The sequence below is a fragment of the Amborella trichopoda genome, chromosome 2 (assembly GCF_054954075.1).
Source record: "Amborella trichopoda isolate Santa Cruz 75 chromosome 2, AtrichopodaSantaCruz75HAP2 v2.0, whole genome shotgun sequence".
NCBI lineage: Eukaryota > Viridiplantae > Streptophyta > Magnoliopsida > Amborellales > Amborellaceae > Amborella > Amborella trichopoda.
In genome coordinates, this window is record NC_142337.1 from 50,879,974 (window position 1) to 50,990,908 (window position 110,935).

General features: G+C 35.0%; 3 protein-coding genes and 1 long non-coding RNA gene across 17 annotated transcripts in view; 2 read left to right on the forward strand and 2 right to left on the reverse strand.

The window, feature by feature from the left end:
- LOC18431584 (beta-glucuronosyltransferase GlcAT14A) overlaps positions 1-4,944 on the reverse strand; it is a 9,668-nt gene extending 4,724 nt beyond the window's left edge. The window contains exon 1 of one of the 4 annotated variants that reach the window (XM_088858477.1): positions 4,867-4,944. Coding sequence is in view for 2 of the 4 variants with exons in the window: in XM_006841706.4 (XP_006841769.2) it covers positions 3,506-4,202 (697 nt within the window). In the remaining 2 variants the exon portion in view is untranslated. Of the gene's footprint in view, positions 1-2,187 lie in introns of all 4 variants that reach the window. The other 3 variants (XM_006841706.4, XM_088858478.1, XM_088858476.1) reach the window with 3 other exon arrangements.
- A 22,183-nt stretch (positions 4,945-27,127) lies between these two features.
- On the reverse strand, positions 27,128-60,489 carry LOC18425743 (uncharacterized). Of its 11 annotated transcripts, none has more exons than XR_016049505.1 (12): positions 60,095-60,489; positions 59,838-59,951; positions 45,030-45,140; positions 44,890-44,952; positions 44,631-44,744; positions 44,407-44,556; positions 42,973-43,050; positions 42,665-42,867; positions 42,304-42,371; positions 28,711-28,830; positions 27,950-28,042; positions 27,128-27,529 (listed from the first exon to the last, which is right to left on the reverse strand). XR_016049505.1 is itself a non-coding variant. In XM_088858479.1 (12 exons), the coding sequence occupies exons 1-12, from the start codon at positions 60,224-60,226 to the stop codon at positions 27,470-27,472; spliced, it is 1,344 nt and encodes a 447-aa protein (XP_088714605.1). In that variant the 5' UTR covers positions 60,227-60,489; the 3' UTR covers positions 27,128-27,469. The 11 variants fall into 11 exon arrangements, 1 of the variants encoding a protein (XP_088714605.1); XR_016049503.1 differs by having other exon boundaries at positions 42,304-42,390; XR_016049504.1 differs by having other exon boundaries at positions 28,697-28,830; positions 42,304-42,390.
- Positions 60,263-87,121, forward strand: ULT2 (Developmental regulator, ULTRAPETALA). Its single transcript, XM_011624027.3, is given in 5 exon segments — positions 60,263-60,285; positions 68,776-68,842; positions 68,844-69,030; positions 72,978-73,299; positions 86,757-87,121. Coding segments are annotated over 5 exon segments (774 nt in total). The 3' UTR covers positions 86,932-87,121.
- Positions 87,122-92,997: 5,876 nt separating this feature from the next.
- Positions 92,998-93,883, forward strand: LOC148783325 (uncharacterized). The gene is made up of 2 exons (XR_016049510.1): positions 92,998-93,396; positions 93,482-93,883. It is a non-coding gene; the product is annotated as an uncharacterized LOC148783325 (long non-coding RNA).
- The last annotated feature ends 17,052 nt before the right edge of the window (positions 93,884-110,935 follow it).

Consider the following 110,935-nt stretch of genomic DNA (forward strand, 5'->3'; position numbering starts at 1 on the left):
AGGCATGGAGGTGGTTAGAAAAGGGGCATAGCAAGAAATCATCAACATTCTGTTGGACCATACATATGGCGATTGGATGGCACATTAGGAAGGAATAACATCTTCAAATATGCTTTTCAGAAACCACATGCCATTTGAAGTTATAATATGAATCTGTAACATCCAACTAAATGCAGTGCGCGTCATAGAATGCTTCACAAGCAGCAATATTAATTTAGATGAAGCTTCCAGAGGATGCCCAGATTTAGTGGGGGGGAGAGTGTGCGTATTGAAGGCAGAAACCCAAAAGGACCTAAAAGGGGAGAATTTTGAAGCTATCTGGTATTGCTGGTATTTAGAAGATTGTGTGGGCTTAAAAGCCCATGTGGCCCTTGTAGGTGTCAGGATCTTGGTCGGAGATGGCAATAACTTAGATGTATCAATGGCTTAACTTGGATGTTATTCAGTGATTAGAAAGGAAGCCCCCATGTCATGGAACAAAGGGAATCTTTAGAGAAATTTCATTCCTATCATCTAATTTTTCTTTTCTGATTGTCAACCATGTATCTAAGGAGGTAAATATCGTGACAAATAGGTTGGCTGATTTGGCTGTATCTAACAACAAGGTTTGGAAACAGGATTAGCTATATTTTCCTTTTCAGAACCTTTCAAGATTTGACCATAAAGCATGTATCCATTAAAAAATGATTTAAACTTTGAAAATTGCCCAAAAAAATAAAATTTTCCAAAAAAATAAAATTTGAAGAAAAGAAAACTCAACCATGAAATCCACTGCATGAATATGTAACCCACCATAGAACTTTGAAAAATAGAAAATGTAGCCCCTCATAGGATGGATCACTGGACAACAGTTTCATCAAAATCCCTCTAGCAGAAATGTTTTGGAGCTCAGAATAAATTTAAGAAAATTGCGTGCAACAGAAGACTTTTTGAAATTTATTTCTTTTTTGACAATTGAAATTTATTTCTTATTAAAAATTTATCATTTCTTCTTTCTAAAATTTAGAACCAAAAGTTTAGCATATATCTTCCACCTAAGTAAGTGAAGGAAAAAACCTTGTCTTGACATTCAAAAAAGGAAAAAAAAGAAAGAAAAGGCCTGTCCCGACAAATTCCTTTCAACATCACACTTTCCAACTTAAAGTCATCCCTGTATTCATCCAAAGCCTTCCATTTAGGGGTTTCGCTCTTGGAAATGGGATCAGGGCATAAGGGCTGTATCATCAACATCCAATGTCTGGACAAAAGCTTTCTTACCAAAAAACAAAAATCCCCATAGACTTCCAAATTCGCATCTTAAAACAAGGAGACTTGAAATGAGATTTGTCCAATAAATAAAGTGCATGACGGCAAATTCTTGCAGCGCTCCCAACACTATCAGATGCCCCAACCAACAATGTCCACAATGCTCTCAATAGCTTCATTCTTCTTGCACAACCAGCAGAAACATAAAGCGAGACAAGGAACTTAAAGCATCGCACAACAATTTGAGTCTCAAGTTTGACTGGATAACCACCAAGTCGGATTAAAAAAAGACTAAAGTTATGCGAGCACTAAGGGCATGACTCAGTAATTATAAAAACTATTTATGAAAATGAAGATTAACAAGGTACAAAAACTTCAGGATAAAATTTGGATAATTTTCAGAAATAAATTATTAAAAAAAATTAAAAACATAAAAAATATAGAACTGACATATTGAGAAAGGGGTTAGAACCAGGGGGAGAGTACAAATGGCTCTCTGTCAAGATAGGAGGAATATAATTTAAGAAATGGCTAATGCAACTGCGGAAGAGACAATGTGCAATCACTATTTTGTTGGGAGACACATATAACTAACAAGTTTCAAGAGAATCATCCTATTTATGATGAGAGGAGCACCATAAAGAGTGCAACACAGAAAAGGGAGTCAAAAATTCCAAATGTTATCTAATGGATCAGCTAAGTGAGCTACTCATTTTGCATATTCAAACTTTCGATTTTCATTTATATGGCCAGATGAAAACCAGTAGTATTCTACTATGGTCCAGACTTCAGAGACCCAAGAACAAAAGTGCATATAGAATGATATAAATGTTGCCCAAAACTATAAATGAACTACTGGATCATGAAATTAAACTGTGCATTATGAATGTTAAACATAATACTATTGTCAGATAGAAAACAGCAGGGCTAAGGTTCAGAGACCTAAAAATGAAAGTGGACATAGAATGCCATAGCATGTCGCAAAAAAAGCCACCAACCATGTAGCATGAATATTGCACCATGAAGTAAAACTACCCACTTTGCATGTTGTTTAGATTGTTTCTTCATGACTATGCCAGACAGAAACCAATATCATTCTGGAAAAATCTGTAGCATTCCAATGGGAACGAGATGCGGATCACCACAATTATCAGAACAAAGAGAAGATCCTGCAAGAAGATGAGAGAAACACTGGAACAGAAATAGTCTTTAAGTTGGAATTTTATCGCATATTAATGATGAGAGAAAGAGCACAACAAAGAAGAAGGTTATAAATGAGACCACAGGGGCCTAGAGCAAGGAATATGCCGTTCAGGTTAAACTTTTCGAGTAACGATTTTCTTTCAACTCTCTCTGTTGAAAATATATAAAGACTCGTCCAAGTTGGTGCCAAAACTGACATGGAAATTTGAGTAAGTATTGTTTTTTATTATTTGCTTTTTATCCTCTTCATGGGGGATCTGTGAGTATCCTACATTAGAGTAGACTCTAACGAGTTCCAATTGGACTCGACAAGTCAGTGAAGTACAACCTAGTAAACTAATTTCACTCCCACCCATATAAATGTATTTTCCTAGAACAAGGGTACCATGAACTGGAGTTAAATTAATCCCTCAATAATTTGATTTTTCTCAATCTCACTTTTTGGGTCGTTATGCAACAGGAATCAAACTTGGGACGCTTTTCTAATGTCACCATCAAATCTGAATGAATCCACGACAGGGAAATTTCCACAACACACTTCCTCTATAATGCTAGCTCAAATAATTTATCAACTCTGCAATCAGGCTATTGTCCATTCACCAATAGCTCATGAGATAAAACAATTTTTCCTCAATGTGATATACTAAAACTTTAGCTGGAAACACCTTGCAGGTTCATTTTTGGTTAAGGAATTTCTCAGGGTCATATGGCAACCAAAAAACTTACACGATAGCAAACTCCAATGCGATGATTTCAACGCAGACTTAGAAGCCCACTCTTCTTGCAGTGTAAACTAACAGCAATGCATTCAAGAATGTATCCATTCATTTTAGTGAATTTCTCAGCTCTCAGAAACTCAAATACAGAGCAATGAAATGCTAAACACCACATAGTAAGGAAACCACACTTTATATACATAAAGTAAGAGCACAACAGCTAGAGTAATTATGAAAAAAATTTATTATAACAGATACAAAATAAGCCATCAATATGCCTAAATTGCTCCTCTTATGATCCAATAAAGAAAAAGTAAACGGGGAAAAGAATGAAAACTAACCATCTTGTGTTACAAGAGGGTAATCCGAAGCACTGAGGTTCACAAACCAGTCCCAATTCCCACCTTCTTTAAGCAAGATGGCAATGGCCTGAAGGGTACAAGCAATCATAGTGGGTCCTTTATAGGTCACCAAATTTGCTTGTGCCATTACAATCACGTTCTTCACCTCTCGGAAAACAGGATCTTCCTTGACATATATGGCAAGGTCAATTCTCTCTCTAGGTGGAACCTCAAGATCCATGTGCAATATATACCGATTTCTTGGGTGATAAAGAGCCTGTAAAACCCTTCTAATTCTTGGGCCATCACCCTTTGTACCAGCAATAAGGTAAGCTATTCTTGGAGGTTCTGAAACCCTAATTGGGGGCTTTTGGTTCTTCAAATCAGATTCTACAAAGTAACCAACTGGGTCATCTGTCCTCGAAAAAGAAACGAATTTTAGAGAGAGACTATTGTTGCTGTAAGGGGGGGAGAGAAGACCAAATGCAGCAGCAAGGAGGAGAGTGAGGGACACAAGCGAAGTAGCCATGAAAGGAAGAAGCCATCTTCTATCACTGAATGGCCTCCCAGAATGATTATTACTGGTTTTCCTCATTTTCTCACAAGTAATGAAGAACCCAACAAGCCAGAAATTTCTGTTTCTATAGAGAAAAGGGCATAAAAAGGCCCCCAATATGGTTGAACAAATATATCTCATTCATGTTTCTGAATCAGAGTATCCAAAGTGAGAAATTGGGGTTGAAAGGAAAGACAATACAAGGAAAGAAAATGAGCTAAAACAGAGCAATAAGCACATGGAAAATCAAAATTTCCTTTTCTAAAGTTGGGTTCATTAGAAAAGAGCAAAACGGGAAAGAAAAAGGGCTAGAACAGGGCAAGAAATACATGAAAATATAGTTTTTTTTTTTTGCCCTTTACCAACGAGCAAACAATGTTATAGAGTATCCATCAAGCAACTGCAAGATTGGGTCGAATGTAAATACAGAGCTAAAGCCTGTGGAGCTCCAGATTTGAATCAAATTAACTTTTCATGAAACCACAGTATCATGAATGACCCTTGAATTAGTTTGAAGGTACGAGCAGCTATTTGCATCTATCAGTATATGAGATAGTATTTTCTTCTCTTCCATGATCAGACGACAAAAGTAATCCCTAAAAATAAACCATGAAAAACGCGACTAGCAAAACCTGAAGACCAAATCCCAAAAAACCATACTACAGGGAACTACAGAAAGAGGGAAGAGAGAGAGAGCGAGAGAGAGAGGGGGAAGATACATGCGGTAGGTACCATCAGTTTTAGTTCTAAATCTCGTCCCCAAAAGAGAGAGAGAGAGAGGGGGGGGGGTGGAGAGAGCGATTACTTGTCGGTGCACTGGAACTGTCGGTTTCCTTTTTCCCAAAATTTTGTCTTGCAAGAGCTACCTAACCGTGCTATTCATATTCGCTTCGAAGGGTGAGGAACAGAAGGATTACAGTGCTTCGGCCGGTTTGGTTCGGTGAGGTGAAGGATTTGGGTGTTTCGGTACATTCGAAAGAAGTTTTAATTTTTTTTTAATTTAATATTAATAAATTTGATATTTATGTATAATGTATATATAAATAATAAAAAGAATTAAAAATTTAAAAAGTACAAAATTAAAAATATTAAAAATACTTGTATAAAGCTATTTTTTTTACTGGCCAAAGCAAATATGAAGCTTCCGAATAATCCTGAAGCACTCCAAATCTTGCTGAAGTGAGTGATTTTCTCTTCGTTTCGCTTTGGTTTTGTGTAAAAAACCGAAAGCTTCGGCCGGTATGGCCGTAGTGAAGCAAACTTGATAACATTGAATCAAACAGATGTACAAGCACTTCAAAATATTGAAGTTTGTATGATGTGTTGGAAGAATTACTTTTTTAGAATTTGAAATTCTTTTTTTATCATAGTCATTAATTTCGAGGTCGAAATTATCAATTAAAAGGTTTTTAAGCATCGAAACAACCTTCTCTAATGAGTTTTTTTTAAGTACATTTTACTTCTAGTATGATTGGCATCTTATATAAAAATTTTCCTAACTTAAAATAAATTATAGTTGATGAGCACTTTAATAAGAAGGCATTATGATCCTGTAAGACCTGGGCTCCACAATAAAAATTAAAAAGAAAACGCCCATTTCAAAATCCATCACGAAATATGGTGTTGATCAAGGTTTTAAAAAATAGATTGTTGATCCGAATCACTAATATAGATTTTATATCTTTTGGTAGATCAACGATCTGGATCAGCCAACCAATCATTAAAATTTTAAAATTTAAAAAGCTGGGGCCGGTTCTGAGGAGTTGAATCTACCATTTCATGGGGCGAACCAGCCAATTCTCGATATTTAGTAGGAACCGGTTTGGCGACGAGAAGCCAACTTGCTCCCATCAACCTATTTATAACATAAAATGAAGGAACATTGAGTTTTCAAAGAAAAATAGAAGGCCTTTTGTTTGAGTATCTTTAAAAAATAAATACTTATTTAGTGACAAGCAACTTTTTGCAAAAAAAGAGACTGCTAACTTAAGGGTGTTTTTTTATAAGGGTGTGGTTTGTATTTGGCTGAGTCCCTAAACAATCAAAGTAAAGCATACTTTTAAATAGTGTCTAAAGATGTTGTTTGACTACTAGAAATCTTGGTGATGGCCTGATTTTCATTCTCATCTCTAACCATAAAATTTAAAGTTTCACAATCAGTGTAGATCAAGCAGATTTATGAATACTTGAAAATTTTGAAAATCAATGGTTTAAAAAGTACATTACAAGATGCACTATTTTTATGTCCATACATCTTGAGATCAAGATGATCAATTTGAGTATTATTGTACATCGAAACATCTTCTAATGAATTTTTGAGGCGCGCTTTTTTATTGTTTAGCGTCCCACCCTCATATAAACCTTTTCCATATAATATCTTGGAAGTAATAAGATAGAACTGTGGTTGTTTTAGGATTTCATCCTCTATTTCTTCTTGTAAATAAGCTTGAGCTTTCTATTGGTTACTTGGTAGTGAATTTTCAAATATTATCAAATACAATGTTGTAGGGTAATACAAAAGTAAAGGTGGGTAAGATTGGTGTGTGGTCGGTTCGCTAAATTTTTCTTTGAAAGAAATTTCCTAAGTTGATGTTTGTTGTGTTCCTAAGCCATGACATTGAATTCCCCTAAGGGAGAGCATGAAATAAGACAATTTATCTTTCGTACAAGATGGTCACATTATTCTTGGCCATTGGATGTGAAATTGGGTGGCTGCAATTATTTCATTGACCAAGCTCAAACTTCAAAAGAAATTTTTTCAAACTTTTTGACACATCCAAGCTATCAAATTTTACATCGGATGGTTGTGTAGTAATTGTAACCACCTTGTATCAAAGGTAAATGGTCTCATTGAATACAATCCCTTCCTCTAACACTATTCGCAATTTCTAAGTTGGGAAAAGTAGAAGCAATTTGAGTTCCTCTTAACACCAAATCGATATTTCTAGCATGGGAAAGTTGCATAATTTTACATTTCATAATCATCATCATGATCATCGTCAAAGCCTTTTCTCAAGTAATTAGGGGTCGGCTATATGAATCATAGTATGTCGTTCTACTCTATTGATAGTCATATTATTAGTGGGGTTATAAGTCTTTATATATTTTCTCACTACTTTCAACCATATCCTTTTGAGCCCATTTCTTGCTCTTTTTTAGCCTTCCACTTGAATTAACTCGCACCTCCTAACAGGTATTATACCGGGTTTGCAACACACATGACCAACCCACCTAAATCTACTATTTCTCTCATCTTATTTCTTATTGGTACTACACCTAAATTTTTCTGAATATATTTATTTCAAATTCTATCCATGCTTATCTTGCCACTATATTTCCAATTAAATAGACGTAGTATCCATTCCCCATAAATATTCATTTTGATATGGATCTTTTTTTAATTGTTTTGCACGAAATGTATCCTTACTGAGAATGTATTTTAAAATTATGGAAAATGTGGATGTCGTGCATGATTCTTAAATAAAGAAAAATGAAAAAAGCTTGCGCTTGGGAATATTTAGAGGGAATGGATACTACGTTTATTTAACCGAAAATATAGCCTCCTAACCTTCACATAGAGAATGCTTATTAAAGAGCCAATATGATATTTGTGTTTATTGTATATCACATGTGTCAACACACTAAACATATGACACATGTTTCTAATGCTTTAGAAACTGAGATATTTTTTTTTTTAGCTTTTATTTTTATATCTTCGTAATAAAAAAATTTAATATCACTTAATTTCTCACTTTCCTTTATTGAAATATTGTAGTTAAAAAAACAATAATAAAAACACATTTTTGAGACACATTACCTTGATACTCATTCGTGTCCCAACAGCATGTAGAGAGATGGCCTAGCATTTGAGACAAATGGGAGTTGGAGCTTTTCCAACTTTCGAATATGGAGGACCGGGCTATCATTTAAAATAATCTTGGGGATTTTGTGTAATTTGCAATTTTCAATTGCGCAAAGTGGCTCAGTTTATATAGGTTTGCAACCTTAAAATATAGAATTATTGATGCACTTAAAAACTCCATCGAAAAAATGTTGTTTGAGAAAAATCTTTAATTGATCATCTTGATATCGAGAAGTATGAATATGAAAAAAAAAAAAAAAGATATTAAGTGCTAAAAATAGTGTATCTGACAATACATTATCTAGACCGTCCATTTTCAAAATTTTCATATATTTATAGATCTATTTGATTTGAACCATTTTTGAAGTTTACAATTTTATAATTAAATATGAAAATAGATTTCGAAATAATCTTAAATATTTTTTTCACCAATTATATGTTATGATAAAATTTGAAAGTGTACCTTAATTAAATTGTTTAAAATTGCAACCTTATAAAAACCACACCCTTTTTGCATTGATGTAGTGGGGTCGAGTTAAATATTTCCCAATCTCCTGACTCGTCTATGGCCCACTATGATTCAACTTCAATCTTTCACCTATCAACGAGGTCCACCCCTTTTGATTTTGTGAGACAGCATCAATGTCAGGAATTAAAAAGCAGCCAAAGGGAAATAAATATGAATGCCAGGAATTACAAAACAGCCAAAGGTGAATAAATGCGGATATATAATGAGATTATCTACTTATACTATTAGATTTGAAATCCACAGGTAAATAAATGCGGATATATAATGAGATTTTCTACTTATACTATTGGATTTGAAATTGAGGGGTTAAGAATTTGTTATTTGTGTAAGCACATAGTTCAAAACAAAACTTCTCAAATGACATGACACACTTTCACCTATTGAATTTCACATCCACATGTGATTGTGACCTCATATAATTATTAAAATCATCTTTGTGAACGGAAAAAGTTTGTAGAAATCCATTTTTTGTTCAAATCTCGAGATTATTTAGATGTAAGATCTTGTAACTCTAGTTATTTGTGAAATGCATTTTAGCAATCCTTTCGGCTTATTTCGCATTAAATAAGATTTTCTATTTACTCTTTTTATTTTTCTACAGAAGTTTAATTCAAGGATGCACCTACATTCCTTGATAACAGAGAAGGTCACAGAAATGCTTGATATTAGAAAATTTAATAAGAAGACGTCACGACCTTCTGTTTGGATAATGAATATAATATAGCAACCAAAACTTGCAAAAGACAAAAATTTAAAAGTAGTCGATCTGGTTTAGACGTCGCCATCTGGATCTGAATCGCCGCTGGGTGTGTTACCAATGATGAAACGCCTAGTTCTTAGTAAGTACCAAGAGATCAAAGTGATTCTCTAATGGTGGGTTTGATAACTTTTTCAGTAGTTTTTTTGGGATTCTTCTATTGCTAATTCTTTTAGATTCTAAGAAGCGGATGAAAATTGGTATCTTGAAAGCTAGGACCTTATTGGATAAATTGCGGTGCTAGTATTTTCACTTGCTTGGAATTGAGAAAGCTAGTATGGAAAAGCTAAGGTTAGCCCACTAGCTAACCACTACAATGTTAACCGAACGGTTTAGATTGCCGATCTGATGGTTACGACCTCATTTAATAAAAATTTTAATATTTTTTTACAAATCCAAATCACATAAAATTTTAGCTATCCATTATTTTCATAAAGGTGTACCTAATAAAATGCTAAAAAATATATATAATATAATATATTATATATTATTATGTTATTATATTTTATATTATATTATATCATAATATATCATTATATTATTATGTTATAATATCATAATATTACTGTTTATACTCGAAAAATATCGGTAGGGAACGCGGTACCCGCTTTGATTTTAGGTGTAAACTTGTCAAAGGAGTTGATAGAGAAAGGGATCCTGTTAAATTCCTTTCTCGACGAGAGTTGGGTCATAAGACCTTTTTCCACTCAAACTGCCGGCAGAGTCAGTTTCCAACACACCTTAGCCTTGGAGTTGGAAAGAAGTTTCGAGTATTTAATGAAAAGACATGGGGGTTTTTATGAAGGGTATTAAAATAGAGGAAAGCTAGTACATGCCATTAGTGAAACGAAAAAAAGAAAGAAAATGATACTTTAGATCGGGCCCCTAGTCTCAGCGCCCAAAGTCAGTGCCGTTTCAGAGATAGTAGTCGCATGACTATTCCCGATCTTTCTGGTTTTATCGGGAAAATAACTATAGCGGGAAAAGGGCCCAAAAATTCAAATTATTCAGATCACCTTTGGTTTAGATTGAATTGGATGAAGTTCATAAGGTTCAAGATTTGGGGTTCGGGTTCGATTTTGGGGTTGGATAGGTTTTCCATTTGGTCTGGCTTACGCGCACTTGGTAAATTTTTCAGACCCTTTGCTCAAGGGGGTGCCCCTTATTTATAGGCAAAATATTTTCGTAATCACCATTGGTCGTTTTAGATGAAATCTAGGCCATTCATGTGGCGTTGCACGTGCCAAATACTACGGCGGGCATCGTATTAGTATTAATTGTGGTAAATGCCAATTAATGCTTAGGATCCCATGATCATGGACTAGGTACACTTTTATGGCCGAAGTGTTAGCGGCCCAACGACACTGGCAAGGTCATTGGCGACATTTAGAACTCCTTGGTGACACAAACTGCCACATGTCGATCTCTGAGCATTCTTTCGTACATTCAACCGACCAATAAGGTTCCAGTGCCATTTCCAAACATACCGCTGTCTATTGACCGTTAGGCGTCTCCATACAGATATCAGTTGATGTGACGTTTTATTCGACTAATATGAAGGTGGCATGGCTGACAAGGCTGTCAATGATATGCCTTGTTGCTTCAAGCTTTGCCAAGCTGGTATGAGTGCATAGATTTGGCTTGAAGGATTCAAGTTTTAGGATGGTTTGTTTGGGAAATTTTGGTCTTTTATGGCTTTTTTCGATCGGGATGTCTATAATTATGTAATGTTATTATATTATATACGAAATAATCCTATAGGATCTTCTCTCACCCATGTATGTAGAACTTCAAATGATTACCATTAAATTTGACACGGATCTATAGAAAAGTTAAGTCCCAAACTCATGTGATAATTTTTTTAGAGATCCGTGCCAATTTTCATGGTGATCCTTTGGGGTCCTACTCACATGGATAGAAGAGGGTCCTATAGGTTCATTACTCTTTTTTTAAATATCTAGCCGGTCACCAAAACAGTCAAAACCAGACCGATAGATCTAACCAGGCGGTTACCAGTTAGATCGCCCGGTTTTTCTTACCTTGCTATGAAGGAGAAGGAGACTTACCTTGCTATGAAGGAGAAGGAGACTGCTTCTTATTGACGGTCATCCAACAAATTACAACGCCATGAACCAGACCGGTCATCAAACAAGGGGGCTGGTGACAGGGAACATCTAGAGTATGGATAAAGTAAATTTGTTGTTGATAACTTGATATTATGGCACAATTAGACTAATCTCACCTTAATGGAAAATCAACATAGAAAGGCATTAATGTCAAGGAGTGGTGTAAATGCACTCTCTACAGTAACAAAAAATGAAGGAAAATAATGCAAGCATTGAACAAGGATGTCTGATTTTGACAATATTGATACACCTAAGCAATAAGAATAGCTAGAAGATAGGAAAATTATAATCAGATGAGCATTAAAGGGATACAGCAATGCTCAAATTAAAGGAATACAACAATAATCAGCAGAACAGAGAGAGGGAGAGATGGGTTTTTGTAGAGAGAGAGAGAGCATGGTTGTTTGAGTTAAACCAGGGGAGCCTCAGCCTCTTCCTTGTGTTGCCCTAAACCTCTTCTTCTTTTCCTTTGCCTTCTCCGCCCTTGCTATCTTCTCTCATCTGCAACTCGTAGAAACCTGAACCCAAGTTCAAAACTAGGTTTGGTTTACAAGAATCTTCCTCCATGACCACCATAGAACCAAAAATGGTTGTGCTTTTAGAGAGAGAAACTGTTGGTTAAAGAACTTCGACTGAAAAAGCTATCTTTAACACAAATTTCCTCAAAGAATCAAGAGATTGGGCTTTAAAACTGAGAAATGACCACTTGGGTTTGATTATTGAGCTACCTTCGATAAGAGAAAAGGTTGGAGAGTGGATGGGGGATACGGGTTTCAGAGAGAGAAACACCGAAGAATTGTTGGAAGGTATGGGGTTTAGAGTGAGAAACGGGTACTTGGGTATTGAAATCTCACCACAAGGACCTAACTTCGACTGTGTCGTGTTTATCTTTCAATTGATTGGGGTCTACTCTCTCTGCAAATAATAACCTTCTATGTTCGGTGTTTATATCGTCGGACAAAGATGGACAGAATAAAATAAAATAAATAAATAACTGAGGAAGACGGGTGCTCGAAATTTCAGGCAATTAAGATATCAAATAGTAATCCATTGCTCTATAGGTTTTTTTGAGATGGGAAAGAGCCTGGTTTTTGCAGAGGGAGAGAACCTGATTTTTACTGCGAGAGTGAGAGAGCACGAATACTGGAAGAGAGAGAATGTTTGGGCGGGATGAGAGAGAAAGAGATAGTTTCAGCGAAAGAAAGGAGAGAGAGAGCTTTTTGAATTGCATTTTAGGTGGCAAGTTGCCAGTGTCGAGGTGCATGTTCAAAAAATCTCTTTTCGAGTGGGTATTAATTGTTCCCCCGAAACTCTGTCTTGGCTGTCCATTCTCAAATTCTTTATCAACGCCGTAGGGCGTATTGCAAAAGGCTACACGAGTGGACATATCCTATCTTTTTTTCATTATAATATATTCATATATATTTTTAATTTGTTACAAATCTATAGAAAAGTTAAGTTCCATATTTACGGGATAATTTTTTTAGAGATTTTTTATATTTTTTTCCATCTTATTTTTAGAAAATTTCAAAAATACTCCTAAGCAAAATTATATAATCATTCTTGAAATGTACTTTTCATATTTTATTAAATTTTATTTTGTATTTTATTTTCAACAAATTTTTTGACCGTCAAGACTTGCTCAATTAAAACGGTTGAATCGGCTGGTTTATCGATTAGGCCAATTGAACCGCTTTCGAGCCCATATCCAGTTAATTGTTTCGGTTTGATTTTGCAAACACTGCTTCGAACAATGAGTAATTTCTCTAGCCTTGTCTTCCAAACATGGGAACCCAACCTGGGAAACAATACCTAGGATGTGAAACCAAACTAGATGAACTGGTTTGGCTGTAGTGTCAGAACAGCATGCCTTTCCTGTGTATTAGGACTTAGAAATAGGTGGATGATTCTTTCTTAATCAGTTTATGTAAATGTTCCTCAAGATGCCGAAGAGACCCTTATCCAGCACCATTTGCATATGCTTCCAGTAAAAATTTTATATTTGAATATAAAACGCACTTATTTTAGCAAACATGTGGTCATCCACCTCAATTTTATGGAAGACTGACCTCAATGACCAGATACTTGCCATCAACTTCCTCATAGCTTTTGTCACCCACCATCTCTTTGTTGGTTGCCATTTATCTGTAATTTTTGCCTCCATTAATAGCGACATCAGCAAGGTGACGAGTGCCACAAGTAACTCTAGAGATGACCTCAGGTTTCAAATTGACACGGTTAAAGAAGAAAATATAATTCCTCACCACAAATATAAATGGAGATTGCTGGGATAATTGTGATTTTGGCAAATGCATTGGGTTACAATTGTGCCCTAGTTTTTATTTGTATTCATGCCTGTTTTTCTCCAATTCAACATCTGTTTAAATGTAACTTATTGGATGACTCTATTAGAGTGTGGTATTGTTGTGGTTATATTAGGCTTTGATAATAGTGTCTGCATGTCCTTGATGTGATATAGATTGTATCATGAGAGCATCAATGACTGCAAGCAATCCGAATATGTGTACTCCTCTTTTTTATTTTAGTACTTCCTATGGGAAGGTCTAAAAAATATGGAATTTATAGATTCCACATATGTTGTAATTTCCTTCCTTCAAAGTCAATTGAACAAGAACCTCAATGCAAATTTATGAGCCCCAATTGGGTGCATGGAGTTTGTTTCCACATTGCATTTTCAATTTAACATGAATCTCTCTCTCTCTCTCTCTCTATATATATATATATATATATATATATATATATATATATAAAACATTACGCAACGTTTATAGGCGAAAATGAACAGTGATTTCGCCTACCGCCATCACTGTCTAAGTTTATTGTGTGGTCACGATTGTCCGATAGTGTTTTATTTTTCATTTTTTTTCTACAAATCGGAATGATATGAAAATTGGAGCATATATTCATCAAAAATAAAGAAATCTTTGAAAATATAAAAAAAATATTTTACATGAAAACAATTGAGAAAAATATTGGTCAATTTTATTTTTTTACAAATAATTTTTTTATATTTTTATTAGATGCACCTCAGTAAGATGTACATACCCTCTAAATTTTAGGTCATTCCGACTTGTAGAAAAAAAATAAAAAATAAAATACTACTGAACATCCGTGATCGTCAAATCGGCCTGGGACGTTAGGCTCATATATTCATAAGAGCTAGTGGGCTAATCTCACATATTTTCCCATATATATATATATATATATATATATATATATATATATATATATATATATATATATATATATATATATATATATATATAAGTCCTTTCAACATCTATAGGCGAAAATAAATAGTGATTTCGCCTACCCTCATTACCGTCCAAATTTCATCATGTGATCACCATTGTTCGGGAGTGTTTTATTCTTTCTTTTTTTTTTACAAATCAGAATGACCTGAAATTTGAAGAGTATGTACATCTTACTGAGCGCATCTAATAAAAATATATAAAAAAAATATCCACAAAAACAATTGACCAAAATACCTCCGAAACTTTTCTAAGTTTTTTGGTCAAATTTTTTCATGTAAAATATTTGTTTTTTTTTTTCAAATATTCCTCTATTTTTTACGAATATACGTTTCAAATTTCAGGTTATTATGATTTATATAAAAAAATAAAAAATAAAAAATAAAACACTACAGGATAATCGTGACCGCGCGATGAACTTTTGATGGTGATTAGAGTAGGCGAAATCACTGTTCATTTTCACCTATAGACATTGCATAGTGTTTTCATATATATATATATATATATATATATATCATGCCAAATGGTTATATAATTAATGGAGAATGAGTAGGAATAACTCAAAATTTATCACTCCTAGTATGTCATCGATGTTTTTATTTTTTTTATTTTTAGGACGTATTTCATTAAGGTAATAAAAAGTTACAAAAAAAGAAAAAAATAAAGAATCAAGGTCCCATACAACTTATGACTTCCTAAGTTCATTAGTGGTTAATTTCAAAGATAATATAGCCATATTTTGGCAGTGAATAGACCGCACAATATTTATGTGAGATAATAGCACCATTACAAGTGGGACTTCTTCTTATTGAAATTTTATGAATAAGGCTTTGATATCATGTTGCAAGTTTTTAGATAATTCAAATTTCAGGTTATTATGATTTATATAAAAAAATAAAAAATAAAAAATAAAACACTACAGGATAATCGTGACCGCGCGATGAACTTTTGATGGTGATTAGAGTAGGCGAAATCACTGTTCATTTTCACCTATAGACATTGCATAGTGTTTTCATATATATATATATATATATATATATATATATATATATATATATATATATATATATATATATATATATATATATATATATATATATATATATATATATATATATATATATATATATATATATATATATATCATGCCAAATGGTTATATAATTAATGGAGAATGAGTAGGAATAACTCAAAATTTATCACTCCTAGTATGTCATCGATGTTTTTATTTTTTTTATTTTTAGGACGTATTTCATTAAGGTAATAAAAAGTTACAAAAAAAGAAAAAAATAAAGAATCAAGGTCCCATACAACTTATGACTTCCTAAGTTCATTAGTGGTTAATTTCAAAGATAATATAGCCATATTTTGGCAGTGAATAGACCGCACAATATTTATGTGAGATAATAGCACCATTACAAGTGGGACTTCTTCTTATTGAAATTTTATGAATAAGGCTTTGATATCATGTTGCAAGTTTTTAGATAATGGTATGATATCACTACTCAGATGCTCATGGAGAGATAAACGTAAAACTCAACTTTATTAAAGTTTTTTCATACACTCACATTTCAACGACAAGCATATTTCAATTCAAGGAACCCAAATATATAGATGATTACAACACAATTGCCCACTACCTAGATAACTATCTATTACCTAGATAAGTACCCATTACATCCACTTCTTTGCATCATCTTTAACAAACTGCCCACCACTAGATAACTACTCATTACCTAGATAATTACCTATTACATTCATTTTTTTTCATCATCTTTAACACTCTCCCTTAATGCAAAATTTCATATTTTTCTTTTAAATTTTCTTCTTGTTTCTTCTTACTTCTACTTACCTTCTTCTTGCTTTTGCATCTTCTTCGTTTTCTTGCTTCTTCGTGTTTCTTTTTTTTTCTTTTTTTTTTAACCACATTTCTTTCTGTTTTTTCATGCCTTCTCATGACATCATTATACCTTTTCATGGTCTCAAATTATTTAAAAACTGTAATTTTTTAACCGGGACATTGGTCCTATTGTACTTTTGAAACTACACATTGGAAATTTTGTATTATCAAAAATACTAATTTCACCTTTACAAATAGTTCTCAAATTTATGAATTTAATTAAACCTACTTTTAAAATAATTATTATTTATGAAAATTTATTTTATTTAAATAACATTATTATTATTATTACTTATGAATGAATATTTATTCCCAATTTTTGTTACAAAAAAATTGGGTATTATATTAAACCAATGCTTTAAAAAACGGATCGGTGTCCCGGATCGGGCACTCCAAAAATCCATCAGGATCGATGAATCGACGATCCGGATTGGGAATCAGCTGAATCGGTCGGATTAAGCTTTAAAAAAATTCAAAAAAATTATTAAATTTCATTATAAATGTTGTTTTTTAACAATCCAGTAAAAAATGGGGGTTCTGCATTATTAAATTTCATTTTTTCATCAATTTACAAATATTGAGATGCCATTTCCCTATATGAACTTATGTTAATCATTAAATTTACATCATACAAAAGAAAAACACAGAATTATCATTAAAAACAGTATATAATCATACATGGATTACAATAAATAGTGAATTAAATCAATGAAAAATTGCCACTAAAATCTCAAATTGGCAGAAAACTCTAATCTGTTGAAAAACCTCAAATTATTACAACCTAATTAACTATGATATTATATATTGAATTGAAATTGTTGGTTTATATTTTATAATTATTTTATAATACAAATAATAGCAAATCCAAAAAAAAAAAAGAATATGTTGTACTACATTTTTTATTTTATTTTTTGACAATATTATATTACCTTTTAATTCTTGTTATATTGCATTTTGTTTTTTTTTACAAGAAAAAAAAAATTGTATTACATTTTTTTTGAAAAAACTTTTATTTTTAAAATTTTCCTTTTACTTTATTTTTTTCTTTTTTTATACATTTTTATTTTTGAAAAACCTTTTATTTTTTCGTTTTACTTTATTTTGTTCCTTGTAGAGAACAAAAAAAGAGATTTTTTAAATAAAAACCTTTTATTTTTTATTTTTTTATTTTTATTTTACTTTATTTTGTTTCTAGAGGTCAAAGTTTTATTTAAAAAAATGAATTTATTTTATTTTACTTTGTTTTATTTTTTTTTATTTTTTTATTTTTTTCTTTTAACTTTGTTTTGATTCTTATAGAGGACAAAAAATGAGTTTTTCTCTTGAGTAATGATCCTATGAGACCCTCACACACCCATGTGTGTAGGATCCCAAAGGTCACCAATAGATCTCTATAAAAGTCAAGTCCCACACCCATGTGATAACTTTCTTGAGATCTGTGTCAAATTTAATGGTGATCCTATTGGGTCCTACACGCATGAGTATGGGAGGGTCTCATAGGATCATTTCTTTTTTTTTTTAATTGAAAAACGTTTCTAGAGGACAAATAAGTATTTGTTTCTAGAGGACAAATAAGGATGGCGCCTAACTTGTTTTCTATTGAAAAACGTTGAACAGCTTTAGGCAATAATAATGTGCTTTTAATGGCCGTATAAACCTTATAACCATTTTTCGTGCATGTGGGAATTATCTCACATCAAAGATTTAACCTATGTTTGTATCCTATAAATCCTTCTGGCAGGGCAATACCATGTGGTTGGTTGCGTAGCAGGCTGCTCAGCTATGACCTGTGTGTGCCTGACGTGTGGCATCAAGTATGCGCTCAAATTTTAATAAAATTTCAAACTTGCCCCTAACAGTTGAAATCGCCGAGTCACTGTAGCGATCCACCGAGTTATCGCTCTGAACCGACTAATTCTCTCTAGACACAAGTCGTTTTTTGTGTTTTGCTGGAACAAACACAAGGGTGCCGATTCCTGTGTCGAACCGGACAAATTTTCAAACACTGTATTAAACCATTGTTAAACACCATCATTTTGTTTGTTCTCTTTTTCTTACCATTGTGCAGTGCACTCCCTTTTTAATATAACACCATATCTTACTACTATTGACTACCAATTGATCGCAAATTATACTTTCTTTGATCTTAATGCAATATCTGATTTTTCTTAGAAGGATTTCAATTCACTGCACTTGCACGTAGCCAGTAAAGCACTAAAAATTTCTCACCTTTTGTTTTGTCAATAAGTAAAAATAAGGTTTAGTAATTTCTCACCACGTAGTGTAACAACAGCTAATCATGCTGAATTTGAGGGATTGTCACAAGGGTTAAGGATTTGGACAGAGAAATGAATGGGGGATCTTTGATTATTGAAGGGAATTCTTTTAATGTAATTAAAAGGTGTTCTGTTATCTCTAAACTTCCTTGGTGATTAAGATCTCTATGCTTGCAGGTTATGGATTTTTTCTCTTATTGGGAGATTACTTTCCAACATGTTTTTAGGGAAAGCAAATGGGGTTGTAGATGGCTTAGCAGAGAAAGGAGAGCATCTTAATTTTCTCGTTATTTTTTCTGATTTGTTGTAATTGATGTATTGTTTTCCTATTTCTTTTAATAAAAATTAAGTACTCTTGTCAAAAAAAAATGGTTTAGTAATTTCTTGTAGAGCCCCAAAGATGAAAAAGTGAGAGAATACAATAGTGTGAATAGTGTGAAACTGGAGCTTTGAATGATGTAATATATGTACTGTATTGAACTTGTAACATGTATGTGATGCACGTGCTATAAAATATTAATCACAGAGATATATTTAATACTAAAATATTTTCAATAAATGTAATCTTAAAGAGAGAATTTATCAATATATCTTTACAATTGTATACTTTATCAAATAATTATAAATTTGACATTAGGTACAATTTTAATAAAGAATTCATTAATGAAAAAAGTTTATATAAGGTTACAACCATAAAATGTAGAACTACGGATGCACCTCAAAAATCCGTCGAAAAAGGTTGTTTTGAAAAACCATGTGATTGATCATCTCGACAATGAGATGTATGACTATGAAAACTAAAAAGATTTTGAGTATCAGAAATAGTACATCTTACAACATATTATCTGCACCGTCCATTTTCAAGATTTTCATATGTTCTAGATCTACTTGAGTTTAACCATTGTTGGAATTTAAAATTTTATAATTAGATATAAAAATATATTTTGAGATAATCCTAATAACATTTTACATCAAGATTATATATTATGATAAAATTTGAAAGTGCACCTTAGTTGGATCGTTGAGAGTTGCAACCTTATGGAAACCACACCCTTCATTAATATATATCCATGTGATATACAATTAAGGCAAGAAGAATGATCTAAATAACTAATTTGAATTTTATAAATAAATGTGATAGACAAATACATTTATAAGGTTATCCAATATATTAGTTCTTTAGAGCACAAGGGCGTACTACTCCAATATCCAATATTTTAGTTCTTCAAGGCATACCGAAAGAGCATTGACTTTGCTATATACAACAGAGTGATAAAAACTCATATAGATATAATTTCCCTATAATAATTTTTTTTAATTAGTTTATTTTGTACGTTCTAAATGCAGTTATAATTGAATTAATTATAATCAGAATAATTCCTCTCTAGGTTACTTAATTTTCCAAATCAAATATTTATATATTATTTTAAAATATTATATAAATAATTACTCATTTCTCTAAACAAAAGGCGAAGGATAGGCCAAAAAACTGCCTTTTTAAAATACAAAAATTGCTTTTTTTAGCCCTTCATATGATTTCTAGCTCCTCTATCTTTTTATGCTATCGCCTTTATGTTTCTTTTTATTTATATTTATATGTTTCAAGACGGTGGGCACTAAACTACAGTATAATAGTGCCTATCACCCTAAAACTGATAGCCAAACCAAGGTCGTCATTCGAAGCCTTGGAGATTTGTTGAGGAGCCTTGCCGAGGACAATCCTCGCCTATGGGATCGAGTTTACGTTAAGCAGCTGGTCCCCAACAAGTAAGGTGCTTGACCTAATTCCTTTGCCCAAGAGGGTGCGAGCTGGCAATGATATCAAAGCTTTAGTCAAACACATTCAAGATCTCCGTTAGAAAGTTCAGAAAATATTACAAAAGTGCTACGACAAGTACAAAGCCGATGCCGACTTGCACCAATGTGAAAAGACTTTTGAAGTAGGAGACTTGGTAATTGTGTGCCTTAGGCTCATAACACCAAGAACGGGAGTGAAGTAATATCCCGTATCAGAATCGGGAGCATGGACCGAGAGATTCATGACGATACATGGCATGGGGGTCGAGATCTATGCAAATATGTATTAACGAATCATGATTCCAATATGGAGTGTGATCCAAATTTGTCCAAGATCGATGATAAAGTATATCGGATTGAGGTCCATCCAACTTAGGATTGAGGCTCCCCATGTAAGGTACCTTAGCTTGGGAAAGTCTATTAAATGATGGGCAATGATTTCAAGCAACGGTTGTATGATAATATGATGCAACCACACTTCTAAAAAAACATGTTTATGATATTTGTATGACCCAAAATTTTGCACACATACTCTCTTCATCTCAATAATCAATCCAAATAAATAAATAAATTCAATTTGAACCCCTAGATATCATCAAAATGAATTCACCTCCAACAACGAATCTAGACCATTCATTTGGTGAATTTCAAGATCTTATCCTTTAGAAACTCAAAATAATTTTTCCTTTACTAACATTGTCCATCTAATGATAATAAACCCATCTAAAAAAGTTGGAAAAGAAAAAATACCACTAAGTGCTAAATCTAACATCTTATCAAATGAACGGCCTATGTTAATTGAGCTAAAAAAATACTTTCTAGGTTAGGTTTTCAAAAAAAAAAAATGTGTGATTGTTCATTAGAATGAAAAGAGTGCATATTTTAAATTTTGGATCAAACAAATGGCCCTAACATTGTTTTTGAAGGTGGTTGCATGATACAACCATTGCATGAAATCATTGCCCTCAAATGATATATAATTAATGTTTTTACGAATTCAAAAACCAAAGTATCATTGAATACAAATTTAGAATATCTTTATAATTTTTGTTATCATTGGAGTACGTTTCACAAGTGATAAGTGAGACTGAAACACCACAATTATGATTCAAATTTCACTCCTTAGGAGTTAAATTGTTTAATAGCATCCTTGTTTTCCCTCGTTTGGGTCCTTTCATTTACAACATACAACTTAAACGCTCTCCTGATTCATAAGAAGGAAAAAAGGGTTCACAAGCAAAGAAAGGTTCAACCTGCAAAGCCATGTGGATATGGTCAAGTGAGAGGGCATTAAAAATAAAGTTCAATTGTATAAAGTTTACAGAGCTTCCGGTGAATGAGATGATAAGAATTTAGGATAGGACAGGGTACAACTTTAGCGGCTCTCCTTCATCCATTTGTTCTATAACATGATATGTCAGTAACTTGTATGTTAAGGTGTTTGTTTTTATAATTCACAAATTCAAATTTGAAATTTCAAACTTCAGGCTCTGGTTGTTATTGTGGGCATTAAGACGGTTTCTCAATTGGTCAATTTCTTTAACAAAAGCCAATTCAGATTTTAAAATTTTAGAGAAATGTACTCTTGAACAGAGAGAGAGAGAGAGGGAGAGTGAGATGGGGTTCACTAACTTAACCTTTTTTTCATCCCCAAGAATTACCCAAAAAAGAGAATGAGATGGGTGGGGGAAGATGGGGGTGGTACGTGCACGTGATCTTTGATACCAATGTAAAAAAACCTCAACTCCACATTAGTCTAGGCCATACCACTTAATTGTGGACCCGTGATTTAAATGAGAAGGATATGGAACCTCTTGACCAAGGATCAAGATCCCCAAAAAAACGTCTAGACTCGAGATCCCTTATCCAACAGCACAATCTTTTCACATTTGTGTAAGTTGGCATTGACTTTGTACTTATCGTAGCACTTGTGTAATCTATCTCAAACTTACTGATGGAGATTTGAATGTGTTTCACTAAAGCTTCGACATCATTGCTAGCGCGCATCCCCTCAGATGAAGGGATTAGGTCAAACCAATGATTTAAAAAACGGATCGGTGACCCGGATCGGGCTTCCAAAAAACCGATCCGGATCGGCGAATCGACGATCCGGATCGAGAATCCGGTGAATCGGTCAGAACAAAGCTTAAAAAAAATTCGAAAAAATTATTAAAATTCATTATAAATATTGTTTTTTAGGAATTCAATAAAAAATGAGGGTACTCCATTAAGAATTTTCATGTTTTTGAATGAATATGCGAATATTGATATGTTCTTTCCCTGCATGAACCGCCATTCAGCATTTAATTTACAGTATTTCGTGCTCATCCCTACACTGTTGCTATTGGGACTCGATATGTGAATAATATGGCTGGGATAGGGTGGCCTCAGAATCATCATCTCTCTCGTTTTCTCTTTGAATAATATGGATTAAAAAAAAAAAAAAAACAAATTTTCAAAAAAATCGATCATGGATTAAAAAAAAAATCACAAATTTTCAAAAAATTCTATCATGGATTACAAAAAAAAATTCGATCATGGATTAAACAAAAAAATCACAAATTTCCAAAAAATTCAATCATGGATTACATAAAATTCGATCATGGATTACATAAAATTTGATCATGGATTACAAAAAAAAACAAACAAAAAAAACAAACAAAAAAAAACAAAAAATTCAATCGTGGATTACAAAAAAAGAAAAAAATAGTTCGATCATGGATTACAAAAAATTCAATCATGAATTACAAAAAACTCTATCATGGGTTACAAAAAAAGCAAAAAACAAAAAATTCAATCATGGATTACAAAAAAAAAAACAAACATTTCGATCATGGATTACAAAAAAAAAACAAACATTTCGATCATGTATTACAAAACATTCGATCATGGATTACAAAAAATTCTATCATGGGTTCAAAAAAAAAAAAAAAAACAAAAAAATCGATCATGGATTACAAAAAAAGAAAACAAACATTTCGATCATGGATTACAAAAAATTCTATTATGGGTTACAAAAAACCAAAAAATTCGATCATGGATTACAAAAAAACAAAAACAATTCGATCATGGATTACAAAAAAATCGATCAAGTATTACAAAAAAATCTATCATGGATTACCAAAAAATAAAAATAAAAATAAAAAATAAAAAAAATAAAAATAAAAATAAAAATAAAAAATAAAAATAAAAAATAAAAAATAGTAATAATAATAATAATAATAATAATAATAATAATTCCGTACGGAATCGCCGATTCACTGTTCGGACACGCCGATTCCGTACAGTGAATCGACGATTCACTGTACAGAATCGTCAGTTCTCTCTAGAACCGGACGATTTCCGAGTTTTTGAGTGATCCGGTCCCTTTTCACTATTTCCGAATCGAACCGGGCAAGTCCGATTCGACTCGGCGTTTTTTAAAACGCTGGGTCAAACACCTTGTTGGTGGCTGAGTATACATGCCTCAAATGGAGCATTCCCAATGGACCGACTGCATAAAGTAAACTCGATCCCATAAGGGAGGCATGTCCTCAACAAGATTGGCTGAGCATACATGCCTCAAATGGAGCCTTCCCAATGGACCGACCGCTTAAAGTAAACTCGATCTCACAGAGGCAACAAAATTCCTCAACAAATCTCCAAGGCTTCGAGTAATAACCTCAAGTTGGCCATCAGCTTCAGGGTGAAAGGCACTGCTATATTCCAATTTAGTGCCTAACGTTTTGAAATATATAAATATTAATGATGAGAAACATTGAGGAGATGGCATAAAAAGAGAGGAGTTAAAAATGATATAAATAGTGAGAAGCCAACTTTGAAATATATAAATATTTAGAAAAAATATATACTAAGACTATTTATTTTTTCTACAAGGAGAGGACACAACCATCTTCGCCATTACATGTAAAATCGAGTGCCAAAAGGCATTGTCATTAACTAAGCTCAAAGTCTAAAAGAAATTATTTTAGACTTTATGATCCATCCCAAGTTATCAAATTTCAAATCCAATGCTTAGGAATGTTTGTGACCTTCTTGCACCATAGATAAATGATCTAATTTTATACAATCTACATAAGACATAAAATTGTAACTAAAACAAAAGAATTATTCAAACTTTACAAATTAAGAAATAATACTACTATGATAAGTAGTATATTTAAGTATTTTAAAAAGTACAATCAAAATAACTGAAACATAGTCATAAATAATTTTAAAATACAAAAATTGTAAGCAAGTAAATAATACTAAAAGAAGAAATAGTTATACACAATTTTTATAAAAATGATTAAGTGGTGATACCATAATATAGATGAAAAATGGTGGGTGAAAGCTAGAGGAGATGGGTGCATAAATAATTAATTATAAATAATTTTGAATAAGTAATAATTCATAATTAAAAAACAATATTGCTTCAGGATCTCAAAAAATTAAAGTAAGCATACTAATTACACATTTTTAGAAATTATGACTCATAATTACAAAACCCTAAAAGCAAGGATCTTAACAAGATAGATCTATGGACGAGATGACGTGAGAAAAAATAGTGCTATAAATCATAAATTAGTGAAAAACAACTTATAAAAGCGTATAAATATTTAGGATAAGAAAATTGTAATTGAAAATACATAAATTATTTAAAAATTACAAAATCTCAAGTTTCATTAAAGCTCCTAGACATAAAATTGATATAAAAGTTTTAAATAAGAACATACAATTACATCTCTTCCAGAATGAATATTAGATTCTTCTTTAGAGAAATGAGTAAATTATTTATGTGATATTTTAAAATACTACATAAAGATTTAATTTGGAAAAGTAAGTAACCCAGAGAGGAATTATTCTAATTATAATTAATTCAATTATAAATATATTTAGAACTTACAAAACAGATTAATTAAAATACATAATTGTTATGAGGAAATCTTATCTAAAATACTTGTACGAGTACTTATCTCTCTTTTTGTATATAACACAGTCAATGCTCTTTAGGTATGCCTTAAAGAACTAAAATACTGGATATTTGAGTAGTAAGATCTTATGCTTTAAAAAAAAAATTCAATTGTATAATTCATATAGAGCATTCAGTAAGTAAGATGAAAACGATTTAAGATAGGAAATGGTGGAACTTTAGCAGCTTTCCTTCATCCATGTTTATGGCAGCAACTTGCATGTTACAGTGTTTATTTTTATGACTTGCAAGTTTAAACTTCAAACTTCAGAGTCGTCATTATGGGCATTAGGACAGTTTCTCGACTGGCTGATCTCTATAATAAAGCCAATTCAGATTTTAGAGTTTTTAGAGGAATATGCTCTTGCACAGAGAGAGGGAGAGATTATATGCGAGGGATTTAAGAGTGAGATGGGTGGCAGTGTTTTTTTGATACCAATGTAAAAAAGAAAAATCAAATCCACATTAGTGGGGCCAATAGCACTGACTTAAGGACCCATGATTTAAATGAGAGGAACATGAAACCTGTTCATCAGGGATCTAGATCCCCAATTATTCAGATTGAAATCCCTAAATTCAAAAAACATCTACTTCGAGATCCCTTATCCCGACACACAGGATCGAGCTTCTGCAGCTGCAGCAAACACTTCTTGGGAGATCTCAGAAACTATGCTTAGGCATGAGCACTTCCCAAGAGGCACTTACCATAAGCTTAAATATAAGAAAAATTGCCCTTGTCAAATAGTTCAAAAGATGGGGCAGAAAGCCTACAAGGTCGATATTCCCAAAGGATTATGTTTTCCTATTTGCAACCTCTTCAACCAATATGAGTCTCATTGGGAGGTTGTTGTGGATGGTGATACTAGGTGGGAACACATTTGCCTGAACAAATGGGGGCTAACATAGAGATGTATTGACTAGCCGCATCATCTCTGCCGGTTGCAGAGATTGCAATCAGTATTTGGTACAGTAGAAGGGCCAATCTAATGTGGAGAGTTGATGGATTTTTTTTTCTCATTTAGTTTTGTTTGTAATATTTTTTTAAAAAAATTTACAAAAAAGTCACATCTAAATTTGACCGTATAAAAATTAGGAGGGAAAGTTTAGCATTTGAATTCAAATTTTACTTGGGAAAAGGAATTGTGCATTTGGGATTGTATCCATCAACACTCCTGGAGACTTTAACTGTGCATGGCTTGGGAAAGGTATTTTGCATGACTTATGAGGTGGTAGGGTCCATTAGTACTCCTAAAGATGAAGACTTTTACCCTATTGGAATCAATGTTTTTGCTGTAAAAATCCAAAAATCAGTAACTTAGTTCCCATTTTGAGGTGTCTTTCAACCTCATACAAACCATTGAAGCTAGGCTTTATTAGCATTAGCCCATTGTCTTTGAAGCACAATTAAAATCCCTTAACTTCGACCCGATTGTGAGTTATTTATCTCTTCTCTCTATTGTCATCAGGATGTTGAAGCTTGAAGCTCCAAGTCACCCCAATCACCTTGTTGCAGTGAGTCCAAGCGAGAGGATTTGTCTTTACCTTCCATCCAGCTATTCTCCGGTTTCCAACAATGATTTGGATGTATTTATGTAATTTTAAGTTGAAAATTAAATGATATATTTATTTTGAGAAAAATGTTAACTACACTTCTACTAGTTCTTACATATTTTTTTATTTTAACTGCTCTTGCCTTTGAATCACATCATTTGTTTGACTGTAACAGTTTTTTGTTGGATATATGCCAGATGCGCGTGTTTCTCGGTGAATGGCCTCCCACCCATGTGTGTGTGTGTGTGAGAGCGAGAGAGAGAGAGTGTGTGTGTATGTGTGAGAGAGAGAGAGAAGGCGGTGGGAATGCGGGGAGGCACCACATGGGATCAGCAGTGCACCATCTAGCAAATGATGAACAGCCAATTGGGGGACCAGAGAGAAAGCCTAAATGGCTTTTAGAACCTCTCCAAGAACTAATGCCCACTGGGTCCAGTGAGTACCTCCCTGAAAAAGAAATAATAATAATATTATACTTCAGGAAAACATATATCTCATACAATAGCACTTAGGACAAAGGATCAAACTTTTGAAAAGTATGGGCAAATGGCAGCAGGAACTCAACCGACCAAATAAAACATAGAAAGAATGGTTGTAAGACAGATTTTTAATAGAACCCGATCTCTCTCTCTCTCTCTAACACGTACACACACAACACATATAGAATGCTAGTAAGAAACATCTGATAGTTTGGATGCGTCACAAAGTTCAAGAAAATTTCTTTTGAAGTTTGAGCTTAGTCAATGGAATAAATGCAGCCACCCAATTTTATATCCAAAGGTCAAGATTAATTGTGCCCACCTTGTACCAAAGGTAAATGATCTCATCCATGAATTTAAGATATGATCCCATGAACAAGAGACGTACCTGACAAAAAACAGAAAATGGCTCCCTCAATGGCCCATCACATGAAAGCTCGCTTGTGCTACCATCAATGAAGGTCCCATGAGCAAAGACTACCTGTTTCAAGTTTCAAAAGAGTATCAGTTCTGCATCGGTCTAATCATACGTACAAGAATCGGGATCAGCAAATGTAAAGAAAAAAAAAATCAACAATGTAAAAAAACTAAGTCATCTAAGAATATAGATAAGCCTTACTTAATGCTCCATGAATGCTGGATCATGATAGTCATCTCGAGATTTTATGCCATAATCCAAAGGAATAATGGACAATGGTACAAGGTACTCCAGATATGCATCCACTGCTAATTGTGATGATGAATATTGGATATAATAACAGTCGGGTGAAGCCACCCAAACATTCATCTTGATAATGAATCTCATGGTGGATGTCCCTATAATGTAACATATGCATATTACTCCATTCACTTATGGTACACATCCTACTAATTGAATTCCAACTCTTATAGCTTTGTTTTTCTTGGATTTGATTACAGACCTCAAAGTATAAAATGGAGGTATACATCAAGTTGTACCCAAACAGCATACAGAAACAGATATACATGCAACAAACAATAGGGGCAGAGAGATATACAACAAAGAAATGGGAAAGAGGGGGGTGAGGGAGGTATCAACAATTCCAATAGCAAGAAATTTTCAGTATTTAGCCACAAAAAAAAAAAAAAGAGGTATCAGAAAATGCCAATTGCTTACTTAAACTGGAATACCTCAGAAGCATATCCAGGAGATGAACCAGCAATGGGCTTGATATAAGAACCAACCGGACAACTTCTTTGAACAGCATCACAGAAAGCCAACAGACGCTCTCTGCTCCCCAGCTGCACTGCCTGAGAAAAACAACATAAGATCTAGCCTTAGAAACGCTCTCTCACTGGAACATAGAAGTCTCAACCAATATTCTCAAAACTAGACTGAAGGTTGAACCGACAAAGTGGATGGTCTCAATTCTTTTCGTTAAACAGATAGGTCGCATTTGTCAAACCATGACACTTTATTGTCTGATACTCCCTCCTGACAAACACATGCACTTAGGAAAGAACATCTAAAAGCAAGTTTTCCCAGTGTTCATAAACATTTACAAGTTTTTTTTCAAGGCCAAAAACCAAAAACAAAGAACCAGATAAAAAAAACTTTGAAAGATTTTAAATACCTAAGAACCAAATAAAAAAGCTTTGAAAAATTTTTAATACCTGGAAAGGGCGTGAAACAATGTGGTTCACTGTGAACCTTCCAGTTCAAAGTTGACAGACTATTTACTCATTGAACTATCTGGTCTAATCAATGTTTTCAATTTGTCAAATTTTAAGTCCAATTCCTGGATTTATCGTAAAACTAGCTGGTTCGGACCAGTTTTCAGAACATCGGGCTAGAATTAATGATCAAAAGGCATATGCTAGAGTTTCCTCAACAACAGAGATGGAGTAATGCATAAAAGAAAATGAATAAAAATTTTAGCTTGTCGTTTCACAAAATATACAGAGCAAAAATTTTACTACGTACAGGACAAACTAATGCATTCACAAATATTAAAGGACTTATCATATCATATCAGTGCAATAACCTTTTCTAATATTAAGTCATGATCAGTCCTAAAATGTTCGATGAATGATGTAAATAGAAGAAGCTCACAAACCACGAATATAAAACTATCCATGACATATAAAAAGGAAAGACATGAAACATGCATCCTAGGGAAAATATTTGGTCCACCCAAGAGCAGATCGGAATAGTATCCAGTCCAACCTCCCTGATTCTGGGGCCTCAGGGGAATTTTTTCCAGCCCAATTTTGGCACACACATTTTCTAGGTCCCAAAGACAAAAATCATGAAAACAAATTTCGGAAAAGAAAAAAAAACACATGGTTCTTTCGATGAGAGAAACTGAAGTGAATATGGGTCATCCATTTTAGGAAAGAAAAAATGGTGTTACACCGAAGCCCAAGAGGGATTTGTGTAGCCCAAAAAATTTTAGAGTGCCTCGTCATCACCAGATGAAAAATTTAAATAAGAAATTGATTCAAGTTCCTAAGCGCTAAAACTAGCAGCCCATGAAATGGATAGCATGTGCTTATCGGGTCCAAAAAAACCATTTTACAAGTTTCCTTTTATTAATTTTTTCATGGCCTCGGCTATGAGGATTTGTGCATAACAAATGCTCCAAGGCCCCCAAAATGGGGGTGAGCAGATGAATTGTTTTCCCTGGATTCTGATATTCAGCACTGCTTGGCCTCAGACAGCCTCTGAGTTACAAATAAGGCACAAAAATAATTAATCCTCTACCGTGTTGTTTTTATCATACCAGAAAAGCCTTTCCTTCAACCGTTTTTTTTGCTTTTTGGATGAATGCTTTCTTTTAACCTTGTTTTGTTTGAATAGATGGAATGATATATTTTAAAAAAACAAAAATCTGCTGTTGCTACATAAGTTCACTAGAGCAGAGAAGCATCTGATGCAAATTGTTTGACCAGATTCAAGTTGCCGCTCAATAGAAGCATTGTGAAGGCCATTCTAAATACCACTTTATGGTTATCTTAATGAAACAATTATGCTAAGAAAGTCGCAGATGTCCCGTGGCAGAGGATGAAAGTGGAAATTTTTGTTCTAACAAGCAAAAGATTAATGAGAATTTAGTCTTCAGCAACACAGCCAATATGAAATTACCAACCCAATGTAACAATTCTTTCAAAATCTTCAATGCGGATTCTGTTCATAGTTGAACTCAACACAGAAAAAATAATCACTTAAGAATGGATGAATTAAATGATTGACTGTATTCTCGAAGGTCAAACCTAGTACAAGGTTGAACAAGTGCAAGAAACTGATACATAATATTCCATAAAGTCTCAATGTGTATTAAATATGAGCGAAGTTTAAAGCTTTCAAATTTCCAAGGTCTCATGACACGGTCATTTTTACTCAACCATACAATCTGTTGGATATATGAGGGTTCTCACCGTAATGAGTTTTCACCATGGCAGCCAGGATCTCACCACAAATGGGTCCAGGCGAGTACACCCTAGGATACAACCAAATCGAAAATATAATTCCTGAGTCTTTGAGTTGCACACTCAAGAGACCCATTCAAAACCACAGCTACAATACTGATATGTCTTTCCAGACAATAAAATAACATTAAACATTTATTCAAAACAAAATATCGATATCAACATAGATCGCTCTTTGTAAAATATCACCCAATCAGTAATTATGACTGAAATACTTTGACTGGAAAAAAGACATGAATAAAATTTACTTGTATCGATCAATGGATGATAAAAGAAAGGATCTAAATAAACTTGAATCGATCTATAGATTATAGAAAAGATCCCAAAAAATTCATGCACCAAAAATGAGTACCATCTCTTCGCCTCTCTTGGTTTTCTCTAATTCCTCATTCTCTCCGCAAAATGCACGAATTCTATACTCAATGGAGATGAAACTCTAGAGAGAAAAATTTCTTGAACCCCAACACCTTATATATAAACCCACTGTCCTATCTCTTGGTAGCTTTCTGTAACTTTTTAATGAGAGAGGTAAGAGAGAGCATATAGAGAGAAAAGAGAGTGGTAAGAGAGCGCACATGAGAGTCCACAGAGAATAAAACCCTTTTCATATATATTATTACCCACCCCTCCACTCCTCTATATATAATAAAAAATAGGGTGTGGTTTGTATAAGGCCGAGGCCCTAAACCATCAAAGTAAGGCACACCTTCAAATAGTATCGAAAAATGTTGTTTCAATAATAACTTGAAATTTTATTTTCATTTCTAATTATAAAATTTAAAGCTTCAAAAATAGTGTAGATCGAGCAGATCTATGAACACTTGAAAATCTTAAAAATTAACACATTCAAAAAACCACTAACGATTTCAAAAAAATGGATAGGGGCACATCATCCCCACTGAATTACCCAAATAAAGAAGAGAAGTTCACTATGGTGAAACAAGGGAAGGTCCATCAGGACCAGCCAAGTGGACGGGCAAAGAAACAAGAAAAAAAATTGTTGTTTTGAGACACAAATAAACCAAAAAAAAAAGAGTTAACAAGATTAGGTTTTGGCTCGCCTGAGAAGCTCTTTGGCAACTTTCTAGTACCAATGCATGTATATGTTTGGTAGAGCATGGGACAATATTATTATCATTAATGTTTACCACAACATGAACATTCAGAGCCCAAGTTGAGGAAAAAAGGGGCCCAACTAAGTCAAAAGAATAAATAAAGAACCATGCAAAAATCTCAAAATGTCAATCCAAGCAGTAGCAAGGTGGATTTTAATTCCATGAATTCACAAACTTAGTCTTTCTCCAGCCATAATATGGCCAAATTGAACCCACTGGGAATAGAAGTAAAACAAGAACAAAAATCATATTGCAGAGCTGAAAATTGACAACATTATCATCTTGCTTATTTGGGGTGGGAGGAGAGACAAGGGATTTTCTCGACTGTGGCTAAACACACCACAGGCAAGATAATCATTAAAGCAAATCATGGACACACTCTCGAAAATGACATTGCCTAGGGTGACCTGACCTGACTCGATCAATCCTAAATTGACTCACACAAACTCGTCTAAGTCCAAGAAAAAAAAAAGGAAAAAATCCAAAAATATGAAATTAAGGAAAATAAAAATAAAAAGTTAAGGAAATTATGGGTAAACTTGACAAAACAGAACTCTGAATATTCACGATTTTGGAAATATGGACAAAGACATTGGATTTCCATATATCTGGATTATATTATTATCCTAATAAGTGTTTTCTTATGTCTATTTGACTGTCTACCAACATTTCAAATTCTTTATAGATTTCTTTTTTGTTTTAGTGCTTGGCTAACAAATTAGAACTCATCAATATTTACTTCTTACGTACATATTTGATTCGTACCTTGCCTGTCACTTTGACAACTATCTCTATGATCAAATAATGCTCCTTCACTACTGAAAAATCCTAACTATCCCTAAATAAAAAATTAAAAATTAAAAATAAAAAGCAAAGTGTCTCTATAGCCACATGTGCCAATTGCACCCATGCTAGCACAAACACCACGAGATGCATAAATGCATGCAGACATTGCCGATATAGACAAATAGACAGAAATATGATGTGCTATCTATCAAAATGCCTTCATACTATGAAATTTCAAAGAAATAGCCATCAAACAACAAAAACCAACTATGTTTCATGGTTCCTTTTTCTTCTAGAGAGTATAAGGATCATACTTCCTTTCAATTACAACCAAGAGGTTTCCACTTTGCGTGATACTTTAAACACCTGTACCCAATGTAGCCTCTTAATGATCAAATTTTTTTAATCCTTATGGGCATATTTGCAGCTCAAGTGAGTTAACCTTTTCCTCCAAAAAAATATATATATTTGCAGCTCAAGTGCAGTTAAGAATTAGGAATATCCAAGATTTGCACTAAGATTTATGGAAATGTACAGTGGAACTCATCCCTCAAGGATTGAGGGCACACTTGATGCATTGTTTATAACAAAACATAAATATAACTTACCAAGAGGTAATCACACCATACTTTTCTTTATCAAAACTAGCTACTGCTATAAGATTTAACAGCCGCTGATAGGATATAGCTATTATAAGAAGCAAATGATATCGGAAATGGAAAATCAGCTTTAACTACATAGGAAATGCAATAACTCTGCCTCCAGTTCTTGATAGAAGACATTATTGGACAATAACAGGCTTACAAGATCAGGCAGCTAGGATGTCAATAAGACAAAAAAAAATCAAAAGAATTTCAGTTGATCAGATCATGAAAAGACATTTCCATAGGAACTTTGACCATCCTTCTAATAGCAAAGCAAGGAAATCCATAAAGTTTGGAGATACAATGAATGGGTAGTGTGAACACTTTTTTAAAACAATTGTTGGGAAAGATCAGAAGCTTCGACCCATTGCCATTGAGAGGTTACTTCTGGAGCTAAATGAGGCAAGCAATGGAGCTTACAATGACAGAGATTGGGAGAGCCAGACAGACCAAAAAGCGCCAAGATTTGGGGATGACAATGCACACAATAGAGCTCCGACTGTGATACAAACAATTGGCGAAGCCAGATGACTTAGAATTTGAACATCTTGTTCAATCTAGAGTGCACTAGAGAAGTAAACAAAGGGAAAAAATTCAATCAACAACCATGTAATGAATGGACATACATAGATTGCAAAGAAACAACTAAAGGGCACTGATCATTGATCAAATGCCATTTGCCCTATTAGAGCCTTCCACTTGAAGCAATCGCCCCTCCTAATTGGTAGTGTTCTAGGTCGACACTACACATGGCTAGATCACCGAAGTCTACTTTCCCCCATCTTATCGTTTATCTAGATACACCCATAAGTTCCATCAAATGCATTCATTCCAAATTATATCATTTCTTCTCTTGCCACTCATCCATCACAACATTATTATCTCAGCTACACTCATTCTATGGATATGTTGTTTCTTAACTGCCTAACATTCTATGCTATAAAGCATGGCTGGTCTTACAGCTGTCCTAATAAAACTTTTCCTTCAGTTTCATTGGAATGTGACGATCACATAAAACTCCAAAAGCACATCTCCATTTCATACACCCAGCTCTAAGTCTATACGCAACATCTTCCTAAATCTTTCTATTGTCATAAATTATCGATGCAAGGTACTCCTTAGCCATCAATCTTAACTAATTCCCCATTTCTATTGCTATTATTACTAAATTTGCACTCCATATCAATGTTGTCAAGACCAAACCAATGAAGGCACTGGCTAAGTTAGACCCGCCGAACCGGACGGATTCACCGGTCGCACCAATCTAAGAAAAACAAAAAATAAAGTTAGGGAAAAATGAGAAAAAAGGAGAAAATATGAAAAAACTACGGAAAGAAAGATAAAGAAAAATATGATAAATAGGCCCAGCCGAAACAACATGAAAGGTATTGGCCTCGAGCTTAATCAATGCCAGCAAAGAGAATATCTTATGAAATATCAAAGGAGACAATACATTTTCTCTCAAAACCTCATTTATTTCCACCATATGGTTCAAAGATAACTGTTCAAGATTTTTCAATAGAAAATCTAAAATCCTCCATGGAAAAAACTAACAATACTCAAATCCGATCACCCACAGAAATAACAAGGAGATGAAAAGACAAACCCAGTAATAATGTGAAAGAAACTAGTGATGGTTTCCAAAACCAAACAAGCAAAATTAAATAAATATTCAGAAAGTTAAACAATTCTAAAATCTAAATATTCATTTTTTTATATTTTCGTGCAATATTTTGATGGTTGTTTACATATTGTAAATCCCTTCAAAACAACCAAAAATGAAAAATAGAGTACAAAATTGTAAACCCTAATTCTTAAATTTCCATTACATTGAATATTTTTGCATTTATTGAACCCTAAAGTAGTAAATGTTAAAATCTTTCAAAACGGTTGTTTTGATGTTAGAAAAATATCTAATTAACCATCTCGACATCGAGATGTATAGATATGGAGAAAAAAAGAGATTTCAAGTCCTAACAATAATACATCTTGCAACACATTATCTAGGTCGTCCATTTTCAAGATTTTCATACATTTATAGATCTGCTTGATTTGAATCATTTTTAGAATTAAAAATTTTATGATTAGAGATAAAAATAGATTCTCATATCATCCTGAGAATTTTCGACACCCAAATTGCGTTTCATGATAAAGTTCGGAGCTGCACCTTTGTTTAAAGTTGCAACCTTATGCAAACCACCCAATAGATAAATAACAGTTCTCACTCTTGCAGGTGGACAAAATATCGCTGGGATCTCACCGAAGGACTACTGTTTTGCTTGAGGGTTGAAGCTTGAACCATGAGAAATTGAGAGCTTGAGCGCGAGAGAAAGAGAGAGAGAGAGAGAGAGAGAGAGAGAGAGAGAGAAGTATCAAACAATATTTTAAAATGTGGGATGCGATTAGGGGGCCAATGCGGAAATGTGGGCGCATCACCCCGATGTGCTCAATAAATATAAAAAATTCTAAAAAATCTCAAAAAATAGGTTAAAAAATCTCAAAAAACAGGTTAATGCATGAAAAAAATATGGAGGTGATTTATGTGATAGCAAATATTTAATTTATTCATTAATTCCAATATTATCAGTTGTTCGAAGACTCTGAATCCCTTGTTAGAAGACATTAGAAAGTAGAAACTAGAAACTTGAAAATAACTTTGTAGACTGAACCAGTAGACTGGCCAGTCTAACTATTGAACTGACCGGTTCACCAGTTCTTTGTTGATTCAAGTACCTATCATTTATTGAATCGGATCAGAATAGGCACTGGTTCACTGGTTGAACCGGCTGTTCAGGTCCGGTTCTAACACCACTGCTCCATATACTTTTTCTTAATCAAGCTAATTTTAAAATGTTTAAATTATAGAGCATCCCTCCAAAGTTCTAACTTTGTGTTGATGTCTCTAGTTTCATCAATCAAAACTGTGATCCACAAACAACAAACACCATGGTACCTCATGTTGTAGATGACTCTAGTGAACTCATCCATAATAAAAACAAAGAGATATGGGCTCAACGTTGAATCCTGATATAGGCCTACTGTCACTAGAAACTCCTTTCTCTCTACGACTTATCTTCACACTAGTTAGCGCTCCCTTGTACATATCTCCGACCATGCCATTATATCATCTAGAGACTCCCTTCTTTTCTAACACCATCAAATTATGTCTCATCCTATCGTATGCTTTCCCTAAATTAATAAAGATCATGTGGAGGTCTTTTCTCTTCTCCCTAAAGTTCTCTCACTCAATTGCCTAAGTATGAAAATAGCCTCAATTATTGATCTCCTTGGCATAAAACCAAACTGATTTTTTGATACACTCATTTCATGTCATAGTCTAGCTCAATCACTATCTCCCACAACTTCGTAGTGCGGCTTATAAGTTTGATCTCTTGATAGTTCATACAATTATGTATATCTCCTTTCTTCTTGTAAAAGATACCACAATACTTTTTCTACATTTGTCTGGCATTTTCTTATTCTCAAAATATTGTTAAATATTTTAGTCAACAAGAATATGCTAATCTCTCTCGTGCACTACCAAACCTCCACTAGAATACCATCTGCCTATGTTCAAAAAATCTACCACCCAGCTGCCTGCGCAGCTAGAAGGAGTCACCATCGCGCACTAGAACTATTCGGCAAGATGCAGGATGGTGGCCCTGGTCGTTCGACTAGTCACCAAGCGCTTGGGCGTCTGCACAAGACCCTTTTGGTGAGGCCCGAAAATGGGCCTCAGCAAAAGGGCAAAAATGTCCTTTTCCCCCATTGAAAGGGGGAAAATTGTATTTACCCCCAAAACCCTAAACAACCCTATTTTACCTTAAAAATAATAATTTTTTGTTCAAAAGTGAAACTTTTTAATCACCGCAACCAAATTTGTAGTTTTCGATTTCGAAAGAAATCGAAAGGCATTCCACTAGAAACTATTTAAGGATTAATGTAGTTGCAAAATGGAGCTTTCGAAAATAAAAAGCAGCCGATTCAAGCCTACTTCTATTGATTTTTTGAAAGGTTAGTAAATTCAATTGTTTATGTTTAGGGTTTCGTTTTATTATGGGTATTGTGTGCTGTTATTTTTTTTATTTTTTCATTTTCATGCATTTATTTTTGAAGTTTGGCTTTACATTTATGAAGAAACTTCATGAGTGGTTTTATTTTTAGTTTACTTTTTTTTTTTATTATAATATATTTATAGCAATGTTTGGTTATATTTATGCCTATGTTTGATTATTTATGGCTATGTTTGAAAATATTACTTTATGTATGGCTATATTTAAAATTTATAATACAAAATTATAAATTTATAATGTATATTTGGCTATGTTAGGCTTTATTTGATTACATTTATGATACACATGTAATGCAAAATCATAAATTCCTAAAACCATTAACCTCTCCCCACTTTTTTCTCTTTTCTGGATCAATGGGCAGCCGCCTCGACTGCCGCAAAGGCAGTTGGGCACCCCAACTGACTGGATGCCCGTTTCCATTTTCTTGAACATTGCTATATGGTCCTCAAGCTCTTCGTCTTTCTCAAAGCTTCTTTCACTTCAAATATCCTAATCCTATGGATGTTACTATGACCTGCGGCCTCATTTATGCCAAAGATTCCTCCTAACATAGTGTTTCCATAGTGGTCCTCATTTAATAATTTTTTAGAATAAATTATCCACCTTGTATTGACCTCGTCATCCTTTGTCAAGACCCTCTAATCCTTGCTCTTAATCCATTTAACATAATCGAGATCCCTACACTTCCTCTTTCTCATTTTTTCTATTTGAAGACATCTTTCACACCTTCTTTTATCCCCAATTTATAGTATAAATTATCATATGCCTTAAGCTGAGCCTCACTACTTTCTTAGTGTGCAATTTGGCATTTTTATATTCTTCTAAATTTTTTGATCATTTCTATTCCAATGTTAAGCTTTGTAACATGATCATTTTTCACTAATAGCCTTTTGAACCTCATCACTTCCCCACCAAGTCTCTTTATCTAAATGTTTTTTTCCCTCTAGATTCTCCTAAAACTTATTTTTCCACTTTCTTTATTCAATCAACCGTCTCATTCCACATATCATTAAATTCCACCACCTAGTTTCTCTCTTTCTAAATTCCACCACCTAGTTCTTAGACATTTATTAATTTTATGCAAACATCTATAACCATGAGCCCACGTCGCATGGTCAAACTCTATCCTAAGATAACCTTACGGTCTTTACTTAATGGTTGATATGACTTCTTAGCAAGAAAGAAGTCCATTTGGCTTTTATATGATCCACATAAGTAAGTTATATAAACTTCTCATCTCGCTTGCAAAGTAGGTGTTCGATATTGCTAGGTCATAAGCCATAGTGAAATCAAGAGTAGCATCATCCATCTCATTTCTTTCCCCAAATCTATATCCTCTGTGTACCGTTTCAAATCCTCTACTATTTTTCCCTACATGGCTATTTGAGTCCCCTCCTAACAAGTCCTCTTTCCATGTGGTAGTCCTTAGAGTAGTCCATGTGTTTTAATTCTATCCTCTAGTCTTACCTGTAGCACATAAGCACTAGTTATATTACTAAGAGGGGCAACTCTTGTTGAGGTTAAAGAGATGCCCATGGACGTTTGGCCAAGAAAGCTTCATGGTCTCCTATATATGGATATAGGCTTGTGAGAGCAAGGGTCAAAATCATCAATAGAACTTCCACATGTTATGTACCTATGGTAGATGCATTTTTTTGGAAGTAACCCTATATGAGGGATATGTGTACATGTGCATATAGAGTCCCCCTTGAACTATAGTGATATGTGCATCAGACTTACTCTTAGGAGGAACCTGTAATCCACATACTGGGACTACGGATCTACTGTTTATTGGATAAATTTTACGGGCCAATCATGAGTCCCTGCACCTGATTATGGGTCATGGGTCCCGTTGGATTGGTTGAGAAGACAGATCTGAATCATGGATCCTGATAAGGGTGGAGTACCTTGACAGTCACTTATTTTTGGCCTATTGGTACCAATCAATTTCTAGAGGTATGTCTGTGTATTTTAAATTTTCTACGAACCTCATCAGTATTGTTTTCAGCTTTAATTATGAATATGTGATTCTTTTAAGAAATTTTTTAAAAAATTATTCTCCTATGAAAATCTTAGAAAGGGCAAAAATGATACTTTACAATTTAGTAGGGGCCTGATATGTAGGCTCCACGTGGGAGGCCCAAAGGCCTAGCCCCACACATGCATAGGCCACAAAGTGTGGGAAGTGGGGCCCACAAGGGCCACACATCCCACACACAAAGTGGGACGCCCCTAATTAAACTTAAAATAATATTTTATTATTTGAGAGGAGTCCTAATAGTATCAGGAGTCCTATTTGGATTAAGATTTCTATTTGGACTAGGACTCCTAATATAATCAGAACTTGTAATAAGATATAATTTGTTTAAAGAGTCCTAATTGTATTAGGAGCCCTTATTGGATTAGGATTCCTACTTGAACTAGCACTCCTAATTTGATTCAAACTCGTAATAAAATATAATTTATTTAAAGAGTCCTAATTGTATGAAGAGTCCTACATAGATTGAGATTCGAATTTGGACTATGGCTCCTACTTTGATCAGAATTCAGATTACAACAGAAGTATATCTCTTCAAGAAGTGGATATGGGTCAAAAGATTGAGGAGACAAAGTTCCTAAAATTCTCCCTAAATCATGATGGTCGATTTTAGGGATGGATGTCTCAAATTTTCTCTCACCTCATAGATTACCTAAATATACTTTAGATAATGTTGAATCCTGATCTGATTAGAACACCCTAGGGCCCTTGAGGCTTATATAAGGAGGGGAACCCCCTCATGCTCTAGACACTTCAGCTCTCTCTCTCTCTCTCTCTCTCTCTCTCTCTCTCTCTCGCTGGCACACTAACCCTATGAGAACATTGGGGTGGCACGCACCACTTAAAGAAACGGAGAGAGAAGGGAGAAAGCCTAGACCTAGACTAGGCTAGGGGTGCCACTCAGTGGCATACCCCAGGAATTGAAAAGGGTCTAAGAAACCCTAATTGTGACCCATGCTCCCAACCCCATGGATTTCAAATAAGGATATTCCCAAGGTGTTTCCCAATTCAAATTGGTGGATTCAACAGGATCTAGGGATCAAGTGCGCCATCTCTTAGGCGATAGGGGTATGCCAAGTCCTAAGGGGGTAACCCTAAGCAATATTTCAGTAAGCCTTTCCAGTTTTATATATTTTTGTTATTCCCGATTACTACATGTTTCCTAAGTTGTAAGTTCCTTTTTAAATGAAGTTTTTTTGTATTTGGCAGTAAGATTTAAAGAACCTTGACTGTAGTACGTTTATTTCTGTATTGTATTATGTCAACTATAAGTAGAAATTCCAACTCTTCATAAAGAAAACAAAGAAAATTTTTAATTTATACTATGAAATTCTACACAGACACACCTTTCATATACACCTCACAATATATAGCAATTTTCCATGATTTGTGGGCACATATCATTTGTTTATGCTTTATTATAAGGGGGGAGAATACCGGATCACAATATATAGCAATTTTCCATGATTTGTGGGCACATATCATTTGTTTATGCTCTATTATAAGGGGGGAGAATACCGGATCGGTACACTTCACATACATATTCCAACCCAATAAGTTGGTCGTGCATAGTGTGCCAAGATTTGTTCAAGCCACAATCCTTACTGATGTATGAATGTTCTTATGGCATTTTCCTCACCATTCCTAGTCAAAAATGTAGTAAGCATTTACATTCTTTCTTTCTGTAGAGAATCCAAAGTAAACCCACAGCCAAAAAGTCATCATTTCTAAGAAAATACCAAAATAAACCTAGGTAACAAGTTGTGACAAGTTTGAAGTAGGAAAGAAATCAAATGAGTAGAGTATTGACATCTATTTACGGCCTTATTTTCCTAATTACTTACATTAGTTTTAGTTTTCTCTAGAGTCACCTCACTTTTCTAGGAACTCAGATTCCTTTTGGGGAAACCATGAAGAGTTTGTACCATCACCTCTATTTCAAATTTTGAAGGGCCAGGAGATGAATTGATAATTTGGGATTGGGAGTGCAAGGGTTGATAATGCTTCTGTGTATTCAGGTATTGAGGTTCTCTTGGGGATTCTTGAGCCATTGTTGTACATAGCTTGCAGTCCCAAGTCTATTGAGATTATTAATGTATTTGTATATTTACCTAAAATTATGCATCTATTCATGTAATCAATTTGCAGTGGTTTTGAATAATTTATTACACAACAGGAGCTGCATTAAGCCTAGGTATTTTACAGGTCAGTATTGTACATCTATTACCTTGTTGCTAATTTATTTTGAGATTTGTGCTTCATTGCATATAATTACATATTCTGAGGTAAGTAGCTGCTTTCACAAACTTTAGCACACGCGCATTGCTGCTTTCGTTTGTTAATTTCCAAAATTTTAGCACCATGAATTCAAGATTTTGGATTTCTAGATTGCCCATGCATCCACCAGATTGAATTATCAGAAATCCACAAGATAATGAACTAGTGGGTTTTTTTCATGTATTCAGTAATACACTTTCATAATTACAAAAACAAAATATTATCTTAGCGAGCAATAATATTAAGATGATGGCTAAGGCAAACAAGGCATGTCCAACTCAGCAAACAAAATGAAGCAATCCAAGCACATATCAAAAAACCATCTCAGCTCACAATAGATGCCAATTGAAGTCAGAAAGGACCTGTACAGTATCAAAGCGAGGAGCTCGAGGAAGCGGTTGCACTTTATATCCCCTGGATGCCATTACTTCTGCAATGAGAAGACTTCCCTATTAAAGAAAGATAAACTTGGTGATTATCTCAATGCGGAAACTTGCAATAGAGGTGAAACCATAAATTGTACCATGAAATTTGAAAATAGGGAAATTTATCAAAATACCCATAGTAGATTAAGTATTCAACATTCTGTCCATTAGCAACTATGCCAACTCAAGACCATGTGCTTTTTCATGGTTAGTTTGAAATTAAATTAAAAGATTTGGGTAAAGGTTAAATTGTTCATCTCTTATGGTTAATTTGATAAATTTTCCTCGAAAATATTACCTTTATGGCTTCTCCCACCATTTGAGGTGAAAGATAAAGCCCATGGAAAAGTGCTCTCATCACATCACCAGGGGTTGATCCACATTCTAACCCTAGGCCAGGTGCAGAAAGGCGAGCAGCTGCAGCTTTAACCCACCTCTTTTTTCCTGCAACGTACCCCCCAGATGGTGATATTGTGCCCCCAGGATTTTTTATCAAGCTCCCTGCGATTAAATCTGCACCCTATCAAATAGGAATGTATTCAGGTCTCACTGTGTACAGAGAAGCACGCAGGCATGTGCATGTTAATCAAGTAGATAAGCACCTACCACTTCAGGTGGCTCCGTAGTTTCCACAAATTCACCATAGCAATTATCCACCATGACCATGCATTCCGAATTTTGGCTCTGTTTAGAAATAACAATTAAGAGTAGTAAGAAGGTTGTTGAATCTATTTTCAAGTAAATATTGAGAGAGGTAGATACAGGCCATACCCACACAATCACAGACATACTTCTGAGATGCTAAAGCGTTTGATGCATGAAAATTGCATGGACTATGAAACCCAATTAAAGAAGAAAATGAAAAAAATGAGCGCATAATAAGTCAACTTTAATAAAACAAAAAATAATAATAAATTAATAATAAATAAGGGTGTGGTTTGCATAAGGGTGCAACCTTAAACAATCCAATTAAGATGCACCTCTAAATTTTATCATAAATGTAATTTTGATATCAAAAATTCTAAGGATGACTTCAGAAACTATTTTCATCTCTAATTATAAAATTTGAAACTCTAAAAGTGGAACAAATCAAGTAGATCTATAAACACATGAAAATCTTGAAAACGGACGGTCAAGATAATGTGTTGCAAGACACTATTTCGCGCACTCGAAATCTTTTTTTCTTTTCAAATTCATACATCTCGATATCAAGAAGATCAATTAGAGGGTTTTCCAACATCCAAACAACCTTTCATGATGGATTTTTGAGGTGCATCTTTAATTCTACATTTTAATGTTGCAACCTTATATAAACTTTTTCCCATAAATAAAGACAGCAAAACTACAATAGAGGAAACCATATAAAAAATAAAATTAAATTAATGAAGAACATGGCATACAAATAAAACAAAGCCCCACAAGAACCGCAAAAACCAATGAAAACAAATAAGAAACAATTCATGAGAAAGAAGAGCAACAAAAGGAAAACAAAAATAAGAAAATAAGAAAAGACAAACAAAGAGGAAGGTAGGAGAAAGAAAAAGCATAAAATCAAAAGAGAAGAAGGTTGAAGGAATACGAACTAAATTTCATACCCAATGGTATTTGCAGAAGATGCATACAGAGGAATGACTAATTCTTTTCAAAAAAAGGGGGAAAACAAAACAATTGGAAAGAAAAGCTGGGAAAAACTCAAGGCATATAATCAATAATCAGTAAATGTTTCTGATATCTAAACTCTGCTAAATAAAATTCATAACTAATGTGCCAAACCCAAAACAAACACTCAAAAAAAAAGAAGGAAATAAGAGAGGGTTAAAAACTTTGAGGGATCAAAAAAATGAGTTTATTGGGTTCAAAAGATAAAATGTGACAAACTTTGTTGATGTAAAAGCATGAAGCTTGTAGGAGTGAAAATGTTTTTTGATAAACATGTGCATTTTTTGGATAAAAAGAAAGTAGAAACTGTATGTGTTTGTGCCTATAATGTGCCATCACAAATAAACCTTATCCTTCTGGAATTTATGTTTGGGGTTTTGCCTTGATCAACTGAATTGCTCTCTGGATTTCTTGTACACTCAAACTCTGACGCCATGAGTAGCCACACGATCTTTGTATTAACGCACATTTCGTCTTCGGCTTAAGTGCGACAGCAAGTGCATCCCAATTGAGACCTCCATCATCTGCTAGCTGAACCACCCAACGAATGAGAACATTGCACCGAAACAATTAAACTTCAAAAATTATGGGCATGAGTCACTTACTGGGATTTCTCGGTAGGTCACTCCAAACTCATCAAGAGAACCAAGCCCGTGAGAGTCTCTTTTTCCAATCACTTCCTCTAAGGTATCATAAGGAGCACCAGCAACAGCTAAAAGCTGATAATCATATTAAATCTAAAAGCAAACCTTTTTTAAAAAATAAATTTTTATTGTAATAATTGAAGGAAATCCAACCCTAAATAGTAGCTACAAAAGAAATTCAGACACAAACTAAAACCCAACAAAATAACTTGAGACTTACTTCATCCCCAGGTCTGAGAGATGCAAACAGAGCACAAGTTATAGCATGTGTACCAGAGAAGAACTGTTGGAATAAAATAGGAAACTTCTCAACACAAGCATTCAAACCACCAAAAACCGAAAATGATGTTAGTCAACGACCTGTGAACGAACTATAGCTGATTCTGCTCCTACAATCTCTGCAAAAACTTTGTCCAATGCTTCCCGACCCCCAGCTTCATCATGACCATAGCCAGTGCAGCCAGCAAAATGCTGGCATAAACATAAATTATTTAATAAGTTAATACAAAACCTTGCACATCTGGTATTATCGAGCATTTGATCAAGCAAAAACACTTCACAGCTAATGCTTTCAATTAATCTAAAACCACAATTTCAATTGAACATAAGCATCCACAAAGAAAACCGACAAGTTAATGATAGCCATATGATGATAGCCGATATTCAAGATGGCAGATTTGGCCACCTAGGCGGCCGTCTAGTTGGACACCAAGATACTTGGGTGGCCTGTTAAAACAGGGGGGGGGCCTCTTGGCCCTTGAAGATGATAACTTTTTTCTTTTTCTTAATCAACCATTTTAATCAACCATTCCCTAGATCAACCATCATGATTAAAGAAAAGGTACTAGAACCACTTTCCCTCAATTTCACTCTAATGTTCCATAATTCAAATAACATATATATAAATACAATTTGATGGGAATTCGATCCATTGAGTCGAGAACTATACAAATATATTGAGGAACTCTATTTATACTAGAAACTATGGATTACTATCATCTCCTCAAACTGACCCAACAGAAACCATGACCCACAGCCCATCACATCGTAGGGGTTCATGATTGGTCCATCAAAGTCAACCAACAAATGAAGAGAACATGATCCTAGTCCATGGTTTCAAGTATGACCCTGCAATCCCTTATCGATTGTGCCATATGCCCATGGCTAAGGGTTCTAGACAGCACCTTAGGTGAGTCACGGCATCAAAAATGCCTCTTTTGCTGCCTCCAAACCGTAATCCTTTGGTCCCACCGGACCCTACCCCCACTAAAGTTATTACATCACTAAAGTTATAGTTTTATATGCTCTCATAAGGCCTTTAAATGGCCTTATAGCCTCAACACAAACCTTCTCCCCCCTTTTTCGAGGAAAATATCAAACTTGCTGCCCTAAGTCTAGTGCCTTTTTTCACCCTTAGCCAAGGGTGTTTCATCTGGCAGCCAAGGTGGCCTAAGCAAGAGCTCGTGTACCAACTCTAACGAGACCCTGCCTACCTATTCGGTTACTGGGCCGCCTAGGCAGCTAGGCTAGGCAACCGACTTTTTGTTCACTGATGATAGCACAGAGAAAATGAAAATGTCAGTTCCAAATATTCCATTAAGGACTCAAAAAGACAATGAGCAAACGGTGGTCATCATTTGCTTAGCATAAAATGATAACATCTTTTGCTCCAAAGGTTTTCTATGGAAGAAAATATCATTTAGTTGTTGTTCACACACCCACACATATATTACAAAAGGGTAAGAAAATACTAAAAAGAATAAAAACGCACCAAAAATTCCTCCAAACATTAAAAGAACTAAATCATAAAATGAAAATTAAGAAAACATGGAAAATCAAAAATTAAGAAAAATTAACAAAACTATATTGCATTCTTTAAATTGAACTATGATACATGCATATGTAATATGTGCACCTAAATAGCACAACATATAGATGTTTATGGGTGTGCTCGAACTCATGTTCCATAGTTGTTGAAAGCGAGAGCCACTGTGGAAGCAGCAGCGAGGGATAGTCACATACTAGAAGCACCTTAGATCAGGAGCGCATTCCATACAATTATTTAATTAATACATAAAGTTTTAAAAATTTATATTACCTTTTTCGAAAGTCCAATAATCCAACACAATACAATTAAAAATGGGCACAAAAAACGGGCAATAAAAAATAATTATTTATTGACTTTTATGTAATTAATAAATGGGATTGTCTACAAAGATACCATTTATCTTTTGTACAAGGATTTACAACTATTCCCACTCATTAGATAGCACATTGGATAGTTTGGGGTGAGTTATGAAGTCCAAGAATTTTTTTGTGGAACTTTGTGTCTATTCAATGACAATCTTACAACCACCCATTTTAAAATTTAAAGGACACGATTGATTGTGACCTCCTCATACAAAAGATACATAGTCTTTTTGCAGACAATCCCTTAATAAATAATATGTTATAATCCTTTGATGTACAATTTATGTAACAATAATCCCATAAAATAGAATAAAAGAATATTATGATGACTGATGAGGCACATCGGGATAACTAACAACAATATTAAGGAGCTACTTTTTCTTAGTAAAATCATATTTATTTACAGTTTCACACTTTGCAATCTCCAGAAGCGTATCAAGCTGATTTATTTATAATTTTACACTTTACAACCTCCCAAAGCATTAAAGGGTATAGTTGTTAGATATGCATGTAATTTTCAATCATTTCAAGAATCATAATGACAGAATTCATGTGCCAGATGATTCCTATAATTGGAATCACCATCCATACCAAGGTTTTAAAAATTGGTGATCCGGATCAGAACCAACCAAATCCAAATTGCCTGACCGATCCCGATACCGCCAAATATCGGGATTCGGCTAGTTCCCTCCTAAACCAGCCGGTTTTTTGACAAAATGAACCTATTATGTCAGGGAACTAGCGGCTCAAACCAGTGGAACCGGATAGTTCCCCCATTTTTTATATTTCTTTTTTATTTATATAAATTTACATTTGAAAAAAAAAAAATTAATCAAAAGGTGTTGCCCACCCTTTTACATAAGGGCAAGCCTCTTATTTGTTATGGAGGCCAACCACAGTTGATGAGCAGCCACATGCCACTCCCACGCTTTTAGCCATTTTTATATCCCCACCCCCTCCTTTTTACTCTTCAAATACCGATGTGAGACTAAAGTAAGGTTTCCCACAGGGGGAACTTTGAAGTAAAATTCAATTTTCCCATCAATGTGCTTGTAAATAAATCCCTCCCGTCCCCCCCCCCCCCTTCTCTCTCTCTCTCATATCAATATTCTCTTTCTTTTTGTATATTATGTGGTAACCAAGCATCTATCTTTTTTTGTTTGTTCGTTGGTTTTTATCACAAAATTTTCTATGCTCTCCTTCAAAAATAAAATGCATATTTTCCATCGTTTACAAAAAAATTAAAATTAAAGTGATCTTTTAAATCTCTCTCTCTCTCTCTCTCTCTCTCTCTCTCTCTCTCTCTCTCTGCCACCAATTCACAGTATTCACATATTTTTGTTAAAATAATGGAAAACAATCAAGCGATACCACTTTTTTTTGGAAACCTAAAAAACTAGATTTTCAAGAAATTTTAATAATTTTTTTATTTTTCATTTTTTAAGGCCGAATCCATCCGATCCAAACAATTCACTGATCCAGACTGCGACCCAGCAATCCAGACGGGTTTTCCAAATGGACCACCAAGTTCACCAATCCCATTGTTTAAATATTGATCCGTACAATGCATATCACATGAAGGGGCATTCCTACCATTTAGGAATCGCGCTCCAATCCAATGGCAATCGAGATTCCTACCTTATTGAAATCACAGTCCGATCAAGTTGGAATCAAGATTCCTAACGTATGGGAATTGTGCACCAAAACACTTGGAACCAAGCCATAAATTATCAAGAAACGAATTCCAAAAGGCAAAAACTTTAAGGTTTTAGATTATATGCAAGCAAGAACTCCTTAATATTGGACTCCATATATTGAGTATGCTTAACCAGGGCTCCCCTATTAGTGGAATCGATGCCTTTGACAGCCCTACCTGACACTGGAGTGGATGTATTGAGTGCCCTTATCACAGTTCTCCACAAGTACTTGAAACAAGGTCGGATACCCTTAACCAAGGGCTTTCTTAGAGTTTTTAGATTGAATAATGAAAATAAAATTGTTTTATGCATTAAAAAAGTATTTTTAAAAATAAAACATTTGTTGCAAATTCTCAAAATTTAGGAATGATATAAACTAAAGTTTGTCGACACCCATAGACTTTTTAGATACCCATCATATATTAATTATTAATAAATTTTAAATGACAAAAATTTTCATATAATGTCTTAAAAAATTTCTTGAGTATTCATAAAATTTCGGCAATTGTTTTGATATTGTGGAAGTAGATTCCTGATGTAAATCAAGAGCAAGAGCAATATAAACAAAAAGAAAATGTGCAAGACCAGTAGTATGGGTACTTAACAACTCCTCAAAATAAAAGAATCCCTCAATTTTCAAATTTATATTACAAAAGTACCTCTAATCCTTACTGAGAAAAGAGGAACAACAGTTGATCAAAGAAGATGTTTGGTACAGTTTATCAAAGGAGACATTTGGTCCTCATGTGTTGATTCGCTACGACAAGGTGATTGGGGCGATCCGGAGCTTTAGGCTTCAACATCCTCACCCCCAACCTCTCAAACCCTACCTAGAAGGGAGCCTTGTTCTCATAGTAATATTTTCAAAACCAAAAAATCCCCCTTTCTTCCTTGAAACTAGTATTTAAAACAACCCAAAGAAATCGTAAGAGCTCCTACGAAATCTTAGCATTCATTTAATCTAGTCTCAACCCTAAATCCCCACTTAAGTTAGCAGTAGCGTTTCAAAAAGTGGACCGCCCAACACCTGGGCGGCCGCCTAGGCGGATCTAAGGGCCTGAGCGCATCGCTCATGCCTAGGCGCCCAAAAAAAGCGGAGGTTCCTGAGCGCCCGCCTAATCGCCCAAGAAACCGCCTAGGCGGCCACCCAGCTCCCAGACTTGGGAGGCCGCCCAAGGACAGCGCCTCGCCCGGTCATTTGGTTTCAATGGGTGCTATTTTTGTCCATTTTTTTATACTAAAGGGCCAAAAATCGGGGTTTTAGGTTCATTAGAGGCCATTTTAAAGAGAGAAAGCCCCAAAAAAATTAGTTTTTGGTGATTTCTTTAGGATCGAAGGTTTCTCAAAGTTATGAGAAATTGATCAAAACATCACCCACTGATATTAGATTTAATTTTTGATGTTTTATAAATCTATTGGGGCGGGGGGTTTAGAAGATTTTGATTCCTTAGAAGCATCTATAAGGTGGAAATTTGGAGATTGAGCAATCAAAGTAAGTGATTTTTTTATTGCTTGTATAAAGTGTATTATTTTGAGATGTCTTCTTCGAGATCTAATAGAAGTGGTGATCCCAGTTGGAAAAGTGGCTGCAACCCAAATCCTAATGATAAAAATTGCATAAGATGCAAGTTTTGTGAGAAGGATACAAAAGGGGGCATAAACCGGTTCAAGAAACATCTTGTCGGTATCAGGGGAGATGTCGCCCCATGTAAAAAGACTCTTAATGCTGTTAAAGAGGAAATAACCAATTTTTTTAGTATGGTAAAAATGAAAAAAGATGAGAGATTTGCCTTCATAGCAGATATTAGTCTGGGATTCGAGTCAATTATGATGATGATGATGATAGTGATGAGGTTGGATTGGGAAGAGATGTCAAGAGGTAGAACAATCTATTATTAGGGGGAAGGCAAAGGGAGTTGTAATTACTTCTGGTTCTGGGAGTAAGAACCCTCGGGTTAGAGGCCCTTTGGATAGGTTTTTGCCTCGGCCGGATCCTGAAGTTGCATGAGAGAAAACAAAGAAGCAAACCACCATTGAAAATAGAATGAAGAAGGAAGAGAGAGATAAAGCTGCTTATTATGTTGCTACATAGTTTTATGAGGCGGGCATTCCTTTAAATATCGCTCGCCTAAGCAGCTTCTATGCCGCGGTAGAGGCAATTGACCAATTTGGGCCTGAGATAAAAACCTCAACCCCATATGAGCTTTCAGAGCCTCTTTTGAAAAAAGCGGTGAGTGTCACGAAGGAATTTGTAGAAGTTAAGAATGATGCATGGGCTCAATATGGGGTTTCTATAATGACTGATACTTGGAGTGATAGGAAGAGAAGAAGTCAGATGAATTTGCTTGTGAATTATCCTTTAGGAACTGTTTTTTTTATGTCTATTGATACCTCTGATCATATCCATGATGCCCATTACATTTTCCAAGTTATAGAGAAGGGAATCAAGGAGGTTGGGGAACATCTTGTTGTACAGGTTGTCACAAACAACGCTGCTCCTAATGTTGTTGCAGCTAATTTGTTGTGCATAGTTTATCCTAAAATTTTTTGCACACCACATGCAGCCATTGTATAGACCCCATGCTTGAGGCTCTTGGCGATTTAACCGAGATATCAGGTGCATTATAGAAGGCAAACTCAGTTACAAATTTCATTTATAGTCACCATCTCACCCTCAGCATGATGCATATATTTACAAAGAAGAAAGAGATTGTGAGGCCTGGGGTCACGAGATCTGCGACCTGGTACTTATGTTTAAATAGCATACATCCGAGGAGAGTGCAGTTGAGGCAGATGTTTACCTCAGATGACTGGAGAGCATGTAAGTGGTCCAAGGATCAGGTTAGGAAGAATGTGAGAGATATTATCCTTTCTAAGGCTTTTTGGCAAAGGATGCAGGGTGCTCTTAAGGTATTTTTTCCTCTTGTCAAAGTCATTCGCATGGTTGATAGTGACAAGGCTTCTATGGGCTACATATATGAGGCTATGGAGAAATGCAAAAAAAGAGAGATAGCCCAAAATTTTGATGATGATGAGAACCCCTACAAGCCTGTTTGGGAGATTATTGATGCGAAGTGGGATAGGCAGCTACATCGGCCATTGCATGCAGCTGGTTATTATTCGAACCTAGCTTTTTTTTATGTTGGCAAGGATATACAGACAAATGACACAATTATGACTGGATTTAATAAGTGTGTAGACGCGCTAGTCCCAAATCTTGATATCCAAGATATTATATGCGTTGATGAACTAATAAATTACAAGTGCTCATTAACGTCTTTTGGGAGTCCAATGGCGATGAGGCAAAGGACCAAAATTGATCCAAGTAGTAATAATATTCCTAAGTTCATCAAGTTCAAGTAACCAAGTTTCATTTTTATAATTTTATTTATGATTTTATTTTATATCTTTGTAGCCAATTGGTGGAACCAACATGGGTGTAGTTATCCAAATTTACAAAAGTTGGCCATTTGGATCTTAAACCTAACCACTTCCTCATCCTGTTGTGAGCGCAATTGGAGTACTTTTGAAGGGGTAAGGCCGAATGGATAATTTGTATAATTGTATTAATAATACATGAACCATAGATTTTAATTAGTTTCATTTGATTTTGTTAGATTCATACAAGGAGAAGGAACATGCTTGAATCAAAGAGGCTCAATGACCTAGTCTATGTCAAGTATAATCGATTCTTCAAAGACAGGTTTGCTAAGAGAGATAAGAGAGACCCCATCAGATCAAAAAATATGGACAATGTTATGGAGTGGTTAGTTGATGATAATGAGGTCGAGGGGTATGAAGGATTGACATGGTCATAGAAGCTTCAGGGACATCAGCTGGCCCTCCTAGGGCCACTAGATCTTTTGTGCAGAGGACGAGGGTCGAGGAAGATGAGGAAGAAGAGATAGATTCAGAAGAGACGGAGGAGAACGACCAATATATTGAGGAGGGTGACGACTCCGATGGCGATGAATATGATGCAAATGCAGCTGACCCTACTTTTTCTGATGATGATGAATGATGAATGTTGAATAATGATTCAACTTTGAACATTGATTGAACTATTGAAGATTCTTTTGAGTCTTCAAGCATTCTTTCATTTTTTTGTTTTTTTCCTCTTGATTGTGTGTTGTGGACTTGTGGATAGTGGATTTGTAGTTCCACTGTTTTGGGTAACTTTGATTTTGATAATTTGGTTGGTAAATTTTAAGTTTTAATTGGATATTGACCGACCTATGGTTATGCTTATGGAGTGTGTGCCAATGTCTAGTATAATTTGAATTCTGATGTGCCCTAAATACATAATTCTTATATTTTATACAATACATAACTGTAGAATCCTTTTTGGATTCAACTGGGCCGCCCAAGTTCTGGGAGCCCGCCTAGGTGCTGGGCAACCTGGACCCTCCAGGCCGCCTAGGACCTGCCTACTGCTTTTGAAACTATGGTTAGAAGACTGCTAAGTAACAAATACAACCCTTCAAGTAAAAGTAAATCCCAAAAAAGTCCCAAATAATATCAAATATAGCCTTTAATAATAAATCCCCAAAAGTCCAAAGCAATTCTAAATCAACACTAAACAACTTAAAAGAAAGTTAAGAATAGAATTGTTGGGCTGCCCTCTCAAGTTTTCAACCCAATCCTTTTCTTTTTTCTTTTCTTTGTCTTTTTCTTTTTCTTCTTTTTCATTAATTCCAAATATCTCTGATTGCTATTCTTGAAAATTGGAAGTGAGGTCTCATATTGGTTGAATAGCAATCTTGTGCACCTAAGAATCGCAAATAAATGGTGAGGTGAAATCCAGATTCCAAAGACATCGGAAAGAGATTCAGAAATGGAATCATGACTCCTAACTTCCGGAATTGGGATCTGCGGCGATTCCTTCATGGAAAAGCAAAAGCTCAATTCCAAACTAGAATCACTCCTTGGGGTGGACAATTACCGTAACTACATTTGAGAGGCTATGATTGCCATTAAGATTCAAATGAAACATCTTATTGGCCAGTTGTTGCCCCTTTGACAGTCTAGGAGTGATCCCTGAAAAGTAGGGATTGAGATCCCAAATTAAAAAATCGCAATCCCATAGAGATTCATATTTTGGAGTACCAGCGAGAGATCCTGGAGAGAGATGGACACCTAGGTTATGAGATCCCAGTGACTATGGTTTGTTCAAACAAACTATGATGGATTGTCCATTTATATCATTAAGTTCCTATCTGACTTTTTAAAAATGAATAATTCTTATGGACTGGAAAACCATTAAAAATATTGCAATAGTAATCATCCTCTTATACAACAATCGAAAAACATTATTAAAATGAAATACAACACACAACAATACAAATACCATCAAAGCAAAACTATATGTCCACACCCTAAAACTACTTGCCAATCAAAGCATGAGATTTGTCTTTCTTGTGAATTCGGCCGATCTCTAGTTTTGATGCACACAACTCTACTAATCCTAAATTCAACCTTTTCTTGAATATCCAGTAGCAGTAATACTTGTGTATGTGAACTAAACCTTTTACCATCTCTTGCCATTGCCACCAAAGACCCTACAAACAAATCTAATCTTTTATTTTATTTTATTTTTGTTTTTTTAATGGTAACCCTAATCTTGGATTCTAAGAGTGTTGCTCATTTTGTGTTTCCCCATAAAGCCAAGCCATTTCCAATGAAGACCCAAACCAAATGTAGACAATCATCCAGGGGACCTATTAAATCTTCTTTTATTGAGTTCTTATGACCCAGTAAGAACCCCAAAGGCACAAAACTGACTTGCCCTTGGATTTTATAAACCATAGAAAATAATGTCACTCTAAAGCAACCAAATTTAGTTTCATGAATCAATTGGCTCGTAGAAGTTATAACAAATGGGATGTTTAGGCATGCAATTACTAAATATATAAAGCCCTCTATAGGAGAAACAAACCCTTATCGAAGTATATAGCCAATGATTCTAATTGATTGCAAATTCCCAAGACATAGGACCTAATAGCACATATTTCTTGAAAACAAATTTTTTTTTTTTTTGGCTGGATCATTGATTTAAAAAACGGACCGCCCAGCGCCTAAGCGGTCCAGAAGGCATGGGCGCTTCTCCCAGGCATAGGCGGTAAAACTGGGCGGTCCGTCCCTGGGCGACAACCTAGCCGGTACAGACCCACTTAGGCGTCGCCTAGCGCCCTGCCTAGAGGAGGAAAAAATGATTATATTTCATTGGATCGATCATCGAATCATCGAAGTGTTTCTCAAAGTTTTGAAATTCAAACAACCAAAGTAAGTGCATTTTTTAGATTTCTTGCTTTATTTTGAGATGTCTTCTTCAGGAGTTAGTCGAAGTGGATATCCAGGTTGGAAATATGGATACAACTCGAATCCAAATGACAAAAATTGCGTTAGATGCAATTTTTGTGAAAAATATACAAAAGAAGGCATAAACCGATTTAAGAAACATCTTGCAGGTATTAAGGGGAATGTTGCCCCTTGTAAAAATGTTCCTGAAGCTGTAAGAGAGGAGATTAAGCAACTTTTAAGTTATGCAAAACAAAAACAAGAACAAAATCCTTGTCATAGATCAATTTCTGCTACTCCTAGAAAAAGTGAATCGGGTTGGAAGTATGGATATAACCCAAAACCAAATGATAAAAATTGTATAAGGTGTAATTTTTGTGAAAAAGATACCAATGGGGGTATTAGCCGATTCAAAAAACACCTTGCTGGTGTTAGAGGTAATGTTGCTTCTTGTACAAAGGTTCTTGAAGCAGCTCGAGATGATATTAGACATCTTTTGAATTTTGAAGAACCAAAAAAGGATGAAAATAAGCCTTGTTCTATGGAAGTATCTTCTCCAGCTTCTAGTCGTCGGAGTGGTGATCCGGGTTGGAAGTATGGTTATATCCCGAATCCCAAGTGATAAAAATCATATTAAATGTAATTATTGTAGAAAAGATACTACTGAGGGCATTTACCTGTTTAAAAAACACCTTATTGGTATTACGGGGGATGTTGCCCCGTGTAAAAATGTTCCTAAGGCCACCAAGGAAGAAATTATACAATATTTGAGTTCAAAGAAGCACAAGAAAAAGGGTACAGCAGCCAAGACTCCTAGGGCCTCATCTGCACATACTAGTAAGAGGAAGGTAGAAGAAGATGAGGAAGAGGCAGATTCAGAAGAAACAGAGGAGGATGAATATTATATTGAAGAGGGAGATGACTCTGATGATGATGGCCTCAACTCTGATGCATATGATGAGGTTTGCACTATTGATAGTCCTTCTGATGATGATGATTGAAGACTCTTGCCTCTTGGTGTTGAGTGTTGAGTGTTGAGTGTTGAGTGTTGAGTGTTGAGTGTTGAGTGTTGAGTGTTGAGTGTTGAGTGTTGAGTGTTGAGTCTATTGACTGTTGTGTTGAGTCTGTTGACTGTTGACTTTTGTTAGACTGTAAAGTCTAGTGTTGAGTGACTTGAATCTATTGACTGTTGTGTTGACTTTTGTTAGACTGTATATTTTCTAAATTTCTGTATATTTTTGTTGAGTTGGGTGTTGTCTTTTATATCACTTGTATGGTTTTACAGTTTACTGTTTTAACAATATGAATTATCAAAATTCTCTTCTCGACTTCTTCTTCTTTTTTTTTTCTTTTTTTTTCAAGTTGGATTGTTGGAATATGGTATATTGGGACAATGGGATTTTTATTTTTTTTCAACTGGGCGCCTGCCTAGACCCCCCAGGCCGCCTAGGACCCTCCTAGCGCTTTTTGATACACTGGGCTGGATGAAAACCAAGGTTTTTTGTGACAAATACACAAGCCAGTTGTGTAGATTGTAAGTGAAAACTCTGTAACACCTTTTTGTTCAATGCAATATCATTACGGACATTTGGAAAGACCATGCTGTCATAATTTAGTTTTTCTACGATGATTCCTGATTCATTTGTACTATTATTCTAGGTTAAACTCAAAGAGGTCAACACTCATGGTGGCATGTGCCATGGCCAGTAACAAAAAGATATGGAAATGGAGGAAGGTCGGATTTTTCACCAATGACAATGCTACCACTGAGACGTAATTGATATACTCAGAGATACTAGCAGTTGGACACTGAAACGACCTATAAAATAGATAAAACGAAAAAAGATTTCATTGTGAAGCCCAGCTTCATGCATAGTTGAGTCAAAGTGGATCAAGTCCTTCAAATCAGGCGTTCAAGTTTCCAAACTAGATTCATACAACATTACATCCCCAATGGATGAATAGGACGAAGGGAGAGAGGGGACAAAGGGAGACAATGCAATCTATGTGGGCCTATATGGCTCAAAAACAAGAGCCCTTAGTTATTCTTATAAAATCATGGGTGACTTGAGAAATTGGGAATGATTTCCATTATGTACGTATAAGTTTTTTATTCTTCACAGGCAAATACATGATGTTGTCTAACTAGTATAAAGAAGCCAACGGTACCACATTCACTTCCCTAGCCCCTACATCAGAGTGAAGCACCCCACGATATTCTAGTTTCTATGACAATGAGAATTGAGAGACATGGTCTAAAACTTAAACAAACAATTATGACAATTTTGTTAGTCAAATAATAACAATCTTGCACATGACCCAATTAATTATTTTCATTTCACAATTAATTTGATTTACAAAAAATAATCATGAGCACCAATCCATCTATTTAGTTTCGAAGAAAAAATATTCAGATGTTCTAAGATATTTAGAGTTCTCCTTCGAGCTTACAAACTTCCCATGCCAAAACCACATCCATCTTACTTTCAGGCCAAGTACTGATGAAGGCATTCTCCAATACATGTGTCTCCACATAACATAGTTAATAATTTTCTTTTTTTGAAGAGGAAAAAAATTCTTGATTGACTCCAAATATCTTCACATGTATTTCCAATTTTCAATAAAATAAAAAATTTAGTGCATCCTGAAAATTATGGGGTTAACGGAAAACAATTTGTATTGTGACTTACAAGTTCTACAAGCTTCCTAGCAGATCTTATAACTAAATTAGTTCTCAGAAGAAAATTGTGAAAATAAGGTTTTGGACAAAACCTTCACTATAATATGGACTAGTGAATGACAGAAGCTTGAAATCACAGAAAAAGGAATAAGAGAAGCTGCATAATGGACGGTTAATATAAAAGCATGTGAAAGTCCTTAAACAAAGGTGTAATTTCTCAACATTTGCAATCCGACACAAAGATATTCATTTTTTCATTTTAAAAAAGAGAATGATTTCATGCAACGTTCTTAAAGTATTAAGAAAGCACACTTTCAAAAACTATGTCAAGGGCATTTCTTTTACCCCAATCAGTGTTAAAAAATTCGGCCACCTAGGCTTTCTAGGCAGGCCACCAAACGGAGGGGCCCAAGAGGCCATGTGCCTAGGGCTCGCCTTTTTCCCTAGGTACCCCCATAAGAGGGCTCCTGCAGGGGTGCCTAAGAGGGCCAAGGTGCCCACGTAGTGCCAGCCCTTAAAAACCAGGGGGGGGGGCGAACTTTAAAGGCATAAGCCCACACTGAAAAAAAAAATGCTACATCCTTAAAAAAAGTGCATAAGCCCCTTAAAAGAAAACTAAAAAGAAAAACATAAAAGGAAGAAGAAGAAGGAGAAGGAGAAGGAGAAGTGGAAGGCATGGTTCAAGAGAAAGAAACTATGTCAAGAATAAAAAGGGTAATCGCCATGAACATTCAAGAAAGCCTCCTCTATTTCTCCTTTCTCTCTCTCCACTTTTTCCTCCCTTGCACAAATGAGAGCTGGTTATCGCAAAATCAGCAGGGAAAAAAAACAATAAGAAAAAAAACATAACTGCCGTTAAAGAGCAAAAACATTCCTCTCTCTCCCCTCTTTTTTCTCCTCTCTCTGCCACCTAGGTGGCCAAATCCGACTTTTTGAACATTGATTTTTAAAAACATGATTTTTTCATCTAATAACAATCTCAAAAAAATTGAAATTTAAAATCGCACTTTAAAGTGTTTTTTTTCACTGAATGAACATAAGTCGTCCATTTGATGGATGATTAAATCCAGGCCTTAAAAGGACTTTTTTTTTTATGTAATTTTAAATTGTAGATGGTCTTATGATCGCTAGACGAACAATTTTAAGGAAGAAAAAATTTATTTGAGTTCTTAACAGCCTAGATCCCAATATCCACCAAATGGACTGCCGGGATTCATTGTTGGAGAGGGACTCATTTTTACTTTTTCTAAGGTGCAAATTAATTTTTGGTGTTTCTTTTTTGGGATTCATTGATGGGATGAAAAGAGTGAGTATGCAAAATTTGAAGTCATGCATATGCCACGAACATGGTTTTTCAAAAGACCTATTTAATATCACTTCCCTTTATAAAATTCAATGATCCTACAGAACAAGAAAAGATACTATAAACTAATGACAAATGCCACATGTATGAGATACCTTCAAAAGCCGATAAGTAAATAAAGAAAGAGAATAAACCCTGCACTGATGAAATTAATCCCTCTTTATGCATAAGAAGTTAACTGGGCAGCATAAAGGGACAATCTTATATGGATATTTCAAGAGAACTAGTGTGGAGATTCAAGTATTCAACATTTGACCCATAGTTGATCCAAACATATAAAGTGTCTTAACCAATTGGTTTTGAAAGAAGTTTCGTATTACAATCTTAAATAAGGTTTGGAGAGTCTCTCTTCCCACTTTAATTTGGGTCATGCAGCAAGAAAGAAACATATAAGAGCCTCTCTCCCGACACTGATTTGGATCATATGGCAACAAAAAAACCAGCAAGCAAAGGCACCTTACCATTCAAGGGACACTAAGGAAGATGATACGGAAGATTTGCAATAGTAGCCCCTAATCAGGAACAAAAATTAAAGAGTAATAAATGAAATATGGGAAATACAAAATCCCAAAATGACTTTGAGTAAGATAGAGCATGTGTAGTGGTCTAAATGTCTGTAGAGAGATGGAGATATAACACAATGTCTGTCTGACCTGTTGTAAATTTTCATCCATATCAATACAGCAAGCGGGGTACCCTCCAAAACCCCTGCTTGCATAGCGAATAATAATAGTAATAATAGTAATAATAATAATAATAATAATAATAATAGTAATAATAGTAATAATAATAATAATAATAATAATAATAATAATAATAATAAGAGGGATTGAGAAAAATAAACTTTTCTTCTTATTGTGCATTATACAATATGAACCATTCACATTGAGAAATTTAAAATTAAGAAAAAAAGTAAAGGAAATTAAAAAAAAAAAACTTACGTGAGATCCAACCCTAGCATTTTGATACGCTCTGAGAACACGCTCTGAATTAATCGCCACCAAATTATCTACCTTTCTGAACTCTGGATACAAATGGTCCACTGCTTCAACCACCTGCATTTCCAACAAACAATAAAAATGGAATTAGGTTTCACTTTTCAATAATGGAAATTAGGGTTCCATAGAACATAGTCCTCAGAACCATATTTAGCAATTAGCGTTTGGATATCAGAGAAACCTAAAAAAATAGGGATTACCTCTGGAGCAAAGGGATAATGAGAAGCAACAGCAGGTTGATAGCTTGAACGAATTGAGGACGTAGCCCCACAGGTTCTTCTTAGAGAGCATGGAGGATAAATGACAACGAAAGACTGAGATAAGGTCCACATTTTTCAAGAGTGAGAGAGGGGGAAAGGAAAGGGGCAATGGAGGGCACTGAACTGATTAGGTAGGTGATGGGTTTCAAATGAGAGAGGGAGGGGATGGAGGGAAAAGATAAGGAGATTGTCTTTCAAAAAAGGAAGAGGAACCTGTTTATGCGCATTTGTAGTAAACACGTGTGTTGTCAGAAGTACGATGTTCACTCATTTCATTCGTACGTGCTCGATACCATTCAAAAAGACGTGGGAGGCAATTACTATAATGTTGCACAAGCGGAAACTTGGCTCGCCCAAACGCAGTATACGGAGTTGAAGAAAAATGTAAAATGCTGAAATATAAAGGGGAAACTTTATATAGAGCCGAGGCTCAAAACAATCAAATTAGAACCTACGTCAAAAATTTCACTAGATGAGGTTGTTTTGATGCTCAAAGACCCTCAAATTGATCATCTTGACATCAAGATGCATAGACATGAGAAAAAAATAAATTTCAGGCTTTGGAAATAGTGTATTTTGTAACGTATTTTTGGACCGTCAATTTATAATACTTTCAAGTTTTCATAAATATGTCAATTTACACTATTTTTTAAGCTTTAAACTTTATAAATAAAAATCAAAATATATTTTAACATTATCACAAAGATTTCCAGTATTGAAACCGCATCTCTTGACACTATTTGAAGGTAGGCTCTACTTTGATTGTTTAAAGCCTATGCTCCATACAAAACACGCCTTAATATAAAAGGGAAAGTATAAAATGAGACCATTTACCTTTGATACCAGGTGGTCACATTAATCTTGGCTGCAATTATTCTATAGACTAAGCTCAAACTTCAAAAGAAATTTTATTGAACTTTGTGACACATCCAAGCTATCAAATTTCATATTAGATGGTTGTACGTAATTGTGACTCCCTTGTATCAAAGGTAAATAGTCTCATTTTATACAATCCCAATATAAATTTAGTAGAATAAATAATTCAAACCAACATAAAAGGTCAAAATGGGTTGAAAGAAATTTATAATACATGAATTTAGAAAAAAATTGATTTGTGATTGGAGGCATTTTAGAAAATAAAAATATATGAAAAAGGCAATATTAGAGAAAAACTTACAAATTATTATAAAAATATTCAAAATACGTATAAAATATTTATACTTTTATTCTAAAATTTATATATTTTCATAATTTTTTTAAAAAGAATCAGCCCAAGTTTTACCCAAGTATTGGAATCAGTATGGGGCAAAATCTGAGTAACTCCACTGGATCCAAATGGACTCAATGAAGTTTCTAAACTGTTAGATAATTGGATGGGCGAAATGGAGGCTAAAACGTTTCGATAGGGAATTTTATAAAAATGCAAATAGAGATTGAGGACTTTTCTATTTATAAACATGTCGAAATCGCTCTCTCAATATGGTGTTTTGCCCCCTTATTGATATAAGTTACATGGATCGTAGCACCGGTGTCTATCCACCAACCTTAATTTTTATCTATCAGGCTTTGAAGCTTTGAAGGCTTTTTCTAGTGTCAACATTCATTTGAATAATGACCAAGTTTTGCTACAAATAAATATAGCACACTTCCTGTTCCTTTTTAGATTTTTTATTCTTAGGTATGTTTTTTAAATTTTGAGAAGAGAATGACCTCTTACATTTCGAGCCATGAAAGTGGTTGTTCATGTTAAATTGGTTCGGTTTCCAACCCAACAATTGACAATCTAAGGGTTACAAAGCACGTGAAGTGCAAAGTGCGCCATCAAATGTCCTTGCACCGTTGCACATGCACATGCGCTTCACATGCTTTATGTGCTCCACGCATACACAAACACTATCTCCTTTGTTCAATGAACATAATGAATGGTATTCTTTCTACATAAATGCCACTCTTTTTGCATTATATTATTAAATGTAGGACTAAAGCCCACCACTTTCTCTCTCTATTTATTTAAAATTTAAAAAGAGATCTAAAACTATTTTATTTATAAATGCTTTATGGTGTTTTCCAAACACGGAAATATTAACATGAACATTGCCTAATCTTTTGGGTGGAACTATTGTTAAAAAATTGGGTTAGGAAGTTGATATGGCTGCTGATTGCATGGTCAGGATCGGCCCAAATATGTGATTCAATAGAAAAAAATTACCAAATAAATGAAAATATTTGCATAATGTCATATTACATATGTCTATTTGATGATCTAAAATCTAAAAAACATAAAAAAACAAATACACAACAAAATTGGAATAACATAAATTATAAAAGGGAAAATATCTCTATAACCCTTATTTTTAAGTTTCATTTCACAATAGACCCAAGGTTTTAAAAGATATCTTGGAACATAAAACTTGTAAATTTTATTTCTTCTAACCCCCAGAGCAAATTTAAACTTGTTTTTTTAGGCCAAACAAATATGAGTCATCATCCCAAAATTTTAGAGAGAGAAGGGCTTCATGGAGGTGAGAGGTTATCGGGAGGAGAGAGAGAGGTGTTTGAAAAAATACGGGAGGAGAGAGTGAGTGAGAGAGACACAGGAAGAGAGGGAAAGATAGAAGTTTGGGGTATATAAGTGAAGAGAGAGAAATGATTAGGTTCAGAAATATCATGTATTTCTCACACTTGTTTAGGCTAAAAAATAGGTTTAAAGTGGCAAGGGGGATAGAAAATATCTTTTGAAACTTTGGGTTGATCAAGAAATGAAACCTAAAAATAGGGGATATGGAGATATTTTCCCATTATAAAAACGAAGCTACTATCCAATTCCATAAGGGACCATTTGGATCCAAGAAAAAATATTTACAAAAAATGGGTTTTTAGTATGATTCCCAATTTTGAATTAAAAATTTAGGGTGGAGTATTCTTCTCCCATAAACAAAAAACAAAAAAATAAAATGAGCATATAGATTGTTCCTTGTATTTAACCCCATTTTTAGGGAAAATATATCTTTCAAGTTACATTCAGATTTTATATAAACATTAAAAACCCATTTCAAAGGAAATATTTTTTAAATAAATTTATAATTCACAAAAAATAAAAATTTCGAGACAACAATTTTCAGCAATCAGAACACGGCCCAAGAAAATCGGCTTTGCTACCTTGGTGCCTGGCAATTCCATTGGTGCGCCAACGTCATCAACATGCGTAGATTGGGTTGCCAAACTCGCCCCCATCTATTGATTTCCTCGTCAGAAAAACTTATCTTATTGAGAAGTCAATAAATGGTGGTGCAAAATTTTGTTGTAAGGGCAATTCGTCTCCAAAAATTGGGCACCCGTCAACTTGTGTAAGCCACGGCAGATGGTGTCAACGGTTGAAATATGACAAATAGCACCTCATATAGCAATTGAAAAAGTCTCAAAGCTGGGATGGATGAATGGTTTAGGGCTAGCAATAAGACTTAAAAAAAGTAGGGGATGTAAGGGTGACTATAGACCCCTGACCACCCAAGACTAGAACCGACTTCAGGTTCGAGTATGGATCCAAATACTATTTGATTCCGGGTCCAGTTGGACCGGATCCATATTCGTAGTCATAGGATAAGTAATGGTAATCATGTGTTTTTAAGCGTTCGCTAAATGTTCATATTGTCATAATATTAGCAACATTTACAATATTATTGGCAAAAAAAGGGGGGGCGGGGTAGAAGGGGAAAAAAAAAAAACTCATAATCATAGGGTGGCAATGGATCCCCCAAACCTGCGACCCGATGGGTCCAAGTATGGATCCAAATTTTGGACTCGACTATTTGGGCCCAAGTCCAGCATGACCCCGACCCGTTGTCACCCCTAAGGGCATGGGTTATAAATTGTGGCCCGGGGGACTGGCTAGGGCCAAGTTCGACCCTCTTTTTCTTTCCCTTTAGTTTTTTCTTTTATTTTTCTTCATTTATTTTTGGCCCTGCCTAATCCTACCGATGGCATAGCTTGCCCAGGCCCAGCCTGATGCCACCATAGAGTGGTTACGGGCTTCTCAATAGTGGGATTTTTATCCTGTCACGGCAAATATAATTGTTTTGTGGGTGCGGTTTGTATAGGGCCTAGGCTCAGCCTACCTTCAAATAGCGCCGAGAAATGTGTTTTCAAAATTGAAAATATTTGTGATTGTCTTAAAATATATTTTCATATTTATTTGTAAAGTTTAAAGTTTAAAAACTAGTGTAGATCGATAGATCTATGAAAATTTGGAAATCTTGAAAATTGATGGTAAAAAAATGCGATATAAAATACACTATTTCCAAAACTTGAAATCCACTTTTTTTCTCATGTCCATGCATCTTGATGTCGAGATGATCAATTTGAGGATAGTTGGGTATCAAAACACCATCTTCTAGTGAAAATTTTGGGGTAAATTCAAATTTGATTGTTTAGAGCCTCTCTATATCAACTTTTCGCATTGTTTAATATAGCATTGTGCCCTCATAAACATGAAGTAATATTTGTTCATGCATATAATATTGACCAAAAGGATCCTATATTATGATATAGATACCATATGCTAAAGTTTGGTGGCTCAAGAAAATGACAAAAGGAATAGAGAGAGAATCGCCAAATCGTAATAAAGTACAATCAATGCAGGCCAATAAATAAGATTCCAATCTAGTCCGTTACATTTGGCCTTGATTTTTGGAGCCCATTTACTAAGTTGCATGGATTTACTTTACTGTATTCCTACCCCAAGTAACATGTCAAAAGGCACAAAGCTATAACCGCCTTTTCCAGTTCAAAGTTAATGTCATGAGAGATTTTCAATATTTTTATTTTCTTAATGAAATTCTCAAGAAAATAATACTATTAGGACTGTTATTGGGCTTTGGGCCAGGTTCAGGCGGGCCGTTGTGGGCCACTCTGCTTTCGGGCAAAATATTTTATGTTATCAAAATATTTTATGTTATTGAAAGTCGATTCTGGACCTCTTCAATATAGTTTTGGAGGCTTTACATTAAAGTGCACCTTAACCACCAAAGTCAAAATGTTGGAACTCAAATAATTCAAAGTGAGACTTTCAAAGTTTACTGTTTTCCTAATGAAATTCTCAAGGGAATATAATTGAGGTAAATATTATGTCATATTGAATGTGAATTTTGTACCTCAGACATTGATTTAAAGGCTTACAGCCTATTGCACCCCCAACCACCAAGCCAATATGTTGAACTCATATTCAATGAGTTTTGGCTCCAAGTGGGGAGCAAAAATATGATGATAAACTTAAGGCAGAGGATGATAAACAATTAAACATTGATTATGATAATAAATAATACTCTTTTAACCATTTTGTGATTTTTTTTTGCAGATTTTTAGAACCTACTTGTCATTTTATGTGGAGTCTGATTAATGTCTCAATTGTATTATAGTATTCTAGCCAATTGTATAGAAAATTTTTATTTTCGATAATTCATTGAAAAAGAAATTTCTTATTGATTTTATAGTACTCTGACTTTCTTAATAAAATCCTTGGGAAGCAAAGATCATATGCTGATAGCGATATCTAACATGTTTTACTAGGTGGATACTTCAGAGCTCGAAAATGAAGAAAGATTTCCAGGTAATGTGGTACATGCACTGTGGTCATGCAAGCTTTCCATGGCAACAAAAAAGTTTAAAGTCATAATATCCTCAGCGAATTTTCCGTTCTCCATTTTTAAAATCAATGTATCAATGCGCATGGATGCCAAAATATCTCGAGCGAATTTCCCTTTCAACATTTTTAAAAGATAGTGATATCTAACATGTTTTACTAGGAGGACACTTCGGGGCTCGAAAATGAAGAAAGATTTCAAGGGAATGTGGTATAGGCAATGTGGTCATGCAGACTTTCCATGCCAACAGGAGATTTTAAAGTCATAAAATCCTCAGCGAATTTCCTGTTCTCCATTTTTAAAACCAATGTATCAATGCCTATGGATGTCAAAATATCTCGAGCGAATTTCCCGTTCATCAGTTTTAAAAGATGGTGATATCTAACATGTTTTACTAGGTGGATGCTTCGGGGCTCGAAAATGAAGAAAGATTCCAAGGTAATGAGGTACATGCAATGTGGTCATGCAAGCTTTTCATGCCAACAGAGGATTTTAAAGTCATAATATCCTCTGCTAATTTCCCGTTCTTCATTTTTAAAACCAATGTATCAATGCGTTTGGATGTCAAAATATCTCAAGCAAATTTCCCTTTCAACATTTTAAAAAGATAGTGATATCTAACATGTTTTACTAGGTGGATACTTCGGGGCCTGAAAATGAAAAAAGATTTCAAGGTAATGTGGTACAGGCAATGTGGTCATGCAAGTATTCCATGCCAACATAAGATTTTAAAGTCATAATTTCCTCAGCGAATTTCCTGTTCTCCATTTTTAAATCCCATGTATCATTGCGCGTGTATGTCAAAATATCTCGAGCGAATTTCCCGATCACCATTTTTAAAATCGCTTTATTGGTGCGCATGGAAAACATTTACTACATCGAGATTCGAAATCTTGGTTCGTTGTCAAGGCTGTTACCATTTTGGGACGGAGGCACTTGGTTCATTGTCCGGGCCATTACTAAGTTGGCACTCAGGCTTGGCTCAGAGGTGGCATTACTATATTGAGATTTCGGGGCCTTATCTCCACCAGTCAGATTGTTACCATGTTCGGAGCTCTTGGCTCCGTTATTGCCTCTTGTTTATGTGATAAGTTTAGTACTATGCTAGGATTTGGTCACTTGATTCAGTGGTAGACCCTCTTGGTTTGGAGTCGAACCCTTACTATGCTGCGATTTGGGGTTCTTGACTCGGGTGTTTGGGCTCTTTGACTTCCCAAACCAAAGAGGTCACTGTTATCCTACTAGTTTCCTAGATGCCAAGTGACTCTTAATGGCCTTCAATAACTTCATTATTTTGGGCTTAATCTCAAGGAAAATAAGAAAAAAATCGTGGGTGAAATTTCATGGAAAATTTCTAATTGGAAATATTTCATTTTTTTGACAAGTGATTGGAAATACTGTAATGATTTGGCTAGGTTTTTATTTATTTATTTTAAAGAATATCTTATGGCACACCAACCAGTAGAACTAGATAAGACTGATTTAAGTATTTCGAGTAGGTGAGGTGAATTGCTCAACCGTACATTAATTCCATTTATTGAGTTGCTTTAGGAAGTAAGGAGATGGACCAAACATCATATTTCTAGAAAGGCAAACAGTCTGGTGCCACCCTTTTTTATTTTTATTTTTTGGAACTTTAACCATGAGATTTCATTCAAGAATAAAAAAAATACACAAAGGTGAAACCAAAGAAGAGGTTAATGGGCACCCTCTTTGACAAATGAATCTGCCTCCATATTAGCATTACCATAACAATAAGAAATTTCAACCCACAAGGAAAACAGGAATGCGCTTTGATATATATTTAGACAAAAAATCAGCAAGACCGCACAAAATCTTCAATTAAAAAAAAAAAACAAAAAACAAGAGAGGAATGGTAATGGGGATAAACACTATTGTGTGTAGATTTACTTAGTCGTTGAAAATTTGCAAGTGGAAGTTAATTAGTCAAAAACAAATCCTAATTATTATCGGGTCGTTGATAAGACTTTATTAATATCTAAATTTGCATCATGGAATAAAAAAAGGAAAAAGAAGGTGCGGTTTTTATAGAGCTGAGGCTCTAAATAATCAAAGCAAAACGCACTTTTAAATAGCGTCTAAAAATATGGTTTCAATACTAGAAATCTTTGTGATAGTCTTAAAATATATTTTTACTTTTAATTACAAAATTTCAAGTTTAAAAAATGGTGTATATCCATAAAAAATTAAAAATCTTGAAAATTGACGGTCTAAAAATACATTATAAGATACACTTATTTTTAAAACTTAAAACCTATTTTTTTTCTTATATCTATAAATCTTAAAGTCGAGATAATCAATTTGAGGATATTTAGACATAAAAAAAGAACCTCTCGGAGTGGAGTGAGATTGTTGAGGTCCGGTCTAATTTGATTATTTAGAGCTTCGGCGCTATGTAGTTTTGTTCCTTATAAAAATAGCGATCGTGTTCACCACCACTGGGGGGCCATTGAGTTAATCGGAAAAAGTAGGGAGAGAGAGAGAAGGTGAAAGAGCAAGACACCTGTCACGAATGGACTGAATACTCTCTCTTTCTCTCACCTACTCTACGCCGAACCCCTATGTTTCTCTCTCTTAAAACCACAAAATTTCATTGATATTTTTTGTTTTTAGTAGGAAAAAGCTGACGCCTTGTTTTAAATGTACTGAAAAGGATTGGGTAGCCTTTTACATTACCCCGGCATATATATTGGTCTAAAACTCCAGCGCGGTTTTGCGGTGCCCAGAAAAACCATGAAAGAAATCCATGTACAAAGGAGGTCATGCAATAGGCCTTCAAAGGCCAAATGGTTCATCCAGTTTGGCCACCCTCCTTATTACCCCCAAAAAAACCCACTTTCTCTCTCTTCATCTCTCTCACGTTTCTCCACCAATATTCCCGGAGGTGGACTCGGAGCCTCTCTCTAAAAACCCCTTCGCCTCCCCCTCTCTCTCTCTATATAACCTCCCCTGGTTTTGAAGGAGGAGAGAGAGGAAGCATGGAGGGGAAGAGGAAGGCGGTGGTGTTCGTGGAGGAGGCGGAGGAGGAGGATGGAGGTGTTATTTTTGGAGATGAAGACTTGAGTGAGATTAGTGGGTTGAGGAGAGAGAGAGAGTACATCGAGGTCACATGCGGGTGTACGAGCTTTCGATATGGAGACGCTGCTGGCAAGCTCAGGGTCTTCGTACGTGGGGACCTTGAGATCAGCTGTGAATGTACGCCTGGTTGTGAAGAAGGTAAAGCTGATCTGCTTTTTCACATCTTCATGCCCAGGAAAGGGACCTCCCCCCCCCTCTCTCTCTCTCTCTCTAACTCATCCCCTCTCTCCCTCGTCTTATTTTATGGGATGAAGGCTCTTTCTCTCTCCTATGTCTTTTTCTCTCTCTTGTTTGGTTTTTGTCTCTTGAGTTTTTTATTCATTGATGGGAAACGAATGTTTGGTTCAGTGTGAAAGTATTTTCGGGTTCTGCTTATTTTATTGTTTTTATAATGAAATAAGATTTTCATATGCGGTTGATCCTGTTTTTGTGATGAGGATTGGGATTTCGTTTAAGGATCAGTGAACTGTTTGGGAATATGGTTCTTTGAATCAAAGCTTGTTTTCATATCTGGTTCTTTGTACTTCTCTGTGCACTGTGCATGTTGAAGAAGTCGATCTTCAAGCTTATGGTACAGATGCCATTCGTTTCACAAATGGCTAAGGCACACTGAGCTGTAGCTCCCATGTAGATACGAGCTTGCTTATATATATAATGAGAGAGAGAGAGAGAGCAGCATAAGCATGCATGTGCACACACACATGCAAGCATTCACACACATGCTAATGTACGCATGTATGTGTGGCATGCAGGCTCTTGCATAAACACCTCTCTCTCTGTACATCTCAACCTCATCTCTGTATGTGTGGCATGCGTATGTTTGTGTCTGGACGCTTCTATGTTTAGAAAATAATTGAACAAATAAATATATGTTTTTTTGTGTTGTATGCTTATATATTTATTTAGTTATGAACATGATGGCTTGAGTCGTTTGTATGTCTGTATGTATGCATGTGTATGTATGTATGTATGCATGTGTATGTATATATGTATGTATGTTTAAATGTATGTGTATATATGGGTTAAGATGGGTACTGTAGATGAATAATGCGAATTGTAACAATGTAAGTTATAGCATGGTGAACTTGCCTATCTTGCAATCATGTCCTTCATCACCGAGATTCTAAAAAATTTAGTTAATTGTAAAAGATAATGGCTTTTGTTGGTTGTTGAGGCATCACATGACTTCTGTCTTTGACCATTAATTTTTGTTTTATCACTGATGAATATCATAAAAAAGGTTCTTAAAAATGAAAATAGTCTGCTTTAATGGTGTAGAGTCACCTTAATGACAGTTTTGAAAGAAGAGATGGGACAGATAGAGCATTTTAGAATTGTGAAAAAAATGTCTTGCATCTCTTTTTTATTAAATATACAATTACTAATTTGCTATTAGGAAATCAGAAAATGCAATAAATAATCAATAAAGTTCTAATCAGGATATAGCGACAATATGGGATCATAGTTCACCACCCATTGTCTGGGTCACAATTCACCACTCAGTAATCTCCTAGGACAATGAAACCATGCTGACACTCTCTTCAAACTGATGCATTCCAAGATCGTTAGTAGTTTGAGTAGGAACTGATTATTCAAGTGAGGCATGGCCTCCCTAAAAATGTCTGGCAACTGTTATAATATGTCATGTATGAGTGAGATGTTCAAGTTCATAATGCCCCAGATTGTGCAACACTTTGCGGTTTGTTCATGGATACATGCTATTTGGAGTGCATTAGTCATCAGCATAAGATGGGGCTTGGGTAGGGCTAGAGCCTGTGTAAGACCATACTATCTCATTAGAAGTTGAAGACATAACACAATATTTGGCTTGGATGCTGGCTTACTGACAGTGTATTGCTTCTTGTACATCTCAAAAGTTCAGGACTTCCCAAAAAACAAAGTTGCTTTTGGTTGAACACAACACTTACATACGCTCAAAACTCAAAATGGGAATCGGTTGAAGTCCTCGAGCTATTGTGCATTACGGATACATGGTATGTGACGGTTGGATAGACTAAGCTTGTGAGTTGTAAGCAGCCATCATTCAGACAAGCTCATCATCCTTGCAGCACTTTACATTGACCTAAGTATCAAGAACCTTTTTGGTTGTGAAATGGGAAAAGGTTGCTGATGTCATGGGAGTACTTCTGAGCAAATAGCTCTCGGGAGGCTTACATAACCCGAATTCAAAGTAGTAGCCTTTGGCCCTTTGCTGATATCTTACCTCCAAGATAACATGCTTGACTTCTCAGATCAAGTTCATGGGGTACCTTTGAATTTATAATTGCATAGTTGGCTTTTTTGATGCAGCACACCAGATGCACTATGTACATAATCAAACATAGGAGGTATTACGTAGGCTTTGGTGCTAATAAGCTTACACTCTGAGAAAAGTGCATGATGGAATACATTGTTAAATTTTTTCCAAAGGTGTCAAATGGTGGATGGACGCAACAAAATTTTATGGCATATAAGATGTTCATGTCGGCTATAGGGAGGATGGTTTCCTCCATAGCTACTGGGATCGGGATTGAATTCGATCCACGTAGGGATTGGGTCTAGACGATCATGACAAGCAGAAAGCTCCCTATATTGGGTCTGGGATGGGGCTACCAAATACTGGGAAGAGAGCACCCTAAAGAAATTGCAAGTTTTAGAAGCCTATGACTTACCAAATATGGGTTAGAGTTACTTAAAAAAAAAGGTGTTAGAGAATGTAAATCTTTTCGATTGTTAGGGGTCTTAAAGATTGAATAAGAGATACTTATGGGTTAGAGTTTCTTGGAAAAAAGGTTCTTTGGGTGGATGGTGCAGACTGGGCTGAGTCTACTTGGACTTGCTGGAGTCATTCAGACTGCCACAGTTCTGCACCCGAGCCTCTTTTTCTTTCATTGCTACCATCTACAAAATGCATACGTAAGCATGCATAGACAGAATTAGACATCTACATTAGTAAGCATGCATAGACAGAATCGGATAGCTTTACACCAATATATTGAGATATATGTATTTACATATGTGTAAACCACTTAACTCTTTATATTTAATCTTGAGCCTTTGCTGCTGATTGTCACCTGCTTCTAAATTGTAGTTGTAAATCATTCTATGGAAAGATGTGATATGACTTGAGAGTTGGAATGGACTCTTTAAAGTGAGTCATATTTTTAATGTAGAATTGTAGATGATGAACAAGAGCAGATAATCCTTGGTTTGAAAAAGTATTGCATGATTTTGGATTGTTACAGTAAACTTATTGTTTCTTACAACTATTTAATTTTTGTAAAATCATTCTTTTGCGTTAAACCTAGCTTTTGTACTATGTATGCTATTTCTCTTTATTCAAATGTTAACAGTTCAAAAAAAGAAGAAACAAAGAACCTTATATGCATTCAATTTGAACCTCGATGTATCTTCTAATGTTTGCCAATGCACTACCATTGATTTATGGCTCAACAGATTTGCCTATCCATATCCGGAACTGTGTTAGTTGAAGCCGACCAAAACTAGGCATTTCTATAAGGGTGTGGCTTGTATAAGGTTACGACCTTAAACAATCCAAAGAAGGTGCACCTCCATATTTTATCATAAGATGTAATTTTGGTGTTAAAAATTCATAGGATGGCCTTATAATCCGTTTTCATCTCTAATTATCAATTTTTAAACTCCAAAAATAGTTCAAATCAAGTAGATCTATAAACACATGAAAATCTTGTAAATGGACGGTCTAGATAATATGTTGCAAGATGCACTATTTTTTGGACTCGAAATATTTATTTTTTCACATAGTCATACATTTCGATGTCGAGATGATCAATTAGAGGGTTTTCCAACGTCAAAACAACCTTTTTCAATGGATTTTTGAGGTGCACTTTAATTCTACATTTAAGATTGCAACTTTATATAAACTTTTTCCTTTCTATAAATATATTTATGTAGCTAATTGTTAAATATCTATTTCTTAATATTTAATCATCTAATTAGATAACTACAGTTGTCATCTTTCAGCATTTTCTTTCTTGTCCATCAATTATGTTCACATGGTCTCTGATTTCTGGGACTAATTTCCAGTCATTTGTATTTGACAGATAAGCTCACACCTTCTGCTTTTGAGAAACATGCGGGGCGAGAGACGAGAAAGTGGAAGAACAATATATGGGTGATAATGAGTGGAGAGAAGGTTCCTCTAGCAAAAACTGTGCTGCTTAAATACTACAATGAGGCTTCTAGAAATGGTAGTGGGGGTCATAAAACCCAGAATGGAAAACCCTGCCATCGAGATGAATTTGTTCGCTGCACACAATGCAACAAGGAGCGCAGGTTTCGGCTCAGAACCAAAGAGGAGTGCCGTATTTACCATGATGTTATAGCAGATACCCATTGGAAATGTGCTGATATGAAGTTCTCCAAGTAAATCTTTCCCCTTGCAATGGTATATGTATCTCATGTACATTTAGTTAAATCAGTGTGCATACACGTAAATATCCATGCACTCGTTCCCCCATTACAGAAGGTCATGAACCAACTTCACATGTATATACTCACACTTGTATATGCATCCTACGACAATGTGAAATCTGTTGAAAACGAAGCTCATTGAAATATGATGTTTATGTTTCTGCAGTTGTTTCGATTGGTTGATTCCTTTTCTCATTGAGTTTTCATGGTCCCTAGTATCTTAAAACTCTTGATATACTAATATGCCAGTGCAGTCATTTCGCACAATCACGAACTCACACCATGTATGTCTCTCATTCATCTATGTGATGTTTGTACGTGTGTTCACCCACCTATGCAGGCTTTCACATAGACTCTTAAAAGACTTAAAATGATGCCACAAAATAGAGGTAATTAATGGCAAGATTCGTGTATGCTGCGAGATGAACAAGACTCAAGCGAGCATGGTCAGATGAAACAACATTTAAAAGCAAACTAGTCGTGGCTGGTGCGAAGCAAGCCTCCACTAGCTTGCACAGGCCAAAGTCTTTAGAAGCTATGGCTTTCTTTGCATTATGCAGCCGTATGAAGCATGCTCAGGGTTTGTACCCTGAAAATTAGAAGATAAATGGCTCCTAGAATCGAACCTCTATAGAAAATTGGGACACTTTTACAATTTCATTATGTTTTGTAGGACTTCAATTTCAAAAACCAAGTAGATACCTATTTATTCCAATTCCTCCTCACTCTGAATCTAGCAGCCAGTTTTCATTCTTTCTACAATGGTCATAATGCCTCATCACAACTGATTCTTCTGCTTCTTACTTAATTATCTTCTCACATCAAAATCTAGGGATGGTTGAGGAAGAACCATGTTCCAGGGTTTCATGGGTAGAAAATGAACAGATTTTACTTGGATTGACCTTTTTCTTTTCTGTTATTTGTTACCTTTTACTTTCGATTAATTAACAGATTTGTTGTGTAATGTATAGATGTTTAGGTTTGGTAAATGCATAGTGGAGCTCGGTTCTTTGTCTCAATTCCTTGGTGGTGGATTCAATTCTCAATTCCTTAGTCTTTCATATTATATATATTGTACATATCCAAGGACTATTGGTATCTTCTGTTAGCAACTTAGCATTGGCATTGTTTGGCATAAGAACTTGTATATCTTAGTTTGGATCCCTTGGTTGCCATGTAGGTGTCACAGTATGTTCCCTAACATCATACATACATGAGCCGTTAATATAAGTTGTTTTATTGGGCAGCTTATTTTTCTATTGGATATTCCGATAGATTTTTAGTTTTTCTTGAGAGGTTACTAAAGGTTTGGATCCTTAAATGAAATTCTTTTACAATGACCAATAATATTTTTCTAGAATTATAGTTTTTCTTCCATAGCTGCACCTCTGTCCCGTGACTAAGGAAAGTTTTTATGTCACTTGAACTTATGTTTTCCTTCCCCTTTTTCTTTTGATGGGTATGTTGGGCATCACTTTTGCTACTTCATTGCATCTCTATGTGCATTGACGATGATTCCATCTAGTTTTACCTCCGTAACCGCACCTTTGTCCATGGATTATTGAAAGCATTTATGTTATAGAAGTACATTATAGTTCTACTTATGCTTCTCATTCCTGTTTTTCTTTTGATGTGTATATTGGGCGCTTCTTTTGCTACTCCATCATGTCTCTAGGTCCACGACAATGTTGACATCTAGCATAATGATAAGCTTCTTTAATTCACTGAGGACAGCTGCTTATGTTTCATAGGAATTTGTTAGCAGGGTGAGATGATATACTTCCCACAAAACCTACCTTAGAGATTTGATGAAGGAAACTAGAAAGTAGGAATAGATTCTTGGTTGAATCTTATGCTCTTCCTGTTTGGGGTGGCCGGAGATTCTGAAACTGTGACAAGAACCCTGCGGGCCAGAATATATGGAATGATTAATAGTAAGTAAAGGGGTTGTATTGAATGTGGTAAGAGTACCAGAATAGGATAAATTTTCTCTTTGTCAGTGGCCTAGATAGGAAATTCATTGGAGCGTGTGGTTTTGCCTCTTTTGGTGCGTGCTGGGATTTGTTAGGTTCTTGTTGAGATGGAAAATGATATCAAATTTTCAGAGTTTATGGTTGTCACCATCGAAGTCAATAGGCATAAGTTAAGGAACCAAAGTCAAGATATTTCTACAAAAAGATCTTAGCTGGTCTGGAAAGGATGGAAAGTACAATGAATCTGAAGGAGATGTTGATTACCTCTTTTTCCAATGCTCCATACCCTGACCAGCCTTGAAAAGAATCTCAACTAGACTGATAGTAGAGCACCCAACCCTATTAAAAGATTAAAACAAATGATGAAGGTCCACGGTAATTAGGAGTTTGGAGCGGCTCCAAAAACTTTGTGTATCATTGCAAAGAAAGAAATTGGCATAGCTGACCTCCAATTATGGAGCCCTATAATAAGAGGAGGGTAGGAGTTTGGTGGGGGCTGGTTGTACCGAGCAGCTGAGGTCATATTTGTAATGGGATGATTCTAATATTTTGCAATCCATTTAGTCCAGGGTATCTGAATGTCCATTGATAAATATCATCTTTATCATTCAATAAGTTTGAAATGGTATTTATTGGGGTTTTGTGGCCATTTAAAGCCCTTATGAGAGCATGTAAAACTATGACTATAGAGATATGATGACTCTTGTGGGAGTAGGGTCCGATGGGGGCATGTTTTGTCATGCGATGACTCACCCATTTTTGACGAGCTAAGCTTGGCATGGAGTCTGAAACCTTGTCACCCTGGGCATAGGGCACAACTATGGAGGGTTTGTAGGGGTAGCTCTTGATAAGGTCAGAGAAGGTGGTTTTTGGCCAAGAGACTTTGTGAACCCTGTGTGCGGTTGGCAGGCCCGATAGGACAAGGGCCAAATCCTCATCATTGCCATCGCATGATATGTTCACATGATAGCCATCTAGAGATGTGTGTAGAGGCCTACCCCCAAGGGGGTATTTATAGATGCAAATTAGGGTTTATGGGGTCCAGGGTCTGCCATCATAATGAGACTTAATCTTGACCAGCTGATCTAAGGAGATCTATGGGGTGATGAGATTCCTTCAATCGCAGCCATCCATTCCCTAAATCAACCATCATGATTATAGGGAAGGTCGTAGAACACTAGAATTATTATCCTACAGTTTACTTGAGAGAAGTATTCATGAGATCTTTTTTCTTTCCTACCTGAAAAATTCATTGGATATATAGACAGTCTTGTATACAGATTTTAAAATTGGATGGTAAATGGGTTATCTGACGGAACCTAGGGGTGACTCCAATAGAAGATAAGATGAGGGAAAGTAAACTTTGGTGGGCTGGCCATATGTAGTGTTGGCCTAGAAAAACACCGGTTAAAGGGGCGTTTTGGTTCAAGCGGAAGGCTCTAAAAGGTTAATGGGAAGGCCCAAAAGGACATTGATGGAAATATTGAGAAGCGATATGTTGACTTATGGTCTGATTGGGGTTATGGCCCTTGGTAGAGCGGAATGGAGGAACAAGATTTGTGTAGCTAACCCCAAATAGTTAGAATAAGGCTCGAATGATGATAAAGATAGTGATGATGGTAGATGGGATAGATACAAGGCCTTATTACTTGCTTGAGTGTTAAGAACTTGATTCTTTTGTAAGGGACTTTAGTGGTATATGCACATTACATGCACCATCCACCATTGCCCTGATATCCTACTCACCATTGAGATATCTCCTATATGGATATCAAACACAAATTGTCCTATGGTGATTCGATGCAGTAAGAATCAGGTAGAGTGAAATTCTCAGAAGAGGGAGAGCACAAAAGCCATAAGGGTAGACCAAAAGCGCAAGAACTCAAAAGTTCTTACACAAATGTAATTCAAACTATCTACAAGGGACCATAACAACCTTTTAATAGGCAAATAAAATTTTATACCAAAAAGCACCTAACGGCTAAACACATTCAACCAAGTCCCCATACATTTGAAATCCAAACTTCATTTAAAAATGCCTCAATGCATCTACTAGATATGGAAAATAAATCTTTAGAATATAATACTTAAATAAGTAATGAATATTGTATATAACACTAAGTCAATTTAGTAGTCAACCAGTAAGTATCAATTCACCACTTTGCCCTTAATTTTTACTACAAATAACTAAAGACTCCAACTCGTTTATGAATCACCTATTAGAACTGGATCGATGGATTGGACAAATCCTTCACTGACAAAAAAGAAGAAGAAAGGATATGTTTGATAAGACAACCACTATCAGAGATCAAATAAAAGGATCAGGATCACAAGAGATTTAAAAACCCTAATTACTCCTAGAATTCTTAATACCATACTTTAGACCAAGATTTGGATACTTAAAATGTCAAAATTATGAAAAACGCCAAAAGATTGCCTTCATAGATAATTGAAGGATCTCCAACATGCAAATGGAATCACCAAGGTCGGACAAAGGAGAGAAACTTATACTCCTTGGAGGATGTTGCCCTGGCTTAGAGAAAACTCATCCTCGAGTTTGATTCCCTCGGCCTTTAAGGAGCTTTTTTGGTAATTGGTGGGGTATTTGACCATTGATTCTTTATTTGCTGTTCTAGATCCTTGTTCCGCCATAACCCACTATTAAATGGAATCCTTCATGTCCATATGTTGGGAACCTAAGTCCTCAAAACTCTTGTTCTTGATTTAGTCATTGTCCATCTCTGCTTTAATATTTTTGTTTTTTTTTTTATTTCGATTCCTTGAAGATTCTTCAACAAATTCTCCACGTACAATTTATGTTCTGTTTGTAACCAACTTCCTTCTAATGGGGCTTTAAGCATTGGTGGTATTGTATTAGAACTATAGTTCTTGGAAACGCCTGTGATTTCAAATCTTCAAGGAATCTGAATCGTGTGTATCAAATGTTTCCTAAACTTGAGACCATTGTCCGTACGATTAGGAATTACGAATTGTGATTCGCACTATATCGGAATCGCAATCCAATAAAATAGGAATTGTGTTTCCTATTTGTAAGAATCGATCGTCCCTTCATGTTGGAATCGAGTTTCATACCATGAAATGCAGTTGACCCCACATAGTTCAGTGGATTCTGGAATCGTGATTCGATGAGATAGAATCGTGATTTCTAAAAATATAGAATTGTGATTCCCAAAATTCTGGAATCGTTGTCCCCATCAACTTGGAATCAAGATTCTAACCATTCAAGAATAGAGATTCTCCCCATATTGGAATTGCGCACCAATCCCCTCCGGTATATGAGAAAAGTATTCATAAAATATTTAAATTTTATCAACTATTACAAGATTGAATTTTGGTCTATATATATTTAGTCCAACAATCTCATACAATGGACTTAGTCTACCAACAACCCTTTGCCTACAAGGCCTGGAGCTGGTCGGCATACAACTAGTGAGAACAAGGACGAGCTTCCTCTATCTCCTTTCTTTGGATTATAAAATAAGTAGATGACAGAGAAATTTTTCTTTGTTAGATGTGGTTTTGACTTTTGAAAATTGAGTTATTCAATTTTAAGTTAATATATGATATTTAATGATTAATTTAGCCTAAAACACCATAGGGCACTTCCCTCATAATCTTATCCTCTTATTCGACTAGAAGAAAAGCAACCCATCATATATTAAACAATATTACATTAGTACCCACATCATTGACCAAAATTATTAAATTTGAAGTAAATTTTTTTTAGTAATATTTGTACTTATCCCCTCCGGTTTATGAGAGAAGTATTCATAAAATATTTAAATTTTATCAACTATTACAAGATTGAATTTTGGTCTATATATATTTAGTTCAGTTACCAACGTCAACCTTTATGATATCTTTGTCAACAATCCCATACAATGAACTCAGTCTATCAACAACCCTTCGCCTACAAGGCCTGGAGCTGTTCTATGGCATACAACTAGTGAGAACAAGGGCGAGCTCCCTCTATCTCCTTTCCTTGAATTATAAAATAAGTAGATGACATAAAAATTCTTCTTTGTTAGATGTAGTTTTGACTTTTGAAAATTTAGTTATTCAATTTTAAGTTAATTTTTGAAGTAACAAATTTTGTTAGTAATATTTGTACTTGGTAAGAGTTGTTAAAAAGTAATATGGAATTCGAATACAAGGATAGAAATTAGAAAATAAGAAAAAAAAATTTCACATATTCCCCATATTTAAAACTTCGTTTTTAATGCCATGTGCAACAACGTTAGATTTGCAATTCCTAAAAATTTGGAATCAACATTTTGCACCAGTAGAATCGTATTTTTGTGTAGCTAAGAATCACAATGTTTGCCATATAGAATCTTGATTCCAAACAACATGGATATGCAATTCCTAATAATTTAGAATCAACTTTTCGCACAAGCAGAATTGCATTGTTGTGTAGCCAAGAATCACAAAGTCTGCAATATGGAATCTTGATTTCAGGCTTCCAAGAATTGAGATTCATAAACTATTTAAATCGCATTTCGAGAAATTTGGAAACGTATTCCTTTTTTTAAGAATCGAGTTCCGTACTAGGAAATGAGGAATCGAGATTCCGAAACGGAATCGCTACTGCAGATTCGGGTAGCTATAATTAGAACTAAATTGTTACCTTGATCTTCTCCAATTCTATATCATCAATCACTTCATTAGGATCTTCGTTGTATATTGTATCACCCACTATGTCAATAAAGGTATTTCAACCTCAAAATCTGAAAATACTCACATATGGATTTTCTTAAAAAGTTTTAACAAGTATCCTTAAGTTGTAGGGTAATTGGCATGAATCCCATGCAACACATACTCATTCAATGTGCTTTTAGGGTTTGTAACTCGATGGATCACCATATTTGTTAGTTAATCGAAATTAGTGCAATTGTGACAACTTTAATGTGGCTTTGATGCAATGAGAATCATGTAGGGTATGGAATTCTCAAAGAGGAGATGAGACAACCACATGAGGAGCTCAAAAGCTTGAGAACTCCAAATTTCTTACATAACAAATAACAATCTAAATTATTTACAATGGACCAATATGAACCTGTTTTATAAGCGAAAAAGGATAGAATCCAGAATGAATACATCCGACAGAACTTAGGCGTAGCTTCAATAGGCAATAAGATGAGGGAGAGTAGACTTAGGTGGTCTGGCCATATGCAGTGGTGGCCAATAGCAACACTAATTAGAATGAGTGATTTGGTTCAAGTGGAAGGCTCTAAAAGGGCAAGGGAAAAGCCCAAAAGGACATGGATGAAAGTAACGAGAAGAAATATGGTGACTTACAATCTAACTGACGGTATGGACCTTGATAGAATGGAAAGGCAGAATAGGATAGGTAACTAACCCAAATTATTTGGGATAAGGCTCGAATGATGATGATGGTGATGATGAAGTGATATGTGTGAAAAAGTGCAGACAAGGATCTGTTTGCGGGTGTGACATAGTGGATGATCCAATATATGATGAAGATCCTTATGTAGTTTATGATATTTTGATAGAAGTCTATCATGAAATATTGGAGGAGAGTTTTATAATGCGCTAAACGAAATCAAGAGTTCTAAGGACGCAAGTTCTCTATGTATGGAGATGGAGTCCAATCACTAGTAGGTCGTGGCGGTACGAGGATCTGAAAGGGAAATACACCACCAAATACTGAAAATGTTCCTTAAAAACTAAATGAATCGAACTCTGTGGCGAGTTAGAATGATGCAATCATCCTCCTAGACCTTAAGTTTTCAATCTTGTGTCCAATCAAGGTGATTCCAATTGCATATTGAAGATCCTTCAATAATCTAAAGAGGCTATCTTTAGGCATTTTTATAATTTTGCCATTTCCTTTAGCAATTTTTGGTCTACAGTACAATCATAAAATTAGTGATGAATCTTGGGAGTAATTAGGTTTTGGTAGTTATAAAATGGGTTGGAGTCTTTGGTCATTTAAGTGGTAAATTGATAAACAAGGGGTAACTTGGAAATTGTGTTTGTGTTTTGTGTAGGATTAATACTATTGTTTGATTCATATGCATTCTTAGAATTGACCTCTATATTTAGTGGATGCCTTGAGGGGTTTAGGCAGCCTTTAGGTTTTAATATATCAAGAGTTCGTTCGGGGTGCTTTAGGGTTGAGGTTTTCTTCTTGGTTCTTAAGTTAGGCTCAGGGTTTCATTTGCTTTTAAAAAAGATCGCTATTGTTCCATTGTAGATAGTTTGAATTGTTATCCTGTTTGTGTAAGTTAAAACTTTTTGAGTTCTTGAGCTTTTGAGCTCCTCTAATGGTTAATTGTGTTCTCATCCTTCTGAGAGTTTCTCACCCCACCCAATTCGCATTGCATTAAGGTTGTACCAGCACAAGGTTGATTACACTAGACTAGAGATCTGATAGCTACACGAAACCCTTAAAACTCGAGTCACATAATCAACATTGGACTAACTCAAAAGGTTGATCAATTGATGGATTTAGTGATCCCTCCGGTTGCAAACCTTGAAGTCGTATTGGGTGAGTATGAGTTGCATGGGATATGCTCCAACTACCCTACAACTCATGGATTTTATAATACCTTAGAAGACAATTCATTTGAATGTGCCTTTTAAGATTGTGAGTTTGGATCATCACTTATTGGCATGGTGGGCGATCCTAAAGTGATTGATGTTATAGTGATGGATGTAGAACAAGGCAACACTTTGGTTCTTCAGCAAACACAACAAATGCCCAAAGCCCCATTAGAATGAAATTGGCTGGAGACAAAAATATTTCGTATGTGGAGAACAATGTGAGAAGAGACTTATACTGCCTTTATGAATAACAAGAGTTCTGGGGATTTAGGAGTCGTCCATTCAATAGTGGGTTATAGTGGTAAAAGGACATAGTAAGAGAAATAAAAAACTGGTGATCGGTGTGCACCACAGTTGCCAAAAAAGTTCCCTAAAGACCAAGTGAATTAAACTTGAAGATGAGTTTTCTTTGAGGAAGGGAGATAATGCAGCTGTCATTCGAGGAGCACAAGCTGTCAATCCTATGCCTGATCTTGCTGATTCCATTTGCATATTGAAAATCCTTCAATTATCTACGAAGATTATGTTTAGATTTTTTCCATAACTTTTACTTTTTTCATTATTAAATCTTGTTCTAAACTATAGTCATACGAATATTTCATGGAATAATTAAGGTTTTGGTATTTATTAAATGAATTGGATTCTTTAGTAATTTGTACTAGAAACTAAGGAGTAAAGTGGTTAATTGATAAATGAGGGTGACTTAGAAAATTGGGTGTTAGTGATTTGGGTAGGATTTACACTCTGTTTAGTTCCAATATATATTTGATTACTCATAACAAGTATTGGTGTTGTTGCTTTTATCCTCATCCACCTAACCAGCAACAAGGGGTTTATGCTCCTTAGTAATTCAATGTCAGGTAGCCGTTGTATGATTGCAATCCGGTGACTGATTTGACTATGTACTGATCACTGTTTAGAACCTTGTCTATCTCGCCATGATGAATCCTTATATTGATCATGCAAAGAGCATTATCAAGCAGTTTGTTTAAGATCATCATTACCTTCATGTGTTTGCACTTAATGTATTATCTGTTAGATCGGGCACTTCAAATCAACTTCTCTTTTCTCTCATCATTTTTATCTGCCCTTATTCTCATATGTTAAGGCTGAATGGGCTGAATGTCTGAATACTAGATATTGCAGTGCATGTTATTGTATTTCCTTGGACCAGTCTGCCATCTTCCCGAAGTGCAAGAAACAAAGAACATTATTAAAATCCAACATAGAATGGATATCGTGCCATGTCCTATGTCGAAAATGAGATTGGTTGCTAAAACTCGTATGTGTCGCAATTGTTCTGTATTAACCTGTTCACATGCTGATAACATCGATGTTATCAAGAGCATGTAATGCGATGTTCTCTAGCCACAGTAAACACAATGAGTTTGATTGCCCTTTCATGGGGGAGGTATTTACTTTAGGATTACTCTTGGGTTGCATCTTTACAAAGGCTGTAACTAGGTCTGCACGGTAAAGTTATGACTAGGTCAGTCAATGATGAGGAAAAGTTGTTAAAAGCATTATAAAAAGAGAGAGTTATGACTAGGTCTCTGTTTGGTCAACAAACTGGTGCTTTTGGATTTCACTGTTCGATTCATAGGGACCATTATCAAGGTATATCTGTGCCATGCACACTAAGCTATCTTGTTCCTATTATGTACATGTACATAAGTCATTATGTAATTGCCCAAGGTCATTTGTGTCACAACAAATGTACATGCAAACAAAAGGGTTACTAATTCATATTTGGAATGGTAGTATTCCCTCAAAATATGGAAGTTTCTTGCATCATCTCCTCCATTTTGTCTACTGGATTTGGACCATATTAATATACATAAGTTGTGGAAGTCCTAGTTCATTAGTGTGAATCAGTATCTCTTAGATTAATGCTACAAAAATATAATACCTTGAAATTTATCTTTTGCCATTAAGGTCTACACCGGTCTGCATGGACATATGCAAGAAGAGAAGGTTTCTCCTGCTTAAATGAAATCATGAGTGACAAGTCATCTGGTACATCTGCAGTTGCATTTGATTGTGGTCTTGGGAGAGTACATGTATTGAAAAACATGTAAGAAGAGAAGGTTTCTCCTGCTTAAATGAAATCATGAGTGACAAGTCATCTGGTACATACGCAGTTGCATTTGATTGTGGTCTTAGGAGAGTACATGTATTGAAAAACATGTAAGAAGAGAAGGTTTCTCCTGCTTAAATGAAATCATGAGTGACAAGTGATCTGGTACATCCGCAGTTGCATTTGATTGTGGTCTTAGGAGAGTACATGTATTGAAAAACTTAATTCTCCACACAGGAGGTATTTCATTGTGTGAAAATAAAGTGTTGAAGGGCGAATATGGAGCTCCTACATTTGGTAGCACCTTTTACAAATTTTTGTTAAATCGATTTTCAGTTTCTGTGTTCGGGAAAATATCTACTGAAATTTTTACATCACATAAATCCCCTCAAATATTATCATGGGAGGGTGGACCGTACATTGTCAGGTCAACCTCCTAATATAGGCCTTATTTGGCTTATTTAAGCCAGATGACCATAGGTTAATTTGCAACTTGTCATACCACTTCTAGTTGATAATTTTGTATTCGAACAAAGTTAACTCCATTAAATCTGTCAAATTCTAGTCCATAAAATATTTAGTGCTCATTGATATTTCATTCAAGTGTCCCTTTTACTGTGGCCTTAATCTAGTGTACATTGAGGTCAGCTGCATAAAAAGAAGAGAATAAGAATATTAGATGATGTTCTTCTCTTGAAGAGAAAATATTCAGAAATTCGAGAACATACCCATGGCATGTGAGTGATTGAAGATTTCAAACCTCTCCTCAAGAGCTCGTTTTGGACCATCGATGATGTTAACATGTGCCCCCACAAATCGTAACTGATCATTTTATTTATACAAAATAGGTACCATAAAAAGTTCTTACAGCATAGAGAAAGCATTCCTGGAGTTCATTTAGATAGATTTCCATCTCAAGAAGATCACAACCATGTATTCCCTCCCTGTTTTCACTATTAGGTTTTTGTTATTTGGTCTTCAAACAAGTTTTCAAGTTCTATTTTGATTGATGGTTCAATTTACTTAGAACATTGGTGTGATCTACTTGTTATGAGCCTTGAATTCATTATACTTTGGAACTTAGCTGATTTTTGAGGTCTATGCTTGACAAGATATAACAAAATGAAAATTACTTATGAATGGGGTAGTATCAGAATCCAGATTTTTGTAACAAGTTTGTTAGGTGGATAACTTTCAAAGTTCTAATCCAAGGTGATTCATGTGCACTCACCTGGCTATAGTCAGTTACCAAGTAGAAATGTGGAGTTCGTATTCTTTTTAGGAAATCAAACAACTTTAGGGACCTACTTATATATATGTCTTTGACTAGTATCCTTGTCATTCCATGCATCATATGGAAAGAGAGGTACCATGAGGAAAGTATATGGAGACTACGTGCTCTGTCCTCTTATGGAACTCCCTAGTGAACACATGGTCCATCTAAAACCTTGTTCTACAATAGGTTGGGACACATGGGCTTAATTTATTGAAAGATCATAAAAGCAGAAGAACCTTTGGAGTTTATTACTTTAGCCATGAGATACCCACATTGCTTCTCTGGAAGGAGCTTAAGATGTTGTATTTGATGAATATGCACAAAACAAACACATCCAAACATGCTAACTTTAGATTGTCTAGATAACCATTGGAAGCTTCTTAATAGGGCTCAAGAAGATGGGCAGAATCATACAACTATTTGAATGTTTTGGACCGTAAGCATGTAGGGATTCCATTGGGAAACATCAAGAAGATGGACAGAATCATACAAACTATTTGAATGTTTGGATCTTTGCATTTGAACTCACTGTTTCGGGGGTGGAGAATATGAGTGTCCAAGTTGCTGAAGGGAGCCAATGGGGCTGAGATATTCCTCTGTCCTTGAAAAAATGAAAATCTAGGCACATCTTATCTAAACTATGACATGATTATGGGTACACGATGCAGATGAGGACCCCTCAAATCAGAATGTATGAGCTTTTGATGTTCATTGGCTACTGTATTAAACAGTGAAAATGGGAACACATGCTTCAAGAAATCATAGAAGACAACAATTTAAAATTAAGGATGTCTTGCAAGTCTTGACCTCTTTGGTTTCAAAATTCGAAGGCTTATGGATTGTGTTAGTTACTAGATACTTGTTAAGTGGTTCTATTGAGCTTTTGTTATCTCTGTTTGAAAAAGATTCATGGTCAGTTTACTGTACTAATTTTTGTTTGTATGCCAAACACGTAATTCATTAATAACTCTATACATCTAGCGATAGATTTTAAGTTGTGTATGTATGTACTCTTAGCAGACGAAGATTAACTTCCTTCTTTAAACATCCATAGTTTGAAAGACATCGTCCTTCTTTAGTTTTCAAGGGTTATTAAAAAAAATCAGAAAAGGGGAAAATTCATGGTCCAATGCAAGAGAGCCTCTTCTCAATTCGTAGTAAAACACTAGTTATGGACTAGATGCCTTTTCCTTCCCGCTAGTGGGTTAGATGCAATATAGCAGAGAAGATTACAACCCTATCATTCAACTATTGTACATTATACTTGAAAACTTTTCATATTTATTGTGCAATGCAAAAAAAAAAAAATTATATAAAACTAGCCAACATCATCTTGCTTCTGTGCTGACGAACGGCCACCATTTATCTTGCTTCTTTGCTGACAAACGAAGCAAAATCACTATATATATATATATATATATATATATATATATAGAAATTGTTAATTTTCTTTGTAATAGTAGTGTGTGATGGTTTTTTTTTCTTTGCGAGTTAGAATCACCTGTGATCAAGATGAGGAACGAGGAAGCCGCAAAGTTTACCGGGGGTGCTCGCGTTCCCCAACCTGTCGTGGGTGTACCTCGTGTGTATGCTTCGGTTGCCAGCTCTGCCGTTTCTCTGGATGCAGCTGCCAAACATGCGTGGATTTCATGCAAAATGTGAAAGCCTGAGAGTGAGGCTTCTCGGCAGTCCTGCTAAAAACAATTACAGCAATTTTTGCCTCACTGGCTCCTCATAAATTGGCTTCTCTACACAAACTCCCTCATAAATTGATATTTATACAAACTCAGGCGCTTAGACTTACCCAATTGCGCAAATATTTGGATATTACTCCCGATCTCTTGAATATTTTTATTTTAATCTCTCTCTCTTTTGTCTATTTTTTTGACCTGAATCATAGTTAGCAGGTCCTTCATTAAAACACAGAACTCTTGAGTTTTCAAATTTTGGACCGTGAATTTTAAAGATTTTTCTAGTTTTCATAGATCTGCTCAAACCTGTAAATTTTATAATTAGATATGAGAATACATTTTAACGCTATCACAAAGATTTCCAATATTGAAACCATATTTCTCGATATTATTTGTTTAGAGCCTTGGTTTTATACAAATTGCATGTTTTATTGTGTTATCTTTATATATCCAAGAGAAAAATTATTGTAAATTTTTTAGAGAGAGAGACTATCTCAAATTTTAAATTTTAAAGAGAAAAGTATCTTCAAATTTTAGAGAGGAACTATATCAAATTTTAGAGAGAGAAAGTACTTGAAATTTTTAAAGAGATACTGTATCACATTTTAGAGAAATTATTTAGAGATAGAAACTCTCAGTTTTTAGAGAGACAAACTATTTCAAATATTAAGTTTTAGAGAGAGTATTCTTAAAATCTAAAGATATAAATTATATTAAATAAAATAGTTAGAAAATTATTAGAGAGAAATATCTCGAATCTATTTCAAAATTTAAGGTTTATAGAGGGAGTATATTAAAATTTTAGAGAGACTATCAAATTCTAAGTTGAAACAATATTGAAATTTTAGGGAGAGAAATTATATCATATTTTAAAAAGAAAAACTATCTCATTTTAGAGAGAAATAATTTCAAATTTTAAGTTTTAGAGAGAAAGCATCTTAAAATTAGAGAGTAACTCTATCATATTTTAGAGAGAGAAAGTACCTAAAACGTTTTAAAAAAATTATCTCAAATGTTAAGTTTTAAAGAGTAACTAATCGCATTTTAGAGATGGAAATTACTTAAAATTTTTGGAGAGTAATTATCTCAAAATCATTGGAGAAACTATCGCAAAGTTTAAGTTTTAGATAGAGACATTATCTTAAAATTTTAGAGAGAGAAATTATATTAAATTTTAGAGAGAGAGCTCTTGAAATTTTTAGAGAGAAACTATCTCAATTTTTTAGGAAGAGAAACATGTTCAAATATTAAGTTTTTGAGATAGGATATTGAAATTTTAAAGAGAAATTATATTAAAATTTTGAGAGAGAGAGACTCCCAAATTTTGAGTTTTAGAGAAGGAATGGTATATTATTTTTTTTTAAAAAAAACTGTATCAAATTTTGTTACCAAACATTGAACATGAAAATGACAGTAAGTAATCAATGAATTTTATATTGGGATTTTCTACAAAGAGGCTATTTATTTTTGTATTATATATTCAAACAAGAGATTTGAAGAATCCATGACAAAAATCCTTGATATTGCAAATCTTTAGGTTTTTTTGGATTTCTAATCTCTAAAATTTATAATTTCCTCCAATCCAAATAAGCCCTAGAAAAATTTCTTGCAACTATAAAGGATTTCAGCTTACCGGATCACCCAGAAATATATGAAATAAGAAAAAATAAAATTGGTTTATGATAGATAAATGAACCTGTTTTTTTTTTGACTTATTCCAAAGCTACCGGTTAAAGATTGGATGCTCAAATCTGATTCAAAGAAGTTGGCTCTTCCTATTTAGAGAGAGAGAGGAGGGGAACTTTGGTTGTTTGATCAATATGGACGACTGGGATATGTCCAGTGGTTTGTAACAAAAATTAAAGGGCACACCGACTGAAAAAAAAAGAAAAAAAAAGAAAAGAGAAAATTACAAAAACCCTATTGACTTTAACTTTTTTTGTATCCTCCCACAATCGGTTTTTTTACGATCAGTTTTTTTGTCGCAACTTTTATCTTAAAATTAATTTTTATCGCAAAGTTTTCGAGTCAAAAAGTCATTTTGGAGGATGGAAATACCCTTGCCTATACATGAAGGTGCCACCTTTCAGTAAGCAATCACCAAAGACTGTCCGACACCTGTCGGACCAAAAACCATACCACATTAACTGGCAGACCACAACAAAAATTTTGCGGCCGCGTGCAACTTATGCCGGACCGACAAATGGCTAGGCCACAACAACAATTTGGCATTTACAAGTGCCGGACCGCAGCAATAATATGCCGAAACACATTTACAATTGCCGGACGGAGGACATTCAACGACCAAGGGGTGGGCATTTTGGTCTTAAGTTATGATCCACAAAGTTTAAGAACATTTCTATTTTACTTGGGAGTTTCGCAATTTTTTTTATAAATTTCTCAGTGTGATGTTTTTTTAGATGATATGTGATTCACCTTTGGAAAGTTCAAAAGGAAAAGCTTTTGACGTTTTAAAGCCCTATATCTACTATCCCTCAAATGGATGGTTCAAAGTCAGTCAAATTAGAACAAGGTAAAAACATATTACCAATCCCCAAAATAGTGAAGGTTGTTTCACTGATTGAAAATTCTCCACATTTGGGGAATTTTTAAGATAGAGATTTCAAAAAAGAATTTTTTTTAATGAAAAGTATATCTACATGTAGACCTTCCCTAAGAAATTTTGGCCTAAGTAGATTAAACAGCAAGCTATTTGGTCATACATTGGAATAATTTGGATAAAATTTAAATTCAAATCACCCAATGTAGGCTCATGAGTTTAATACTGAAAGACAACATTACATTAATGAGCTGACCATTTTATTGGAGAAACTCTCATTTTTTATATTCTTCTCCTCTACCTGGAATTTATTATTCTTAAATATCTAGATAGGAACCTAATATGCCCATGAATTAGCTTTCTTCCTCAGTTTGCTATGTGCCCATTTTGATGTCTCAGGAGGCTGACCAATAACTTAGTTTGTGATATGAATTTTTTAGCTAAACATGACAACTTGATAAAAATTAGTTTTATTATAAATATATTGAACACTAAGAATGATAGAAATATGAATATAAATGAAGAAATAGTTAAGATTGACGGTTAAGTAATACCAAAAAGAGCGCGCTTTCGATATTTTAGATTGATAATCCAAAAAAATAGAGAGATTAGAGATAGGTAGGCGAAGTGGAGATGTACAACTAGAGTTTATGTGCTCGTCGAATACCAATGTTGTTGAAGGGCAAGTTCTATAGGATAATTGTGCGACCAATTTTGCTTTATGGGGCAGAAGACTGGATGATCAAGAAGGAACACAGGATGAATGTCATTGAGATGAATGTGGCATGACAAGAAGAGATAGAATTTGAAATAGATACATTTCGAATAAGCGATAAGATGGGAGAAAGTAGAGTTAGGTAGGCTGGCTAGCCATGGACAATGCAGACCCAATACAATTTCTGTTAGGAGGTGTGAGTTAGTTCAAATGGAAGGCTCAACAAGGGCAAGGCCAAAAAAAATATGGTTGGAAGTAATGAAATAATGTACATGGACTTATGGCCTTACTAAATGTATGACACTTGATAGGGCAGAATGTCAGACTAGAATTTGTGTAGCTGACTCCAAATAATTTGAAAAAAAGCTATGATGACGACAACGATGATATTATAAAAATTCTGAATGACAAAAATAGTTAATGTTTTTATTCTTAATTTGCAATGGTTTCCTTCTTAATTATTGATTTTTGAAATTTTGAGATTAAAAACTATGGACAAGATGACAATGCGTCTCCAAGCTAATCCATGTGTCGCGATAAAACTCCATTGATGCAACCAAGCTGACTCCATCATCTAAGATGTATAGGGATGAGATTGGTGCAAGGATGATTTTGTGGATGTTGGGTTAGGAATGTTTCTCCCATGCGATTTCCATGTTTTGCTCATTAAAGGGCAATTTGGGAATACAAATTATTGAGTTCTTGTAAATAGATAAATACCATGTGAGATAGTCTAGAGATTTTAGTAAACAAAATGATGCAAATAAAAATTGGGTTTTTTTAATTTTTGTTTGTATATATCTAAATTTTAGAAAAGATGCTATTTGCGTTTTTAATTTTTTTTAGGGCTATTACTATCTTTGTTTTAGTTGTACAATTTAAGGGATAAAATATGAAGTTTATTTTTTAAAAAGATTTCGATAGGATTAATGATTGGGTTGGTGAGGATATACTTGGTTTTAGCCGGAGGTTGCATGTTTCTCTTGTTCACTTAGATTGTTAGGATATGTTAGACTTTGGAAATGTAATTCATTCCATGATTTGTGTGGTGTGATAGAGAGATAGGTAGGGGAGCCACGTCACTTTTAGATGGTGTTTACGAAATCTAACGGATAATGAATTAAGAGAGATTCATGTGGTTAGAGAGAGATGGGATGGATAGAGCTTAATTTTTTATTTTCATGTTTTTATTATTTATTATTCTTTGTGATTTGTATTTAGAGGAAAGTTGTCTCTTATGTGTAAAGAGAGTGAGTGGAGAATAAAAAAAAAGTTTAATTTTGTGATAAGATCTTGGGGTGGACTCTCTTGCATACCAAAAAAGAGGGTATTATCTCTCAAACTTTTATTCTTATTTTTATGTTTTTAGTTCATTATTTTTCTCCATGCATAAGTTGATATCAGAGCTTTGAGATCCGTGCTGATCATAAACAAGCAAGTTTTACAAACTCAGCGATTCGGATCAAGAATCGTCGATAGAATCCGGATCCTTCAATATATCAAGATCCGGCTATGTCCCCCCTGAATTGGCCGTCTCACTAATAGAACCGGTCGGTTCAGTTAGAATTGAACCGGCTAGAAATGACTGCTCTATATTGTTTGCCATTTTTGAATTTTTTTTTGAAAGTGGGCAATGGCCAACACATGCTTAAGCATAGGTTAGCATGAGCCATTTCCCACATTTGCATAAGCATATGTCCATATGAGGGCTGCGGATGTAAAATTAGTTAATGTGGAATTTGTTTCTCTACCGCATGAAGTATAGTGAGCTGTATTAAATATTTGGCTTTGGAGTAACTCTCTCTCTCTCCAACCTTGGCGTATCTCTCTCTACTAACAATCTCTCTACAAAGTTTGTTCCATTAATAACTCTGCTAAAATTAATTGCACTAAAACTATCTCTCTATCTCTTTTCTAAGTAGTACAAAGATGCAATTCCACAAAAATTCTCTCTATTTCTCTCTACTAATAACCTCTTCCATTAAATTTGTTGCACATAACTTCTTTCAAAATCAAAACTCTAAAATTAATATAATAATAAAATAAATATCTATTTATTTTATTATCATCATGCATTTTAAACTTTAGTTTAATTATAAAATAAATCTAATAGACAACAAACACTCAATATGAGACACGTTTTCAATATTTAAATATTTTTGACACAATAATGAAAAATCATAATGCAATTGCCACTATTTCTTTTAGAAACCTAAAAAACTAGAATTTTGAGAAATTATAGTGTTTTTATGTAATTTTTTTAAGTCGAAACTAGCCAATTCGCTGATCTGGATCGTTGATCCACCGATCTGACACGATTTTTGGGGTGACCGATCCGGGTCATCAATCCGTTTTTTAAACCTTGCAAACAAATGAAATTGTTATGAAGCATATAAATAAAATATTTGAGCCATTAGATCAATAATTTGAGTGACTAAAAAAAAACTGGATAGAATATATTGGCAAAGTAATACAACAAAGTAATTTGTATTTAAAGGAAAGATGTTACTGCTTTATAAAGAGAGTGATTGGAGAATAAAGAAATAGTTTGATCTTGTGATGAGATATTGAGGTGGACTCCTTTGTAGACCCAGAGAGAAAGTATAATCTCTCAAACTTTTATTTTTATGTTTTTAGTTTATCATTTTTCTCATTTCATTACAAAATCTCATCTCACTTGCAAAGATAATCCTCACATGAGGAGGTTAGGGATTTCTCAAAAGAGAAATTCTCACGTGGGTCCACATAAAAGATGATATAAAATGTAATAAAGGTGGTCAAAGAATTCACCCTTCTTTCTTTTAGAGAGAGAACAAATAAAAAGCCGTATGGGGCTTTGTTCCTCTCTTGGTGTGTTTAACAAAAGTCTCTTTTTATTGGTGGGAACCTCTCCATTGTAGAGAGAAGAAGATGCATTGATCCTTCTTTTGCAGAGAAGAGGAAGAACAGAGAACATTTTCTTTCAGAGAGAGATAGACCTTCAAAAAAGAAAGCCTTTGAAAGAGAGAACCTCAGAGAAAAGAGAAAAAACTCTCTTGAAGAAATCAGAGAGCCCAAGAAAAGTTTACATCTTGGAAGACCTTGTAACCATTAATTTTTATTAATGGATTTGTCTCTTTCTCTAGTAGACGTGACCTGAAAAGGTTAACCACATAAAATCTCAGTGTCAGTAAGTTGTTACTTATTTCATTGCTGTTATTTCCTACTCATACACACACACACTTTTTGATGTATTTTATGTCCCATACATCTAGATTCCGCAGTGCGTATCCGCATTCATGCGAGAGGACTTGACTGGATGAGCCCAATATATTGGTGATCGAGATGTGGTTGATATTGAGGATTGATGTCTTGTATTATGAGGAAATAGATCTACCAAGGTGGAGTAAAAAAGACTACTCCAAAGGGTTTGAGGTCCGAAGGAGTGTTTAGCCAGGTAGATTTGATATATATCTGTATATGGTGTATTTCGGTAATTTGTACCATTTATCCGAGACTCGATATATATTGTTGCGATGAGTTTTTTTTTAGGGTGAAGGGAAAAATACAGATCTCTTTTGTAATCAGAGAAAACAGAGAGGTGTGAGGAAGATAGCTAGTGTAACCCTACTCTCCATTATCAGTAAAGAAGCTCTCATCTCCTGTAGATGTAGATACATTACCGAACCATGTATATATTTGTGTTGTGGTTGGTTGTTTCTTTCTTTTGTGTTTGTTTTTTCTTTTTTGTTTTCGTGGATTGCTTTTCATTTCCACAGTTGAGGGTGACAGGGGGGATCATTTTGCTTGAGGAGGTACCTCTAGTTTGTGACCCATAGCTTAACACCTGGAGCCACTGATAATGTTGGGAAAAGAGTTTGCTTTTGAGGATGTTGTAATGTGTTCTATAATGATGCACCCATCTCTTGGGCTTCATATTACGTCTTAAGCAAACATATGAACGATGGGCCAAAACCCTCAACACAGGATACTACGTTGGTTCAAAGGAAAGTGAACATGATCCAAATGTTCCATTCTTGTTCAAAATCAAGGGAAGAATTTAAAACTGTGTTTAGGGTGCCTAGGTGGATATAAATAAGTAGGTTGTAACTAAATTTGAAGAGCACTAGGGTTGTTTATTGGTCGGGACTAGCCCGCGGGCTCTCAAGCTAGACATTGTTTCTGGTTTGGGCCGATGTTTTGGCCCACGGGACAGGCTTGATAGGCCCAAAATATTTTTGGTCTGGGCTTGCTCTAGCATTAACTTAGGCAGGTCCCAGCCCAAAAGATTTCACACAAATTAAATTTTTATTTCCATATTTATATAAGGCCCAAATAGTTGTTTTGGGTTGGTTCAGGCTTAATCCCAACCTGAAACTAAAAATCTGAGCCTAGGCCGACCTAACATAATTTTGTGCCTGGCTCGGAAGAGCACTCTCATAAATTCACATAGCCTTTGAAAGTACAGCACTTGTGAGCACATTAACAAATCCTATTGGCAGTAAAGAATCGAATCAAGGTGCTAGTTTCTAAAAGGCTAAGGGTATAAAGAATACTGCAGATATTATTCAGCATGTTGGCAAGACAGAGAGTATGGGGAGCACTGGAATAAACATGAAAAACTTGATCAATAGTGGTTGCAGGAATACAAGTGTTAAGGGGAGAGATGGAGCGACTCTTATCGCTTAATTTTTTAAGTGGTTGGAGAGGAACTCATGGTCCTACATATTGCAGCCAGATGAAGATACCTGTGCATGTGTTTTCGATTGAAGCTCCATTTGACGATTTTTTTACAAGTACTTATATGGGGTGTGAGGTTTTATTAAAACTTGTGTACAAATGTTGTGACAAACTTCTAGAACAATAGGGTTTTGGCTTTATTTTACATATTAGAAAATGTTCAATTTTATCTCCATCTTCCTAAATTAGGAGTATGTCTTTCTCTCTCTCGAAAATAAAATAGAAGAGGATGGAGGAGTTGGAGGAAGGGGAGATCTATGAAGGTATTGGTTGTACTGGGTTGAGATGCTCTTGTTTGTCTGTCGATTCATCTTTGATATTGGGTTTGCTTTCTAACATGAAACTGGTGGTGGTGGGTTCTTTCGGACTACCTTCTAATGACACCTTTGGTTTGGGACATTGGGCAAAACGGGGATGGAGCTTATCTTATGCTCCTGAGGTGAAAGTCATGGGTGTAAACAAGGTGGCCTTTTTACTTAAGAAGGAGGAGGATGTTCGTAGTGCTCTTCACCACATATTTCCTAGGGTAAGAGGCATATTACTTGCTTTGGTTCTTTTGGCCCGAATGGCTCATGATTTCTTTGCTCAAAGAGAAATCATGTGGGTCTCTTTTAGGGGGCATTCCTTTCCATGCTTAGAATATGAAGATTATCCAAAGGATTGCTAATTGTTGTGGGTACTATTGTATTCTTGATAGGGACTCTTTTCTAGGGAAGGATTACATGTCTATTAGAGTTAAGATTTGGAGGCTTATTGGTTTAGATATTCCTGAGGTCATTCGCTTGCAATTGGCTGAACAGTCTTTCATGATTTCAGTCAAGTGTGATGCTGTTGCCAAGGCTTTTAAGGTTGTGGAAGCAATTATTAAGGTTGACAATCGTGAGAATTGACATGTTGTTGCACTTTAGAAAAGTATGTTTCAGGCACCAGAGGTTTTAGATTCTCTGCCTATAAAGGCTCGGAAACCGTAGTGGAGGAAGATAAAAAAAATTCCATAACAGCAATCTTGGACGGCAAAAGGTGTTTCAAAATTTTCAAATTTGCAAGAGATGGATTCCGAAGGGAAGGTTTCCAGCTTTAGTTATGGGATTTCTGCGTCTGCGTATTCAACGGAGGATTTGTTGAAGGATGGTAGGAACGGGTCGCTTGTCGATCCGTTATTAAAGAAACCGATGAAGCACGAGTTGAGGGCTTCTTTTCCTCGATGTGACTTACCTCTTATGGAGGTTGTCCATCATGCCTTGAATGGTCCGGCGAACACCCCCTCTATCAAAATCTAGCTAATGTAGAAAAGTTTTGGGTATTTTGGGAGTCACCCATGTGTTAATGATGGAGGATCTTGAAACGAGACCAATTCATCTTACGTGGCGGGACGTTTTCTTAATCCTGTGCCCACGTTTGGAAAGGAACCTTTCTTGGAGGTGAAGGATAATATGGTGGTCCTGAAAAAACCCATTATTAGTAGATGCGAAGGTAAGCAGTTTTCAAGAGATTCTTTAAGGGATATGTTACCAAATTCTTTGGTGGACCCTATCTGTAATTTTAAGGTCAACTTTGTTCCCATGGACCTTTGGGTCCACCAAATTGTTTCCCATTCTGAGAAGAAAAATGATAATATGTTTGAAAAATGAAGATATGGTGGAGCTAAGGATCGGGGAAGAGGTCGTGGTAATATACCTCCTTTATGTTGTGATCATTGTAAAGGAATTGGTCATCTAGTTTATCGATGTTGGGAAAAACATTCTCACCTGAGACCTAAGAGAAATAGAATGGGTGAACCTTCATCGGCTCAGACTGTAGATACTCGGATCTCTATAGATAAACTGGCTCAAATCTTTCAACATTTTACAAAAAATGGCTCATCTTCTACACATAATCTTCTTCGTGAGTTAGATAACTGTTGCGCTCTCGAATCCTTTTTTCCCTCTAATAATGATAGTTAGATTATTGATTCAGGGGCTACAAATCATATGACTGGAAATAAGAATTCTTTATCTGTTTATCAAGATGTGTTTGATAAAGCCCCTGTATCAATTGCAAATGGTTCACTCATCCCCGTTAAAGGAATAGGAATAACAAATTTTTTTTCAAAAAATGCCAATTTTGATGTCCTTTTTATGCCATCATTCCATTCAAACCTTATTTCCGCCAGTAAACTAACTCAAAGCTTGAACTGCAATGTTATTCTTTCTCCTTCTACTATTTCATTTCAAGATCGGGTCACGGGGAATATGATTGGTGAAGGGAGATTGTCTCGAGGACTTTATTATGTTGATAAGAAGAATAAGGCCTTGGTTGCCAATAGTGAAGACTTGAACAAGATTTGGCATTCTAGACTTGGTCATCCTGCCAAAAAATCTTTACTTTATTTAAAACCTGAATTATCCATTGACTCTTATAATTATGATGTGTGTCATTTCTCAAAGCAACCAAGACTCCCCTTTCAGTCTTTAGGAAATAAGGCTGAATTTTTTTTTGACTTGATTCATTCTGATGTGTGGGGGCTTGCTCCGGTTGAGTCCTATAATGGACTGAGGTATTTTATGGCTTTCATTGATGATTTCTCTAGGATGACTTGAATATATTTGCTTAAATTCAAAAGTGAAGTCTTCGGAAAATTTAAGGAATTTTCAAATCTAGTTAAAACCCAAGCAAGGTCCTTGGGAATAAGTTTCCCATTGAAATTCTAAAGGGAAAGAAACATGATTCATTTACGTATATTTGGATGAATTTGATTTGTTCACAATAATTCTCAAAGAAGAGATCAATTGGATCCTTGGGCTTTTAAATGTGTTTTCATGGGGTATTCCTCAATAAAAATGTTTTGTGATAATCGTTCTGCTATTCATATTGTTACTAATGCTGTTTTTCATGAGAGAACCAAACACGTTGAAGTCGATTACATTTTGTATGTGAAAAAGCTCAAGATAAATAATTAGCACCTCTTATATTCAAGTGAAGACCTGCTTGCCGACATATTTACAAGGCAGTCTCAAAGTCACGATTCCAACAAATTCTGTCTAAGTTGGGCTCGATTGATATCTTCGCACCAACTTGAGGGGGAATGTTGAAAATGTGTTGCCACCGCGTCACCATCGCATTGCCAATTTGTCCTACCGTGGTTTACTTGTTGGTGGTTTTTTATTTTTGAAAGGATAACATATATCATGGGATGTGATAGATTTTTATGAGATGTAACTGTTGCTCCCTTCTTCTATATATTATTTGTCTTGAGCCTGTGTATTTTTCCCATGACATAAAACGATACAGTGCTGACGGTGGAAGTAGGCCATTGCCGAACCGCATAAATCTTGTCTCTTTCTGTGCATGTGATTTTCTCTTTTTCTAATGTGGTATCAAAGCAGGTTTCACGCTAATGATTGCCGAAAAGTTTTTCTACCGAGTTCCTATCTCTTGTGTTACCTTGGGGTAATCTTGTTTTCTCGGATCATCGTGTACCCTTCTTGAAAATTTCAGTAGGAGCAGATATTGGATGATTTACCACAGCTGCCGGATTCTATGATACATCAATATCTACCTTGCTCGTTTCACCTTTTGCCTAAATCTCGCAATATAGGGAAGTACCTCCAAATCAACGTGCACTTCTGCTACTACCTACAGGAACCGCGGCGAAATTTTTTTTTTCACTCCTTTGTTTTCTCAAACTTTCTCTCTTTCTCTCTAGTGCTCGATCGGGGGACGCGCTGGAGATCGATGGTCGGAGGTGTCTCTAAAAAAAAATGCTCGAGAGAGAAAGTCTTCATTTTTTACAAAAGGAACTCTGGTATCTGATAACAAGGCTTTTTTGTGAAGTCCATGATTATCAGGTACAAGGGATTTGTTCTTGACTCTTTCACAAAAGGTAAAGAGGTGGTCCTTAAGACAATATTATTTCAAGGTGGTTGCTTCTTCCATCGACTTGGGTATTCATTTTTCTGGTACCCTATCTTGCTTCTTGGGCTTTGAGAGCCTATTATTCAATCTGTGCTCCTGCTCAAGTCTGTTTCCTTCTTTTTGGGTTTGGTCTTCTTATTTTTTGTTCAATTTTTTTTTTTTTTAAATTATAGAAGATATTGTGAATATGAAACTTAAACCTAAAACCATTATCTCTACCAAAGAATTGTGGGACTCGGGAAAAGAAGTTATGGATAAGATAACAATCACTTTCGTGTTTATGAGTTAAAGCAAGAAATTTCTAAAATCAAACAAGGAGATAAAACTATTACTAAATATCTTGTTCTATTCAAAACATTATGGGATGAATTAATTTCTTATTCACCCATAACAACTGATCTGAAGACCTTTCAAAAGCGTGTTGAACAAGACAAAATATTTTCATTCCTTTTTGATTTGAAACCTGAGTATGAGAATCTTAGAAGTCAGATTTTGATGAACACTGAACTCCCAACAGTTACAAATGTTTGTTCTACTATTCATTGGGAAGAACCCAAACAAAGGTTATGAATGTTAAAATAAAGTCTGAATATCAAAGAAGTGAAAATCTATCTTTGTTACTGCTAAGGAGAATACTGAGAAGAAAAATGATAATATGTTTGAAAAACAAGGATATGGTGGAGCTAGGGGTCATGGAAGAGGTCATGGTAATAGACCTCCTATATGTTGTGATCATTGTAAAGGAATTGGTCATCTGGCTGATAGATATTAGGAAAAGCAACCTCACCTAAGACCCAATAGAAATTGAATGGGTGAACCTTCATCAGTTCAAACAACTGATACTCAGATCTCTATGGATAAACTGGTTTAATTCTTTCAACATTTTATAAAAAATGACTTTTCTTCCACACAGGATCTTCCGCGTGAGTCAGGTAACTCTTGCGCTCTCCAATGCCTTTTTCCCTCTAATAATAATAGTTGAATTATTGATTCAGGGGCTACAGATCATATGATTGAAAATAAGAATTCTTTGTCTACTTTTCAAGATGTGTTTGATAAAGCCCCTGTATCAATTGCGAATGGTTCACTCATCCCCGTTAAAGGAATATGTAGAACTAAGTTTTTTTTTCAAAAAATGCCAATTGTGATGTCCTTTTTATGCCCTCATTCGCTTCAAACCTTCTTTCCGTCAGTAAACTAACTCAAAGCTTGAACTGCAATATTATTTTTTCATCTTCTACTGTTTCATTTCAGGATCGGGTCACGAGGAAGAAGATTGGTGAAGGGAGATTGTCTCGAGGACTTTATTATATTGATCAGAAGAATAAGGCCTTGGTTGCCAATAATGAAGACTTGAGTAAGATTTAGCATTCCAGACTTGGTCATCTTGCAAGTAAATCTTTACTTTATTTATAACCTGAATTATCCATTGACTCTTATAATTATGATGTGTGTCATTTGTCAAAACAGCCATGACTTCCCTTACAGTCTTCAGGAAATAATACTGAATTTTTTTGTCTTGATTCATTATGATGTGTGGGCGAAAATAAGGCAGAAATAAGGAAATAAGGCCTTCTCAGGTTGAGTCCTATATTGGATTGAGGTATTTTTGCCCTTCATTGATGATTTCTCTAGAATGACCTGAATATATTTGCTTAAATTCAAGAGTGAAGTCTTTGGAAAATTTAAGGAATTTTCAAATCTAGTTAAAACCCAATATAATGCCAAGATCAAAATTCTACGTTCGGATAATGGATCCGAATATACAAATAAATATTTTTCTGAATATCTCACGGATCAAAGCATTGTAAATCAGACATCTTGTGTCTCTATGCCCCAACAGAATGAGGTGTCTGAAAGGAAAAATAGACACTTGCTTGAAGTTGCTTGATCTATTATGTTAAAAAAAAAATGTCCCAATTTTTTTTTGGTCGGAAGCTGTTCTTACTGGTTGTTATTTGATTAATAGGCTACCATGCAAGGTCCTTGGGAATAAGCATCCTATTGAAATTCTAAAGGGAAAGAAAAGTGATTCATTTACGTATATTTGGATGTGTTTGCTTTGTTTACAATAGATCCTCGGGCTTTTAAATGTGTTTTCATGGGGTACTCCTCAACAAAAAAGATATATAAATGTTATGACTTCAAAAATAAGAAATATAATATTTCTCGAGATGTAACATTCTATGAAAATGATTTCTCTTTCAAAAATTTCAAATCAACCAATTTTGAAAAAAGGAACCAGGGGGAGTATTCTTGAATGTTTCCTATAATAAATGGTAGAAACACACAAATCATCCAAAAAGATTAGGACAAACACGAAAATAATGTTGACATGGATCTTGTTAAAGAACATGGAAAATCAGGTGATCATGAACAAGAAGAACCCCATGGCTCTGTCCCCTGATGCTATTCATTCTCCTGATTTTCTATCCTTACGCAGGTGTGATCGTGTTTCTAGTCCTCCTTCACATTTGAAAAACTTTTTTACTTATTATGGTGGTTCATATCACATTCAAAACTATTTATCTTATTACAATGTGTCCAAATCTTATTTTGCTTTTTTTTTTCACACATTTATGAAAAAGTTGAGTCCACATCTTTTCATGACGCTCATTCCCAAGTTGTGTGAAGGATAGCCATAAAAGAAGAACTACTTGCTTTGGACAAAAATCACACGTGGGATATTGTCCAATTACTAGTTGGGAAAGAATCATGTTGGATGTAAGTGGATCTACAAGATCAAGTATAATAGTGATGCATCAATTAAACGATACAAAGGTTGGTTGCCAAAGGGTTCACCCAAACCTATGGGATTGATTATAAGGAGACTTTTGCTCCTGTTGCCTAAATGGGAACCATTCGAATCCTATCTGTTGCCATTAACCATGGTTAGAATCTTTATCAAATAGATGTTAAAGATGCCTTCCTACATGGGGACCTAGAAGAAGATGTCTACATGAATCTTCCTTCAAGACATTCCATAGAAAGAAAGCCTAGAATTGTATGCAAATTAAAAAGGGCTGTATATGAATTAAAACAATCTCCTCGGGCTTGGCATGCTAAGTTGAGTGATGCTCTATTTAAAGTAGGATTTAAGAGAAACTCCGCTGGCTCCTCCATGTTTGTAAAGATAAATTTGAAGGGAGTTATTATTGTGTTGATTTATGTTGATGACATTGTTATCATGGGAAGTGATGAAAAAGGAATTTCGAACTTAAAGGTTTACTTTCACAAAAAAATTAATATTAAAGATCTAGAAAAATTAAAATATTTGCTAAGGATTGAAGTTGCCTATTCTAAAGAGGGAATATTTTTGTCTCAACGAAAGTATGCCTTGAACTTATTAACAAAAACTGAAAAATTAGGAGCAAAAGCAGTTGAAACTCCCCTTGAGATAAACAATAAGATTAATTCCTTCTATGGAGAATCCCTTGAAGATATTGTAAGATATCAAAGATTGGTAGGCAGACTAATATATCTGACTATAACTCGATGTCATGCTGTAAGAGTTGTCATCCAATATATGTATGCTCCTAAAACAACTCACCTTGAAGTCGTTGAAAGAATTCTAAGATATTTAAAGGGTTCTCCTGGAAGAGAAATTTGGATGAAAAATAATTCACATGTCAATATTATGGGATATACTGATGCAGATTGGGCTGGAATCAAGATGATAGAAAGTCTACAATAGGCTATTGTATGATGGTACGAGGTAATCTTGTAACTTGGAAAAGTAAAAAGTAGTATGTGGTTGTCAGATCAAGTGTGGAATCTGAATATTGAGCTATGACATTTGGAACTAGTGAAATTGTCTGGATAAAGTCTCTTCTTCAAGACATGGGATTTCAAACTGAATAACCAATTGAAATACTTTGTGATAATCGTTCTGCTATTCATATTGCTACTAATTTTGTTTTTCATGAGAGAACCAAACACATTGAAGTCGATTGCCATTTTGTACGCAAAAAGGTTCAAGATAAAATAATCAGCACCCCTTATGTTCGAAGTAAAGACCTGCTTGTCTACATATTAACAAAGGCGGTCTCAAAGTCAAGGTTCCAGCAAATTCTTTTCAAGTTGGGCTCTATTGATATTTTCACACCAACTTGAAGGGAAGTGTTGAAAACGTGTTGCCACCGTGTCGCCACCACATTGCCAATTTGTCCTACCGTGGTTTACTTGTTGGTGAATTTTATTTTTGGAAGGTTAACATATATCATGAGATATGATAGATTTTTATGGGATGTAATTGTTGCTCCCTTCTTCTATGTATTATCTGTCTTAAGCTTGTGTATTTTTCACATGACAGAATAAAGGATACAATGCTTACTGTGGACAAAAGCCATTGTCGAACCACGTAAATCTTGTCTCTTTTTATGCATGTGATTTTCTATTTTTCTAGTAGTGATAAATGAACAAAAAAGAAGCAAGAACTTCCTCGGTCAATGATAGAACGTTGTGGGAGTTTGCAAGTTACTTTTCAGCCTGTATATAAGGAGGCAAATGATATTTGCTGATAACCTTGTCAAGAGAGGAGTGGATTTACAGTTCATTTCAGTATCAGATGTATTGCTTGTATGAGACTATTGTACTCATTTCTTAATCAATAAAATTCAGCACCCTTGTCAAAAAAAAGATAAAAAAAGAAGGTATACATGTCGGGAAATGGAACTTCAATTTGTACATTTATACAGGGAAAAAAATCAGTTATACAGGGACAAAAATCAGTTATTGATCCATTGGCTAAAGAAGGCGTGAGTGCTCTATTGTGTAAGGTTTTATGTCGTATGGATGCATAACTACATGTTATTGATATAAGGGGTGGGTTTTGTATTGGGTGTATGGATTGCTGTGTACAATGTACTGTAATTACTTTTCTGATATTATTGTGAATAGTATGCAATAAAATTCTGTAATCCGTTTTTCCTGAAAAAAAAAGTAAAAAAGAAGCAAATCATAATGGCTTCAGTTTCCATGCAAGGAGCAACCTATTAAGTACTTCTGGCGATGTGTCGTGATGAGACTCAAAAACTTGTCCAGGGTTTTTAGGTCTTGTCCTCTTTTAGCATTCTCTCGTCACTTGGATAGCCTAATCAATTATTTGCTTTATACTTCAAGGTGGGAGGTCCATGCATTACAAGGTCAGTTGTGTCTCACCAATAGCCTAATCAATTATTTGTTTTATACTTCAAGATGGGAGGTCCATGCATTACAAGGTCAGTCGTGTCTCAACCAATTGGCCTAACCCTGGAACTATAGCACAAATAAATCATTTTTAAGGACATAGTTATCAAGACCAGACCACACCGGTGGTTTCACTAGTTGGACTATCGATGAATTACTTGGTCGGTTTGGTCTAAGATAAAAACCGAGTTTGGATGAGAACCGATCAAAACCAATACTTGACGGGTCAGACCAGCCGTTTATAACCGATTTGACCAGCTAAATAAAGTTTGAAATTTTTTTAATACATTTTATATTTCTAGACCATTATATCAAATTTTCTTTCATTATTTTTTTAAAAATCGGTCTATTAGGTTAGATCAATGGTTAGACCTATTTTAACTAGACTAAAGCTCTCACTAGTTTAGTGGCCACTTCGATCCTTATAACCCTGCTTAAGAAGGCTTAATCTTCATCCTCCTATATGGTTTGACACATTTATTTCTGGGCATGTGTTCTTGTATACATGCAATTTTCTCTCTTGGCTTCCTTAAATCTCTTTGGGCGTTTGTCTTCTCTCTTGGCATCATCATAATTGAGGAACGTCATCCGTGTGTGCCTCCACAACTGGTATCCACCTAGTCATTTCATTTACATCACTTTGGAGTACGGATAAAGCCTTCTTGGCCATACAAATCCAGACACTCTTCACAATCCATCCATTGAGTGGGCAGAGCCAAACATTTATCACCATTGATTTATATGGTCATGTGGTTCACAATTTACTCGCTCTTAATGAAAGGGGGTAGTGATTTTAGAGGCACGATATGGGAGAAATAGGGCGTGCAACATTAGATTCAACACAGAAAAACACTGATTACATGCATGCCAATGCGCACACATGCCCACCTAAAATTAACCCAAGAATTTTGTTGTATCATTTTGATCTTTATTATGGCCTGTGTTCTAAAATTCCCAGTCCTGATAGGGCTATTCCTAAACTCACGAAACTTGATCAAGATGAAGAATTTTTTATTACGTTATACCCTAACTAGACCTAGTTAAAAAGGGCATAACTAAAACAAGCAAAGTGGCATGAAAGCCCGCGAGAAACACTACTAGAACGCAAACCAAATTTTTTCTAGTCATCATTGCTAGGGCTCTTTTCTTATCTGAACCACAGTCATCAACACCGGAACGAATTGGTGGCTTGATATATTGGATCGTCAACTGGTTTTTCGCCCGGTTTGATCCAAGGTAAAAATGGAGTTCATTTGAAAACTGGTTAAAATCAATGTTGGCTTGGCTTTGATCAGTCGGACGAACATATAGTAACCGGTTCAACTAGATAAATAAAGTTGAGAAATATTTTTAATATATTTTGTATTTCTAAACTATTATATCAAACTTTATTTCCTTTTCTCTAAAAATAACTCTAACAGTTCGCAACAGTTGGATCAATTTTGACTGGACTAAAGACCTCATTGGTTCGACCAATGGTTGGATCGGTTTTGACCGGACCAAAGCCCTTACCGGTTCCGTGACCATTCCGATCTTGATAACACTAATCTCAACGCTAATTTCTCAAAAAATGTAATTTCTCTTGTTCGTTCCTCTTAAAAAGAAAAAGTAATTTCAAAATTTTTGCTATTTTTGCTACCCTACTTATTTCCGCATTACTCTATTCCTCCCTTTTTCCTTATACCCTACTTTAATAGCCATTCTCCACTTAAAATAATGCTTCTGTCTCATCCATGAAATTTGATCTCACCCAATTTCATAATCTAGGGCACTTCAATGTACAATTACTTATTGGACACCCAGATAGATCCTCTCTAACCCCCAAAATATCTCCAGTGATTCTGTAGTAACTGGAGATGGGTCCTCACTTCCAACCACTCATGTAGAAAATGTCCTTGCAAATTCCTCCATGGGTCTTGTTTTTCTAAGTACTGTCTTTTTGGTCCCCCAAAATCAACCACAACCTTATTTGGATATCTCATTTAGACTCAAGAAAATAATTCAAATTTGATGTTTTTATGTCTTTTATTCTCTTGAAGGATCCGATGTCAAGGTTGATTGAGGGGATCGGCAAGGATGTTTATGTGCCATGGAAGATCAATCAAGAAGCTTCTACTATTACTGTCTTCGTTCCAAGTAAATAATGATATCAATGTTTGGCATCACCATCTAGGGCTTTGTAGCCATGAGTCAGTCTATAAATTATGCAAAGAGGGTTTGGTTCCTTCATTGTTTAAGAGTCAAACTTCGTTCATTTGTTGTGTTGGGAAGAGGCACATTCCCATCAATGTAAATTAAAGAGAACAAAAATATTATTTATAGGGCGTTAAAAATTAACCAAAACACCAAGATTTGTGTGGAAAACCTTTAAATAAGGCAAAAACCGCAGGGTTCCATAGATGAAATCCACTAACCAATAAAAGAATAAAAGAATTGAAATAATTATTCTCAAGTTGATTAACTGTAGCTTGAGCATTTGAGAACAATCAAATAAATAAATATAGGGCTCCCTCTGTTTGATCAATTTCCCTATCTTATTTCCCTTCACAAAAGAGTAGAGGACACCAGCTTCACCATGTAACAATCTCTCCCTCTAGACCAGACCCTTGAGGAGGCTTCCCCAGCTTAATGGACCCCATGCTAAAAGTAGGTGTATTCAAGTAGCATCTATGCCTACCAAGTGCCTACAAAGTTCTTACTTGTCCTCTCTTAGGACTTTGATAATCATATCAATGGGTTACAATCGGTATGGATTTTCTCTAGTCCTATCAATTAATTTTTCAAGACATCCCAAATCAAATGATAACAAACATCTATGTACTTTGTCCTGACATGATATTTTGGATTCTTGCTTTGGTCTACAACACTGACTATAACGCAGTGAACTAAATAGATGCCTTGCTTTAAACTTAGTTCATGTACAAACCGCTTTATCCACAACATTTCTTTAGTTGCTTTAGAACCCCAATATATGGCATCTCCATTGTGGAAAGAGCAAAACACAATCTACAATTTAACTGCCATGATAAAACTGCCTTTAAGTCAAAGTATGCGATGTGGGCATCTTGGTGATGGCGTCTCTAGGCATATCTACATCTATATATTCATGTGTAATTGGCTAGCATATATCAAACTCCCTATTGCTAAAGGATAGGGGACATCTGTCATTTCTTTATTTTCCTTTCTGTTTGAAGGACTATGCTTTGCACTGAACTTAGAGTGACATGCAACTGCAAATAGCTTGCTAACCAGCTCTGCATTCTTCATATTGAACTTTTTAAGCACCAATTCGATATATATTTTTGTGACAACCATAACTTGTTTGCGTTCCTATATCAACCAAAAATATGTTGTGTTGGCCCCTAATCCTTTATATAAAAAGGACTTGCTTAATTCTTTCTTTAACATGTCAATCTTGTGAAGATCTTGCCCAACAATTAGTATGTCATCAACATAATCTAAATTTTTTCTAAAATAAACATAATGATCTATATTGTCTTATCTAATGGCTCATCATAAATGAGTCGAACTTCTTGTACCATGCCTGAGGGCATGTTTGAATCCATATATGTTCTTCTTCAACTTGCAAACCAAGTGTTCTTTATCCTTTACTTCAAAGTATTTTAGTTACTCCATATAAATTTCTTCCTTCAAGTCACCATGAAGGAAGACAATTTTGATATCTGACTGTTCCACCTCTAGACCTAAGCTTGCAGCAAGACCTAGAACCACACAAATGGGTGACATCTTCATGGGTGAAAATATTTATCAGTGTCATACCTTTTCTACTCAAAGTTTTTAACAACTAGATGAGCTTTATACTTTACTTGCTTCTCATATTCATTCTTCAACCTGAATACCTCATTGTTTTTTTTATTACTTTTCGACTCTTTGGTAGTTCAACCAAATCAAATGTATTACTCTTTTTCAAATAATTGATTTCAGCTAGCATAGTCTTATTCTACTCGTCCTTTTATTCATGAACTTGGCTCATTGGAAACTTCTAAGTTCTCCCCCATCTATGGGAATGTACTTTGAAAGAGAACTTCTTTGTTGGTTGTATTACCCTGACAACCCTTCTCAACTGAGTCATCGTTAGTCGTTCTTGATAGGGCTGCTACCCTTGTCCAACCTCACAAATTTACCACGAACATAGATTTATAAGGTCATCAACAACTTATTGTGGTTTCTCAACTTTTTGAAAATCTTTAATTGTTTATCGTCACAAAAGACCACATTTTGGCTTTTGATCACTCCTCTTCTAGATTCTATAATCTCTAATCAGGCTCTTCATTTGCATAACCAAAGATGATGCACTATGTTGATATGTCATCATGTTTTATCCTTTGTTCTCTTGGCATATTAACCGACACTTTGTAACTGAACACCTTCTAGTGATCGTATGAGACATCTTTCCCAATCCACAGTCTTTCGGGGAGGTGAAAGAGACAAATTAATCAAATAGCATGTGATGTGTGTATAGCCTCAACGTTCCTAGTTAGCGCCAAGGTGGATGCCTAGTCAGTGTGGTTTTTACCTTGGACCTAGCTATTGCATTATGCATGTGCATGAGTTTATTTTACTTTGAAAATTTGTGTATGCAAAATAGGATTCTTGCATTAGGCATTGGAATTTATTTTGCATGGTAATATGTTAGTTTTGCGTGTATATATTGTTTAAGAGTTCCAAAGATGGGTTTTGGCTTTCCAGTATATAGGGACTTGATTAGGGGGGCTTTACGATAATGGAGAAAGAACATGGTTGTAAATCAAGCCAAGAGAAAAACTTTCTTTCGTAAAACAAAATTCATTCCAATAATATAAGCATCCCAAAATTTGACATGCAACCTTTTATAAGCCTATGAATCAAGTGAACATTTAGGACTCTAAACTACCCCTAAATAGTACTAAAGTTCCAGACATCCCGATGTAAACAGTAACATGTGAATAATACCTATGAACAATAATTATGAATAGTAGTAAGTGAACAGTAAATAAAAAACATAAAAAACCCTAGAATCCCTCAAATATTTAAAAACCTTAAGAACATAACCAAAAACAAAAATTAAAATATACATATTTTGAAATTGAATAAAAATTAAGAATAAGAATAATATTAGCCAGCATCATGAAGTTCATGTATATGCTTCTAAATCAACATACTCTCTCACTCGGTATCCAACAACAAAATATTTCAGACGCCTGAACTGCTGATGCATACATGCACCCATTACCAAAGCCTAGAGTCTCTATGGAGTGAGTTGCCATGCAATATCACAAAGAGATACACCTCATTGAGAGATATTCCACTGCCCAAATAACTATACTAGCACATCACAAGAGTGTGCCATGTCCAATCATCCATGACTGCTAAAACATCAACTGGATCACTATATCACTAAGATACTATCGCATCACTAAGATGTCCATGCCACAGACTTCATTAGATAAAACTCTGAATGTTACACTTGCGTCATCGAGTCACAAACTCGGAATGCCACTAAAGCACATAATCTTATAATATGCCACAAGAGATGAAGATTGAGAGAAACTAAATGTACACCCCCAATGTAACGAGTTATATGCACAGTTATGAATGGCTATTCCATTCATAATTTTAAACGTATGTTTGCCTTTGCCACAATTATCAATGGCTTTTCCATCACTCCCCATTATAAGTATATCATCCACATAGAGGACCAAAATTAAATTTACACTCCCAATGTAATGAGTATATACACAACAACTAACAATACTAGTATCGAACCCATATTCATTAAGAGCTTGAGTAAATATTAGATAACATTGCCTTGAGGATTTACTTTAAACCATAAAGTGATTTAATTAATTTACATACTTTATTTTTTTGACCTTGAGATTAAATGCTTTTAGCTTAGGTAATATAGATTTCATCTTCTAGTTCCACATTTAGAAATGCGGCCTTTACATCCATTTGATGATCATCAAAATCATAACGAATCGCTATTGCTAATATTAGTCGTTATTTGTAAATACTTTTTTTTTTTAAGATTTCCTTGCTAGTGGTGAAAATGTTTCTTGGTAATCAATACCTTTCTTTTGACTAAACCCCTTACCTGCCAATCTTGTACTCGCCCTATCGACATTACCACCAGAACTAAGTTTCTTAGAATACACCGTTTACAAGCAAATTACATTTCTATTTGATGGCAAGTTTGTTAGAACCTAAGTTTTATTATTTATTTGGGATTCATACTTTAGGTGAAATGATAGCACATTAAAAATTTTAGGTGAATTGATAGTACATTAAAATTTTTGGGGTACTTCATTAAGCTCATTATAATGAACATAATAATCTAACTAACCAAGTCTTTTAATTTCCTTATGCTCCCAGTCTCATAAAATTTTGGGGTTGGATCAACTTTAGAAGAATTTCTAACATCAACTATACAAGGGCCTTGTTATTCCTTTTCCTCACTTTCTTTTAAAAGTCTAGCTTGCTTGAGTATTTGAATGTCTTCAAAGTAGTAGGCTTATCTACTCTCTATAATTTATTTAGTTCCTTCATTATAAAATCTATAATATTTGTTTTCCTCTCTTTCTTGGGGAATATAAACATAAACATGTGCTATAGAGCCCCATACTCTAATATGATCTATAGTAAGTTTTCTACCAAACCACATCTCAAATAATATTACATTGCTTGATTTAAAAAGGATTCTATTCACCATATGGGTTGCTGCCATAAAGCTTCACCTCCAAAAGTGGAATTCTACGTCGTCCTCTTGTATCATATAATTTGACCATACTGATGAAGGTCAAATTTTCTCTCAGCCATGCCATTTTGTTGAGAGGTGTAAGATATGGAGGTTTGCCTAACTATCCAATTCTTATTACAAATTGATTGAACTCATATGATATATACTCTCC

Coding starts and splice junctions, on each gene's coding strand:
- LOC18425743 (XM_088858479.1), bottom strand. CDS start 60,226: ATGTGGACCTTATCTCAGTCTTTCGTTGTCATTTATCCTCCATGCTCT. Junction 44,953..45,029: donor CAGCTATAGTTCGTTCACAG/GTCGTTGACTAA, acceptor TTATTCCAACAG/TTCTTCTCTGGTACACATGC. Junction 28,831..42,303: donor CTCGCTTTGATACTGTACAG/GTCCTTTCTGAC, acceptor TGTTTTTCTCAG/GCAGTGCAGCTGGGGAGCAG.